The sequence below is a fragment of the Gymnoscopelus braueri genome, assembly GCF_963280865.1.
Source record: "Gymnoscopelus braueri genome assembly, chromosome: 15".
In the NCBI taxonomy this organism is placed as follows: domain Eukaryota; kingdom Metazoa; phylum Chordata; class Actinopteri; order Myctophiformes; family Myctophidae; genus Gymnoscopelus; species Gymnoscopelus braueri.
Window position 1 is genome coordinate 12,558,253 of NC_137620.1, and position 144,179 is coordinate 12,702,431.

Sequence of the window (144,179 nt, forward strand, 5' to 3'; positions counted from 1 at the left end):
TTGGGTCTGGAACTGCAGTATCCTAGCGATTGCTATTCATCCGTTATTCAGAACAATTTGGCCTTGCACTTGCCTCCGAGCCTGTGCAGGGTTTGAGGTTGTAGTATTCATCATTATGTTCACTGGTCTCCTATGCGGCTGGGTAGCTCTCCCCTGGAGGGTCATACCTTCGATCAACTGTGGGTCTCGACTGGTGGCCCCTTGCCCTCCAATGGGACTGCAGTGATTGCAGTTGGTGCCTCCGGGTCGACCGATGGGACCGCCGCCTGGGCCTGGAACTTCGTCTCCCGTGTGCCGACTCCTGGTCGGTTGAGGATGACCTCTGTCTGGATTGGTTCGCCGGGCGGGACCGCCGTTCAGGTCTGGAGCGTCGTCTCTGGTGTGCGGAATCCTGATCGGTTGAGGAGGGAGAGCTCTGTCGGGACCAGTCGCGTTGTCGCCCGTGTGTTAGGTTCAGGGGTATGGCTCGCACTTCTGGAGTATCCATACCGCCGCTGGGAGTGTCCACGCCGCCGACGTGGGCGGAGGGGGGATCTCTCAACGGAGCTACCAGTACTAGTAGAAGAAGGACTGAGCCTGACGCGTCTGGAATGGTGATGTCGCCCAGAGAGTCGTATCACCCGCGGGCGGCTCCGGTCCACCAGTCTGGGTCGTCCTTCCCTATGATGGGTCAGTGACCCCTGGAAGCCATGGAGAGGTCCAATTACGTTAGGACCCTCTCCCCTTGCGTCGAGATGGGTCAGTGACCCCTGGAAGCCATGAAGAGGTCCACTTACGTTAGGATCCTCTCCCCTTGTGTTGAGATGAGTCAGTGACCCCTGGAAGCCATGGAGAGGTCCACTTACGTTAGGATCCTCTCCCCTTGTGTTGAGATGAGTCAGTGACTCCTGGAAGCCATGGAGAGGTCCACTTACGTTAGGATCCTCTCCCCTTGTGTTGAAATGAGTCAGTGACTCCTGGAAGCCATGGAGAGGTCCACTTACGTTAGGATCCTCTCCCCTTGTGTTGAAATGAGACATGACATCAGGCTTGTTTTATCCTTCTGTGGGTAACCTCTGACATCACTGTGGTGATGTCAGATAGTGTCAGACATCTCCTCATATGGAGCTGCCTGGAGTTTCTGGGAAGGGTTCACTGATGTCAGACCCCGTATCTATAACACGTCTTGGGTCTCTATGACGACCTTGTAGGTCGATCGTCTCCATTTATGGGGATCTCCATATATAGGCCACTGCTGGCAAGTATGCCCTGAATGTTCGCAACAGCTGCCCCACAGATTTCCCATGGAAATACGTTAAAAAATCCAAGAACGTTCTCTGGCATACGCCGCCCCACGGATTTCCTGTGGGAATACGTCCAAAGTCAGAGAACATTTCCTCGCCTATGCCTGTGCCTCCGTCTTTGTCTGTTTTGACCCATCATACATTACTTGAGGTAGTGATGAGCCCACTGCCCCATGAGGACAGTTGGATGAGGTTCCTTCACGGAGGTTGGATTATATTCTTGATAATGCTTTCCATGTTCTCAAGGTCGTTGTACATGGGGTTGGTCCCTGCCGCTGCCCCGTGAGGCTCTCAAGTTTTAAGATTCACGTGTCTAGCTGTGTGCTTTCCTTTGGCCTCCATGGTGTGGACTTCAGTTAGAAGTTGACTTCACTCACTCAGTGCAAGGCAAGTTATGCCTACTGCAGCTCTCCACCTAGAGCTGGACGGCATATACCCTGCCGCCCCGTCAAAGGCGTATTTCTGGACATTGGGTCTGGAACTGCAGTATCCTAGCGATTGCTATTCATCCGTTATTCAGAACAATTTGGCCTTGCACTTGCCTCCGAGCCTGTGCAGGGTTTGAGGTTGTAGTATTCATCATTATGTTCACTGGTCTCCTATGCGGCTGGGTAGCTCTCCCCTGGAGGGTCATACCTTCGATCAACTGTGGGTCTCGACTGGTGGCCCCTTGCCCTCCAATGGGACTGCAGTGATTGCAGTTGGTGCCTCCGGGTCGACCGATGGGACCGCCGCCTGGGCCTGGAACTTCGTCTCCCGTGTGCCGACTCCTGGTCGGTTGAGGATGACCTCTGTCTGGATTGGTTCGCCGGGCGGGACCGCCGTTCAGGTCTGGAGCGTCGTCTCTGGTGTGCGGAATCCTGATCGGTTGAGGAGGGAGAGCTCTGTCGGGACCAGTCGCGTTGTCGCCCGTGTGTTAGGTTCAGGGGTATGGCTCGCACTTCTGGAGTATCCATACCGCCGCTGGGAGTGTCCACGCCGCCGACGTGGGCGGAGGGGGGATCTCTCAACGGAGCTACCAGTACTAGTAGAAGAAGGACTGAGCCTGACGCGTCTGGAATGGTGATGTCGCCCAGAGAGTCGTATCACCCGCGGGCGGCTCCGGTCCACCAGTCTGGGTCGTCCTTCCCTATGATGGGTCAGTGACCCCTGGAAGCCATGGAGAGGTCCAATTACGTTAGGACCCTCTCCCCTTGCGTCGAGATGGGTCAGTGACCCCTGGAAGCCATGAAGAGGTCCACTTACGTTAGGATCCTCTCCCCTTGTGTTGAGATGAGTCAGTGACCCCTGGAAGCCATGGAGAGGTCCACTTACGTTAGGATCCTCTCCCCTTGTGTTGAGATGAGTCAGTGACTCCTGGAAGCCATGGAGAGGTCCACTTACGTTAGGATCCTCTCCCCTTGTGTTGAAATGAGTCAGTGACTCCTGGAAGCCATGGAGAGGTCCACTTACGTTAGGATCCTCTCCCCTTGTGTTGAAATGAGACATGACATCAGGCTTGTTTTATCCTTCTGTGGGTAACCTCTGACATCACTGTGGTGATGTCAGATAGTGTCAGACATCTCCTCATATGGAGCTGCCTGGAGTTTCTGGGAAGGGTTCACTGATGTCAGACCCCGTATCTATAACACGTCTTGGGTCTCTATGACGACCTTGTAGGTCGATCGTCTCCATTTATGGGGATCTCCATATATAGGCCACTGCTGGCAAGTATGCCCTGAATGTTCGCAACACTATCAATGTAAAACTGATAATCGTCTGGTTGGTTAAAACCGGACCCAAGAGCCACTGTGAGGCCTAACTGGGTTGTAAAGCCAGCTAGTCGTCCTTGAATATGCAATCCGTGATTAACTGGTTTGTAAGGCCAGCTAATCGTCCTTCTATGCTGTCAGACTTCGTAGGTCGATCGTCTCCATTTATGGGGATCTCCATATATAGGCTAGTGCTGGCAAGTATGCCCTGAACGTTCGCAACAATCAATATTATATTGATATCGTGATATGAGACTAGATATCGTATTATCGTGATATGGCATAACTGTTGTCTTTTCCTGGTTTTAATCACTTACTGTAAGCCCTATTTTATACTTTAATGGTTTGTTTGTTTTCAAGAATATTTTCCCGAAAGCACAAATAGCCGATCTACATTTACAAATACTATTTTTTTTTTATTATTGTCACAATATCGAAATTGATGTATCACTGTTCACTTGTCATGTCATCAGCATCATCATCATCTTCAGTGCATTATGGCGATGTTTGGAGAGCAAACAAAACTGTTTGGGTGACACTGAAAAAATCCGATTCACGTTAAGGGATTGGGATGGCAGGTGTAACCAAGGTGGTGGACAGTGGTGGAAGACGTATTCACATGTTTTACTTAAGTAGAAGTAACAATACCATATTATAGAAATAATAAGTAAAAGTGCGGTATTAAAAATGTACTTGAGTGAAAGTACAAAAGTGCAGAATGTCCCATGGCAGTCACCAGTAAGTATGAGATCACCACCAGCACACTACAAACCAGTCTGGGCCGACTGATGTGGTCAATATCAGTAGGAGGTGTCTGGACATCATCAGTAAGCAGGACCTGGGCAGGAACTATCACTGCAACAGAAAGGTTTTAATTTGATTATTATTTAAATATAATTTAAATTATATTCATTTGTTTAAGAATTTGAGAAGAAGTTTGTTTTTAAGCTGGCAGTATGTTTGACTCTTTGTCTTACACTTTTTCACAGCCAGCCAACTCTCCAAAGATTCTCCTTTGTCCGGGTGCCTACACTTATAGAGGCCTTCATCAGATTTGGAAACATGTTCGATGGTCATCTGTCCCATAGACTCCGAGCTAACCAGGGAGCTTAGGGAGCCATCTTTGTAGAACTTGGCAGGTGGCCTGATTCTGATCTTCCTCTTTGGAAAGGCAGAGAGGTTTCACATCCTCTCCCTATGACACAGGAAGTGCAGGACAGTCCAAGATCACAGTACTTTCTCGACACCAAGGCAGTGTTGACATAACATGATTTAGCATGATATGATGCAACATGTAACAAAACATAATACAACATGATGTCACATGATATTATATAACATGCGATAACATGACTTAACATGACATAATGTAACATGACATAATATGATATAACATCATCAGTCAACCAACCACCCAACCCAAGATGTATCTACCTAGCAAAGTACAACCCCATCATTACCTCCCTCCCTCCATCCATCAATCCAATTTTGTCAGCGCAAACAATAGCCTCTATGCACAGCTAAAGACGCGAGGTTAATGCACAGCAGCCATATTGTGAAGAAATTCACAGGTGTTACCAATGATACTAATGAAGGCTCTGCTCCATTCTGTTCAAACAGAGTCAGGGTGCTGATATTGTGCATGTTGACTCACTGGAAACACTCTGCTACACCAGTGGGTCTCAAAGTGTGGGGGTCCAGGGACCCTCATGGTTCCTTGAGGGGGTTCCAATGGCCTCTTACGGGTGTGTAACTCTGAGAGTGTACAAATGGTTCCAATGGTTCCATTTGTACACTCTCAGAGTTATGGTGGTCGTGGAAATTATAAAGTCTGAGAACCACTGTGCTACACTGAAATGGAACTGAGCCTTCATTAGTATCATTGGTACAGTAACACCTGTGAATTTCTTCACAATATGGCTGCTGTGCATAGAGCCTTTGAGACTTTGTTCTTATTTTTTGTCGAGTAGTTACTTCAAAGTTTGTAACAATTGTGCGTGTTCACTTGGCTACTGCCTACTACGGGCAGGCAATGTTACCTATAGAGGATTGTTTGTTACCTGCCAGGCTATGCTGTTATCTGTGTAGTAGGGCAAGGGTTCCCAAACTTTTCACCCCCCCAAAATAATCATATTTTGAACTACGGACCCCCCACCCTGACACAACTGACCAAATGACCAACCACAACGAACATTTCTATTCTTAGAACCTAAGGGCTAAAATGTAAAGGTTGACCTGAGGGTGGCAGTGGCACTACTAGAGAGTAGGTCAGTGGTTCTCAACCTGTGAGTCGGGACCTCCAGGGGGGTCCCCACAAGATTTTTTTTTGGGGAGGGGGTTCCCAGATGATAGTGAAGTGACAATTTAAGGACTTTTAACACCTTAATTTTTAGTGCATACAAAAATAAATAAAATAAAAAACGAAAGAAAAGAAAAAGACCATTACTGCATCAAAGGTAATCAACAAACTGTACTATAAAACATTGGCCAAATTGTCAAATAATATAAGCAACAAATTTGAAAATAGCCTACAAGCTCACAACGCCTCGTTGTGAGCTTGTTGTCAAACAAAATGGGGGGTCCCCAGTTCAAATAAAGGAAAGGTTAGAACCACTGGAGTAGGTGATGGGGTCACCAAAATCAAAATAGTTCTTCCTCTGGGGAGCATGAATGTGCTCAGCCAATTCCAACATTAGAGTAGGCCTATGAGATATCTTGTGTGCAAGTGGACATTTCGGCCTGAGGGTGGTGCTATAGGAAAGACCATGGGGTCAACAAAACCTGTAGGGTTCATGAGAAAAATAGCAAGTTTTCAGCATGAGCAAAGCAATGGTAATTTACTGTTTACATTTTTAAATGTTGAAAAAGTATTTTACTTTTATTTTACATATAGTGCACGGTAGTAGGTACTATACATTTTCAGCTGTGCCATTACTTTCAAGCCCACACTGACTAAACACAAAATTGTACTAAATTAAAGAGAGAAACATCTGTTATTGAAAATGAAATGGATGCAATTTCCGATATTTCACTGCTTTTAAGAGTATATCTCTCAAGACTATCTAAGATATAATGGTAATACATAAGAGCAGCATGTCACTTTTGAACTAGTTAACATGGCTGAAGGATGAGGAAACTTATCACCAAAGACATCATTTCGATCATTAATCTCTTAAATTAAACCAAAAACACAAAAATTACTCCATCTGTAAAATGTGTTTTTCGGCTAGATAAACAATCTAACATGTTTTGCCATGCTTTTGACATAGATGTGTGCAGTGTAACTACGTTGTTACTGCTACTGTAATAATAGGTCTATGGGAAACATGGGGACAAACAAAAAGCCAAAAAGTTAAATGATTGCACCAGGCTATTAAAATAACCATAATACAATGATGCAGTACAAGTGGGCCTCAAGGGTCTAGGCTACATTAAGCTCGGATCCCAGGCTTTGGAGTGCAGTGGAGCGAGATTTGATGGCTGCTGGCCACGCAAGAAGGGCTCCCCTAATTACTGACACACAACATAAAGGGGCATTTCACGAAAACAAACAAACAAACTAACTTACAAACAACAACAGTTTGCAATGGTGGTAGAATATATTTTACTTAAGTAAAAGTAGCAATATACCACGATATAAAAATACTCTGTTACAAGTAAAAGGCCTGTGCTCAAAATGTTACTCGGGTAAAAGTAGGCTACAAAAGTATTGGCATAAAAATTAAAAAAAAAAGTACCAAAAGTAAAAGTACTAAAATGTTTGAAAATAGCCTAGGTATAAAATAGGGCTAAAGTGGTTAATGTATGTTTTATAATGTAATCATTTTTATCTGCAGTAACTAAAGTAACTAGTAACTAGTACGTTTTTTAATAATTGTAGTGGAGTAAAAGTACAATATTTGCCTGTGAGATGTAGTGGAGTAAAAGTAAAAGTACTGAAAATTGGAAATACTCCAGTAAAGTAAAAGTACCTCAAAATTGTACTTAAGTACAGTACTTGAGTAAATGTATGTAGTTACTTTACACCACTGACAGTTTGTCACTAGCCCAAAACCACAAAATATATTGCGGCAGTTCTGTTTTGAGTACAAATGATTTCACAACAACCACTATTACCCCAAATATATTTCAATATCAATGTGTTCAGTTTTTTTTATATCGCGTCATCTGTGAATCCAGACCCAAAAGAATGATCATGGAAAAAGAAGCAGACAGCCAACAGCTGAGGTAGGGGCATATTGCCTGGGGGTATATGCAATGAAAGCCAGACCTGAAAACAGAAACATATAGATTATAAACATTTGTAATTGCCCACGGTTATCCAACCATGTTTTTTTTTCTGCCTGGGCCACAGGCGAGGCCGAGGCCTGATTCAGGACAGCCAAGTTTCTTTCATATTTGAGATGGTGCAGCTCCTTCACCATGTCATTACTTGATGAATTTAATACACAGGACCACAATGGAAACAATCCCCTAGGGCTTTTTGTGTTATCCTTTTAGCAATCATTGTAATATTGTACCGCTGTACTATTTGCAACTGTTAATAAAGTATTCAATCAAAATGGGCAGTGTGCAGCGGCAGTGCTGATGATAGATAGGTCAGCTGCCATGACCCCTAACCTAATCTAACCAAATCAGGGAATATAGCTCTATTCATAGGTACAAAGAAGGCTCTATCTCACATGCATCTATACACCTGTCTCCTGCTACTATACTCTGTGTTCCTTGTTCCTTGCTGCTTGCTGACACTGGCCACACAATGCAGGGTGCAGAAACAGTTCATGATTTGGTGGTCTGTCATCTGGTCCAGAATTCCTTACTGTAGGTCTATATGCCTATAAAAGGGTATAGACTTAAAAGTAAAACTATGGTAAAAAAAACTATGGTCAAAATAGCCATTCTTGGAGGTTATCTAGTAGTTTTACCTGTACGGTGAAGATAAACTATCAGTCATTTAGATCAATGGTTCTCAACCTTTTCAGCCTGTGACCCCCCAAACTAATCATATTTGAACAGGGGACCCCCCCCCCCTGATAAGCACTTGGAATTGTAGGAGTTGAGGCATTACATTTAGTTTGACTCTGTTCTTCAGATAAACATTGTGAAAATAGCAGATCTACAATCTGCAATCTTGTAGATCGGCTATTTTCACAATTCTTGCCTCTTTCTTTATATTATTTGACAATTCGGCCAATGTTTGACCAGTTTGTATAGTATAGTTTGTTGATTAGGCCTACTTTAGATTCAGTAATGTTTTTTTTTTTTAAGGTATTAAAAAGCTCTTAAAAGTCCTTAAATTGTCACTTCACTGTCATCTGGGGACCCGACCCACAGGTTGAGAACCGCTGATTTAGATGCTGACCCCCCTGGAACCAACTCAAGCAAGGGCCCCCTGGGAATCCAGTCCCATGTTGAGAAACACTTCTTCACATAGCCCTGGCCCAGAGCGTTAGTGCGTTCTCTCTAACGCTCTGCCTGCCGCGCTGCTCTGCTCATAGACCGAACATTACACTGCCGTGCGAGGTCTCCGTCTTTAGTAAAAAGAATAAACAAAACTACTTTGCTACTCACCGAAACAAAGACTGTTTTGTGTTGGTGAAAGTCTATTCTCCAGGGTGGGAAGCCTCTCAGCACCCCACCTTCTCTGTATAATACACTTTTTGCCTTTTGGGCAGAAAATAAAGTATGTTCGCCAGACGGAAATTATTTGCATTAGCCTCCTCACCTGCGCCCTCTACAGATCTGGTCAATACAAATGACCATTGACCAGATCTGTAGAGGGAGCAGTGGAATAAATCAAATCATTTCCGTCTGGCGGGCATATTTAATTGTATACCCAAAAAGTGTATAATGCAGAGAAGGTGGGGGGTCCTGAGACACTTCCCACCCTGGAGAATAAACTTTCAACAACACAAAACAGCCTCTGTTTCGGTGAGTGACGAAACCGTTTCCTTTATTTTGGCTAAAGTTGGAGACCTCGCACAGTAGTGGGATTTTCAGTCAAGCACACTCTCCTCAAACAGTTAGAGAGAACTCGCTATAAACGCTCTGGACCAGAGCCATTCTTCACCCTATACAACACGGCGGGGGAGGGGCGTCCACAGTCACACACAGTCTGAACGGACGAGATGGAAATGACGAGGATTACACACACACACACACACACAAACTGTCTGTCTACGTAGCTAAACACTGTAAATACTGGAGCCATTAGAGCACGTACGGTAATCCACCCCGCGCATTGCGTTCCCGCCACGTGGATGCGCGGAAACAAGAGAGCAATCGCGTTACATTTAAGGTTGATTCTTGTTCGTTTCATTAATGACATCGGCTGCTGTCTCTTCTATAGAAGAAGGAGGACATCTGTGTTGTTTTCCCGCAGGCAGCAACATGAGAACACGCCAGTGACAACCACAGACACCACCAGGGCATCGTTTCAAGGTAGGCTACAGTGTTTCTTAACGTTATAACTGGGCGGCATAATGCAATAATAGACCGATCGCTGCAGTGGGATGAATGTGTGTATTTGACTCCTTTGTACGACGCCGTGCATGAGGCGTTGTGGACAGACTGCGGCTCCCCCTTCCTTCATAGCCGTCAATAGCCCCATTACGAACCTCTCACTCCGCTATACAGCTCCGAGATGAGGTTCCACTGCGGATCTCAGCGGAATCGGTGGACCGCCCGCCAAGGGTCAGTGGATTACCCTTTTTAGCACATCGTATCTAGAAACTAATGGTAGTCTCCAAATTCTACAGATGTTTGAGGATGTTCCGGAACCTTAACCGTTTGGACCGGCTCGAATCAACCGCTTAAATCGCTTATTTAGTCAGCCTGTGGCCATGTTTACCCATTGTAGCCGAACAGGGAGCAGTACTGGCACCTAACGTAGGGTTTTTTTCCGGGTTGAATGGGAAACATGGCCACAGGCTGACTAAATAAGCGATTTAAGCGGCTGTTTCGCGCCGGTCCAAAAAGTTAGGGTTCCGGAACAAACTAAAACATTTGTAGAATTTGGAGACTACCATTAGTTTTTGGATGCGATGTGGCGAAAAAGGTAATCCACGGACCTTTGGCGGGCGGTCCACTGATTCCGGTAGAGATCCCAGTGGAACCTCATCTCGGAGCTGTATAGCAGAGTGAGAGGTTCGTAGTGGGGCTTGGCGAATGGGTGAATGATGATGTGACAACAATGCCACTCTTGTTCCTCTCTGTGTCAATTACGTTACCATTTCCAAAGGCTAAATAAATGTCAGTGTTTTCTCAATTTAGCCCATTTAACCATTTAACAAACTGTCATATATATAGGCCCTACTAGGGCTATGAGAGATTTGATGTGTGCATCACTCTCCTGGATGCCATTGTTAATGCGACACACATCTTGGTCCAGACATCGTCACTCGTGTATCATCATCTGAAATGATCATTTTAGCTATTAGTTACAGATGATGGCCGTTTTATACATGTGTACTAGTGTACCATATTTTTGTTTATTATAATCATTCACCATTTACCATACGGCTGGTGGTTGTGTTGCTGGAGGAACACTGGCCAAATATGTGCTGCGATCCAATTTCTAATTTCCTTGAATAGAGTAAAGTGCGGGCACCTGGTCCTGCAACATGGTGGCACCTGCCATGTGCCATCTGGTCAGCACATGTGTTGTCTGTCTGACTCATCTTGGAATTACTAGCCCTGGTAATCCTTTCAGGAGGTTGACTCACTCACAAAGAGGTTATCACCATCATAATCACCACATAGCAGGATGTCAGTTGTAGCAAAGTCTGCAGTGAGCAAGCAAACTAGCGTTGGGGAGACAAAAGTAATGTGGCCAAGTCTTATAATTCAACTGTTGTCATAATATGAAGGTATTGTTTACATACAGTGGGTCACTCACAGCTGACAGAGCTGACACTCAATGTTTATGAACTGATTTGACCTACTTTTTATAACACAGCAGGGCCAACCAAATGACATTTCTTGTTTCCTGAAATTGAGGGGTGGCTTTTAGTTGGATACAACAAAAATAAGAATGGATTTAATCAATGTGGCTGTTCAGAATCAGCAGTCTGGTTTTGCACTGGCTCTTGGAAGGTGTGTGTGTGCCTGTGGTGAAGGAGGCATGCCAGGCATGTGTGTGTGCCTGTGTGGTGAGTGAGGTAAGCATGCAAAGCTTTGTTTAGACCCATCTGTGACCTCCCACTCTAGCTCCGGGACTCTGTCACATGGCATTGCCATCCAGAATTGGGCTGTGCTGGGCAAAACAGTTTATTTCTTGACCTATTTCCCTTTTCCCATGATCCCAACATTGTATCAAAAAGCGTAGGTAGTCCAAGGAGGCATGCAAGGTGTGTTTATGTGATGAAGGAGGCATGCAAGGTGTGTTTATGTGATGAAGGAGGCATGCAAGGTGTGTGTATGTGACGAAGGAGGCATGCAAGGGGGGGTGAAGGAGGCGTGCATGGGTGTGTGATCTATTATTGTGTGCAATCTGTGCATGTCTGTTCTGTTCTGTGTTATCTGATCTCAGAAGAATGATATGGCTACACCGTCCCATGTTGGCCCATCATTTTCTGATCTTATTTGCGGCGTGCATGTTACGAACATGAGCATTTTATTTTATTTTGTTTGTCAGAGGATAAGTGCTACAAAATGAGCTGAGCTATCAAATCACTTGATCCAACTATTTTGGCAGTACAGTTTATTGGCCATATATTATCATAAGTATAGGCCGGCCTATTTGTTTTAAATATTTTGGCTATTTGCCCATTAAGGCGCCTTTGTTTGACCAACCGGCAATTAGCATCTAATCAAAATGATAGCATTATACAGAACCCCACCTATATTAGGTGAGTACAGGGTGGTTTTGATTCAGGGCTCCATGTGAACATAGTTACTTAATAAACACATCCTCCTCCTATAATTCCCCAAACCTCTGTCACCAAAACCTGTCACCAAAACCTGTTCTGCCCGGTTCTCCTCAGTGGCTGGAGCAATTGATCTGAATTTGCACACAGGCATTGACCATTAGCATGTGCACGGAACAGTGACGCCCGTTTTTTAACTTTCCCAAAATGTAAGCTGTTTATTAGCGTTTTCATGTAAAAAATAATTTGGGCTATGGGAGCTATGGCTATGGGAGCTAAAGATCAACATTCTTTTCTTTTGTTTGATATCATGTAAAGGACTGAAATGTACACATGACCTGAATCCGACACTGCTGACTGAGCTGCTGGGAATAGTTGACTGTCTAGACTCTAGACCAGGGGTCTTCAACGTTTCAGTGGACCCCTTAGCTAAGAGAGAGATGAAGCAAGGACCCCCCCCCACACACACTACATATTGTATAAAATTGTGCTGCAGATTTTAACTTTTTCATAGATTTCATAGATAGTTGTATTCATGCTAATGTGTATTTTCCCTTTTTAAACTCTCAATATTTAGTCAAGTTGACAGTTGGCTCTGTACTTGGTCTGCTCTTTCCCCTCTACACCAACTCTCCGAAAATAGCAGATCTGAAGGTATTGTTTACATACAGTGGGTCACTCACAGCTGACAGAGCTGACACTCAATGTTTATGAACTGATTTGACCTACTTTTTATAACACAGCAGGGTCAACCAAATGACATTTCTTTTTTTCCTGAAATTGAGGGGTGGCTTTTAGTAGGATACAACAAAGATAAGAATGGATTTAATCAATGTGGCTGTTCAGAATCAGCAGTCTGGTTTTGCACTGGCTCTTGGAAGGTGTGTGTGTGCCTGTGGTGAAGGAGGCATGCCAGGCATGTGTTTGTGCCTGTGTGGTGAGTGAGGTAAGCATGCAAAGCTTTGTTTAGACCCATCTGTGACCTCCCACTCTAGCTCCGGGACTCTGTCACATGGCATTGCCATCCAGAATTGGGCTGTGCTGGGCAAAACAGTTTATTTCTTGACCTATTTCCCTTTTCCCATGATCCCAACATTGTATCAAAAAGCGTAGGTAGTCCAAGGAGGCATGCAAGGTGTGTTTATGTGATGAAGGAGGCATGCAAGGGGTATGTAAGAGGTGAAGGAGGCGTGCATGGGTGTGCGATCTATTATTGTGTGCAATCTGTGCATGTCTGTTCTGTGTTATCTGATCTCGGAAGAATGATTTGGCTACGCCTTCCCAAGTTGGCTCATCTATTTGGAAAAAACAGTCTCTATCTTATTTGCGGCGTACATGTAACGAACATGAGCATTTTATTTTATTTTGTTTGTCAGAGGATAAGTGCTACAAAATGAGCTGAGCTATCAAATCACTTGATCCAACTATTTTGGCATTACAGTTTATTGGCCATATATTATCATATACAAGTATAGGCCGGCCTATTTGTTTTAAATATTTTGGCTATTTGCCCATTAAGGCATCTTTGTTTGACCAACCGGCGATTAGCATCTAATCAAAATGATAGCATTATACAGAACCCCACCTATATTAGGTGAGTACAGGGTGGTTTTGATTCAGGGCTCCATGTGAACATAGTTACTTAATAAACACATCCTCCTATAATTCCCCAAACCTCTGTCACCAAAACCTGTCACCAAAACCTGTTCTGCCCGGTTCTCCTCAGTGGCTGGAGTAATAGACCATATTCACACGCCGGCCATGTTTCTATGAAGTCAATGAAAGTAGCCACCCCGGGTGGCGGCACTTTCAATGTTAAATTCCAATATGGCCGCCGTGTGAATATGGTCTATAGATCTGAATTTGCACACGGGCATTGACCATTAGCATGTGCACGGAACAGTGACGCCCGTTTTTTTACTTTCCCAAAATGTAAGCTGTTTATTAGCGTTTTCATGTAAAAATTATTTGGGCTATGGGAGCTATGGCTATGGGAGCTAAAGATCAACATTCTTTTCTTTTGTTTGATATCATGTAAAGGACTGAAATGTACACATGACCTGAATCCGACACTGCTGACTGAGCTGCTGGGAATGGTTGACTGTCTAGACTCTAGACCAGGGGTCTTCAACGTTTCAGTGGACCCCTTAGCTAAGAGAGAGATGAAGCAAGGACCCCCCCCCCCCCCCCCCCCAACACACACACACACACTACATATTGCTGCAGATTTTAACTTTTTCATAGATTTCATTTCATAGATAGTTGTGTTCATGCTAATGTGTATTTTCAAACCCTTTTTAAAATCTCAATATTTAGTCAAGTTGACCGTTGGCTCTGTACTTGGTCTGCTCTTTCCCCTCAACACCAACTCTCCGAAAATAGCAGATCTACAAGCTCACAGCGTTGTGCTATCTGCATTTTTTGACTAAATGTTCCCCATCGCACAAAGATTTGGTGGACCCCCTGTAGTAACTCTGCCCCCCTGTTGAAGACCCCCTGCTCTAGACCATCCAGTTTTCTTGTGCCTTTAGCGAAAGGACTGAGGCATTCCCATTGAGCACATGCTGTCCAGCACACACACACACAGACAGACACAGAGTGTCCTGTGTCCAAAGGCCCTGAAGCTCTTGGCCCACAGAGCTGAGAGGCATACAGTATATTTGCCACTTGGCTCTTAAAAGGTCTTCACACCGGGGCTTTATAGTCTTGTGATTAAGTCGCACAAAAATATATTTTCCATGAATCATGAGTACATCCATCCACACAGAACGCGAATATCATGAGGCGATAAAGCCAATGCAATCTTTATTTGGAAGAAGGTCGGTGTTTCACCCCGAATAAAGACATCCAACCTGTATGAACGAGGCAGAAACTAATGAATGAATAGTTTCATGTGAAATATTTCCCGGTGCATTTTTTGTATAATTTATTTGACATGCCCTCGATGTGTTAAGACCTTTTATAATCCCACTCCTCCACATGCATTCCCTCTCTGAATGACCTCCTACTGGAGCCCAGGAGCATGCAGCTTTTGCTGAGGACATGAGTAGAGCTTTTCATTACTGGAGCGCCACAGTGACTTGTATATGTTGTTCGCATGACTCTTGTGTGATTATGTTGTCGCCTTGTCGGATCTGATCGGCATACATACACTGTGAGCTGTGAGCTGGGTAGACATTGGTGCCCTATTGAATGGCCGTACATTTTTGGAAGCTTTTGATGTGATTACTATTTTTGTCAACAGCGGTGGACCCTTTCCTGACGGCAGTGTTAATTTCGTCCACTAAAACTATGACGAAAAATGTTCGTCGACTACCTTTTTTCACTGACAAAAACGAAATATAAACTAAAAGCTATGACGACGAAGACTAAATATATTGACAATTTCGTCAACAAATCAAAACAAAAATGTTAGGGAAGGACTAGTGGAGAAAATATCCAGTTAAACAAAAATAAATGTTGCGGTGTTGCGGTCTGAAAATAGCCGATCTACAAGCTCACAACGCGTTGCGAGCTTGTAGATCGGCTATTTTCAGCATGCAACAAAGTGTAAAATCTGCCATTACGACGCCATCAAGGCCTGCCAAAATACATTTTTGTCGACAATATCAACTCTAGATTTAGTCGACTAAAATCGTATGATATTTAGTAGACTAAAACTAAAACTTTTCAGATGACAAAAATATGATATTTTATTCATATGACTAAAATAAAGACAAAAATAAATCTAAATGTGCTGTCAAAATGAACACTGACCGACCGACAGCCAATGAGTCATAAAATATTTACAAACAGGTTGGTTGGTCTTTGTAACATCATCAGGGACATCATAAAGACCTAGAGGCAGTTAAATTTGAATATGAACAATGACGCTATTCATTCAGCAATGCCTGGCTATAGACTAAATGTTGACAGAAAAGGAGGGTGGGAGTGCCTGGTGTTAGTTTGTGCATTGACCCCAAAACACCCTGTGAGCGCAGCGAGGGCTTCTTGTCTCGCACGTCTGTCCCCAGCTCTCATCTTTCATGTCGTCCGTTACTGTCCTTCCTAAACAAGCTGAAAATAATTAAATACATAAATAATTGAGCTAATTCTCATACAATTGGGTGCTTTGAAACTAAATACAGTCTCTTGTTATGTTGACTGGAAATGTAATTTTCCCTTCAGGCCAGGGCAGTTGGTGTATTTTTTCTGCGGGAAGATTTTGTTTCTAGGGTTGGTATTGTTGTATTGCATTTTTTGTATAGTTTATACAATAGTCTATTTTTGTCCTGTATTTTAAAATGGAAGAAAAAGATGATTTTGTTAGTAGCTGCGTTCATTGTTGACCTTGCAACCATTATACTCAACCAAGCATTTATTTTGGTTGTATCACCAGCACTCTGATTGTTAATTATTAGCAGTTTTTCACTCATGATCATACAGTGCATAGCCTATATTGTAAGCAGATTAAAGTGACGCCATTAGCTTGAGATTATACAAACAAGCATGCTTATAAGTACCTTTTTCGAGACCTTATGTGACTTGTTATTTTGAGCACAGTTCTCATGTGGGCTCACCTTGAATGCCCCCCCCCGCCCTGAATGTTGTGGGCATATACATTACACACTGCAGTCAGCCAATTCACCAGTAGCAAGACACTCGTTTGCATGTTGAACGGCAGTATACTATGGTCACTTCTTGTCGGCCTGGTTCTCTGGTTTGTCCATGGGGGTGGGGCCAACGTTGCCGTTTACTTCAGATTCTAATCAGAGGAAGGACCCATTCATCTATTAAGACCAGGAACGCGTCTGTGTCATTTTTTAAATTCTTTGGCTATTGAAAAAATTTTGGATAATTTGTGCAAACTCTGCAAAAGCGAACATTTGTAACTCATATCTTTGCTTCTGGGTATTCTACAAATGTCTTCTAAATCCTAACAGTTTTGTGAAAAACTATTGTTGCTATATCAGTGATGCTCAAACCTTTTCATGTCAAGGACCCCCAAAATGATATGAATTTGTCCATGGACCCCCCTCCATCTAAAAATATTTTGTTTCTGGACCCCCAGAAGCAAAGATTGAGTTAAAAAATTATATATATTCAAGGATTTACACATATTTTGACGATTTTATTTTCAAAAACAGCAGAGCTACAAAGAAATCTAAAGTGACACGGATGCGTTCCCGGATTGAAAGGGTTAACAACCATTTATGAGCAAAATGGTGATTTGAAGAAGCAGTCAATCGGTTGATTGGATTTTTTGCCAAGTTCCAAGTGTCTGTGATGAATTCTTATGAAGTGCTGTATTTTAGGGATGGGGACACTTAACACCAAGTGGCTCCCACAGAATGAGAGTCCGTCCCCAGTACACCCAACATTGTAAACAAGCACAGAGATCCAATGGGTCATGAGAATATTCCATCATCCTGCAAGGTCACATCAGGGGACTGCCAAATAAAGACGGGGACAGGAGCCAAGAGGAAGCAGGGTGGGAGTTTTCTTTTGTCGTTTTAGGCTGGCGTAGCCTACGGGCAATTTAAAGGGAGTTGATGCGTGTAGAGGACTGTGTGTTTATGCGTGTGTGTGTGCGTGGGGGTAACCTCATGTTATCCTTGTCCATGATTCACCCACTCTTTCTTTTAGTTGATTTTTAAATCTCTGTTGTTATTCATGTCCTCACTGTTTTGCCTGATTCACTTCCTTTTTTGCTATATATATATTTTCTTTTGAATGTCGCTTTTGCTTTCCTTTTTTGCTTTATTGTTAAATTATTAGTTTTTTCTGTAAAGCACTTGTGCTTTATTCTTGCTCTGTAAAGCACTTTGAGCTGCATTTCATGTCATGAAAGGCGCTATACAAATCAAGTTTAATATTGTTGTAATCCGTCCTGCCAGGCTGCCTAAAACATGCTGCGGCTTCTTATTTAGATCATTGATGAGTTCCGCTGTCCCACATTTGCTTGACAGTGTGAATATAAAATACACAGCCATAACTTTCTCCTTCAGGAGTATCAACACACTCATCACTGCATGTCTGTGCTTTGAGGGAAAGTACTTAGGCCCATAAACGGACCATCTTATGAACCTGAGAATGGAGCTCGTAGCGTACTTTATTATGTGTGATGATCATTGAAGTGCAGGTCGTTCTTGTGAGAGGTTCATTTCATTACCTGACAACTCGGTGGTCCATGAAATACATTTAATTAGTATTTTGTACAGAATATGATTTATCCACTCAGTTCTGTTTATCATGGCTGTATTGTGAGAACGCCCCCAGCTGTATTTGCACTTGGGAGTGTGTGTGTGTGTGTGTGTGTGTGTGTGTGTGTGTGTGTGTGTGTGTGTGTGTGTGTGTGTGTGTGTGTGTGTGTGTGTGTGTGTGTGTGTGTGTGTGTGTGTGTGTGTGTGTGTGTGTGTGTGTGTGTGTGTGTGTGTGTGTGTGTGTGTGTGTGTGTGTGTGTGTGTGTGTGTGTGTGTTCACGCCTGCCTTTGTTTGTGGACACATTGTATTGCTGTTCGGTAACCACCCACCAACAGTCAGTAACCGTATCCGCGCCTGACTAACACTCAAACCTGAGTCGTCCAGTCATACTAGGAAGTAAATGGATGGAAACCAGGGGTCAGGCTTTCCTGTACAGTGATGGCACCAGTACAAAAACCCTTGCATGTCCTGTGTATTGCCACAGTACTGCTGTATTTTAACTAAGGCCTCTAGACCAGGGGTTGGCAACCTTTTTGACATGAAGTACCATGTTTTCATTTTCTTGATAGTCAGTGTGCCATATCAACATTAAGTTTAATTATGACACCACATCATAATTAAATATTTCCAACTGATTTTGATTGTCCATATACATTTTTTTTCTTCTTCTTTAGAAATATTTTCTTGGATGTAATGATCATTAGACTCGGAGCAATAACCCACCTATCTCCCAAACTCCCTCCCAAGTCAGAGTTAGGAGTTTGAATGAATGTAGAATTATGTGCAGGTCAGGATTTAATTTGTATATAGATGTGAGCTATATAAGCTTTCAATAAGGCGTACCACGGGAGTTGGTTTTAGCTGTGCTGATAACGCGGGTGCAAGCGCTGACAGGTAGGAGTGTAGGCCCCTCCCTCCCTCCGTTGCCCCAGTCTGCTCTGCTCTCTTTGTGAGTCAAAACAAAACAGTCGCCATATTTTGGTTTTTGGACAGGCTGGGTGGTTTTATCTCAGTAACTTGGTCTCAGGCAGTATAGGAGCCTGTGTTATTAAGGCAAAGACATTTTTCAGGACGTGAATGGCAATCTCACCACACAGCTTTCTTCGGCTAGGTCAATATCCTTATGCTGTTGGTGAGTTTGCACAGCTATATTATGTCATGCGTGTGTTTTGTTTAAGTTTGATTTTCAGTGCCATGGAATAGTTGTGTATTTGTGTAATGTACAGTATAGCCTAGTACACTCACTGGGAGTGAATTCTCAGATTCCTGCCTAATCTACTCACAAAAGAGGGACCGAAGGTATTTTGGAGCTCTGGGGCATGCATGGTCTCTTTGCCAAAACCTAAATGGGAACTTGACTGAAGTTCTTCTAATCCAGGTCATGGGATATAAAGAGAGAGAGAGAGAGAGGGTTTGGGAGAGTCCCAACGTGAGTCTCGGTTAACCCTTTAAGACCGGGAACGCATCTGTGTAACCACTTTAACCATCATTTTTATGTCAAGGACCCCCACAATGATATGTATTTGGCCACGGAACCCCATCTCAAAATATGTTGTTCCAGGGACCCCCCCAGAAGCAAAGATTTGAGTTAAAAATGTTAGCTTTAAAGAATGTATATATTCAAAGATTTGCACAAATGTTCACGATTTTTCAGAAATAGCAGATCTACAAGCTCATAGTGCGGCACTCGGTGCCGTGCTATGAGCTTGTATATCTAAAAAAATGTAATAGCCAAAGCATAAAATAATGGTTAAAGTGGTTACACAGATGTGTTAATGGGTTAAGCCTACTCTCTGTGTCTCTCTCTGGCATTCTGAGTACACACGGTTCACAACACATGATTTTCTACTCTAGAATTCTCAGAAGTGCTTTTTCCTTTTAGACGTCGTAGGAACTAGGAAGCTACCTAGAAAGCAAAGTTTTTAGGCAGTGTCTAGCACCATTTAAAGGCTCAGGAGGCATTATCGTTTTAAGGTCAATGGCATGCTCCGTATTCCATGAAGTGCTCGCTGGGAAGGCGCTGCGAAACGCCCTTTGCAGCTTTGTGCCAGAATGCACAGGAATGGATTCCTGCACGCGCAAGTAAGGGGCGCCCGCCGGCTGAGGACGATCATCTGCCAGACAGCGAACTTCTGAGGCTCAGTAAAGAAGGCTGTACTGGTTGATAAGATGTTGACACTCACTCTCCCTTTCTCCTGTTGCCCTTGCAGCTTCACCAGAAGAACCTCCTACATCAGGATGAAAGACCGAACGGACTCTCCGCAGGACAGGTGAGTCCCAACAGTGTTGTTGCGTGGCTAAACCTAGAAAAAGAATCCTCTCGCTGTCGATTACCCACTTCCCCAGTTTCCCGTCTCGACCACAGTTTCAATGTGTTCTTGGGTGTGTTCGCAGACTCAAACTGTGCCGGTGATCAAAGCCATGTTTAACAGAAGCGACTTTGGGTACTAAGAAAAGCGCTATATAAGTCTGATGTATTATTATTATTATTATAACAAAAACATCCTTGTAATTGTGTGTGGCCAGACTTTATAGTCTCACATGAGATCAAAACACATGAGATCTGTTTGCAAAGAGACCTTATAGTCTCACATGAGATGAAAACACATGAGATCTGTTTACAAAGAGACCTGATTGTTTATTATTATTCAACATGTTATGAAAAAGGTCTTATCTTCAAATCAAGATGTGAAGAAATGAAGTAAAGCTGTATTTTCAGTATTTTGTACCATGTATTGTCAATAGTGTAAGTGGTAAGTGGGTTTCCTGGCACCTTTTTTAAAGGCGTAGTTCACCCCAAAAATTACTTAGTTTCTATCATTACACAACCCATGAAGGCTTGAAATCATGGAGATTTTATCAAATTATTGGCTTGTCACAAAAACAAAGAAATCTCCATGGAGGCTTCATGGGGTGTGTAATTGATAGAGAATAAGTAATGTTTTGAGTGAACTACTCCTTTTAACCAGCTTTTCAACTTGAACTTGTGCCTCTTGACGTTCTTCTCTCCTCATCCGTTTCCAGGGGGTTCTTGGTGGGAATCATCTTCTTCATCCTGGGCCTGGGCACTCTGCTACCATGGAACTTCTTCATGACTGCCTCCATGGTAAAGAATTAAAAGGACTAGAATGTCCCTTTTGGGAGTGTCTGACTGACTGTTATCTGGCCAGCTTGGATGTTGAAGCCAGTGTTGATTTCGTCGACTAAAACTGTGACGAAAAATGTTCGTTGACTACCTTTTTTCACTGACGAAAACTGAATAAAAAACTAAGCTATAATGACTAAGACTAAGACTAAATATACTGAAAACCTCGTCAACAAATAAAACCTAAATTTTTTTAGTGAGGGACTAGTGGAGAAGAGATACAGTAGAACTATACTAGTAGTAAAAGACAAGTAATTTTATGTTTGGTTGCTCTGAAAATAGCAGATCTACAAGCTCACAACGCGTCGCCCTGCGACACGTTGTGAGCTTGTAGAGCTGCTATTTCTTTTTGAAAAATCGTGAAAATTTGTTCAAATCTTTGAATATAATATTTTTCAAAGCGAACATTTAACTAAAATCTTTGCTTCTGGGGTGGTCCCTGGAACAAAATATTTTGACATGGGGGTCCGCGGCCAAATATATATCATTTTGCGGGTCCTTGACACGAAAAAGTTTGAGAACCACTCGTCTAAAGAGCTAAAGCATGTGATTAACGCCCCACTAATCTCTACAACCCCTCTCAGCCTCCTTAAAGAATCACATGTTGCATGTTTGACCCAAAGCATTGCCCTTTCGAGGGAATTAGAGAGCTGTTATTGTGTAGGTTTAGATAAGGTGCAGTGAGCGGGTTATGAAAATCAACAACATGCAGAAAGCCTGTTTTTGTTATGTTTATATTTTTGCATGTTGTGTGTATGTACTTACTTAAAGTAATACTAGGTAACGTTTTCAACAAAACTAAAGTTAAATTGTATATCTTTTGTCAGTGGCAAAAGTTTCACAACACCCACTCCATGAATTTCACCCCCGGAAGCCTTTTATTTATATATTTTCTATTGAAAGTGGACTGGGGGGACCTTCCCGGGAAAATGACGTTCCTGGCCAACGTCATGACGTCGTGGCCGACGTCCCCAGGAACTACCGCAACGGTTTCCTGTTTGGCCAGGAACTACCGCGGTAATAGCAAAAAGGAACCTCACGCTGATGTTAAGATAATGTAGGATTGGAAGATCGAAAAAGAACAGAAAAAGAAAGCACAGCTCATGGTAACTAATGCTCCACTGGCTAAGAGAAACGATCCGTAGATAGTATAAAACAATTAAAAGATCGCTTTTTGAAACGCTTCCGGCTTCCGGTGAAAACGAATGGAATTCTGGGTAATCGAGGATTACGGAAATTGTATGCAGTGACGGTAGTGGCCAGCAGAGGTTGCTAAAAATCGTTATTTGGGATTCTGCATTGTATAACTTTAAGGATGGAATTATTTGTGTTGTGATCCTTGCCTGAATCTGTGTCACTTTAGAGTTCTTTGGCTTTTCAAAAATAGCAGATATACAAGCTCATAGCGCTATGAGCTTGTAGATATGCTATTTTTGTTTGTTTAAAATGTTCGCTTTAAAACACATATTCAAAGATTTGCAAAAACAATTTTTTTCAAAAATAGCAAAATAAATCTAAAATGACACAGATGCGTTCCCGGTCTTAAAGGGTTAAGTCCCTGCAGTCAGTTAATCATATGATTCAGAGTCTTCTTGGCGAGTATGCTATGCTATGCTGCTGAACGATATCTGCTGTCCTTGCACGTGTACTGTATATGCGTCCGCACGTGTACGTATCTGAGGCCTCTATTTCACATGCACACGCTGGATTTCAAATTCATGGATATCCGTCGTCAGCACTCGGACGTCACAAAGTGCGTTCTCTCTGTAAACAGTGACTAGCAATTAAGAAATTGACACTTAACAAAAGTAGGGTCTAATGTGAATCTCCCTTATGCCATAGTTTAAGGGGAGAACTTGCTGTGCCAAGAATAAGCAAGATTCTTGGCGGTCTGGAGAAAAAGCCACTGCATAGTGATCTGTTTCATGGGGAATGTGGCAAGGAGGTAGTGATGTGTCGTTCATGATCGATTCGTTCAGAAGAACTAGTTCTTTGCCGTGAACGAGCTCGTAAATTTTCTGAAACTGTTACGTTCACGCTATCGTTCATGCCCCCATCCCCTCCCCCCATACACAGGACGGGAGGTCGGGCTGTACGCGCGACAAAAAAAAAAAACGCTCCCGCGATGATGTTTTACACTAGAAAATAGCGCTACTGAACGAGAACGTGAACGAATCATTTGAACGAATCATTGCCGTGAACTAAATCGTTGGTTCACTGAAATGAATGTTTTTTCTCACCACTATAAGGAGGGGGTTTGTTTTACCATGGTAGAGGTAGAATCCTAAAATGTCTATCATCATTAGCAAACGGATCACCTGTTTCAGCTTGGCTTATGCTATCATTTTGAATCCAATAAAGTGGCAATAACTACCTAAGTCCGCAGAATTCACAAAAACGCTAAATAAAGAGCTTAAAGGGATACTTCACTTTCACATAAAATAAACATTAAAAATATATATTAAAAAAAAATGAAAGAAGTTATGGCAAAATAAAGGCCCCCTCACACATTAGTAGGACACTCTAATGCGTGAGGGGGCCATGAATTTTCCATTACTTTTTTCATTTATTTTTAATATATTTTTTAAATGTTTCCCCCCGCCGAAAGTGAAGTATCCCTTTAAATTTGGGGAAAGTGAAAAACAGGCTCCGTCACTGTCGTCATATGGCAACGGTCAATGCCCGTGTGCAAGTTTACATCGATTGGTGAAACCACTGAGAAAACCTGTTCTAACAGACAGAGATTCCCTCATTTTAATAGTAGTAAATCTCCTGGCATTTAAATTATTATTTTTTTGACTGATTTTGGTTCTATTTGCAACGACTTGCTGGTTACAATGGCTTTGCATCTCTCTCTCTCTCTCCCCAGTACTTCCAGGGTCGTCTCAACACCACGGAGTGGAGCAATGGGACGGTGGTGGTTCGTAAAGAGTACTACTTCAACAACTGGATGACCCTGCTCTCCCAGCTGCCCCTGCTGCTGTTCACCCTCCTCAACTCCTTCCTCTACCATAGGTGAGGAAGACCAGCCCTCAGAGGGCTTGTTGGTCTAGGTCAGTGTTTCCAAAACACTGGGTCGGGAGTCTCGGGACCCATTTGTGGGTTTCTCAAAAGATTAAAAAGAAAAAGATAAAAAATGTGTGACATTTACTATTAAATACTAAATAATCAAAGGAATACTATAAATAAATAAAAACAAACTTATGCGACGTGTTATGAGCTTGTATATCTACTATTTTTCACTAGTTTCGTTTAGACATTTAATTTCTCTTTTGGGTCTCGAGCTAAAAAGTTTGGGAACCATTGGTTTAGGTCAACACCGTAAAAATAACCGGTTTTGGCTCACCCGACAGTGATGTAATAATGGTGTGTGCGTTTTTCTTGTGTGTGTGTGTGTAGGATACCGGAGACGGTGCGTATTGCGGGCAGCCAGGTGGGCATGCTCATCCTCTTCATCTTTACTGCCATCCTGGTGAAGGTACCCATGGAAGAAGACACCTTCTTCTCGGTCACCATGGCTACCATCTGGTTCATTAACTGTAAGCATTCGTTTTTTTTTCCTCCAACTCTTTCCTTCCTTCTCCGGCAGGGTTGTAAGCTCAGGGTTCAGGGCTGAGATAAGTTAACCTATTAAGACCTGAAGCCGATTCTACATGTCTCCTAAATCGTAACAGTATTCTGAAAAACGTATGTTTCTATATCAGTGGTGCTCAATCTTTTTCATGTCAAGGACCCCCAAAACTATATGTATTTGGCCGCGGACCCCCATCTCAAAATATGTTGTTCCAGGGACCCCCAGAAGCAAAGATTTGAGTTAAAATTGTTCGCTTTAAAAATATATATATTCAAAGATTTGCACACATTTTTACGATTTCTCAAAAATAGCAGATATACAAGATATACAAGCTCATTTTATCATTTCATCTATGAGCTTGTAGATCTGCTATTTTTGAATAGCTAAAGTGTAAAATAATGCTTTTTAGCTCAAATCTAAAAATGACGCGACAGATGCGTTCCAGGTCTCAATGGGTTAAGGCAAGGGCGTAAGGTCAAATTCACCTGTTTCCAACCTGAATCGCGTTTAATATCATTAGGAGTTGGATTCATGTAGAAAATCGGCAGAGTGGGCCTTTTTTACGGTTAGACACGCAATGGCAGGGATCCTCACCAGTACTGTATAATAAGACTAGTGAGTATAGTAAAAGTTGTATTTACATATGAGCTAGCAGTGTCTTGTGTTTCATTCTAGGATGTGCAGGTTCTGTCTTTGATGTTGTAAGTAAGTGTGTGTGTGATGAAATGGGTCTGTCTCTGGTCTCCTCTCAGCCTTTGGTGCCGTGATGCAGGGCAGTCTGTTCGGCCTGGTGGGTCTGCTGCCTCAGAAGTACAGTGCCGTCTTCATGAGCGGCCAGGGCCTCGCGGGCACCTTCGCTGCGATCGCCATGCTGCTAGCCATAGCCAGTAAGAAAACACACACACACACACACACACACACACACACACACACACACACACACACACACACACACACACACACACACACACACACACACACACACACACACACCAGTTGCCTAGTAACAGAAATAATGTAAACAGAACAATCAGCCATTCTATTCGGTATCGCACCACCCACACACCCACAATGCATTGCTCAAGTTAATGCAAACCGACGATGAGACCTGTGTAAGTTTTTTCTGCAGGCAACCATGCACACACAGTACAAGTTCTGTGTTCACCTCTGGCCTTGGTGTGTGTGTGTTCGATAATATATCCTATCTGCATTCAGTTTGTGACATATGTATGTGACACATACTGTTTGAGTAGCTGTGTGCACATCCACCCTGTTCTTAGACCAGGTATGGAATAAAGGTGCATGAAGCTTGTATAAAACGCGGACAGTATCTGCACACTGGGTGATAACTTGCAATACAGCAAAGCAGTGTTCTCTTCGAATTCCCACGTGTGGACAGACAAGTTTCTATTCTGTTCTCTATAGACTGATTCTCTATAGACTGATTCTCTATATCTATCTTGATTCTGTAAACTCACCACTTCGGACTCACCAGCAGCACTCCTTATTTCCTTTGTATTGCTACTTGTTGCCTATTTTTATGCTAGTTATGCTATGCAGATGTATGTTGGTCGCCTGTTCACGTATGTTATTTAAACATAATACTGTTTGCATGTCCACAGATGCAAAGTATGTTATTTAGATGTTGTTTGCATGTTGTTTAGACAAATGCTTGGTTTGATGTTTACCTGGTATCCTAGTCACTTTAGCGCGTAATTTTGTTTGCACACACATTTACCCTGTCATTAGTTGATTAGGGTTCATGCCGTCTACTTTGATCTTGCACCGTCGATATGGATAAGAGTGTCTGTAAATGTATAAACTGTAATTTAGATACCTGACCTGTGTGTGTGTGTGTGTGTGTGTGTGTGTGTGTCACTCAGGTGATGCAGCATCCGACTCAGCTGCGCTGGGTTACTTCATCACTCCGTGTGTAGGAACGCTGGTGACACTCGCCAGCTACCTGACTCTACCTCGCCTGGTCAGTCATGCCTCATGTTGCACATTATTATGACTACGATACCCATAATCCTTTTCCCTCTCTGCCACAACCTCCAGTATCCATTCAGTGTAGGACTACCATACAAAGCAGAACCGTACCACAGCACGGTCGCCTTCCATCGCTGTTGGAAAGGATTTAGGAGGGGGGACCTCTATGCTAAAGCAGGATCAGTGAAATGTTTCTCTACCCACAAAAATGCCTTTAGTCTAGGCTTAGGCAGTGGTGTAAAGTAACTAAGTACATTTGCTATTTTCTGCTATGTTCTGCTATTTTGAAAAACAATTGTACTTTTGCTTTTGGTACTTTAAGTACATTTTAATACCAATACTTTTGTACTTTTACTTAAGTACATTTTTTATTCCAGACTTTTACTTGTAACAGAGTACTTCTACATTGCAGTATTGATACTTTTACTTAAGTAAAACATTTGATCACTTTTTCCACCACTGGGCTTATTTGATAGCATCTATTATGTTGTAGGTTACGGTGGAAAAGATTTAAGATGAATAATTCAGAAGTAATGAAAAGATTAGAAAACTAAGAGATTTTCCTTTGGCAGCCAAACTGGATTACTAAAACGTTTGTGTGAAGTTGTTCATATGGACTGCAAGTCAACTTTGCAGTTAAAGGGGAATTTTGGACCACGGTTTTCTTACCCTTTCTATGATGTTATGATATCTTAGGATGAAAGGTACAGTAGAAAAATGTCATAACTCCATCCCGGGTCCGCCACAGCTTAAAACGTGTGCCAATAGGCCTTGTATTAGATCATGTATTTTAATAGCTTATTTTTTGTAGTTTTTTTGTGAGATCTGACGTTCATAGTGACAGAACACTATGCAACCGGGAATAAAAAAGAAGAAAAAAATAGAAGTCTCGCTAGACGAGATTGAAATCTCGAGATTTCAATCTCGTCTAGCGAGACTTCGTTTTTTTTGTTTTTAGTAAGAAAACCGTGGTCCAAAATTCTCCTTTAAGCAGAACACAGCCTGGCATTGGCTTAAGTTGAGTGTCGATCGCATAACTTAACAGCTTTGGGCAGTCGCATTCCATCAAAGTCATTAACCTGGCTTTATGGTAATGCTTTAATCATTTATGGCAAGCGGTGCTCATTCATGCTGCGGGAAGGTCAGTTAGGTGACCTGCTGTGAACTACACACAAAGTGAATTCTCTGTTTGAAAAAGCTTGCACCAAGACTTTTAAAAACTGGGACATAGAGCTGTAAACATATTTTGCAAAGCTTGTGTTGTATTTTTATGAAAACATTGTCTAGTACAGGGGTCTTCAACGTTTTCAGCCCAAGGACCCGCTAGCTGAGAGAGAGATGAAGCAGGGACCCCCTCTATATTGTCTAACATTGTGTTTCAGATGCAACTTTTTTTGTTTACATGGTCTGCTCTGCTTTCTTTTTTACCGATAGCTCTTTGCCAAAAATAGCCGATCTACAAGCTTGTAGATCTGCTATTTTTGGCTAAAGTTCTCCTCAGAAAAGGGATGTTAGGGTTGAAGTGGTTAAGGTAAAAAAATAAATCATATCACACAAAGATTTGGTGGACCCCCTGTAGTAACTCTGAGGACCCCCTAGGGGTCCCGGACCCCCTGTTGAAGACCCCTGGTCTAGTAAGTATGTGTCTGGTTTGTTTGGTTTTTGACTGATGGGCTCTTTACAGGAATTTGCACGCTTCCACTTGGACAGAAGTGGCAGGTACGAGGCCGCCGGCACCACCGATGAGCTGCTCAAAGGTACTTTGGCATGTTTTGGCATATCTGATGGTACCAGTCCAGCACACACTGGCAGGAACATAATGTACACAGTATGTTTTAGGGCAGTGGTTCTTATACTGCGTTCACACTAGCAGCTACAAAGATACAGGCTACCATTATTTCTTCAATGGAAGCCAGCGACATAAAGATTCAAAGATACATCCGACGTTTGTAGCTGCTACAAAAAAAGCTACAAAAAAGTTGAGCTGGTTTCAACTTCAGCTACAAAGATACAAAGCTACACATATGCTGTGTAGCTTTGTATCTTTTGTATCTGCCATTGTGAAAGCAGCAGCTTTTCAGGCCACGACCCCCCCCCCCCCCCCAAAAAACATATTTGAACTGGGGACCCCCCACCCTGACAAGCACTTGGAATTGTAGGAGTTGAGGCGTTACATTTAGTTTGACTTTACTTGACTGTACTTGGTTTGCTCTTTTTTTCCCTCTACACCAAAAGTCTTTGCCAAAAAATAGCAGATCTACGAGCTATTTTTTGGCTAATGTTCTCCTCAGAATAGGGATGCTAGGGCTGGAGTGGTTCATGTACATTTAAAAAAAAAAGAAGTTCTTATCACACAAAGATTTGACGGCCCCCCTGTAGTAACTCTGAGGTCCCGGACCTCCTGTTGAAGACCCCTCACCTGTAAAGTAATGTCTCTGAAACCTGGGCAACATTAAGGCAACGTAACATGAATTACATAACATCAAGCAGTGATAAGCAAACGGCTCTGTCCCGCCCCCCCCCCCCCCCCCCCCCCCCCACACTCTGGCTGAATCAAGGCGATTCAACGCGACATTATCTCATTAGTGCTGTTTACCCAGATTTATCCAGTTAAGAGTGGTGAAGGCCCACAGACAAAGACGAGGTCTGTCAGGGACAGCGAGGGACCACACAGCCTCCAGCCCTCTCTGCTCAGCTGCTGCTGTTCCATGAACGCTGACACAAGCCCCAAAGCAAAAGATGACGTCGAGTTATTGCAGTGACTAACACCCAAGTAATTGTACCGCTGGACCGTGTGCTGTGTTTGAAAGAAAACATTCACATGCTGTACAGCATGTTGAAGAAGTTTACTGTTGTGTGACAAACGGAATTTGTCACCTTTATAGCGGCCATAATATACTCCTTAATTTCTTAACTTATGGAATCTGTATTCTTTCCATATACCGTACTACTGTTGCCGTTATCCACTTGAAACCTAGCGTCCCCATTCTGGGGCGAATATTGGACAAAACGTTTTTTTTATTCGTTTTGTTTTGTGAAGCGACTTTTGAGTATTTAGCAGTGTTGTATTGGTGATTTTGTTAGTGGTGGGACTCTATTTTAATGACGTGACGCACACGTCGCTTAACACCTACACCTACACTTAAAGCATCCATCTTTACTCATCTTCAAATAACCTGCTCTTGTTTCTAAAGGCTTCTGATTGACTTCTGATTAACTTCTGACTGTTCTCTGTCTCTTATCTGTCCTGTGATTTATGAGGAATATACTGCAATTTAATTTCCAAAGTGCATGTGTGCATGTTTGTTTTATGTTTACTTGCATGTGCATGTCATTGCTTGTTACCTATTATGTGCATGTATGTAAAGGTCTGTAGTTGCTACTCGTGTTTTTGATTAGCTAGCTTTACATGGGTACATCATTAATGCATGTAATATGTTATTTTGTGGGTGCTCAGGTGGGGTGGGAGCGGACAGTTTCAGGAGAGCTTTTGTTCTGTTCTGTTTTGTTTTGTTTTGTCAAGTCTGTTTTGTCCTGTCTATGTATAGTATGCATGGTTGTACTTATTGTATTGTTTTGTCTATTGTACTGTTTGTATTTTTGTCATAAGGACCCTCTCGAAAACGAGATGACTCATCTCAAGGGGTTGATCCTTCTAATAAAGGTACTATATACTACAGGTCACACAATGGACAATTGATATGCATCTAGGCTCATTCCTATGTTAATTTACACTGGTGTGACACCCGGCAGTCGGGAGCCTTTGTAAACTTGGTTGAGGTGTGAATTAAGGGTCGTTTTAAATCAATGCATGTGTGTGCGCGTGCTCCTGCTCAAAAAAGGGGTTGCCCGGCGTGTTACCGCGTCCCATGACCAATGCATCCCTGGTATTTAGAAAATCACTTTATAAATTGCATGTATAAAAAATAGCAGATCTAAAGTACAAGCATTGTGAGCTTGTAGACCGGCTATTTTTGGTGAAGATATATGGTGTGTAGAGGGGAAAAAGGAGGGGCCTAGTATAGACCTCTGGGGGGTCTCCCAGGGGTGAAGTGTATATATAAGGTTCAAGTGGTTCATGTACATATACAGTATACTGTACTCTTATAAAGGTATTTTCTTACATTACTTATGCGAGAAACCCATCAAGTGAAATTACTTCTATGTGTAAAGCTACATGGCTAATAACTGAATGCTAATGATGCCGTCCCCCTCGCCATCCCCAAACCCAGAGAGCAGCACTGCGGAGAACGGCAAGTTGAACGGCCACGCCAACGGCTCTGCTGTGACCAACGGGGACGTTAAGGCCAGCGGTGCCGCCGAGGCAGAGCCTGAGAGCACAAGCAGCACCAAGCAGGCCATCCTGTCGCTGGAGCACGGCAACAGCGGAGAGGCCAAAGCCTCCGTCATGGAGGTCTTCAAAAAGGTACAAGTAGATTGTGGCTATTATGAGACTCAAACCCGTTCTTAATGAGCGTTACGACCCACTGGGTCTAGGGTAGTAGGAACGCAACAAGACAAGATGATACAAGCCAAAGCTTAAGTTTTATTACAGATAAATAAGTACAGTGAGGTGCTACTCGTGCATAATGTGAATAGGGCTGGGCAGGAACCGAATCAAAGAACTAAATATAAAACAAACAGTACTTCCTAAACCACTAGGGAACCCCCAACGCTGGCTATCTAACTAATACTCCAAAGAAAGCAATAAAGAAAACTTATACACTACTTGACTACTCTAGTCTTAACCTGGGCCAACAAAAATACAAGACACTGGAACCTGCCCTCTGAGGTGCTAACACAGTAAAGAAGAAATATAATAATAGTACCTACAATACTTGCCCTGGATTAAACACAATTAGCACGTTACGTTAAGTAGCAACCTGTACAAATAGAATGGAGTGAAAAGGCACATTTGGAAACTCTCTGCTCCGGTGGGCGCGCTGCCACTAGCCTACTCTAGACTCACATCAAAACTTGACAGCGGCCGTGCATGAAGGATCCAGGTCGCCTTTAAAGGGACGGACAGAACGGTGATTGGAGGGGTGAGGAGTGCTGAGCTTGAAGTGAAGAGCTCCCCACCAATCATGGAGACGGGAGTCGCACCCAGGATCTGCATAACATCAAAGGACAAAGACGGGCGTGCGCACACCTAACGCAAGCACAGACAACAGATCCACTACACTGACACTCTTATCCGTAACCATGAGAAGCAGCTGGATTGGTGGTTTACATGCGTAAGAGCTAGTCGTTTGGGTGTGGCCAAGGCCGATGACTGGGTAGATCAGTCGGACAGTCCTTTGAATGAGTGGATTCGGCCATGTCTGCCACATCCATTGCTGAAAGGTGGATAAAATCAACGCCACAGCCATGCAAACACCACAGAAAAACAATTGGCAGTATAATACGGAAGAGCTCAGTGATTTATAACGTGGCACCGTCAGTAATAGGAATTTCACCTTTCCAGTTTCATCAAATTTGACATCCTAGAATGACGTTGCTTCCATCCTTTGTTCCATCCAACAGTTTCGGGAAGGTCCTTTCCTGTTTTTCCCTAGATCAGTGCGTTAGAACTTGACACCTCTGAGAGTCATTTCAACACCGACCGTGAGCCTGGCTTGCCCGACATCATTGCCAGAACCTCGCTAATGCTTTTATGGCTGAATGAAATCAAATCTTTCAGCAATTTTCCAACAATCAGTTTAAAGGCTTCCCAGAAGAGTGGAGGCTGTTGTAACAACAACGGAGATCACCAACTCCGTTAAATGTGCTGTAACTTAGGGATATTTTTTATGTTTATTGTTAAAAAGTTAAAGCTCTATTCTGATCATTAACAGGGGTCTCCCCGTTTCTCCAGCAACAAAAAATAAATCTTCAGATGGGTTACAAATGTCTTCCAATCTGGATGAGAGAAACCCACAAAGATCATTTATCAGATTGTGCTCCAGTTCCAATTTTGTCTCTCTCCTGATTGGATGAAATTGGTATCCCGACCTGAAAATGGATTTTCTGTTTAGTAAAGAGCTGAAGAGAATGGGTAGACCCCTGTTATTGAACACACTATAGCTATTATTGCTACTAGTCCATACCCGTGGGCGTGGGGGGATATGCGCACATGATCTGGCAGCCCGGGAGCCATTCATCCCATTGCTCGCGGGGCCATGCCACAGCTGGGCAGGCGTAACCATGGCGACATTCTTTTGACATAAAAGCGCTAATAAACAGCTGACAGTTGGGGAAAACGGGCTTCGCTCTTAGGTGCACATGGTAATGGTCAATGGCTGTGTGCAAATTCAGATCAATTGCTCCAGGCAGTGAGGAGAACCGGCCAGAAGAGATTTTGGTCTCACCACATTTTTGTCTCACCGCACAGAGCTTTGTAGAATTATAGGAGGATGGGAATATAGAATTATTTTACACTTTAGTTTAACACAGAATATCACTTACAGCACCTTTTAATTAATGCCCAGGATGTTTGAAGGAATTGGCCTTTTAATGTGTATTACATTATGGGTAAGTTAACAAATGGTTTCTGTGCATGAATTTCACCTCCTCCATCTCCAGTGCGGTGAACCACTCGTTTCTCTCCTCAGATCTGGGTGATGGCGTTTTGCGTGGTGTTCATCTTCACCGTCACCCTGGCCGTCTTCCCCGCTGTCACCGTGGACGTCCGGACGGTGTACCCAGGGAACTGGGGTATGAGATCCTGTCATTGATTGATTTACACTCCTGATGCTATTCGACTTAAAGTTAAATGTAACTTTCCTCCTCTACCCTGCGCATGTGCTGAAATTCTTACCATTGAGCTAATAGAGCCATGCCTGCTTGCTCAGGGGATAAACTGAATCTTAACCATCAGGTCAAAATCCGTGTCACATCCTGTGTCAAGGTGAGACATGACCTTTGACACAATCTAAATGTCTCAATAGAAGAGCAGGGAGACAAAATACAACCACCCCAATTGTATAAGTTATATTTTATTAACATACTCTACCATACAGATTGGACAAAATTCAATTTTATTCATTCAAAAAGGTTACTTTAAGGTGTGACTTAATTCTGAGAAGATGTTGCTAGCTAACATTTATCCCTTTGCTGTTAGTGGAGGGAACAGCTCTCATTGTTGTAGACTCGTCCTAAATATGCGCCCCCCCCCCCCTTCTCTCTTATCATTCCACACCCTCAGACCGATACTTCATCTCGGTATGCTGCTTCTTAATCTTCAACCTCAACGACTGGCTCGGCAGAACCATCACAACCTGGGTCCAATGGGTGAGTGTCTGACCGCTACAATGTTGTATCATTAACTCTCTCACTGCCAGACTTATTTCTGGCTGCGTGCACCCACTGCAAGCGATTTTTCGTACCTTTTGAAGTAGTCACAGAATATTTATCTCCAGTATGATCGATCCCCTGATGGTTGCTAATCACAGAGGGTTTCACTGTGCTTCCACGAAAATAAAAAAAAATGTCATCGCGACCTCCCGTTCGCTTTTATATGCCTTTGAAAATAGCATGTCTCGGCCAAAAATACATAGTAAAAAAGAAAGTACACAGGAGCCGAGATACAGGATTTTTAAGTAATAAGTTAAACGGGGAGTGAAAGGAGCAGTAAATCTGTATTTCTTTGCATTTGGAATCACAGTGTTTTGTCTACACAAGCCACCTGGCTAGCGCCTCGCCAATAAATGTGTCGCAGGCTTGACAGAAATGTTGAAACTTTTAAGATGAATTAGCTAATTTCCATATATGTTTTGTAAAGCTACAGGGAGCCACTAGGGAGGGATTAAAGAGCCACATGTGGCTCCAGAGCCACGGGTTGCTGACCCCCGTCCTAGGGTTTACATACCATGATTTGAGAAACAATGAAGTAAGATGTTGTTTAACAGGAACTGGTTCTTTATGTAACGGGTTCTGGGGTGAACCGGGGCCATAACCCCCAAGAGTCAGTCACTACACAAATGTTGCACTGATAATCTTGGGAGAAACACTGCAGATGGTGGGGGAGGGGGGGGCTTTGTGAAAATGTCCTCTTCGCTGTGAAGAAGCTCCTGCTGTGTTTCTGCAACATCTGTTTCTTTGCCAAAAGGTCTCAACCCTCCCACACAATGCAGTCAGTCTGCACAGTAAATTCCCAAGTGTTAAATTAACTTGGTGTAAAAGAAATGTACCTTTCAGGTTTTTACACACTCTAACACTCAGGATTTTATTATGCACTTAGCGCCCATATGTGACAGACAGTCCCACTATTACTGAATTACACTCACTCACTCACTCACTCACTCACTCACTCACTCACTCACTCACTCTCTTCCTCTTTCTCCCTCTTCCTCTTCCTCATTCCTAAGAACTGTTAGCAGTATGAGATAATGTCACGGCTGTGTTAGGGCCGTCACCATTACAAATCTAAGAGGACACCGGGGGCGGCAGTGGCTCAAGGGTTAGAGTGGCCGGTAGAGCGGCCGGATGGGAACCGCGAGGTTCCCAGTTCGATCCCGGGCTCCCGCAGAGTTTGTGTCGAAGTGTCCTTGAGCAAGACTCTGAACCCCTAATTGCTCCCGATGAGCAGGTTGGTGCCTTGCATGGTTTCCTCCACCATCGGTGTATGAATGTGTGTGTGTGTGTGTGTGTGTGTGAACGGGTGAATGTGATCTATGTAAAGCGATATGGACTAAAAGCGCTATATAAAGGCACCATTTACCATTTACGATTAATTGTCACGCAAATAATTGCGATTAACGATTTTAATTGTGTTTTTGGCATTGAATATTGGAACATATGAATACGATTTAAATTTCTGTCTGGTTTTTAGCCTTCATCATCACAAATTGCACAGGGCAGATATGACACATAACTTACAAAGAAATTACTGAATTATTGAATTAATTATTCAATAATTTTATACTTAAATTTTTTTTTTTTAATTGCTGTTTTTGGAAAATGTTTGAAAATGTATGAAGATTTAAAAAAATAATTGCGATTGTCTCAAATAATTGCGATTAGGGGATTATGTAGTATTTGTGACAGGCCTGGGCTGCGTTCCAATTCTCTCTGTGTACGTCCTTACTCATGCAGTGCATTCAGCGGAGCACATCCCCTGTTCTCACATTCTTTCAGTCAGTGAGCACATCACGATCATTACAAAGTACTGTAGCCCTTATCACTTTGCCAGCCAGTAGAACAACTATTATTGCCAGACACTTTGCCAGATAGACTTGTCTGTCCTGCTCTCCAGCTCCACCTTTAAAGCGCTTCCTGTATCACTGCCTCAGACTCGACCAGTCTGCTACTGTTTGTACCCTGGTACTGTTTGTTCAGTAGTGAATGAGGTGAAATAATAATCGTTTTAGATGCACACAGAATCCAAAACACTGACTTAAAATTCCGGGATACGGTCTGTGTGTCACTATTGTTCAATATTCTCTAGTCCATGGGTCTTCAACAGGGGGTCCGGGACCCCTAGGGGGTCCTCAGAGTTACTACAGGGGGGCCACAACACTTTTGTTGTTTTTTATGTGATTACATTAACCACTTGAACACTAGCATCACTATTCTGAGGAGGACTTCAGCCCAAAATAGCCGATCTACAAGCTCACAGCGCGAGGCGTTGTGAGCTTGTAGATCGGCTATTTTAAGAGGTTTGGTGTGTAGAGGGGAAAAAGAGCAGACCAAGTATAGAACCAAAGGTCAAAGTTGACTAAGTATTGACGGTTTAAGTGGTTAAATGTCTGAAAATACACATTAACATGAATCCAACATACACTCATGATGACAGTGCTGTCAAAGAATAATTTTATACGATATGTAGTGGGGGTCCCTGCTTCATCTCTCTCTCTGCTAGGGGGGTCCTTGGGTCCTGAAAAACGTTGGAAGACCCCTGCTCTAGTCAAACGTTCATATTGTCAGTGGAATATTGCCGGCACTCGCATCAGGTGGTTGGGCTGTTATGTACCGAGTCCACCGGTTCAAACCAGTAACCGTTTCCCCCACGTTCAAACTAGTAAAAATACATTTCTCTCCTGTCCAGCCGAGGAAGGAGTCGGCCCTGTTCCCGGCGCTGGTCATCTCCCGGGTGGTGTTCATCCCCCTCTTGATGCTGTGCAACGTCCAGAAGCGCTCCTACCTGCCTGTGTTCTTCCCCCACGACGTGGCCTTCGCAGTCATCATGACCCTCTTCTCCCTCTCCAGCGGCTACTGTGTCTGTCTGACCATGTCCTATGCGCCGCAGTGAGTGCAAAGCAGTGCAACACACAAACGAGTGGTAGATGTAATTGACAAGGAAAATGGAAGTTAAAGTGTTTTTAATGGACACAAATGGGAAGTAATCTATCCATGGGGGCCTCTGTGATGTGTTTGTTTCGATATGAAGAGAAAATGGAAGTTAGTGTTTTTAATGAACACAAATGGGAAGTGATCTCGCCATGGGGGCCTCTGTGATGCGTTTGTTTCGATATGAAGATGCGTCGGTTATGGTATCCACAGTAAAATCCCCAAGCAAATTAGGTGGCTGTGAACACGGAAGTAGGGCACGTATTAACTATGTATACTTCCTTCTATATCAAAGATACACACATATTATGTCTTGTGTTGGATGTGTGTATATACTGTATATGTCTCTCCCTGTCTCTCTCTCGCGTACTTTGTCCTCCAGCATTGCGGTGTTGCAAAACATGCGACCATCTTGTGAACTTCACATAACGTCAATGTCCGAATGTAAATCACTGCTGTTTGTTTGTTTATTAACAGTTAAGTTAAGAGTGGTATTTAGGCCACGTATTGCAAGACCTCAGTGTTTATGTGAAGTCCACAAGATGGTCCCATATTTCGGCAGGTCACCGATTACACTGAAACAAGCTTTCAAGTTTTTTTTTGTTGACATGTCTTCCTCTTGTTTTCCTGACAGGTTGGTGCACCCTAGGGATGCTGAGACTGCGGGGGCCCTGATGACGTTCTTCCTGGCCCTGGGTCTGTCCATAGGGGCAGCACTGTCCTTCCCCCTCCGTGCCCTGGTCTAGACACACACACACACACACACACATGTATATACAGTAGACACAGTTACTGTAACACACACACACACACACACACACACACACACACACACACACACACACACACACACACACACACACACACACACACACACACACACACACACACACACACACACACACACACACACAGACTCACACACTTTAAGGGGCATGTGATAAATGTTTTCTTGGTCATCGCTTGCTGTCTCAAGGTGTTTCTCCACTTCCTTCACTCATTCATCTGTCAAGTACTGTTTCACGCCTTCACTTTTATGTGGCCCGACAACGTGTCAGGTCAAGGACCATGGCTTGAAAACTAAAAAAATGAAAAAAAGCCTGCTTATTAAATACAACGCTGGGACCATAATGAGCATTTGCCTGGATGACACCCCTGGGAAGTATGAAAAAAGGGAAAATGCTATGTTGCATAAATGCTGGATGTTCTACGTAAATGTCAACACCTGAGGAAACAGGTTGTTCAACACAAGGTCATGGGCACAGCGCCAAAAAGACTCAAGCTTTTTTTTGTGTTCCATTTATTTATTTTGCCGGACCATTGTTGAGTCTAGCCTACTGTATATTGTTTATGCTTTGTATAGGTTTGTAGGGAGTACCTTTTTTTAGGGCATTGTTCTCAGTGAATCCTAGTATAAGGGAAAATCACCTTGATCTGTTTTCGCCTGATTTAAGTAGATTTGTAGGTTTTAATTTGCTGCCCCGTTGACCTCGGGGATTATCGTTTCCGACAGGAAAAGCACTGGCCCTTTTCTTGGCCAAGCTTAGACTTAATTTGAAATGGAATTGATTTTTATTTCATTATTTGAAGCATGATGTAGTAGAACCTACAATTGCAGACGACTAAATCTAATTTGTTAGATTACTATAGTTTTCTTTTTCTTTGGTAGAACTTGGACCTGTTTTTATACCTCTGTATTACTGTGCTAACACAGCAAGAACAAAGTGATCTTTTGTGTGTAAAGTTCCTTTTATTTACCAAGGGAATGGTTACCAAAAAACCTATCATTCAGCGAACACGTAGGAGCTGCCCAGTTCAACCACTGCCTTGTGCTGTTGAGCAACTTCAGGAAAGCTTCACATTCCAAACTCCTTCCCTGAATTAATTTGCTTACTAGTGCTGCTCCCTGGTGGTGACCACAGATATTCAGTTTATTTCACCTCTCTTCTCCACTACTGCAAATAATGGGACAGATTCACGTGCCACTACATTGAAGTAAAATGTTACAGATTGGTCTGAAGTTCATTACAACAAACCTCACTGAATTCTGTTGATTCCCTTCCCCTGTAGTGGGTTACTATGACCAGTGGTGGAAAGGTGCAATGTAGAAGTACTCTGTTACAAGTAAAAGTCCGGAATTAAAATTTTACTTCAGTAAAAGTGCAAAAGTATTGGTATCAAAATGTACTTAAAGTACCAAAAGTAAAAGTACTAAAATGTTTGAAAATAGCAGATCTACAAGCTTGTACATCAGCTATTTTCAAATAGCCTAGGTGTAAAATAGGGCTAAAGTGGTTAATGTATGTTTTATAATGCAATAATTTATATCTGCCATGTAACTAGTAACTTAAGTTTTCAAATAATTGTAGTGGAGTAAAAGTACAATATTTTCCTCTGAGATGTAGTGGAGTAGAAGTAAAAGTATAGACAATTGGAAAAACTCCAGTAAAGTAAAAGTACCTCAAAATTGTACTTAAGTACAGTACTTGAGTAAATGTACTGAGCTACTTTCCACCTCACAGTACAGGACAGGAAGCTGGCTTTATAGGAGTGGTCAGATCTTTATTGGCTCTTCCGTTGTGGCGGGCCAGGTGGCTGCTGGGCTGGGGACATGTCAGGTTATATGGGAGCAATACATTCCTCCCCTCCCACTTTGCGCTTCCTGCCTTCTGCTGACAACAAACCCTGGCCTCGGATGCATTTACAAAACCTTGAAAGTTACATAAACTTAGTTTTGTCAGGTTCCAAATTCAGGCCTTTACATTACATTTTTTAGGTCTGCGTTTCATTCCGTTTCGTCAGGTATCTTAGTGACTTTTGGCTGCCTAGCACTGTAAAATATTAACAGTATTAACAGTACACTTCACTTTTCTATTGAACAAGTTTTGTCGGATTTCAATTCAGGCCTTTTTTTGGGGGGGGGGGGTTCTGTGTTACATTCTGTTTGTCAGGTAGCATAGTGACTTTTGACTGTCTGGTACTGGAAATTACTTCTTGACTTTGCTATTGAACAAGTGGGCAGCTGTTGATTCGTATAAGTTTGTGCAATCCAGTTTTGTGACAGTGCTGTGGCTGTTTAGCCCTTGGACAAATGCTCCATTGTTCCTAGTAATGAAATGTGCAAAGTTTCATAACCGCTCTGCTTTGTGCCGCTTCACACTAACACTGCAAACACAGATGCTCCTACCGTACACCCACGTCTCGTATTTAACTCGAGTAATTGTGCTCTAAAACGGAATGATAGCCAAATTGCTTGTCATGGACAGATGATTAATGTCTTTGAAGCTGCCAGCTGTGTGTGCCAAGTAGCCTAAATGTATGGTTATTTATAGCAAGAAATATTTTTTACATTATGAAATAAATAACAAAATTAAATTAAAAAATGACACCCGTTCAACTTGGTACCAAATGTACTTTTCCCCTCTCCCTTACTTTTAATTAACTTGTGTGACCTGACTTCTGGATTTTTCCCCCTTTATAGAATTGATTAGAATCTTTTGTTTTTCCCTGAATGGAGTGTGTACAAACCGTGTCACACTTGTACAAGTGACACATTGAGCTATCTGTAAATAGAGAGGAGAATTACTGACTGTTGGAAACTTAAGCCCGATTCATACTTCATCGTACGCCGAAAATAGTCTACCTACAAGCTCCTGCGTTGTGAGCTTGTACATCTCCTATTTTCGGTGTGCGACATCGTCGTGTGACTGAGCAAATTTGGCCTAACTGGACCAAGGACTGCGTTGGACAAAGAATTGTCTGGGATGGAGCAATAAATTACGCCATTACCATGAGTTGATTTATATAGTATTTATGACAGAAGGCACAGCAGCCCAGGTCAACATGGGACCTTTATCAACACTGTCGTCATCATCAGTCGATGATGACGGCCTGTTCTGTTACATAACCTTTTATTTTTTTTTATTTTTACCAAGCTTTTATGTCAAAACAATAGCTTGAATTGTTTGATGTACATACGTTTTTGGACCATTGTAGTTATTGCTATTTTAGATGGCCTTATGCGACCCTGTTGAGCTGAAACGCTTGTGATCCCGATCAGCCATTGATGTGTCAAACAGAGCCACGACCGACCGCCAGATTTTTGGTTCCGATGCCGATCCCGACTTTGAGTCCTGTACCACCGATTACCCAAGTTGACTGATATTTTGTCCAAAAGTGCAAAATGTTCAAACCAATTAGAAAAATGTTGATTTGATTATATAACCTTTTGATAAATAAGTATATTAAACTTCAATATATGAAACATTTTACTTGAATCATACAAGGCAAACAAGTATAAATATAAATTATACTAATTGAACGCAACACGCTGAACCTGTAGATGTACTTTTGAAAACTGCACAAAATGGGGACACCAGGGTTGAAAAGTGGTTCAAAATCGGGACACATCGGCTGCATACTGATACTGACAACGTAAAAAAAATACTGATATTGTCGGGTGTCAAAACATGAAACCTGTCTGAAAAGATAAAGATCACGGCCGCCTACAGGGAGCTCATCTGCAAGTCACAATTTGTACAGCAGGATCACCCAGACATTACAGACACAGTGAAGGGAAAATGCCTTTGCATGTACAGTACATGATGTATGTGTATAGTTTTTGATTGTGTCAATAAATGGGTTTTATACACCGGTGCCTTTGTGGTGGTGTTGCCATGCATTTCGGAAAGCTTCCATTTCTAAACTGTACCGGCATAAATGGCTGATTTCAAAAGAGCGTCCGGTTACAGCACTAATGATTTTGCCACGTCAGGATTTGGGCCGTTGATTTGTTTTTGTATGCGTCACTGCATCACGTCACCTGGAAGAAGCACAGGGTTGTATGTAAATCCAAGCGGTTTATATATCAAGCAAGTCGTCTGTACAGGCAGGGAGAAGTGTACTGACTGGGTGTATGCAGTAAACCAAGGGTCTTCAATGTTTTTTAGGCCAGGGACCTCTTAGCGATGAGATTAAGCACGGACCCCCACTGTCCAATTATGTTTCTGCACTGTCAAATAGGTCTACATAGACTTGCTTGACCCCACTCCATCAGTGTTGCGTAAATTAGTTTTGTTTAGATATGATCTTTTCATTATGTTTGATTCATAATGTGTATTTTCACTTGAACACTCTAAACCTGACTTTTGGCTCTGTATCTCTAAGTCCCAACACGTTCAGATCTGCTATTTTTGACAAATAGTCCCCCCAAAAGAGCGATGCTAGGGTTCAAGTAGTTAAAAAAGAAAACAAGTTCCTATCACACAAAGATGCGGTGAACTAAAGTTCCCTCCCAATATTTGAGGACATGACACCCCTTGCTTTTTGTATTTCTTTTATTAACACTTCTTTTTAAAAACATTTCAAGGTTACACAGGTGGGGGGGAGGGGGAAGGGGAGGGGGGGGGGGGGGGGGGTAAAGCATTCAAGGAAGAGCGCGGCATGTGACAGAACAGTTCAGAGAGGGAGATTTAAAAAAGAAAAGAAAAATAATCTAAAGAAACAGGGAAGAGTTTGTTTGAGGCGTGGGGGTCCTAAACCAAAACTGTTGCATTTCTTCTCTGCCAAGTTTTCTGTGAAAAGTCAACAAAAGACGGCCACTCGTTCACAATCATCCCTCTGTCATTCTCTCTCTCCCTTCATCCCTCCATCCTTCTTCACCGTTTCTTTGGGGGTTGGGCTGTGCGGGGAGGCGTGACGGGCCGGCCCGAATTCATTCCTCCATACTGGTATTTAGCTTTCTTCTCAGACGGCTTCAGGATCTGAGGAGGACGAGAAGCAACCAAACGCTGGTGTTAATTTCCACCACAACTACTCAGTGGTGGAAAAAGTACTTGAGTCAGAAGTATATACTCCAGGTCAAGTGAAAGTTGCTCTGTCCAATTTGTACTTGAGTTGAAGTACTGCTGTAAGAGTATTTGCTATTAAAAAAATATTTGGGTATTCAATTGGGTATTCAAAAGTACAAATTAAAATGCAGACATTTTCCAAAAAGTTGAACAAAAAATGTGGTTATTTTAATCCCAGTAAATCAAAGTCAGTGTAAGTATAACCTGGATAACAAACTACACTGTGTGCTTGTAAACACTGCCATTGCTTTGATCACCATTTACACCCATGTAAACTTCTTAGCAGAACACCAGATTCTAATCCAATCTGGTGTTCTGCTATCAACTTTACTCATTAGGCGTAGAGCATTTTCATTAGCCAAAAACAATCACTATTTATGCTCCAGTGCAAGGGGCTCCCAAAGGTTTTAGGCCGCGACACCCCCCCCCCCCCCCCCCCCCCCCAAATCATATTTGAACTGGGGACCCCCCATCCTGACAAGCACTTTGAATTGAAGGCATTACATTTAGTTTGACCTGGTTCCACAGAAAATGAAAATATGAAAATGGCCTATCTGCAAGCTCACAACGCCTCGCACTACTATACTGTATGTTGGATTGTTTACTGTTGAGTGAGAAAACAATGTTGCACACTAAGTGAATCATCTGGGGACCCCCAGTTTGGGAACCATTGCTTTAGTGGACTGCAGTTTTTTCCTTGTATTATTCACATTTCAAATGTCGGATTACGTTTGAGGATGCTCATTTGGCACAATGCATTGTAATGTCTGGTGTTAATGGAATACCATGCATGCAGTGAAGATAATGGTCAAGAAGGAACTAAACAGGTTGCCGTTCTTCTGTGATGTGTCCATTTCATAGATGTCTTGTAAAAGTTTAAACATTTTCTCATGCTTACAGTAGCTATTAGCTTGTTGTGTGTATTTCTTTACAGGATCGCTGGAACTTTGTCGAAATGTTAATTTGTGAACTTGTCCTGCATTGGTTTTGTTTGGGTTGTGCCAAGTGGTGGAAGAAGTACTCAGATATTTACTTGAGTAAAAGTATCAATACACAATGTAGAGATACTCAGTTACAAGTAAAAGTCTGGTGTTCAAAATGTACTTGAGTAAAAGTACAAAAGTAGGGCTAAAGTAGGTCAAATATGTTTTGTAATAATAATCAAAATCTACAAAGTAACTAGTAACTATAGTGGAGTAAAAGTATAATATTTCCCTCTGAAGTGGAGAGTAACGGCCAAGTAACTGCATGTAGCCTACTTAGTTACTTTACACTACTGGCCAATTACTGGGCAGCAGTTGCTTTTGGCAGCGTTTGCAACCACAGTCATGGTCTGTACCTGGAAAGAGCACATCAGGGTCTCGTCCACACTCATCATGCCACCGGCGTTGTCAAACTCTCCACAGTAGTTGGGGGCCGAGAACAAGGTTACCAGCTGCCGCTTGGCAAAGAACTCATAACCATCTTCTACCACCTGGGGGCGACAAGACATCACAACAGAATGTAAGCGTCAGGGTATCAGTGGTGGAAAAAGTACCAAAAATGTTTTACTTAAGTAAAAGTATCAATACTGCAATGTAGAAGTACTGTTACAAGTAAAAGTCCGGAATTCAAAATTTACTTGAGTAAAAGTACAAAAGTATTGGTAAAATATTGGTATCAAAATGTACTTAAAGTACCAAAAGTAAAGTACTAAAATGTTTAAAAATAGCAGATCTACAAGCTCGCCACACGTTGTGAGCTTGTAGATCGGCTATTTTCAAATAGCCTATAAAATAGGGCTTGTGGTTAATGTATGTTTTATAATGTAGTAATGTGTATCTGAAAAGTAACTTGTAACTAAAGTTTTCAAATAATTGTAGTGGAGTAGAAGTAAAAGAATAGACAATTGGAAATACTCTGGTTAAGTAAAAGTACCTCAAAATTGTACTTAAGTACAGTATTGAGTAAATGTACTTAGTTGCTTTACACCGCTGGGTACGCATCAGTGTCATCTGTCATGTGCTGTCAATATTTACAGTGTAGCACGTATGTAAGATTTAAATAGGCAACGTCTGCTGCTGCGTTACCATTTTGATTCGCTGTCTGTTATTCTGAGTGTTTTTGAATTGAGGTTGGGCACCTGTGTGTGTGTGTAAGGTTTTTACATCTATTTACAGCGATATGGAATAGATTCCTTGATTTCTGATGACACGTTTTGTGGTCCACACAACAAAAAAGTATACTCAAGAGTCTGAACTAAAAGTTAGATTTAGAATTGGGAGAACTATCACGTTCTTAAAAGCAGTGTTAATTTTGACAGCAAATTCTGATTTAGTCTTAAGGCCTTTGCAGACAGGGTGCGATTAGTCAATCAGTTTTTACCGCATGCGAAAAGACGCACGAATCGAACTGGGTTCGATTGGAGAAAAAAAACCCGCATCGCCGCAGCCACTTGCTGCATGGCAAATTCGGAGCCGGTGTGCATGAGGTCATAGAGAACCATTTAGTTTTAGTCCTATTTTAGTCTTCTGAAATTGTTCAGTCTTAGTCGACTAAATTAACACTGCTTAAAAGGTAGGGTAAGTGATATTATTTTAGTTAAAAGGTTAAAGCACTATATTCTGATTGTATTCAATGCGCTATATAGAGTGTTTGCATTCTCTGTTTACTAAAGAGATGACTGAGTTAGAAATGTTCTGTTTACTAAAGAGCTGAGTAGAAATGAGTGAATCATTTGTACTTAACAGTCGGTCTAACAACTAGCAAAGAAGTTAAGATTAAAAGGTTATTGGAGACGGAATGACTCAATGACTGCCCTCGTAACAATGGTAATGAATCCACATTTGAATAATGTGTTGTGTTTGTGTACCTGGTGGGCTCTACAGATGAGGTCCAGGTCGTGGCGGTTGAGGAACTTGCTGACCACATCGGCCCCAAAGGTAAAGGAGACACCGCGGTCGTTCTCTCCCCAGCCCTGCACGTCCTTGTCTGGGTCGGACCATAGCAGGTCACACAGCAGGCCTGGAGGAATGTAAACAATAGTGGTGGAAAAAGTACTTGCATGTCTTACTTAAGTAAAAGTATCAATACTGCAATGTAGAAATACTCTGTTACATATAAAAGTCAGAAATTCTAAAGTATTTGGTTCACAAATAATGTCTACAATTCTATACGGCTAGTCATCATTTGTGATGCACTGATTGATAGAAAAACATTAGACGTTTTCAGCTTTATTTACTGGGGAAAGCCTGGGTGGGAGGAATTGCTGACACAGTTGTTCCAGTCAGAATACATTTGATGGAAGGGTTCATGGAGTCATTGCACTCAGCAGACCTAAGGCCTTATACCAGTGGTTCTCAAACCTTTTCATGTCAAGGACCCCCAAATTGACTCTTATTAGCCCACGGACTCCCATTTGAAAAGATATGCCAGGGACCCCCATAAGAGAAGATGTTTACAGCTCTAGCACTGATTATCAACCATTTTAATTACCCCCAGTTTGACATGCATTAGGCTACGGACCCCCATTTAATGGCATTTATCTCTGGGACCCCAATTTATATTGTAAAATCAATGTTAATTTAACTCAGAGTTTACAAATGGAACCAAATGGATCCATACCCATAAGGGTTCATTTGGTTCCTAACCATCCATAATTTAGCTGGGGACCCCCTGGAACTCCCTCAAGGACCCCTGGAGGTCCCCGGACCCCACTGGTTGAGAACCACTGCTTTATACGCACCACAGAGCACTTTCTGGTTCTGTGCAGTTACAGAGAAATGAAAGGTGCTTTTAAAACAAACACATCTGGGTCACAAGATATAATCATCCTGCTCCCTCTATGAATATTAATCTGGTCTTTTTCCACAGTAGGGACAAGTCACCCCTTGTATTGTGTGTTTTAACCGATTCAATCCGGGAACGCATCTACAAATGTCTTCTAAATCCGAACAGTTTTCTGAAAACCGTATGTATGTTCCTATAATATCAGTGGTTCTCAAACCTTTTCATGTCAAGGACCCCCAAAATTATATGTATTTGGTCGCGGACCCCTATCTCAAAATATTTTGTTCCAGGGACCCCCTCAGAAGCAAAGATTTGAGTTACAAATGTTCGCTTAAAATATATATATATTCAAAGATTTGCACAAATGTTCATGATTTTTCAAAAATAGAAGATCTACAAGCTCATAGCACAGCACTCGCTATGAGCTTGCAGATCTGCTATGTTTGAATAGCCAAAGTATAAATAATGGCTATATAGCTAAAATGACACAGATGCGTTCCTGGATTGAATGGGTTAATTAAGACAGTGGGAATCTAGTGTTACGAACAGAGAAGGATCCTAGTGGCACATGAATGCCAAAGTCTGGAATTGCACTCAACCATATCTGTCCTATATCGTCACTGTCGGGCAGAAACCTCTTATCTCCATATTCTAACTTTTTGTGCTTTTTCGTAAATTAACGCCCTACTTGATCATACTACAGCGTCACACGAAAGCATCAAAAGTAGCAGATCTGCAAGCGCGCGGCGCGGATCGGCGCGTTTCGAGCTTGTAGATCTGCTACTTTTGCCATTTTTGAATTCGACTCCTGGAAAGTAACAGTTTTGGACATGTGAGGTTTCCCCCCTGACAGAGACGATATACATAGTCCATATCCAGACTCCAGCGAGAGGTGCAGAACGACCATAACAGGATCTGAGAGTTGAGGGCTTCCTTGGTCTGGAGGCTGATGGCCTTATACGGGCATGTGTTGCCAGTTTGACAGGCGAGGGGGGGCTAGGCTTGGTCAAAACCTGACTTGGAATGGGCTTGAGTTCATGTGAGTCTTTAAATGAGTCAGACTCTATATGAGTGAAAAGAGAAAGTACCTGTACTATTCCTCTTTTAAAGGGCAAGACCACTTTGGTAGAGGTTTGGGTTGTGTGGTTACCTTGCCATGATGTAAACAACAAAGATAATTGTTGCCAGAAAACAATATTGTTCCATTGATTAGAAATTAATCATTCAAAATATGCTCCTCGTTGACTTACATTGTACGGTAAAACAGCTCTCAAAGTCACTCTTTTAGCACATAAACGAACGCAAACGAAGCTGATTCAGACAAAATAGATCATCACAAAGCCCAGTACTGTTTCTTTTTTAATAAATTAAGAAGAAAACCCGGACTGGATTCGTGGATCCGGATCTTCAAATAATAAAATCAACAGGAAGTTAACGTTATTATATATAAATAAAAAAAAACTGGGTTTGGTGATGTTCTATATTGTCTGAATCAGCTTTGTTTGTGTTCGTATATGTGCTAAAAGAGTGACTTTGAGAGCTGTTTCACTGTACAATGTAAGTCAATGAGGAGCATATTTTGAATTATCAATGAAGCAATTATTTTGTATTTCTTGTCCACCTTTGGAGTTACATCATGGCAAGGTAACTACACAACCCAAACCTCTACCAAAGTGGTCTTGCCCCTTAAGAACCTAAACATAAATAAATTATTTTAACATCAGAACAACTTAAAAGGACGATACCAGGAGCACAAGCTGAGCACTTTTACACACATACTCTTTATATTATTTATTGCAGTAAATGTGTGTGTGCTTTACTGCCGGACATGTCATGTCAATGTTTATCCATGGCTAGATTGTGGTAGGACTGATCATGTGGCTCAATTTGTTATTTGGCTGCATGCACTGAATCAAGAGGGGTTCATTTGACAAAACTGTCACTTACTCATACAGGAACAAGCAGCACATGTTTGGTGTGACATTGTACACCAGGAGTTCTGTCATTTAATTTAGCCGTCTTGAAAAAGAGACAATAAAGCTCTATTTGTCTGAGTGATGGCTGATTTAACCCATTCAATCCGGGAACAAATCTGTGTCATTTTAGATTTCTTTGGCTATTTTTGAAAAATCGTGAAAGTTTGTGCACATTTGAATATATATATTTTTTAACATTTGTAACTGTCAAATGTCTCAACAAATGGCTTCTAAATCTCAACAAATGGCTTCTAAATCCTAACAGTTTTCTGAAAAACTTATGTTGCCATATCAGTGGTGCTCAAACCTTTTCATGTCAAGGACCCCAAAATAATATGTATTTGGACCTCATTTGAAAATATTTTGTTCCAGGGATCCCCCCAAAAGCAAAGATTTGAGTTACAAATATTCGTTTGAAAAAATAAATACATTCAAAGATTTGCACACATGTTCACGATTTTCAAAAATAGCAGATCTACAAGCTCGTAGCACGGCACTCGGTGCCGTGCTATGAGCTTGTATATCTGCTATTTTTGAACGGCCAAAGTATAAAATAATGGCTAAAGTGGTTAAAATCTAAAATGACACAGATGCTTTTCCCGGTCTTAAATGGGTTAAGCGGTCAAGCTGGTCTGAGTCACTACTATTCCCCAATGTACAGACACCCAGCCCTTCCCTGACAACAGCTGAAGTCTGTGGTGGTTGGTTGACCACTGACCACCTGTGGGTGGGGTAAGCGGTGCAGTGTGACCACCTGCGGGCTAGCGACCCTGCCAAGGAGCCACCGTCGTGACCCAGCCGCTGAGCGTTCCTTCCAGCCCCTGCGGGCAGCCCCAAGCCCAGAGCCACCCTCTGTCAGCCAAGTCAGCAGCACAGTGTCAATTCAGTGCCATGTGATTTGAGGCGTGTAACAAATTCACTCAACTCACGATACGATTCACGATACTAGGGTAAAAAAAAAATTAAACACCAAATAATTTTCTAGACAAAATGTAATGACTGAAAAATATATTTTTAAAATGATTTCACTCTCACAAATCCAGTATTTTCTTCTGTTATTATATATATATTTTTTTACAATACTGTGTTTTCTCTTATCCTCTTTTCAATACAGAAGCAAATGACTGAACATTTTAATACATTCTCTTACAAAGATGCTGTACTTTCTTCTCTTTTTTTGACACGCCCTCTGCTGTTTGCATCGCGATACACTTTTCATTAAATCGATTTAATTTGACACCAGTTTGAATCGATTTTAAATCGATTTACACGAAATCCTTACATGCCTATCAAATCCTTTTTTCCCCTTTAAAAGGGCCTACTGCTCGCCTACTGTTTTTTTGTGTCGTTTGGATCATGGCGTCTACCTGTGTCGGGCACGTCTGTAGGTCTCATAATGCGTCTGATCTGTTCCATGGACTGCAGGTCAGGCGACAGACCTAAAAAAAGACAAAATCATGAGGACACACAGACCCAGGACAACAGTACACACAATTCTTCCAATGCAAACACCTCCCTCCTTGACCCTAGGCCAGGCGACAGACCTGTTAGAAGGCACAACAAATCATGAGGACACACAGACCCAGAACAGTACACACACAATTCTTCCAATTCAAACACCTTCCTTGACCCTTTCACCCCATATATCAGTATTAGGGGTGACCTTGCTCTGACCCACAGTTTTTTTCAACAGTGGATCAGGTTTTGCTTGACACTACGCCTTATCTTTTAAATACCAGGCCCGAGTCTGGTTTTAAACTATGCTAACAAATGGCCAGGAAACAAGAGTGCAAGGCAGACATACGTATGTGAAGCTTGCCACTAGGGATAAATATTCAAAAACAACGTGATTACAGATATCTAAAACAATAATAGAAATGTCCAAAACCCGATAGAAATGTCCAAAACCGTAACCTTTCAGGAAATGGAAAAAATAACCGTTTCAATGGTTCCAATGTAGTTATTTAGTCACAAGCACCTTTCACAGGTTAAATATTTATAAAATGCATGAAGAAGGTTGTGCACGCACATCCGTGGCCCAGGTGCAAGACAAGCAAAAATATCATAAAGTATAGAGTCTGCACACTGGTGAAGCTGTATTTTTATTGCGTCGTCAATGTTTCGATCTATTCAGATCTTCATCAGGACATATACAAGTATAAGTATAGTGTAGTTAGTATATGTCCTGATGAAGATCTGAATAGATCCAAACGTTGACGACGCAAAAGAAAAAACATACAGCGGAGCTTTTTCAACCAAATTTAATAATTTTAAATATTTATAAAACCCACAGACAGAATTAACCACCTGTGTACCTGTGTGGAAAAAGTACTCAAATGTTTAACTTGAGTAAAAGTATCTATACTGCAATGTAGAAGTACTCTGTTACAAGGTAAAGTCTGGAATTCAAAATTTACTTGAGTAAAAGTACAAAAGTATTGGTATCAAACTGTACTTAAAGCACCAAAAGTAAAAGTACTAAAATGACTGAAAATAGCCGATCTACAAGCTCACAACGCGTCGCATTTGCGACGCGTTGTGAGGTTGTAGATTGGCTATTTTCAAATAGCCTATGTATAAAATAGGACTAAAGTGATTCATGTATGTTTTATAATGTAATAATTTATATCTGCAAAGTAACTAGTAACTAAAGTTTTCAAATAATTGTAATGGAGTAAAAGTAAAATATTTTCCTCTAAGATGTAGTGGAGTAGAAGTAAAAGTACAGAAAATTGGAAAAACTCAAGTAAAGTACGAATACCTCAAATTCGTACTTGAGTAAATGTACTTAGTTACTTTCCAACACTGGATAGTTAGGATAGTTAATACGTCTTTCACACCGTACAGGAGCTCTGTCTGAATGAAGCTCCTTTTAAAGCTTGCTGCAGTCTAAAGGCAAGGGATGATTTGAAGACCTCTGCGCCAACAACCTTGAGACACAATTTATCGTGATTGGTCAGCTGACAAAAAGCGGATCCCCCCAGGTACGACATAAATCTTACGGATTGCAGCTTTAAAACTAGATAGAGAGATGTCACTTGGATAACCGTTGAGTAACACATTCTCCACTTTGCTTGGGACAAAAGGGAAATCTGATTTCATGCATACCCAGGGACCGCATTTTATCCGAGAAAGCATCTGTGTCATTTTAGATTTCTTTGGCTATTTATTTTTAAAGAAATCATAAAAATGTGTGCAAATCTTTGAATATATATATATACATTTTTTACTCAAATCTTTGCTTCTGGGGGTCCCTGGAACAAAATATTTTTATATGGGGGTCCGCGGCCAAATACATATCATTTTGGGTGGTCATTGACAAGTTTGAGAACCACTGATATTATAGCAACATAAGTAAAAAAGAAAACAAATCCCCAGAAGCAAAGATTTGAGTTAAAAATGTTTTAAAAATGCTTTAAAAATATATGTATATTCAAAGATTTGCACAAATGTTCACGATGTTCCCCCCCAAAATAGCCCAAAATATAAAATAATGGTTATAGAAAATCAGTTATGGTTAAAAAAAAATCTAAAATGACACGGTATGCGTTCCCCGATTGAATGGGTTAAATACAGTATCACGCGTCCAAAAGATAAATTGACACATTCCAGAATTCTGGAGGCATAAAGGGAGTCATCGCGTTCAGTGACTTACCGCCGTGACAGCAAAATATCTTCTCGTCCACTATGGCGGCGATGGGCAGGCAGTTAAAGCAGTCGGTAAACGTCTTCCAGAGCTTGATGTTGAATCTGCGTTTACCTGCACAATTATCAATTGAAGAGTTAATTATTGTTCATATTTGGCCACATGAAGCACAATACAGTGCTGTGGTGGTTCCTTGTCCATTTCATGCCCATATATGGAGATCCCTGACGTCATGTCATCAGTGCCCATACATTGACAGGGTCCGCCGGCCGGCATAAAGGAGCTGACTGATTTGTTTGCGCCTGATGCCATGACGACACATTGAGGTTAGACAACACACTCCATGCAATGGGAACTCCTTATATGGTTATGGCCGAGTCATATTAGTGACATGAGCGTGATGACGTGGTCCGTCGGCTGGCCGGTCCTCCCGGTAGCCAATTTTAATATAGTATTTTCATATCGTCTCTGTCGAGTGGAAACCTCATATATTAAAAAACTGTTACTTTTCAGAATTCAAATAAAAATAAAAATAAAGTAGCAGATCTACAAGCTCAAAACACGCCACTTCGCACCGCGTTTTGAGCTACTTTTGATGCTTTCGTATTATCAAGTAGGGCATTAATTTACAACGGTTGAATATGGAGATAAGAGCTTGTAGATCGTCTATTTTAAAATGGCCGAAATGTATAGGTCTGAAGTGGTTAATGTATGTTTTGTAATAATACTCAAAATCTACAAAGTTTTCAAATAATTGTGCAGTAAAAGTATAATATTTGTCTCTGAGAAGTAGTGGAGTAGAAGTAAAAGTACTGAAAATTGGAAACCATACCAAACAATTTGACTTAAGTACAGTACTTGAGTAAATGTACTTGGTTACTTGACACCACTACTAATTGCCCACACTCACACTCGTCGTAGAAGCCGTAGATGCGGTTGATGGAGGCACACTCGTGGTTGCCCCGGAGCAGGAAGAAGTTCTCGGGGTATTTGATCTTGTAGGCCAGCAGCAGGCAGATGGTCTCCAGGGACTGCTTGCCTCTGTCCACGTAGTCGCCCAGGAACAGGTAGTTGGCCTCCGGGGGGAAGCCGCCGTACTCGAACAGCCTCAGCAGGTCTGTGTACTGGCCATGGATGTCACCTGGACGGAGAGAGGGAGGGAGTAGGGAAGCGTTTTACTTTTTATTTGTTTTTAAATGATTATCTTTCGATGCTTTTTTAGAGTAGACCATGGGTCTTCAACAAGGGGTCCTCGGAGTTACTACAGAGGGGCCACCAAATCTTTGTGTGATAGGAACTTGTTTTTGTACATTAACCACTTGAACCCTAACATCCCTACTCTGAGGGGAAAATTAGCTGAAAATAGCAGATCTATGCGAGGCGTTGTGAGCTTGTAGATCGGCTATTTTCTGCAAAGAGGTTTGGTCACGTGTAAGGGATAGTTCACCCCAAATTTTTTTTTTCTATTGATTAGTCACCCCATGGAGACTTGAATTCATGGATTTTTTTTTTTTTTGTCGCGTTCCTAAGCCAATAATTTGATGACCGGCAGCGGTTTCCGGTAGGAGACACAAAGAGTCTCATTTGTGTCTCCTACCGGAACCGCTGCTGGTCGTCAAATTATTGGCTTATATCCATGAATTCAAGTCTCCATGGGGTGAGTAAAAGATAGAAAATAAGATTTTTTTTGGGTGAACTATCCCTTTAAGTGGTTTAACTGTCAACATGCATGCAACATACATATCAACATGAATCAAACACAACACTACACATTGATAATGCTGTCAAACAAGTCTATGAAGCGATCTATGAAATCTATGAAAAAGAGTAATCTGCAACACAATTTTATACAATATGTAATGGGGGGTCCCTGCTTCATCTCTCTCTCACCTAAGGGGTCCTTGGACTGATAAACATTGAAGACCCCTGCTTTAGACCACCCAAACAGTGGGTCGGGACCCATAATCCCTTTTATTGTTTCCAACTACTTTGTTTTACAATTATTTCAAAAGATCTTAAAAAAAAAATATATATATCAAACTCTTCCCAGGGAGACACCAAATTTCTCATTTGAGTCTCGAGCAAAACAAATTGTGAACCCCTGCTTTAGACAATACAGTAGAGAGAGAAGAGCAGATGATAAAGATGGTGGATGGTGTTCTACACAACGGAAATTGCAGCGTCCATTTTCCACCCAGGCTGCTGCCAACACAGCACTGCTACAGGCAGGTGGGAATGTACTGACCACAGATTTTGAGTGGAGCCTCCAGCTCCAAGAGGATTGGCTGGCTGAGGAAGATCTCCCGGGACTTGATGCAAAGGCCCCGCACCTCGGCCTCCGTCATCTGGACTATCTTCCCTGGTCGACATCCTCGCACTGGAGGGGGAGAGGAAAAGAGAGAGGGAGAAAGACAGAGAACGTCAGATTGTTATAAATTCTGAAATCATGTCTCTGACACATTCTAAGTCAGTGGTTCTCAAACTTGTTCATGTCAAGGACCCCCGAAATGATATGTATTTGGCCGCGAACCCCCATCTAAAAATATGTTGTTCCAGGGACAAAAAGATTTGAGTTACAAATGTTTGCTTTAAAAATATTTATATTCAAAAGGTTTGCACAAATTTTCAGGATTTTTCAAAAATAGCAGATGTGCCGCGCTATGAGCTTGCAGATCTGCTATTTTTGAATAGCCAAAGTATAAAAGGTTAAAGTGGTTAACATTATTGTGATGCTATATTAACACATTTTGCTGGGTACCCCCTGGAAACCCCGCAAGGACCACTGGGGGTCCCCGGACCCCACTTTGAGAACCAACGTTCTAAGTCACACATCATTTAACAGCCAATATATTCTAGTACACGAGCAGCAACCTATTCCACCTTGTATACAACTTTTCTTCAAAGCAAGCTCTCTCATGCGATGCCTGCCCTGCAGTGTAGGTAAGGGGAGGCTAACAAAGGTTAGCTAGCAAATCCCGGCCATTCAAAACATGGCATTTTAACGCCGTGGCGCCGAAAGAGCTTAGCTGTCTAGAAGGGGGCCTTGCAGCCCATTATTCCCAAACATTTCAGGTTAGTGTGAGTGAGGTTAGGCTTAGTAATAGGCTAATGTGCGCCGTCTGAATAATAAGAGCGGACCGAACAAATGCCACGACACCGTCCAGAAGTGTGTTCGTCTGTATCTCCGTCTGTCGCCATCTCTCTGACCCACCAAAAGTTGACCAATCAGCGAACCACACGCAGCTCAACTCACGCTGCTATGCCAATCACAACTCAGCTCACACCGCTACGTAATATGTACATACAGCGAACCACATAGCTCAGCACGCTGCTATCCCAAACCATTGGTTCTCAAAGTGGGGTCCGGGGACCCTCCAGGGGTCCTTGGGGGGGTACCGGGTGGTCCCCAGCAAAATTAGTTAAAATAGTGCCACAATCATTTTAACCATATTTTATGGTTTGGCTATTCAAAAATAACAGATATACTGTACAAGTTCATAGCGTGGCACCGAGTGCCGCTCTATGAGCTTGTAGATCTGCTATTTTTGAAAAACCATGAACATTTGTGCAAACCTTTGAATATATATTTTTTCAAGCGAACATTTGTAACTCAAATCTTTGCTTCTGGGGGTCCCTGGAACAACATATTTGAGATGGGGGTCCGCGGCCAAATACATAGGTCCTTGACATGAAAAGGTTCGAGAACCACTGTGCCAAACGCAGCTTCAGCTCATGCTGCTCCCCACATAAGAGCGAAACACAAGGCCAAGCTCCAAGTCAAAGTTGTCAACGTTAACATACATAGCAGCACATTATTGGTGCTTCGTTCACAGACTGCACACCTTGTAACTTCCCATCTATAGCTACAGACAGTGGCGGAAAAAGTACTCAGATATTTTACTCAAGTAAAAGTATCAATACTGCAATATAGAAATACTCCGTTACAAGTAAAAGTCCAGAATGAAAAATGTACTTGAGTAAAAGTACAAAAGTATTGGTATCAAAATGTACTTAAAGTACTAAAAGTACTAAAATGTTTGAAAATAGCAGATCTACAAGTTTGCGTTGTGAACTTGTAGATCTGCTATTTTCAAATAGCCTATGTATAAGATGGGGCTAAAATGGTTAATGTATGTTTTATAATATAATAATTGATCATTGCAAAGTAACAAGTAACTAAAGTTTTCAAATAATTGCAGTGGAGTAAAAGTACAATATTTGCCTCTGAGACGTAGGGGAGTAGAAGTAAAAGTACTGGAAATTGGAAACACTCCAGTAAAGTAAAAATACCTCAAGAGTACATGTACTTAGTTACTTTACACCACTGGCTAGTAGAGTGCACAAGGAAAGAAGCCAAGCCGTTATTATTAGACTCCGTGTCTCTTGTTCCGTGAATAATACTCCGTAATACGTTGTTTTTTTTTCTTCCCAGGAAGCGAGCCATGTTTATGTTTACCATCATAACACGCCGAACGCAGCGTTTGGGTTGAGTTTAGAAATGAACATCAAACTAAATACGGGAGACGAGGTTTAGCCAACAGCAAGCGAGACAGAAATAGCTGCAGCAGGCAAGAGTCGGGGGTTGATGAGGGGTTTTCTCTTTCCGAAGAGAGAAACGTCATGTTCTTCAAGTGGTCAGTGGTGGAAAAAGTACTAATTTTTACTTAAGTAAAAGTATCAATACTGGAATTTAGGAATGCTCTGTTACAAGTAAAAGTCCGGAATTCAAAATGTACTTGAGTAAAAGTACAAATGTATTGGTATCAAAATGTACTTAAGTACCAAAAGTAGAAAGTACTCATGCAGAGTGTCCCTTTTTGAGTTTTCAAATGGATACAAGTATTTTGTAAATAGCAGATCTACAAGCTCCACAATGCGTTGCGATGCGACGCATTGTGAGCTTGTAGATCGGCTATTTTCAAGTGGCCGAAATGTATATAGAGCTGAAGTGGTTAATGTATGTTTTGTAATAATAATCCAAATCTACAAAGTAACTTGTAACTAACATCTTCGAATAATTGTAGTGGAGTAGAAGTGAAATATTTGGATCCGAGATGTAGTGGAGTAGAAGTAAAAGTATTGGAAATTGGAGATACTCAAGTATAGTACAAATACCTCAAAATTGTACTTAAGTACAGTACTTGAGTAAATGTACTCAAGTTACTTTCCACCGCTGCAGAGGAGGCATATCAATGTGAGCAGGGTTAGAGAGAAAGGAGAATGTCTCTACATGGGAGTGTTGGCCCCGTCACAGATTACAGCTGTTTTGGAAAATCATTACGTAATTACTCCAGATAGATACAACAGGGAGCATGTTTGGAATCCTTAACAAAAGAACCACAACTTGGATGATGACCGATTGAGAGATTACACAGAACAACATGGACCGTTTTTAACAAAACGTTTTACATATTTTGGCAGCAAAGTAGCCCAAAAGTAACTCGACAGCATCACAGGAGTGGACAGCAGATTAATTAAAAAAGGCTACAATACTACAAATGATTTTTGAGCAATAATCGAATATCATGCACATTTGGTGGTGCTTTTGGTCGTGACTGAACAGATGTGTGCCTAACTGCCTACAGTAGCCTAACAGGTACGTGATGATGAATCTAAATGACTTAAAGGGATATTTCACTTTAAAAAAATGTTTGGGTCATGTTATCGTCTACTCAGGCTTATGTGAGCCCCCCAGACAGTTTTTAAGTTGCTTGATTCAGTATTTAGATATTTGATATTCATTTTATCAGACACGCCTCTTTCCTATACAAACCCATTATAACTTCAAACTCCATTTTTAATTAATCAAAAACACCCGTCCTTGGTGAATCATCCTGCCCTCCTAACACGTGAGGGGGCCCGAGTTTTTCGATTACTTTTTATTTACTTTTTTTAATTTAATTTCTTTATTGTATTGAGTTTTTTTTCATTTTCCAAAACAAATATTAAAAATAAATGAAGTAATTGAACAAACACAGTCTCCTTACGTATTAGAAGGACAATATCAGTCACCAGAACCAAGGACGGGTGTTTCTGATTAATCTAACATGGTTAAAATGGAGTTTGAAGTTACAATGGGTTTGTATAGGAAGTCTGATAAAATACATATCAAATATCAAAATACTGAATGAAGCAACTTAAAAACTGTCCGGGGTGACTAAGACCAAAGATGTTTAATTTATGAAGAGATACACCATCCCGATTGGAGCCACTAGAGGCCAAATGGTACACAAACCCTACAAATGGTCTCCTAAGTGGGCGCCGGCGTCTGACGGTAAATCTCGCGAAAAGTCCTCCGTTTACTGGTACTTGATCCCGCAAGAGTGTGTTGCTGGGACAGAGAAAGGTCGATAATAAAGTTGATTTCCTCCTGATTGGATTGTGTGACGATTGGGTCCAATGTTTAGTTCAGTGACCAATGACCAAAGAGTGGTTCAGAAGCTGTGTTCACGTTCACTCTTCCATTGGAATTAATAGACTACAACCTGCTTCCGGTCTATTAAAAAGGCGGAAACACTAGTGTGCGTTTAAAGGCACTTGATAAGCATATCAGATAATTGGGTCAAATCAATGTCCTAAATGAGACCGGGCTGGTCTTATAGAAAAAACACAAAAAAATGAAAAACCATCTGTGTTTGCCAGGAATAATAATACAAAATTATGCCTTGAGAAATTCGATTTTTAACCTCTTAAACCCCAGCATCTGTATTCTGGGGAAAAATGTGTTCTGGTGGATAGACGAGACCCTCCCCCTCCCCCCAGACAGCTTTTGTTTACATCCGACATCGTGGCTTCCGCGATAAGGTAAAAACGCTGGCAGTGGCGGATGAATTAATTAATACCTGGCAGAGAATGTGTTAATGTAGAGTAAAAACAGAAAAGTCACTAGAGCCCAGAGGGACTCCGATCAACCAAGTATACAGTAGGGCATTCACAGAATAGTCGAATATTCGAATATTCGAATATCAAACCGACTATTCGACTATCAAACCACTATTCGAAAAAAAAAAAAGAAAAAAAAGCATTATTTTTTTTTTGTAAGATTTTTTTTTTTTAGTGGCTTTTCTAGAGCAGACATGCAGCTGTGACGTCAACTCGCATTCCTTGAGTCGAGTCATCAATGCAAAAAAAAAAAAAAAAATTATAATCAAATCGAATAATCGAATATTCGAATACTTTTGGGTCGAATAATTCGAATACCATAAATCACTATTCGTTAATGCCCTAGTATACAGTAGGGTTAAGTGGTTCAGATAGCTGAATGCAGATTGCAGATTTGCCAGAACTGAATGCAGATCAGGTTCCTGCAGCCAGGTGACTTAAGTGGCTGCAAAGACATTTCACATGCGCTGCAGAGACGGCCCTGTTTGGGGACATGTGCAACGTGACCCTGCTATTTCTGCCCCGGAGGCCTCAAGCGGGGACGATAAACATGCTTGCCCCCGCCCGTCTGTCTGTCATCCTCTCTCTAAAAGCCAGACGGACCCCAGTCCAGTCCTGTAAAACTGGTCGGCCTCACGCATGCCCTTACCTGAACACATAGGTGGCTGGGCTATAGGGTAAATACTGCTAGAAATGCCCCGAAGTACAAGTTACAAACAATGACCTGGGCTGTGGTTTGAGTGCCATGATGCAGCACCTGCAAACGTGCACCCGGATTATTTACGCACGCCGTGTATAAGGGAGGAATCGGGTGTAAGCCTTGTATTTCTTCTGGAAGCTTAAATGGCACAGCTTTTGCCTTTGAATCCATTAAATGTGTAACCACTTTAACCATTATTTTATACTCTGGCTATAAAGAAAATAGCAGATATACAAGCTCATAGCGCGGCACTCTGTATATCTGCTATTTTTGAAAAATCATGAACATTTGAGCAAATCTTTGAATACATATATTTTTAAGCTTTTTTTTTTACTCAAATCTTTGCTTCTGGGGGTTACTGGAACACAATATTTAGGGATGGGGCGGCAGGGGTCTGCCGATTTGTACAAATGTCCACGATTTTTTGAATAGCCCAAGTATAAAACAATGGTTATAGCTAAAAAAAAATCAAAAAAAAAATCTAAAAGTTCCGGGATTGATTGGGTTAAGTGGAAAAGGATCTTCAGTAAACAACAACAACAACAACAACAACAAAAGGACAGTTTGTACTGTAATGTGTACGTGTGTGTGTGTGTATGTCTGAGTGAGCACGCGTACTGCCCTCCAGGAGCCATTTCACACCTCTGCTTGGCCCCCCTCCCCCCAGCTGGGCGGTGACGAGCTTACAGGTCTGTGTTGGCTCAGCTGACGAGAGGGAGGCCTGATATATGGGAGACGACACGACACCCACACACAGACAGTGACACCCATAACCCCCTCTTTTAGTGTCCACAACCAGCACCACAAGTCGCACCAGTCTGGGAGGATCTCCTTTCTTCAACCATATGGACAGACTAAATGCCATGGACATACACACGCCTATTTTCTCTCTCTCTCTCTCTCTCACACATGTTGCCTTAACACTCACTCTCACTTTCTCTGTACACACACACACACACACACACACACACACAATGGATCACTCAAACATGACATGAGTGATCCAGTGACCTTGACACCGGATCGTACCACTGAGGGGCTTGGTGGGGATGTATCCCAGCATCCTCTGGTACTGCTGCACTGCAGTGGGCCGCTTCGCCAGTTTGTATACATATCTGTGTCTGTAAGTGTGTGTGTGTGGTGTGGGGGGGGGGGGGGAGCTGATCACCATGGCAACCAGCACAGGTCACTGCCACCCTGAAAATGGTTGAGTGTTGTAGCTGTGATGGGGGAGTGATTTGCAGACGGGTGGCATCTTCTTCCATCCATAAATGGTAAATGGTGCATTTATATAGCGCTTTTATCCAAAGCGCTTTACATAGATTGTGCATTACATTCACACACACATTCACACACCGATGGCGGAGGAAACCATGCAAGGCACCAACCTGCTCATCGGGAGCAATTCGGGGGTTCAGTGTCTTGCTCAAGGGCACTTCGACACAAACTCTGGGGAAGCCCGGGATCGAACATCCGGCCGCTCTACCGGCCACTCTACCCCTGAGCCACTGCCGCCCCCATAATCATGCAGGTGTGCATGCATGCATGCTCAATGGCATCAGGAATTTAAAGGAGCCAAAGGCAAAAATGCCTCGTTTGAAATCTCAAAATCCCTCTGAGGATGTGCGGAAAAAATAGTCCCCGATAATTCTTGCTTGAGGAAATACATATATTACTGTATGAATGATAGGAATGTTTTTTTTTACATACTGCAGAGTAAGTAATGCTTATGAGCCCTCTCCAGATTTGACAAAATATCTCACAGTTGTAGACACTACCAAGGAGCCACTAATGTACTCATGTAAATTTAAACAGGTTTAATTACTAACGCACACACACACGTTCAGACATACAAGCCAGCCTCTATGTGGGAGACAGTGTCACCACTGCTTGCCTACAAGGTCGGTGACTGAGAATGAGACGGATCCCTGGAACAGATGTGGAACCTCACTTTATGTAAGCTTAGTTTGAGAATAGAGAGGAGGAGGAGGAGGGGACCAGTGGTGTAAAGTAACTAAGTACATTTACTAAAGTACTGTAATTAAGTACAATTTTGAGGTACTTTTACTTTACTGGAGTATTTACAATTGTCAATACTTTTACTTCTACTCCACTACATCTCAGAGGCAAATATTGTACTTTTACTCGACTACAATTAATTGCAAACTTTAGTCACTAGCTACTTTGCAGATATAAATTATTACGTTATAAAACATACATTAACCACTTTATCCATATTTTATACCTAGACTATTTGAAAATAGCCAATCTACAAGCTCACAACGCGTCACGCGTTGTGAGCTTGCAGATCGTCTATTTTCAAACATTTTAGTACTTTTACTTTTGGTACTTCAAGTACATTTTGATACCAATACTTTTGTACTTTTACTCAAGTAAATTTTGAATTCCAGACTTTTCCTTGTAACGGAGTACATCTACATTGCAGCATAGATACTTTTACTTAAGTAAAACATTTGAGTACTTTTTCCACCACTGAGAGGGGGGTGAGGGGGGTGGGGGGGTAGTTCCCAGCTGATTCTCATGCAGCATTGGTACTGGTCTCTCAACAGAGCCTTGTTTTAGGATTCACGCCACGTTCCAATTCATCTCTCCTAATTTGGCAGTGCTCTGCTGCTTTGGGTGTGTGTGTGTGTGTGTGTGCATGCATGTGCGTGCGTGCGTGTGTGTGTGTTTCCACAGGCTCTTGTGCTGGGTGGGATGGGGGGGAGATGGGTGGGCTGCTGGGTCACGGTCTGACACTTTCAAACTGAACATAGCCGACATACGTTCTCACTCACTCATCTCTCTTGCCAAAGATCACTGTATAACACATAACTCTATTTTCCATCATTCCCTCTCTTCTCGTCTTGAACCTTCCACCTCTCTTTCCTTGCCCCCCCCCCCCCCCCCCCCCCCCCCCCCCAGTGGGGGGGGGGGGGGGTTTCTCAAATGTTTTCATGTCAAGGACCCCCAAAATGATATGTATTTAGCTGCGGACCCCCCCCCCCCCCCCATCTCAAAATATTTCGTTCCAGGGACCCCCCCCAGAAGCAAAGATTTGAGTTACAAATGTTCGCTTATTTTTTTTTAATATATAGTATTATATATATATTCAAAGATTTGCACAAATTTTCAAGATTTTTCAAAAATAGCAGATCTACAAGCTCATAGCGCGGCACTCTATGAGCTCGTAGATCTGCTATTTTTTTAATAGCCAAAAGTATAAAAAGGTTAAAGTGGTTAACATTTTTTGTGATGCTATATTAACACGTTTTGCTGGGGACCCCCTGGTCCCCGGACCCCACTTTGAGAACCAACGATCTATTTGTCTTTCAGCTGAGATCCTTTTGGCTGTGATGGAATCTTGGCTTAGCCCCCCCCCCCCCTTAGTCCCACTGCCTTGCCAGTGAACCGTGGCTGAGTCTGACGTCAAGAGGGCAGCCCCTCGGTACTAGGCTCTCTCCCTGGGGACTTGCTACATTCCACACAGAGCATGGATGCTTCCAACCTCTTCCGACCTCCAGAGAGAGAGGAGTTCTCTCTCCGGGGTTGTGGAAGAGGGGCTGACTACTGCGGGCGGTCGGACGGACGGACGCTCTCCAGTGGCTAACATCAGTAAAGGAAAAAGTACTTAAGTGTTAATACTGCAATGTAGAAATACTCTGTTACAAGTAAAAGTCCGGGATTCAAAATGTAATTGAGTCAAAGTACAAAGGTGTTGGTATCGAAATGTACTTAAAAGTACCAAAAGTAGACTCATTATGCAGAAAGTTTTCAAATGTATAAATGTATACAAAATATTTTGAAAATAGCAGATCTACAAGCTCTCAATGCGTCGCGATGACGCATTGTGAGCTTGTAGATCAGCTATTTTCAAATGGCCCAAATGTATATATGGCTGAAGTGGTCGTATGTTTTGTGATAATAATCTAAATCTACAAAGTAACTAGTAGCTAAAGTTGTTAAATAATTGTAGTGGAGTAAAAGTACAAGTAAAAGTTCTGAAAAAATTGGAAATACTCCAGTAAAATAAAAGTACAGATTTTTTTTTTTACTTAAGTACAGTACTTGAGTAAATGTACTTAGTTACTTTACACCAGTGGCTAACATACCAAGCGGATATCTTTAGACTACAAAGGCCCATCTGTTGTGCCTTACTACGCAAAGTAAACATACAGTGTTTTTTATCCACTGGTACATGTTTGAGAGGATTCTCTCTGTGTGTGGCCCCGATCTGCCATTGTCTGGGTGGGAAGAATCACATTAACCCATTTAGACCGATTCTACAAATGTCTTCTAAATCTAAAACAGCTTTCTGAAAAACTATTGTTGCTATATCAGTGGCGCTCAAACTTTCTCACGCAAGGACCCCCAAAATTAGGCCTATATGTATTTGACCGCAGACCCCCATCTCAAAATATTTTGCAATATGGACCCCCCAGAAGCAAATAATTGAGTTTAAAAAAATCCCTTTAAAAAAAGAAAATTGAAATATTTGCACAAAAAGATTAAAAAAAAATAGCAGATCTAAAAGCTCATAGCGCGGCACTATGAGCTTGTATCTGCTATTTTTTTATAGCCAAAGTATAACATATGGATAAAGTGGTTACACAGATGCGTTCCCAGTCTTAATGGATTAAGACACAGGTTAACCAAGAAGGGTTGTTTGTGTGTGTATTGTGTAAACACAATACAATAGTGGTTGGGAAATAGCCAGTGAGATTCTGGGCCTCTTTAAGCAGCTTAGAATGAGAGGAAACACAAGGTGAGCTCTGACATTTCGGAAGGGCTTCAGTACCTCGGGTTCGCACGGCGGGTAATACTTCTCATTGCTCTGAAGAGGTTTGGCCCACTCAAAACCCCCCAAAATGGCCAGGATTTTGACATTTTTAGTGAAAACAAAATAATTTGTAACTGTAAATTGGGGTAGGCGAGTCCCATTATAATACAGGAACTGGTTTAACCCATTCAATCCAGGCACGCATCTGTGTAATTTTAAGATTTCCTTGGCTATTCGAAAATAGCAGATATACAAGCTCAGATCTCTACAAATGTCTTCTAAATCCTAACAGTTATCTGAACAAACTTATCTTTGCTACATCAGTTGGTTCTTTTTTCATGTCAAGGACCCCCAAAATTATATGCATTTGGCCGCCGACCGCCATCAAAATATATTGTTCCTTTATTTCCAATTCCAACTTCATATTATTTACTACTCTTTTTTATTTTATTATTTCCCCCCCCCCCTTTATGAGTATTGTTTTATTGTTGTTGTTTTTTTTGGGGGGGGGGGGGGTGAAAATCCTATAAATAAAGTATAAATAAAAGCAAAGATTTGAGTTAAAAATGTTGTTTCAAGAAATATTTATATGTATTCAAAGATTTGCACAAATGTTCAAGATTAAAAAAAAATAGCAGATCTACAAGCTCATAGCGCGGCACCGAGTGCCGCGCTACGAGCTTGTAGATCTGCTATTTTTGAATAGCCAAAAGTATAAAATAATGGTTATAGCTCAAGGGGCAACTGCTGCCTAACTGCAGGGAGCTACAGTAGTGTGCAAGCCATCACTTCCAATGCATCCTAGGGCTGAATAATACCATGTGAAAAGAGGGTCGACGAGTTCAATGTGTGTTTTCCGTTAATTTAAAAAGAGCAGGGTTCACTCAATCAAGTGTGATGGAGCAGGGAGGAGGGGTTACAGAGAAAAGGGGGGGTTGGTTGATGAAACCATATATGGATATACGGCTGTATGGAGAGAGCGAGGGAAGGAGGAAGTAACTAGGCTCGTCAAGTCAGGATAAAAAGTGAGCGAGCACTTTGAGGCCGCTTGAAGTGCACGACACTAGCTGTGGCTGTCAGTGGTGTAAAGTAACTAAGTACATTTACTCAAATACTGTACTGTACTATTGAGGTTTTTTTTTAACTTTACTGGAGTATTACCACATCTTACTCCACTAGAATTTTTTGAACATTTTAGTTACTAGTTACTTTGTAGATTTAGATTATTATTACAAAACATACATTAACCACTTCAGCCCTATACACATTTCGGGCATTTGAAAATAGCAGATGTACAAGCTCACGATGTGTCGCCATGCGACACATTGTGAGCTTGTGGATCTTTTTAATACATCTATTATTACATTTGAGGAAAGTCAGCCCTTCCGGTGGTGCGACTGAAGGCACTTCGTTTTTAATCATTTGTTTCGCCGAAATAACGACAATAACATCTCACATGTCACTACAACACCAGTCATAACGTGCGCAATTCATTCACGCAGTTATTCGTCCACTTCTCATTGCTCAACACACATTTGCCCCCTCACACCATAATTAAATCCGTCCAACAAAATATTCCCCAGACATTACCGACACACCGGAAGGTGAGACCTTTTAGGAGCCTCAAAGACGTTGCCAGGTTGCGCGAGAGTAATACGCAATCCGCTCCGTCAATTTTCCTCCGGACGACAAAAGGCCAGCAACAAGCCACCAGGTTGATGCCAAAAACACCACAGATGGGGACAGACACGCTGGAACATACCTATGCCTATGGACCTTTCAATATATTCTACATATACATGTTATATATTTCTTAACGAATGCTAACCTCTTGCTAATCCAACGTCACTTCTAATAACTTCAACGCTTACAATAACCGGACGTGGCAACACTACTCCACGTCGCACACTCACACCCCCCCTGTTGCTACAACGACCATCACGGCATCACGGTCCCCAGTCCCCATAACGTCAGACTTTCCCATTGAGCCAACACTACTCAGCGACGACGTTGCTTCTCAACACACAGACTTCTTCAACAACGACCAGCTCACTGGAGTAACGTGAACCGTCTCTAGCGAACCCACGGTATAGTGATCCCCCCATCGAATGTTGCTGCGCATTAAGTAGGCTACTTACGGTAGGAGTTGCTCCGTGCGGGCGAAAGGTCCTGAAAGATACATAACGTATCTTATTCAATCTTCTGTTGTATCAACACGTTACTCCAGTACCAGCTCCACGTCTTTCGCATCCCCGCTCCACTCAGGTCAGTCCCAAGTCGGCCCCCGCATCGCCCCATCATGTAGACCAGGGGGGTCCCAACCTTTCTATTCATAGAGGGGGGCGCTACCCACCAAGACTCATTGACTGGCTGGTGCCTGCTATTTATATGTTAGGAAATCACTACATAATTGCAACGTCACGCATTACTTCACCTGAGTTACATCTTCCGCCAGTTGCATTTCAATGTTCACATGAAATGATAATCCAGTTTAGTCTTTCATTAGCGCTGGCCAGCAAAAATCAAAATACAGCGTGTAGTCGTGTGACGGTAAACACGTTGCAGGGATCAAGGATCAAGACACCAAGGACTCGGCAGTGATGTCACTACTATGCGACACGGAAGTAGCACGGCAGAAAGACCCCAAGGATTCGTCGATGATGTGACTTCACTGACGAATCCTTGGACATGTCACCGACTCAGCTTTTCCCCGTTGTTTACATCCTGGCAATGCTCGGTTTCACACTCGAAGATGCCTGCATGTACAGTTTGATCACCACACATTGCAGAATGTATTTACACAACACATTTACACCAACATACTTCACACACATCACCTCACACGCACTCTGCCCCCCCCCCCCTTTGTGCACATGTGTACCACCCAGTTCTCAAGCACAAACAGAGAGAGAGGGAGAGAGACGGTGGATCTATATAAATAATATACATATGGATATTAAATGGATATTTATATATATTCTACATATACATGTTATTTAGTATTACACAAGAGAAAGACGGTGGATCTATATAAATAAGATGCATATGAATATGGCTATTATATGGCTATTTATATATATTCCATATATTTTATTATATATAAATAAATTACATATTACAATTATTATTTCAATAAACTGTTAGATATCATCATATTAGACATTACAATAATATGTATTATTATGTATATTATATCTTATGCTATAACAAATATTATATTACTGATGTTATATTATATGTTATTACATATAATAATACATTATTATATCAAAATGTTATATGCTGTATTACAGTACCTAACACATATTTAACATATACATTATATCTACAATACAAATATACATACTATTATGACATATGAATACATACATATTTAAATATATTTTTAAATGTTATATAATAGCCACATGAGCCATAAATGAGCCAGTCTTTACAACGGCTCTTTGAAAGGGGTTCGCCATGTTTTCATTTGTATCCCACGATTTTGTTGGCTAGGGGGAAGGGCGCCCGTAGGGCGCCCTGACCTCTAGTTTCATACATTTGAAAACTTGTGAAATGGGACATTCTGCATAATGAGTTCTTTATACTTTTGGTACTTTAAGTACATTTTGATGCCAATACTTTGTTACAAGTGAAGTCCGGAATTAAACATTTGGGGCACCCGCTGGCCTAGCGGTTCAGGCGCATACCACATACGCTGGTAAACCAGCTTGAGGGTGTCGCGGGTTCGACTCCCGATCCCGACGACCTTTTCTGTGTGTCACCCCCCTAATCTCTCTCCCCATTTCCTGTCAGCCTACTGTCCTGTCAAATAAAGACATAAAAGCCCCAAAAATATATAGATAAAAAAAAATACAAGTAAAAGTAATAAATCTGCAATTTTTGATTAGTCAAAGAAATATAAGTAAAAGTAAGTATTTTCTACATCGCAGTGCTGATACTTTTACTTAAGTAAGAAACGTGAGTACTTTTTTTTCCACCACTGCGCGCTGTGCAATGCAGCACAAGCCAGGGCTACATATCCATCGGGGGGTAGGGGGGGGGGGGGGTATGGCCACAACAATGAAACGGCTGTCAACTGCAGCTAGCAACGTCAGTCCATTCACATCAACAACAAGTAAACAGGGTGAAGTCAGCGCATCAGTATCAAGATGGGCACCAGATAGTAGGTCAGCCTTCAGAATGTGTTGATGCTGTAAGCTGAATCAGTGTGTGGTGTCACATATTTTAACAATGGCGTGACAATAATATATATATATATCGTATATTTATTGATATCGTTGTGATACGAGACCAGATATCTTCTGGTATTTTGGATGTCGTAATATTTGTGATATGGTATAAGTGTAGTCTATTCCTGGTTTTAAAGGCTGTATTGTCAACTTTGTCTGAACGTACCCACTTAGCTATTATAAAAATAGGGCTTAAAAGGAGTAGTTCACCCCCAAAATTACTTATTTTCTATCAATTACACACCCCATGAAGCATTGAATTCATGGAGAGGTTTTTGTTTTTGTCGCGTTCCAAGGCAATAATTTGCTAATGTATCTGGTAGGAGAGACTCAAAGGAGTCTCTTTGAGTCTCCTACCAGAAAAACACCCAGTCATCAAATTATTGGCTTAGGAATGCGACAAAAACATCTCCATGAATACAATACTTCATGGGGTGTGTAATTGATGGAAAACTAGAAAAAGTGCTCTTCGGAGCACAGGTCTCCGCCTATAGAGATCATGTGTACCGATTTGCGTGAAATTTGGATAAAATCTGTAGGAGTAATATAAAAAAATGGGTTTTACATAAGTCGGCCTCCTGGTGGCGCTATAACAGGCCCATGTGAAAAGTTTGGGGCAGAGGTTCTGCTCTGGCATCCAGGGAGTGTGTGTGCACAGTTTCGCTGCCAACGGTGCCGGAGATTAGCTGTACACAGAATGACACACGGACGGACGGACATGGGGTAGAACATACTATCGCCATGCCTTCAGCCTGGCGGAGACAATAAGTAATTTTTTGCTTTAACTATTCCTTTAACCATTAAGACCTGAGGCGTTTCTTAAAAATGTTTTCTAAATCCTAACAGTTTTTTGAAAAAAATCTATCGCTGTGAGCTTGTATATCTGCTATTTTTGAATTGCCAAAGAAATCTAAAGTGACACAGATGCGTTCCAGGTCTTAATGGGTTAATTGGTTATATCGATGTTTTTTTCAAATAATTGTAGTGGAGTAAAAAGTATAGAAAAATTGAAATACTCAAGTATAAGTACCTCTAAAGTGCACTGAAGTACAGTACTTGAGTAAATATGCTTGGCTATTTTCCAACCCTGCTAACACACAAGACGTTGACGTTTTAAATGTCCCCCCTTATCACCGAGTAAAGATGTTCAAAACCACTGCCTGCTGCACAGACACACGCAGCAGGTGTAAAACTGCGTTACACTTCATCGCACAATGGCGGCTTACAAAAACAGTGAAAACAGCCGATCTACAAGCTCACACGTTGTAGAGGCTCTACAACGAGTGAGCTTGTAGATCGGCTATTCTCACTATTTCTAAAACTATCTTAACCCATTAAGGCTTGAGGTTCCGATTCTACAAAATGTCTTCTAAATCCTAACAGTTTTCTGAATATGATATGTTACTATATCAGTGGTTCTGAAATGTTTTTGTGTCAAGGACGCGCCAAAAGTACATGTATTTGGCCAACCCCATCTGAATTTTTTTTTTCCAGGGACCCCCCCAGAAGCAAAGATTTGAGTTACAAATGTTTGCTTAAAAAAATATATATATATATATTCAAATATTTGCACACATTTGTAGATCTGCTATTTTTGAATAGCCAAATAAATAAATAAAATTACACAGATGCGTTCCCGGTCTTAATGGGTTAAAGTAGTTCGTAATCGAGGCAAAAGTGTGAAATAACCGGGACATTGATTTGAAGTCCCATCGCCCCCGCCCTAGTAAGCAAGCAGCACTAAGCAGGTGTGGTTGTTTTGGTCTGTGGTTCACACAGCGCACACCGCCACCATGGAGATAGATAGATAGATGCCCCATCTGACCTTTTCCTTTTTAGCTCACTGCACATTATTTTGTGAAACATTTTGTTCCAGGGACACCCCAGAAGCAAAGATTTTAGTTAAAAATGTTCGCTTAAAAAAATATATATATACAGTATATTCAGATTTGGACACATTTTCACGATTCTTTAAAAAAAAAAATGGGACCGAGTGCCACGCTACGAGCTTGTAGATCTGCTATTTTTGCAAAATCGTTAAAAAATCGTGCTAATAAAAATATATATATTGTCCCTGGAACAAAATATTTTACAAATGTTCACTTTAAAAATATGTATTCAAAGATTTGCACACATTTTCACGATTTTCTTTTCAAAAATAGCAGATCTGCAAGCTCGTAGCCTCGGTGCCGCGCTACGAGCTTGTAGATCTGCTATTTTTGAATAGCCCAAAGAAAGCTTAAAATGACACAAGAGATGCGTTCCCGGTTTGAGCGGGTTAAAAGCAAGAAAAGTCCCCACTTGCAATGGCATTTGTTTCTGAGCGCCCTTGCTCGTTTTCTGAGGACTTTTTGTTCGCCTTTAAGTGCCACGAGTGAATGGCCGCCTTTGTGGAGCAAAAGAAAGAGTGAAATGGAGAGGAGAGAGAGAAATAAATAGCGGGAACAGTGACGGGAAAGGCACAAACAGAGAGAGAGAGAGAGAGAAAGAGAGAAAGAGAGAATTAACGCATTCAATCCCGGAACGCATCTACAAATGTCTTCTAAATCCTATCAGTTTTCTGAAAAACCGTATGTTGCTATAATATCTGTGGTTTCTCAAACTTTTTCATGTCAAGGACCCCCCAAAAATGATATGTATTGAGTCACGGACCCCCCCCCCCCCCATCTCAACATATGTAGTCTTTTCTTCCACCATAAGCAAAGATTTGAGTTACGAAGTTCGCTTAAAAAATAGATATATATTCAAAGATTTGCACACGTTTTCACGATTTTTCAAAAAACATATAGATCTACAAGCTACGAGCTTGTAGATCTGCCAAAGTACGTATAAAACAATGGCTACAGCTAAAAATCGAAAATGACACAGGATTGAATGGCTTAATATAAGGCGGAGTGGTGGGGGAGACAGAAAAGCGAGGGAGACAGAGAGAGAGAGAGACAAGAGAAAAAGAATGAGTGTATAGTTTATTGGAAAGGCATCCCAGGGTTGAGCTCCTCTCTGTGCCATGTTTGGTGCCAGGGGGAGAGAGCGCTCCTAGCCAAACAGCCTCCGCCATTGTTGTTTTTTTTTCTCCTCCACAACAGTGTGCCTACGCTATAGCTATAGCACCCAGCGCACCACTAACACAGAGGCAATCCACATCACCAAACAACAACAACAATAACAATGACGACAAGGGGTGATGGAACTACTTTACTGGCATTGTATGGGGTGGGGGGGGGGTGTCATAGCCAGTGGTGTAAAGTAACTAAGTACATTTACTCAAGTACTGTACTCAAGTACAATTTCAAGGTACTTTTACTTTACTGGAGTGTTTCCAATTTTCAATACTTTCACTTTTACTCCACTACATATCGGAGGAAAATGTTGTACTTTTACTCCACTACAGTTATTTGAAAACTTTAGTTCCTAGTTACTTTGCAGATATAAATTATTATATTATAAGACATACATTAACCACTTTAGCCTTATTTTATACATAGGCTATTTGAAAATAGTCGATCTACAAGCTCACAATGCGACGCGTTGTGAGCTTGTAGATCGGCTATTTTCAAACATTTTAGTACTTTTGCTTTTGTTACTTTAAGTCCATTTTGATGCCAATACTTTTGTAATTTTACTCAAGTAACATTTTGAACACCGGGCCTTTTACTTGTAACAGCGTATGTCTACATTGCAGTATTGATACTTTTACTTAAGTAAAACATTCGAGTACTTTTCCCACCACTGGTCCGAGCTAGGTCCAGACGTGTTGTGGATTTACGAATGTGCTCAAAAAGGTGCCTTAATCATAATGACATCAACGGCGTCCATTGTCTTGCCTAATTTCCCCCAGACTTGTCATGTGCCATCTACAGTTAAATTAGAGCGTTAGAGAGAGTCTCTTAACGCGGTCATGCCATATTCATTAGATATTATGTCATGTTCTCTCATCCAATTAGAATAGCCATGCCCCTTGTAATGGGCCTATGGTAAGCTTTTCTAAGTTAAGCCATTAAGACCGGGAGCGCATCTGTGTAACCACTAAAACCATTATTTGATACTTTGGCTATTCAAAAAAATAGCAGATCTACTAGCTCTTGCGAGCTTGTAGATCTGCTATTTCTGAAAGATCGTGAAAATGTGTGCAAATCTTTGAAAATATATATGTTTTTAAAGCAAACATTTTTAACTCAAATCTTTGCTTCTGGGGGGGGTCAAAAATAGCAGATCTACAAGCTCATGAGTACAATAATTTGACTAGACTAGGAGTTGGGATGCAAGCGAGACCAAAACACAGCTTCCTGGCAGTTTGGGAGGATAACTCCATTTTAGGAGCTAAACAGTAACATTCATCGACGCCTACTGTAACTGAGCAATACCCCATAATACTTTATGGGTTTGTACCAGGCAGGCCAGGTAACATCACCCCGTAAAAAATAAATAACAAAATGGCTCTGGGGGGGGGGGGGGGGGGGGGGGGTTGCCACTTTCCATCGTCCGTCCCTCCCTCCCTCGGCAACCACTCCCTTGGCTTTTTTATGCATTGGAGCCGTGGTGTTGATTGTGCCACATTAAGCCTGTGGAAGGCCCGGGGGGTGGGGAGTGGGGGGGCACCTGTGAGGGCGCAGGGGGGGGGGGGGGTTGGGGGGTGGACAGAGGATCCCGTTGTTGTTGGTCAAGCTGAGGCCATGTGGGCTCGAGCGGGCTGGCACACTGGAGAGAAATGCAAACTGGAATGACAACCTCTCTCCACTCCAGCTCTGCCTGGCTCTCCTGCACGCAGATATATACACCACGGCACGTTCATTTAACACATTCATTGGTATTAATCAATTAATTGATTCATCCTCCACTGCCAGCGGTTTTACCTTATTTTGACGATCCACAGAAAGTCATTTTTTGCGGGTTTGTGACGGATTTCGGATACCTATATATACACTGTTATAAAAATGGCTGAATATTATATTAAAAAATAAAATATATATTTATTTTTTATTTATTTATTATAATTTTTTGGGGTGGGCAGAAAAACCAAATGGGTGGGCCCAGGCCTACCTATGCCCACCCGTGGCTACGCCCCTGCGCAGATGTAAACAAACAATGTCTCGAGTCTCTCTTCTTTCCACCCTGGAGGAAAAAAACGCGATCGTCCGTTCTGTAGTTTATCGGCAGTTGAATATAGCTCGTTTTCACCAAGAACGCAATCTGGGAAAAGAAATCCGAAATAAATGTATTCTTTTATAAATCTGATAACATTGTAGCGGACGGGTGAAAATGTTTCAGATCACGTCATTTCCGGGTGGATCCTTCTCTCGAAGTCAAGGCATCATTCATGGGTTGGCGAGGAGAGCCCTCTAGCGTAATCACTAAAAAGTCAAAACAATGAGAAACAGCAGGAGGCAACGTAGGCAAGTTCAGTGGAAAGGTTAAACAATCATTAGGAAAAAAAATGAAAAAAGACAGCTGTACCACAGCCATGAAATCACAGTTCTTTGATAAGGCAGCTGTCAGCTGAACGCTGAGAAATCTAAGGTGGATAAATGTTGATTGCCATTATGAACTAACACAGCGTCATCGTCACTGTGTGAGTGTCTCTCCAGAGTCCAATAAATCATACCATGGGCCCAGGGAGACAGGACAAGATGAGTTGAGCTAACCAGAAGCTCTGACATGGTCGTGATAACACAGAGACAGCGTCACCATGTGAACGGTACATTCCACTAGGCTGATGTTATAGTTGATTACACAACACAGACGTACGTAGCCTGGCTAAAGCCCAGTGTCTCTGGGACCACCGATCTAAAGATCGCTAGATATGATTTGAGTCATATCTGCATATATATCTGAATATGTAACCGGATTAGAGAATAACTTAACCTGATACAGGAAGTATTCACGTAGAACAGTGGTTCTCAACCAGTGGTCCGGGGACCACCAGTGGTCCTTGAGGGGGGTCCAGGTGGTCCCCAGCTCTCAAGAGTTAAATTATTGTTAAACATCGGCATTACTTGATTAAATAATTGTTATTTTGATCAGCGTTTGCCTGTTTATCTCTCCTATTGGTACCAACATCAATACAGCATGGCAATGTGGACAAAATCGCATCCAACAATAACAAACGTTTTGGGTCTGAGAGTCTAAATCTCATGAAAAGGGTTGAAAACCACTGACATAGAACATGCCAAGTGGAGCAACGATTAAATGTTAGGGCCCTACCAAATTGAAATGAACCCCCTTAAGTTCTTACAAAATGAGGAATCTTGAGTCACTCAGAGGAGCCTCAGTTTTAACCAAAATATAACCTGGGTTCCTGCCATAAACCATTCCCAGTTAAACAGCGTATTTGCATGTGCGTAGAATGATGCACCCAGTGACAAAAGAAACCTGAATACACATGACCAGGCACTTAACACACCAGTCAGCAGCGAGTAAAGCAGGAGCGATTGGGTTGAAAGCAAGCAGTGTTGTCAGTAGATTAGTTGATCAGGTACTGTAGGTCTGTCTGTCACCCAAGGCAGAACAACTGCTGAGTGCTGACCCCTCACCTGTCAACAAACAACTGCAGAGCAACACAGTCCGTACAATACGTGTCTGTCTGTCTGTCTGTCTGCCTGTCTGTCTGTCTGTCTGCCTGCACCTTCATCTGCACACGTGTGTGTCCATGCAGGCAGGTGTGCATGATAAACACAAAGTTTGAACATTTTATATGGATGACTGTCACATAACAATACGTACAAATAAGGGGAAAACAACAAGGCAATAAATGGGCCGATTAGAATTTCAATTGGCCTGCATCTGGACAGCCATCTCGACCAGTAAAAAAAAACATTGTATATATTACAATTATTATTATCATTAGGCTATTATATAAGTGACATTTCAATATAAAAATGTATAACAATTATATTTCATCATTTCAAAAAAGAAAACGACCACATAGACTGGATAGTTGTCAGTGAATAATGAATATGCGTTGGCTTACTGAATACATAGACTATACTGTCCTGACTGTGACACCCTCACAACCACACAAACCCCTTCGTCAGAGTAGACTACAATAATGGCATGGCATAAAAGACATTGCCTGTTTTGTTGAGGCAGTACCAGTGTGGAGAAGGAGATAGACACATGGCTGAAACCAGTGGTGGAAAAAGTACTCAAATGTTTTACTTAAGTAGAAGTATCAATGCAGAAATACTCTGTTAGGGCGCGCTCCCACCGCACTTATATTTTACCTCTGGGGCGGAATCTGCCAATGCTTTGTCAATGTAAATGCGTGGATTCACGCAAGAGCGGATCTTTCCGCATGTCACGCAGACCTTGCGTTTATCTGCTCTACACGACTTGTCCATTTGAAGCATAAAACTGCTGGAGGCAGGAGCTGCTTTTCCCACTCTGTCCAATCGGGTGAGTCGAAGGCGGACCGTCCCAAGACTCAGGAAGCAACATGGTGCTCAAGGCAGAAGGCGGAGCGGGCTACGGGGAGGGTCCTGAAAGTGAGTGACCGGGGTAGTCACTCCCGTTTTTTAGAATCCACTGGCTGCAAAAAACTGTGGCCGCGCTCAACCTGCGTTTAACAGCAGCCAACCATGTTTTGGTGGGAGCGCGCCCTTACAAGTAAAAGTCCGGAATTCAAAATTTACTTGAGTAAAAGTACAAAAGTATTGGTATGAAAATGTACTTCAAGTACCAAAAGTGAAAGTGCTAAAAATGTTTGAAAATAGCCGATCTACAAGCTCACAACGCGTCGCTTTCCAACGCATTGTGAGCTTGTAGATCGGCTATTTTCAAATAGCCTAGGTATAAAATAGGACTGAAGTGGTTAATGTATGCTTTATAATGTACTCATTTATATCTGCAAAGTAACTAGTAACTAAAGTTTTCAAATAATTGTAGTGGAGTAACAAGTAAGAGATGTAGTGGAGTAGAAGTAAAAGTAGAAGTAAAAGTACTGAAAATTGGAAATACTCCAGTAAAGTAAAAAATACCTCAACATTTTACTTAAGTACAGTACTTGAGTATATGTACTTAGTTACTTTACACCTCTGGGGGTGTGTCAGCCAGGGCAGCAGATAGACAGTTTGCTGGCTCACTGCTGGGCTGACCCTCACCTGTCAACCCTGTCATCGTCAACAAACAACTGCAGAGCAACACAGTCACTCCATCTGTAAAGTGTCTGTCTGTCTGTCTGTCTGTCTGTCTGTCTGTCTGTCTGTCTGTCTGTCTGTCTGTCTGCCTGCCTGTATGTACATGTGATGCAAATGCCAGTGGTGGAAAGTAACTAAGTACATTTACTAGTATTTCCAATTTTCAATACTTTTACTTCTACTCCACGACATCTCAAGAGGCAAATATTGTACTTTTTACTCCACTACAATTATTTGAAAACGTTACTGGTTACTTTGTAGATTTTTATTATTATTACAAAACATACATTAAAGAGCTCAGCCCTATCTATATACATTTCGGCCATTTGAAAATAGCCGATCTAGCAAGTAGATCTGCTATTTTCAAAGGATTTGTATTAATTTGATACATTGGAAAACTTGTGAAATGGGACATTCTGCGCATCAAGTACTTTTACTTTTGGAATTTTGAGAACATTTTGATACCAATACTTTTACTCAAGTAAATTTAGAATTCCGAACTTTTACTCGGAACAGCGTATTTCTACGTTGCAGTATTGGTACCGTTACTCAAGTAAAACATTTGAGTACTCTTTCCACCACTGGCGAATGCCATCACCTGTGCTGCACGTGCTCATGCATGACAAACAGAACGTTTGAACACTAATATACGGGTCGACTGTCACATATAACGGCACATACAAACAAGTAGGGGGGTAAACAAAATGTAAGACAGACAGAATTGCATGTCTACTGTATACGCACGCAGGGGCCATTCTGAAACTCTTTCCTCCCTCTGCGTGTGTCACCGAAAGGGTAGGTAATTACTACCAGGGACAGCTGCGCCTGTTGACATTTAATGGGAGATCAGAGAGCTCAGTGTGTGTGTATGTGTGTGTGTGTGTGTGTGTGTGTGTGTGTGTGTGTGTGTGTGTGTGTGTGTGTGTGTGTGTGTGTGTGTGTGTGTGTGTGTGTGTGTGTGTGTGTGTGTCAGTGTGTGTGTCACCAATAGAGAGCGGTCAGAGATGAACGAGACCCCTGCTCAAGGAGTTAGGAGACCCTGTGCGTCGCCATCCTAGGGGTAAATGGTAACGTCCCCAGAATTGCTTTTGACAGAGAAACAACTTGACAGGGCACAACAAGAGCACAAAAGTATGACCCAGGAGAGTTGTCTTAACCCATTCGGACCGGGAAACGCATCTGTGTGTCATTTTAAGATTTATTTGGACTATTCAAAAATAGCAGATGTACAAGCTCGTAGCGAGCTTGTAGATCTGCTATTTTTTATCGTGAAAATGTGTGCAAGTTTTTTAATATATATATTTTTTTTTTAAGCGAATATTTTTTACTCAAGTCTTTGCTTCTGGGGGGGGGGGGGGGGGGTCCCTGGAACAAAACATTTTCAAATGGGGGTTCGCGGCCAAAAACATATATTGGGGGTCCTTGACATGAAAAAAGTTTGAGAACCACTGATTATAGCAAAACAAGTATTTTTTTCAAAAAACTGTTTAAAATATATATTCAAAGATTTTCAGGAATTTTCACGATTCTTCGAAAATATAGCAGATCTACAAGCTCGTAGCGCGGGCTTGTAGATCTGCTATTTTTGAATAGCCAAAAAATAAAATCTTAAAATGACACACGGATGCGTTCCCGGTCTTAAAGGGTTAAGTAGTGACAACATAAGCCATGGAGAGAAACCTCGTGAGGCCAGAGAGTTTGGGAATGAAAGGAAACCACAGTTGTGTCCAGTCCATCCATGTTCAGAATGACTGGTGGATTCCTGTCCTGGTGAAAAGACCCAGTGCAGGCTCTATAATGAAGAACCGAAGGTCCAGAATCTTGCATGTTTGTTTGTATGTGTCTGTCTGTCTGTATGTGTGTGTGTGTGTGTGTGTGTGTGGGCCTGTCTGTCTACTCTATGTTGACCAGATGTCCTGGTTTGATTGTGGGATTGTCCCCGTTTCAAACTGGGTGTCCTGACTGAGTCCTGACAAATCATTTGTAAAACACTAAAATGTTTCGCTTTTCAACATTCACTACCAAATTGTCCCAGTTTTCAGAGCGCTTACATACAGTAGACATTTGCCATGTTCTTTTCTATCGAAAGGTGCAATCACTTGGTGTGCAAAGTAAGCAGTAAGCACTAAAATGATTAAAAGTGGGGGAAAAAAGCAGAAAATAGCTGATTTACAAGCTAGATCAACAATCTTTGCTACTTTTTGAAATAGGGCTTAAGTGTCCTGGTTTTGGTGTTTGAAAATACGGTATGGTCACCCTAGTCTCTCCAGCAATGAGCCAACCTGCACCCCTCTTTTTGGCTTGTTCGCTGACAGTTTACTGCCAGTGCTGGAGACAGTTACAACGGGAGTTAAACCTAGCTACAGACATAGCAAAGAGTGGACGAGGAGCATAGTATGCATACTGTATATGTACACAGAACACATCTGGAAGCCTTTTAAGGTCAGATCCTGCCAAAACAACACAGTGAAGGTTTCCTCAACAAGCAGCCAACTACGCAGCCAACTAGCTAGCTGGCATGTCTTAGCTCAGGATGTGGCCACGAATGCCAGTAGCACTGGATTGATAATGAGCTAGCGATAACTCGCATCAGATGAGTGAACGCTTACTAAACAGTTTGTGTAGCTCAATCCGATGACAATTACAGTAAGTGTACGTCATTGACATATCCACACTGTCTGTTGCAGTGGTGGGAAAAGTACTCGCAGTCCGGAATTCAAAATTTACTTGAGTAAAAGTACAAAAGTAATGGTATCAAAATGTACTTAAAGTACCAGAAGTAAAAGTACTCACTATGCAGAATTTCCATTTTCACAAGTTTTCAAATGTATGAAAATAGCAGATCTACATGCTCACAACACGTTGTGAGCTTGTAGATCGGCTATTTTCAAATGGCCGAAATGTAAATAGGGTGAAGTGGTTAATGTATGTTTTGTAATAATAATCAAAATCTAAAGTAACTTAAGTTTTCAAATACTTGTAGTGGGTCCGAGATAAAAATAGCAGATAAAATAGCAGATCTACAAGCTCACAACACGTTGTGAGCTTGTAGATCGGCTATTTTCAAATGGCCGAAATGTAAATAGGGTGAAGTGGTTAATGTATGTTTTGTAATAATAATCAAAATCTACAAAGTAACTCAAGTTTTCAAATACTTGTAGTGGGTCCGAGATGTAGTGGAGTAGAAGTAAAAGCATGGGAAACTGGAAAGACTCAAGTAAAGTACAAATACCACAAAATCGTACTCTCTGTGCCAAGCCCCGAGTTATCCCGATTTTTATGGTTATACCCTCAGTGCCAGAACGAGAAATCCCGAGTTAAAAATAAAATTAAAAAATATTATTATAAAAAAAAAAATTGAAAAAAGTGTTCAGAACCCAAGATATCATTATCTGAAGATTTGCAGCTCCATCCACTCTTTGTTTAACCTATAACTGAAAAAGGCTGTATCTCGCTTCCTAAGCACTTTTTTTTTTTCTTTGAAAAAACAAAAACAAAAATCTGGCAAAGTTCGCAATATTTATTTTATTTTATTGGCAGTGAAAGAGTTAAGTACAGTACTTGAGTAAACGTACTTTAGTTACTTTACACCACTGGTCTGTTGATGCACACCACGTTTGTTCATTTATCACGGTCCTGTTTTTGTGCGTGTAACTGGATCCAGTTTTCGAATACATCCGTGCCTGTGTGTGTGTACATGCGTTTGTTTGCGATCAATAATGTTTGTTTTCGCCACTGTCTGATCCAGTCCACGTTTACTCAAGGCACAGAGGGACCACTGTCTTCTTTGTGCTCTGTTTGTGTTTGATTTGTACCAGAGAGGGGGACGTATACATAGAGAGAAATCACTTAACCCATATTTAGCCTTATCAGCTGCCTGCTACATCACCCGTTGCGACCTGCTAAGCCACAAATATTGGGTTCAGCAGTAACAGACTTGCAGCTAAAATAATAAAGTCTCTCTTGTGTAGTGTTACATGTGTCAGTGTAAACTGTAATTAAGGCAGTGGAGCCGAGCTTGTTCTTCTTAAACACATTTTTAACGTGTCATCCCTAATTTGGGCGTCATGTCCAGGGGTTGACACTATAGGTCTCAGAGTACAGGTCATGTTGTACTTGCCCAAAGGTCATGCCCACTTGCCCGAAAAGTACATTTTCCATTATAAAATGATAGGTAAAAATTGCGCTTGTAGAGTGCAAAGTTGTGCTCATTATGCAGAATGTCCCATTTCACAAGTATTACAAAATAAATCTTTTGAAAATAGCAGATCTACAAGCTCGAGCTTGTAGATCTGCTATTTTCAAATGGCCAAAATATATATAGGGCTGAAGTGGTTAGTGTATGTTTTGTAATAATAATCAAAATCTACAAAGTAACTAGTAACTCAAGTTTTCAAATAATTGTAATAATAATAATAATGAATTGCATTTTTATAGCGCTTTTCCAAGTGCTCAAAGCGCTTTACAATGGTTCATTCATTCATACAGGTGGGGGACATTGGGAGGTCCCCCACCTCCCAATGTGTAAAAGTACAATTGGAGTACTTTTACTCCAATTGTAGTGGAGTAAAAGTACAATATTTGCCTCTGAGATGTAGTGGAGTAGAAGTAAAAGTACTGAAAATTGGAAATATTCCAATAGTAAGTAAAAATACCTCAAAACTGTACTTAAGTACAGTAGTTCAGTAAATGTACTTAGTTACTTTACACCACTGGCGAACAGTCACTTTGAAAAAACAGAATGAGTGCAACTGCTAGTTGTAAAAAAGGTAGCATTGTTCTTCATAAATAGCCTATACAGTATTTAATGAAGACGGAATGCACTTGCCCGTCGGGCAACCTGTAAGCAAACTCGCCCGAATATTTTTTTTACTTTCCATGGGCAGTCGGGCAAACGTTAACTCATTCCCTGCCTAGAACGACTAAAACGACTTTTGTCCTTTAAGCCCCCTCTGCCAAGAACGACTAAAACGACTTTTAATTTTTTTCTTTTTTTTTTTTTTTCTTATTTATTTATTTTTTTTTTAACCCAAAGACCAAGGAGATATGATTTGTTGAAGATCTAGACTCCCATCCACTTCCTTGTTAACTTAAAACTTAAACATTTTGTATCTCGGCTCCTGAGTACTTTTTTTTTTTAATTAAAAATCTCTGGCAGTGGGCAAACGCAAAAAAATAAAGTTCTGGCAGTGAATGAGTTAAGTGTCGACCCACCTGTCATAGGCAAAAATGCTCAAACATTTTCAAAAATAGCAATCTTTTAATGCTTTGCAATGCGAAGTAAAAAGCATTCTGAAATAGGGCTTAAGTGATTTAAGACGATCAAGTGAGCCCATCTCCTGACCTTACCTCATATGGAAAACATGCCAAGATTTCAATTCTCTGTTGGCCAGCTGAGTCAGACAAAACACATCAACCCATTCAATCCCGGAACGCATCTGTGTCATTTTAGATTTTAGCTATCACCATTAACTTTTATACTTTGGCTATTCAAAAATAGCAGATCTACAAGCTCGTAGCGCGGCAGCTTGTAGATCTGCTATTTTTGAAAAATCTTGAACATTTGTGCAAGTCTTTGAATACATACATATTTTTTGAAACAACATTTTTAACTCATATCTTTGCCCTGGAACGACCTATTTTGATGGGGATCGGTGGACAAAAACACATCATTTTGGTGGTCCTTGACAAGAAAAGGTTTGAGAACCGCTGATATAGCAACAATAGTTTTTCAGAAGACATTTGATGAGACATTTGACAGTTAAAAATATCCGCTTTAAAAATATATATATATTCAAAGATCTGCACACATTTTAGCGATTATTTCTCAAAAATAGCAGATCTACAAGCTTGTAGCGCGGCACTCTGTGCCGCTCTACGAGCTTGTATATCTGCTATTTTTGAATAGCCAAAGAAAATCTAAAATGACAGAGATGCGTTCCCGGTCTTAATGGGTTAAGACAAGTGAAGTGCTTCCATTGAGAATGAGTACAAGCTAAAAGTGGGAACCTTCATGATGATGATGATGATGATGACAGCGGCCACCAATGATAAGGTCATCATTACGTAATCTCATGACCTGTCTGTTGCCTGGGGCCAATAGATGACACTGGCATTTCTTTGCACAATGCAAAATAAAACAACGACAGTTACACAAAAGGCTTCATTATGTTTTAACACACCATGGTATGACTATAGAGCCATGATAAATGTACTGGGAGCAAATGAAAGACAAAAACAAACACATAAAAAGGGGGGGGGGCTTCACAATGTCTCATATCAAAAGGGGGTACGGGCAAAAAAAACAATAAACATTCACCACCCACACTGCTAAAATTAAATGTACTACTTTTACTTAGCTATTATCACATTCAAGTGAAAGTCTCCGAAAGCATGCATATATATATATATATATATATATATATATATACATACACATACACATACACATACACACACACACACTTTGGCTATTAAAAAAAGTCCCACCTAAAGTTACTTATTATGTAAAAGCAGCCCAGCATTTACTGCTGATGGTGTGTGTGTGTGTGTGTGTGTGTGTGTGTGTGTGTGTGTGTGTGTGTGTGTGTGTGTGTGTGTGTGTGTGTGTGTGTGTGTGTGTGTGTGTGTGTGTGTGTGTGTGTGTGTCAAATGTTCCACCAACTTCCATCCCAACAAACAAAGCAAAAGTTATAATAACAGAACGAATCCATGTGTGGTTTTCTTTTCTTTTTTAAATGACCATAGTTAATAGTTTATGTATTTATTATTATTGTTAAATAGCCTAAAAAGGGCAGCGAGCCAAAAGATCCTCATTCCACACAATACAATGGTGTGGTTTGAGGAGACAATTCATTCCACTCCCAAACATAGGCAGTACCTTCTGCTACTTTACCAGTCCAGCCACTTAACACACTACATCCGTTATTACACGTTAACAGTGGTAGGGAAAAGGTACTCACATTCTTTACTCAAGTAAAAGTATCAACACTGCAATGTAGGCATACTCTACAAAGTAAAAGTCCGGAATTCTACATTTATGAGAAAAAGATACAAAAGTATTGGCATGACAATGCACTTAAAAGTACCAAAAGTAGAAAGTACTCATTATGCAGAATGTCCCGTTTCACAAGTTTTCAAATGTATGCCTACAAATCTTTTGAAAAATTGCAGATCTACAACTGGCTATTTTGAAATGGCCGAAATGTATATTATAGGACTTAAGTGTTTGGTAATAACAATCAAAATCTACAAAAGTGACTAGTAACTTAAGTTTCCAAGTAATTGTAGTGGAGTAAAAAAGTACAATGTTTGCCTCTGAGATGTAGTGGAGTAGAAGTAAAAGTACTGAAATTGGAAATGCTCCAGTAAAGTTAAAAAAAAAAAAAAATCATAATTGTACTTATAAGTACAGTACTTCAGTACATGTACTTAGTTACTTTACACCACTGATAATCAACAGACACTGGTTGAGGCAAAGCAAAAGGTGTGCCTGGTATTATCAGTGAAGGGAACAGATCCTACAGACTACAGTCTGATCTGATCTCCTAAACACCAGGCGACACAAAAAGCCAGACAGTTTTGTCGCCCAAGTCGCGACAAACATGTTTAAAGACAAGAAGTTTCTCCTCTCTAATATGTTATGTTTTAAAGGAAAGTATAGAAACTCACCCTCCAGAAGCCTGGAAATCAGCGAGTCCACGTCCAACTCCCCCTCCGCCATTAGTGTAGTTAAAGCCGTTCTGTTTCTGTTGTAACTGCTGCTCTCTCAGCCCAACACTGTCTGACTAACCCATTGTTGCCAGGTTGTGTGAGACACATAAGCAACTAGGAAAAACAAGCCCAAAAGAAAGCAACTTGCTCGCAGGCCAGTGGTTCTCCTCAAACTTTTTCATGTCAAGATTGATAAATATATTTGGCCGCGGACCCCCATCTGAAAATATGTCGTGCCAGGGACCCCCAGACGCAAAGATTTGTGTTAAAAATGTTCACTTAAATGCTCATGAGTTTTGAAAAATAGCAGATCTACAAGCTCATAGTGCGGCACTTGGTGCAGCGCTATGAGCTTGTATATCTACAATTTTTTAATGGCCAAAGTATGAAAGGTTAAAATGGATAAAATGATTGTGATGCTTTGATAGATTGACTACTTGTGCTGGGGACCCCTGGTCCGTAGAACCCCCCCCCCTTCACTTTGAGAACCAATGCCTTAGGCCACATGAGCACTTTAAACCTATGCATTGGCTATTTGAAAATAGCAGATCTACAAGCTCACAACGCGTCAAATGTGGAATACATTTTTTTAAACATTCTAACAACACAAATGCTCCCCTGGGCACAAAACATTTTCATGAAAATATTTGAGAAACTGTTGGTTTAAATAATAATTAAAACATTTGGAAGCAAGCCTAAATAAGCAAGTACACTACAGAAACAGGCCCCCAAAAAACGCAACTATACCAATATTTACAAGCGACTTTACAGAAAAACAAGCCCAAAGTCGCTTATAATAAGCGGACATGGCAACGCTCGTGACTACAGCGGCCACGATCCCATAGCCCGGGGAGACACAGAGGCTATGATTGGCTGCTTGACAACGTTGCCAGACTTTGCGAGAGAAATAAGCAACTAGGTTTTTGATTGATTAAACACTTTATTAACAGTTAAACACAAAACAAAGCACAGAGGTACAAATTCCTACAAAAGGATGCTAAAAGGATAACCTCAAAAAGACAATGGCTTGTTTCCATTGAGGTCCTGTGTATTCAATTCATCGAGACATTTAAAGATAAACAATAATATACAGTAATATGCAAAAACATCATATAAACGAGTAGTAATCAAAAAGAAAAATAAGTACAGTAAGATTGATTGATAGGTTTGAATTATTGATTGAATACTTTATTGGACTGAAATGCAAAAATAAATGCAAAAGGATAACACATAAAAGTCCTGGGGACTTGTTTCCATTGTGGTCCTACTAGCCTACTCAATTCATCAACATAACAATAACACTTATGTCTAAGAAAACAAGCCCCAAAGAAGCGACTGCTATTACGGCTATTTGAAAATATATAGCTGATCTACAGCTCACAACTTGTTGTGAGCTGTAGATCTGCTATTTTCCACACCAAAAAAAATAGATATATAAAAAAAAAAAAAAAAAAAAGGATCCCTGGTACAAAATATTTTCAGATGTGGGGGTTTGGGTTTGCGGACAAATACATTGATTGATTGATTGATTGATGTAGTTTATTTAGTAAGACATGAGAATAGTACATGACAGTACATAACAGTACATGGAAGTACAAATTCACAATACAAGGTCTACTAAACTGGAACTCTCATTAAGCACTAAGCTTGTTTAAGATGAGAACCCCATGCACACAAATCATGATGATATATAAGAGGCAGACAGATATACACACTACTATACAGAATGTCATACAATCAGCTTTCAGGTTACATGAAGAGAGAAAAAAAAAATATATATATATATATATATATATATATACAAAAGAGGAAAATGAAGGAGGGGGGGGGGTAGGTTAAGACTTGGACAGGGGCCATTTTCGAATTGCAGCCTCCTGAAGGTGTATCTTTAGGGCAGTTTTGAAAGTGAGTAGGGTTTTACACTCCTTTACTCCTTTTGGTAGGGCATTCCAAATTTTTGATGAATAGCGTGAGAACGAGTTCATTCGCTTAGTTGAGCCAAATCTGGGTTGAACATGATTTGTGGAGCTGCCTCTGGTGTTATGATCATGGACTTCATTAACATTTTGGAAGTATTTTGACAAATACAGGGGGATCCCAATGTTGTGGTGTATCTTGAGAAGACCAGGCCCTTAGCAAGTTGCTGTACTCTGTCCTCAACCCTAAGCCATCCAATCCTAGCAAAATGAGCAGGGGTTAGATGGGTTTTGTGATTGAGGCCAAGAAGTAGCCTTACAAGTTTTTTTGGGATGTTTGGAGCCTTGTTTTTAAGGCCTTGGAGGTGTTGTGATACCATGAAGTGCATGCATAATCATAATGACCTTGAATGAGGGCCCCTGCAAGAATCTTCAGAGTATTCTTACTGACTAGACGATCAATCCTCCACAAATAGCGTGTTGTTTGGTTGACATTTTTGATCACTTTTTCGGCGTTTTTGTTGCCAGAGAGGTTTGCCTCCAAGATGGAGCCCAGAAACTCTCTGCCTTGCTAAGGTTAGGACTGGACCCAAAGAGGATGGATTCAGTTTTACCCAGGTGTAATGAAAGTTTGTTGTCAGAGAGCCAGATGCAGATCCTGTCGAGTTCGGAGCTGAGAGTTTTCTCATGAACTGGGGGGTCCTCGAAAACGCTTCAGAGCCACTGGTTTATAAACAACATTTGGAAACAAGCCCAAATAAGCAACTACACTTTAGAAACAAGCCCCCCCAAAAAACGCAAACCGCAACTACCAATATTTACAAGCAACTTCGGAGAGAAAAACAAGGCCAAAGTCGCTTATAATAAGCAGACATGGCAACACTGCTGTTTGGGTCGCTGGATGCGAGGAGAGCGTTTCTCCCCTGGCAAGTGACTAGCCAATCACAGCGCAACTGTTCCTACGGGCTATGGGTTCTGGCTTCTTATTACACCGGCAAACAGACAGTCGCCAAGGAAGGATGGATGACTGGATGGCAGTGTAGAAAAAGTACTATTTTTTTTTTCACTGAAGTCAAATTATCAATATGTAGAAATACTCCGTTACAAGTAAAAGTCCAACATTCAAAATGTACTTGAGTAAAATTACAAAAGTATTGGCATCAATATGTGCAAAATGTACCCAAAAGTAGCCTACTCATTTTGCAGAATGTCCCATTTCACAAGTTTTCAAATTTATAGTTGTTTTTTGAAAATAGCAGATGTACAAGCACACAATGTGTACATAAAGTATTCAATCAATCAACACACACACACACACACACACACACACACACACACACACACACACACACACACACACACACACACACACACACACACACACACACACACACACACACACACACACACACACACACACACAATCTTGGTACTCCTGTCCTGTTGACAGGCCTATTTATGTAATAAGGAGGACACTATGAGAGACTCAAACTATTGATTGACTATATTCTCTCAATTATTTTGACCATTGAGTTTCTTTCATCAACACTGTTTGTTCAGCAACCCAACCGAGGCTGAACTGTGCAGAGAACTTTGATCAATTGGCTTTCAGCGCCCCCTCCTGGCTCGAATGCGTCTAGTCAAGTCAATTATTTGGATAGCGTGTCATACCAAGTAATGACATGCCAGTGTGGCGTGAGACCATAGATAGTTACATACATTATACAAAGTAGCCTACAGCCACCGAGTCAGCAGGTCAGAGAGGAAAGATCTACCCAGTGAGCCATAATCGGCTATCAGACCTCCGTCTAAAATGGGTTATAATTGGTCTAACAGTAAAGGTTTTTCAGATTAGCTGTTTTTTAAGCGTCTTTATATAGACGTCTATATTATAGACGTCATTTCAACGGCTATAATATAGACGGTCTATAAATAGACGCTTAAAAAACGTAGGCTAATTCGCCCCGGTGTGAATTCGCCCCGGTGTGTAAGGACCGCTTAGACGTCTAAAAAACTTTCACTGTTAAACCGATTATAACCCCGTTTTAGACTAGCCGGCCCCTTAGACGTATTTTAGACGTCTAATAGCCCGAAAAATGCTCAGTGGGTAGGCAATTTAAAGCCTTGTAAAAATCGTATTACTTTGGAATCTAAGTCTTTGTCCTTTGTCTTTGTTCATCATGATTTGTGTGCATGGGGATCTCATCTTAAACAAGCTCAGTGCTTAATGAGTTCCAGTTTAGTAGACCTTGTATTTTGAATTTGTACTTCCATGTACTGATGTTCTCATGTCTTACTAAATAAAGTACATCAATCAATCAATCAATCAATCAATCAAGTCCTATAGGGATGGTATTATCCCCAAATTCAAAACAGGTATACAGGGTTCCGAAAGGGGATAAGTAGTATGAGTAGTACTAGGCTACTGTAGCCTCATCTGTAGCCTCATCTAACTTTAATTGAACTTTTTTAGAGTCAGATTGAGAAATGAAACTCTTACTTTGGAGATGTTTCTTTTCTTTTTTTAGATATAAAATAATAACATAAAAAAAACAATACAAGGTGGACTTAAAGCTAGCAATAGTTCCAATCGACTTGATGCCTGCAGGCAACCCATTCCACATGACTGCTGCTGAATATATAGAAGAGACCTCTCCTACACAGCTTTTGAATCTGCATTCCAATGAAGTCAGTGGAGCTTCCTGGTGAAGTAGCTATGAACTTCACTATCCCTGGAAAATAATGGCATAAATATTTGGGAGCCACATTGTTCCTGTGAACCATACACATTTCAATAAGTGAAAGTTTCTCCTCCACTCTGAGCCAAACGAGGCTACTGAAATGAATAGTTAGTAGAGTTGTTACAATACCCAGTGGTGGAAAAAGTACTCAAACATTTTACTTAAGTAAAAGTATCAATACTGCAATGTAGAAGTACTCCGTTACAAGTAAAAGTCCGGAATGAAAAATTTACTTGAGTAAAAGTACAAAAGTATTGGTATCAAAATGTATACTTAAACTACCAAAAGTAAAAGTACTAACATTTTTGAAAATAGCAAATCTACAAGCTCACAACGCGTCGCATCGCGACGCGTTGTGAGCTTGTAGATCGGCTATTTTCAAATAGCCTAGGTATGAAATAGGGCTAAAGTGGTTAATGTATGTTCATAATATAATAATTTATATCTACAAAGTAACTAGTAACTAAAGTTTTCAAATAATTGTAATGGAGTAAAAGTACAATATTTGCCTCTGAGATGTAGTGGAGTAGAAGTAGAAGTATAGACAATTGGAAATACTCAGTACAAATACCTCAAAATTGTACTTAAGTACAGTACTTAAATGTACTTAGTTACTTTCCACCACTGACGATACCGATAGCAGTATCGGAAAAGCTGCCGATACTGCCTAAAATGCTGGTATCGTCCCATACCACATAATTTATCACATGATGATAATGTCATTTACAGTAATCAATATTCCTGTATTTTGAAAGCTTCAGTTGATGTTGCACTACTGTTTTATATATGTTTTTAAATTCCTAGATCAGTGGTTCTCAAACCTTTTAATTTCAAGGACCCCCATAACTCTCAGAGTTACAGACCTGTAAGGGTCCATTTGGAACCCCCTCAAGGAACCCTGAGAATCTGACTGGGTTGCAAATATCCACAAGGGAGCCACGTCATTATTAGACACGATTGCACAACGTACGGTTCAAGAGTTATTATGCCAAACTGTAAAGAGGCCTGGTATAGCATAACAAAGCACCACCAGGAGTTGGATTTGAAAAAGTTGTGGTGGAGGGTGGAGGCACAGTTTGCTATCCCCGGCCTGCCTGGCAGATAAGTAAGCAATACAAATGGAGAAAAAAAAAAAGATTGAGAAACGCCAGCATAAAGGGGTATAATGTAATGTAATGTAATGTCATGTATAAGCTACTTGTTGTTTATACAATTGTCTACCAGCAGTGAGGAGTCCAGAATGGGTAGATGCGTGCACATGGTATGTATTCTTCAGACATTTTACACGCACTAGAGGTTTGCGCCCCTTCGCGCCCCTCACACCATGAGTTCGGGTCTCTTCCCTGCCTCAACCCAAACTCCATGTATGGTAGTGATTGGTCTATGTGTCATCATGGCATCAGGCGCAAACAAATCAGTCAGCTCCATATATAGAGCTCTAGACTCTAGAGCTCTGGACCCTGCCGGTCCTTCAGCCCATCCCATATAGGATCATTGCTGTTACTGAACATTTTTATATTGTATTAACCACCCAAATCTAGTTCCTCCTCATCTGGTTCATAAAAGATACTCTGTTCTACAAAATGAGTTATCAGTAATTGAAATATTCACCCGTGACCTTCCTCTTCAAATACTATCTGAAATATTTAAACACACTCATTTCAATAACAAAGTGAGCACAACGTGAGCACACGTACAGTGAAGTCATAACATGCATGTCCATACAGGGGGCATCGAAGTAAGTCAGTTCTTGTTTAATTGCTGACTATTTCCTTCTCTTGGCATGACCCTGCCTGCCTCTGACAGAGGAGGGACCTGCCCCTAAGGTGCTGTCTGAAGGGCTTGCAGAAACGTTGATATGCCCTCCCTGAATTTCACTGCGAGCCTCTGAAGGCAGGCGTTCAATCTGCTGTTGAGTCTCCAGGGAGAACATCAAGTCTCTCAGCTGCTCTTGCAGCTCTGCTATTGTCCCATCCTTATGCTCTCCAGTCTCCCTTGCCTTGCGTTCCTCTTCTGCCAACTGGGCCTGGAGCTGCAACTGATTGGCTCTCAGACAGCGGTTCATCTCCTGCTCCTCCGTCAGCTCCTGGCTCAGCTTCGTCAAACGCCTGTTCACTTGGGGATACTTTTTGTCCATGCCCTGTTTCTCCTTGGTCAGCTCTCCCAGCCGTCGCTCCAAGTTATCACAGCGTTCTAGGGTCTCGTTAAACTTAGCCTTCATGTTGTTGATCTTGTCGCCTGTGTCTTTCTCCAGACGAAAAATGGTATTCTCCCAGTAGATCCTTTGGGACTCCAGTTGACTTGTCAGCAAGTAGGTATACTCTAAGTGCAGTGCTTCTATTTTCTCTTGATGGCATATGTCTCCATCAACTTTATTTTCATACTGAACCATCTTTCCATCGGTCTTACTGGCCACAAGTCGATGGACGTAGTTATCTCCTGCATAGTCCCAGACGCGTTGGTTGGTGAGGTGCATAGCGTACGTATGCTGCGTTTCCTCAAAGTGCTTAAGAGCATGTACACTGTCGTAACGGCAACAGCCGTTGTGCCCACAGATCAAACAGATCCACACATTCTCCTGCACGCCACACTCAAAGCACTTGTTCTCCTCCACGGATTCTGGTGTTTGACGGTGCCTGCACACAGGACACGAGGCATCCTCCCAGCGCTGGAGACACTGGATGTGAAAGCTATGGTTGCAGAGGGTGGTGAGAACGCCATTAACCGACTCATCCATTCCCTCTAGGCAGACAATACACTTAGGCAGCTCGGTCAACTCCATCACTGGCAGACTTGCTCCCTGTTCAGACTTGATTGCTTCTGCCCTTTCCACATAAACTAGATGGCACACTGCTTCCTCTATTGAGTTGAACTGGTGGCCATTAGATGCAGCGTAGAAAGTGTCTGCATCTGCCTGAGTACTGAACTTGAGTAGCACCATAAACTGGTCAGGGGTGGAATCACGTATAATCTTCATGTGTTCCATTACATCATTATAAGGCGCCACAAGCTTCATAAGGTCATGGCTGGTCATGGTAGCTGGAACAGCTAGAAGGCACAGCATGGCACTACGTCTCACATCCTCAGTAAGTGACGTCATCGTATTGGTCTTGTAGAGGTGCATGATACCGTGGACAATTTCCACTGAGGGATTTCCACTGAAGAAGGAGATCGGGTCTGATAGCTGCTTGAATGTTTGAGACTTGATTCCCTCGCAGCCCTCCTTACAGTCTGTTTCAGCCTTCGAGCATTGAGTTTCAGAGGTTTCCTCTCTTGAGCCAAGCGTGTCTTCAGCCCCTTCTGGATTTAGTCGAAAAGTCTCAATGACCATGTCTCCCATGGCTCTACTACCGATGTGCTTGTGTAGAACGGTTGCTCGTTCTAGGTCTGTCCTCCCAGTCAAGGTGGCCTTGGCAAGGCCCAGAGCTTTCTCTTGCATTTCCTCTTCTGCCGTCCCTTCCCCTGCAGAATACTGGAAACCTTGTGGAGAAAGCGATTGGTCCGCTAATTCCAGACGGATAACGACCATAGGCACACTCATGTGTTATTATATGAGAAATTCCCTTTTAAAAATCAAACAAAACAAGACAACTGATGGCAGCTAATCAGGTTAAACCTTGGTTAATGTTAAGTAGTAATGGCAAGAATGTTAAATGTACTGGCAAGAATGTTAAGTAGATACAAATAGAGTGTTAAATACACAGACTAGAGTGACAAAAAATACTATATATAGGTTTGACCAAGCTCTGGTCTGACATCACACACAACACAAACCGTTGCTGACTACGTTGATTTGAGCAGGTGTGTCCTGATTTGTTATTGTATGCCCAAGACTTCCCACGGTGCTACAAGCACCGTGGGAAGTCTTGGGCATAACTCCATAATATCTTGGGCATAACTCCATAATATCTTTCCCACGGTGCTACAAGCACCGTGGGAAAGATATTATGGAGTTTCACATAATATTCCCTCCTGTCAGCCTGTGATTTAAGCTGGTGTTTAAAACTTGGACCTTCTTATCTGCACACGTCTCTCTTTCCAGTGGATACAGTTCTATTGCTAAGGGCAAGCTAACACCATTAATGATACATCACTGCCAGCAGTTCTGTGTATCAACTTGGAGGATTTCCCTGCTCTTCTCTTTTAAAGAGAATAAAAACAGTGTAAATTGTGTAAAGAACATTCATACTTGCCAGCATTAGCCATAGATGGATAACACCGCAAGGTGGATCATGGCAGGATGCCCAGAAACCTATATAATGGGATAAATTACCTATTCAGTCCCGACCTTTAGTGACCCATTCGATCCCAACCTTCCCATATATGGAGATCCCCATGGAGACAATCAACCTCCACAAGTCTGACATCACAGAATCTCTCCTAGACGGCTATACATGGAGATACCTAACATACCCAGCCCTGACATCAGAGAACCCCTCCTGGAACTGCATATATGGATATGACTGACACTAACTGACATCACCGTATGCACCAGGGCCGCAGCCAACGGTATAAAGGCAACGGAATTACATTTTTTTTCTTCTTCACGGAAGCACAGTGAAACCCTCCGTGGTTAGCAGCCATCAGGGGATCGATCATACTGGAGATATATATTCTGTGACTACTTGAAAGGGTAAGAAAATTGATCTGGCACTATGGGCAATTATTTTTTTATTTACTTGGCACTGAATGAGTTGTTAAGTGGGCCACAGAAATGTGTAGATGCATGCAAAAGGTGTGCGTTCTTCAGCAAAACACACCAACTTCACAATAATTCAGGAATGACTCCGTCGGTTCTGTCGGTCGGTCCCGGTCGCGGCTGGTGGATTTTTCCCAGGTAGCGCTACATAAAAAATTAAGCCAACAATAACATGTAGTATGTTATCATATATTGATAGGCCCTGCCCTAGCAGTAGTCATTCATTTGTGAAAGGCATACATATAATTAATGGCATGAGCAAAAAAAAAAGATTAAGTACTACACCTTTTTGTACCTTTTTGGTTAATAATACTGCTGTATTTTATGATTCATATCTATTCACTGCAATAACAACAGACAAAAAAGTCTCTCTCTCTTACATGGCCATATATACTTCTATATAAATCCCACAGGGTCATCATCAACAACTATATAACATATTATGTCCCACAAACTTATAAAGTTACATGTTTAAGCAATAACAATCATCATTCCATAAATGTATAGACTCAGGGGGGTCCCTGCTAGGGCCTTGACTGCATTACTATGTATAAGGGAAACAATGAGTTTCATACTGTCATTTGCCAAGGCACCAAGGCAGAACTGCCAGCCAAAGTGATGGATTGGCCAATCACAGCGCGTCCTCGCCGGACATGCTTGCAGATGCCATGTTATTTGTGTCCAAAGTGACCACTGATACTCCAAACTACATACTGTACTGCTGCTTTAACTTAATTACAGTGTGTAATTACAGAGTGTGAGAAGAAATAAACCAGTCCAACATATTCTGAGTTTTTCCTGATAACTTTAGTTGTGTCTCAAATACAGAGAAGTCAAAACATCACAGCACCACACTCAGAGTATACTGTACTACTGTACATTGTGTATGGGGAAGAACCCGTCCTCCCCAGACTTCAATCCAATGAGGAAAGCTGCCTATGTCAGTCTAACATCACGGAGTTCGACCCAATCAAGGAACATCTTCACGAAGGGAGAGACACGTTCGCCATTGATGCATCTGGGAGTGGGAGGCAACTGGAGACAGAAGTTTGATGAAATGCATTGAAGTCAATGAGCCTGGTGGACAAGCGTATGAACAAACACTATGTTTGAATGATTGATAAAAGAAGACATATCACACATTGTTGTCTGGTCACCTGTTTGTCGATGTGCACAGTACACTGTATAATTTGATTGAACACGATGCTATAGAGGAAGTATGAACTGTCCTTTGACTGACTGGTTACCAGTCTGTCAAAATCTCACGATAACAGCCCATAGTTACTGCATGCGTGAACCTAACTCTGTGCTCTTTAGAGAAAAATGATACCATAAAGCATCATACATACCATGCATAACATAGATTATATTCTATTCTATTTACAGTAACTATAGTACCCGTTATCAGCACTTGGAAGCCAGCCACGCTATGTCAGTCATATATATGACGTCAGTACTATGACATCAGTCATCTCCATATTTGGGCACTGACCGCCGGACAGACATACTACACACAAGAGTTTTGTGGACGTTTTGATATGATGACATCACACAATGGCATCACAATGCCAACACGACTGTCCTTTAAAGTGAATTTTCAAATAGACAAAATGTCATTAAGCAGCTTTTAGTGACATGCAGCCACTTCCTCCCAAAATAGTCTGGCATAGTCTGCACTCACATGCATGCCTGACTGTTTTTTCTTTCCTGTTGCTAGGCGAGCATGACAACAGTTTGTGTTGTGTGTGATGTCAGACCAGAGCTCAGTAAGCTATATAAGGAGGTGTGATGTGTTGTGGGGTTCTTGTCTCTCTAGATGTCGACTTAGAGTGATAAAGAAAACAGAGTTAAATTTAGAGACATATATCTATTAGAGATAATAATAAATATAGATAATATAGAAGATAGGGGGAAATAGATAAGAGAGAAAGACAAATAGAGAGATTTAAGAATTCATTCTCACAAAGCAGTGTGCCGAGGTAGGACACGTATCATTGAATAGACAGGATGCATGGACCACCCTCTGGCGACAGCGCATGCTCACTGCGCCTCATCAAGAGAGTGCAATTTGGCATCCTCAGCCCCGATGAGATTAAACGCATGTCTGTCACGGAAGGTGGACTTGAACACCCCGTAATCACAGAAGGAGGCCGTCCGAAACTTGGTGGCCTTATGGACCCGAGGCAAGGGGTCATGGAACGATCTGGAAGGTGTAAAACATGTGCCGGTAACATGACAGAATGTCCAGGCCATTTTGGACACATAGAGCTGGCAAAGCCAGTCTTCCATGTCGGCTTCATGGCACAGATTAAGATGGTTCTCCGATGTGTTTGCTACCAATGCTCCAAGCTATTAGTGGATTCGAATAATCCAAAGATCAGAGAAATCCTGTCCAAATCTAAAGGGCAACCCAGAAAGCGCTTGGCACACATATACGAGTTGTGTAAAAGCAAAACTATCTGTGAAGGAGGAGAGGAGATGGATTTTGAAATGGAATCTGGGGCCAAGCAGGGGGAGACAGAGGTTGACAAATGCAAGAAGGGCCATGGTGGCTGTGGGTACTACCAGCCCCGTATTCGGCGCTCTGGCCTAGAGCTATACGCCGAGTGGCAGCACGTCAATGAAGACTCTCAAGAGAAGAAGAGCCTGTTGTCTCCTTCGCAAGTGCATGAGATCTTCAAGCGCATCTCAGATGAGGATGATATCATTCTGGCTATGGACCCTAAGTTTGCCCGGCCGGAGTGGATGATTGTCACTGTTTTACCTGTGCCTCCACTGGCCGTCAGGCCTGCTGTGGTCATGCAGGGCTCTGCCCGCAACCAGGACGACTTGACCCACAAACTGGCTGACATAGTCAGGATTAACAACCAGTTGAGGCGAAACGAGCAGAGTGGTGCCCCGGCTCATGTTATCGCTGATGACTTCAAGCTCCTTCAGTTCCATGTAGCCACAATGGTGGACAATGAGCTTCCAGGCATGCCCAGGGCAATGCAAAAGTCTGGCCGCCCGCTCAAATCCATCAAGCAGCGTCTAAAGGGTAAGGAGGGGCGAATCCGTGGCAACCTGATGGGGAAACGTGTGGACTTCTCTGCCCGAACTGTCATCACCCCTGACCCCAACCTATCACTTGACGAAGTGGGCGTTCCACAATCCATCGCAGCTAACATGACCTTCCCAGAAATTGTCACACCATTTAATATTGGCAGGTTACAAGAGTTGGTCCGAAGAGGGCACAGCAACTACCCTGGAGCCAAATATATTATCCGTGATAATGGGGACAGAATTGACCTGCGATTCCACCCCAATCCAAGTGATATAAATCTACAGTTTGGTTACAAGGTGGAAAGACACATGTGCGACGGTGACATTGTCATCTTCAACCGACAGCCCACATTACATAAAATGTCCATGATGGGGCACAGAGTTCGGATCCTTCCCTGGTCCACCTTCCGACTTAACCTCAGTGTGACCACCCCGTACAATGCTGACTTCGATGGTGACGAGATGAACCTCCATCTGCCACAGTCCCTTGAGGCTAAGGCAGAGATACAAGAACTGGCCATGGTACCACGTATGATTATCACACCCCAGTCGAACCGGCCCGTTATGGGAATTGTGCAGGACACACTCACAGCTGTGCACAAACTCACCAAAAGGGATGTTTTCATAGAGAGAGGTGAGATGATGAACCTGCTCATGTACCTCTCCACATGGGATGGGAGGATGCCCCAGCCAGCCATCCTCAAGCCCCGCCCCCTATGGACAGGCAAGCAGATATTCAGCCTCATCATTCCTGGACACATCAATATCATCCGAACGCACAGCACTCACCTCGACGAGGAGGACAGAGGACCTGACAAACACATCTCTCCAGGGGACACCAAGGTCATAGTGGAGAATGGAGAGCTGATTATGGGCATCTTGTGTAAGAGGTCTCTTGGAACATCAGCTGGCTCTCTGGTCCACATCTCCTTCTTGGAGATGGGCCACGACATCACCAGACTCTTCCTCTCCAACATACAGACTGTAGTCAACAACTGGCTGCTCATTGAGGGTCACTCCATCGGTATTGATGACATTATTGCTCATGATAACACTTACCTTGACATCCAGAATACCATCAAGAAAGCCAAGGCCGATGTGGTAGAAGTCCTCCAAAAAGCCCACAACAACGTTTTGGAGCCGATCCCAGGATGCACGCTGAGGCAGACCTTTGAGAACCAGGTCAACCGTATCCTCAACGATGCCCGTGACAAGACAGGATCCTCTGCTCAGAAGTCCCTGTCTGAATACAACAACTTTAAGACCATGGTGGTGGCTGGGTCCAAGGGATCCAAGATCAACATATCACAGGTTATTGCAATGGTGGGGCAGCAGAATGTTGAGGGTAAGCGTATCCCTTTTGGCTTCAAGCATCGCACGTTGCCCCACTTTGTTAAGGATGACTATGGCCCTGAGAGCAGAGGCTTTGTTGAGAACTCGTACATGGTCGGCCTGTCACCCACTGAGTTCTTTTTCCATGCCATGGCAGGCAGAGAAGGTCTGATCGACACAGCGATCAAGACTGCCGAGACTGGTTACATCCAGCGCCGTCTGATCAAATCTATGGAGTCGGTGATGGTGAAGTATGACGCCACGGTACGTAACTCCGTAAACCAGGTGGTCCAGCTGCGCTACGGCGAGGACGGTCTGGCCGGAGAGGCTGTGGAGTTCCAAAACATGGCCACACTTAAACCCTCAAACATGGACTTTGAAAAGAAGTTCAAGTTTACCTACACCAATGACAGGTCGTTGAGGCGCATCCTGCAGGAGGATGTGGTGAAAGATGTGACAACAAATGTGCGTGATGTACAGGGCTCCTTGGAGAAGGAATTTGAAAAGATGAAGAACGATAGAGCGGACCTCAGGTCGATCTTCCCTACTGGGGACAGCAAGGTGGCACTGCCATGCAACCTGACCAGAATGATCTGGAATGCCCAGAAGAAATTTAAAGTCAACACCCGCACCCCCACAGATCTCCAGCCTCTTCGAGTGGTCGAGGGTGTTGAGGAGCTGAGTAAGAGGCTGGTGATTGTGAATGGTGACAACCCTCTGAGTAGACAGGCGCAGGAAAATGCCACGCTGCTCTTCAACATACACCTGCGCTCCACCCTTTGCTCCAAACGTATGATAGAAGAGTTCCGTCTTTCCACAGAAGCCTTCAATTGGCTGTTAGGAGAAATTGAGGACAAGTTTAACCGGTCCATCACCCACCCAGGTGAGATGGTGGGGGCCCTGGCTGCCCAATCACTGGGAGAGCCTGCCACCCAGATGACCCTCAACACTTTCCACTACGCCGGTGTGTCGGCCAAGAATGTCACGCTGGGTGTGCCGCGTCTGAAGGAGCTGATCAACATATCCAAGAGGCCCAAGACGCCCTCACTGACAGTTTACCTTCTGGGCCAGGCTGCAAACGATGCAGAGAAGGCCAAGGACATCCTGTTTCGACTGGAGCATACCACTCTACGCAAGGTAACAGCCAACACTGCCATCTATTACGATCCAGACCCCCAGACCACGGTGGTAACGGAGGACCAAGAGTGGGTGAGCATGTTCTATGACATCGAGGGCTTAGACGTTAGGCGCATCTCTCCTTGGCTTTACCGTATTGAGCTGGACCGCAAGCACATGAATGACCGCAAGCTCACCATGGAGCAAATCACGGAAAAGATCAATGTGGCTTTCGGAGATGACCTGAACTGTATCTTCAACGACGACAATGCGGAGAAGCTGGTTCTGCGGATCCGTTTAGCAGAGAGCGACGAGAACAAGTTCCACGAGGGCGAGGACGTGGCGGAAAAGATGTCTGATGATGTTTTACTGAGGTGCATCGAAATCAATCTGGCTGACTTAACATTACAGGGCATTGAGCATATCAGCAAGGTGTACATGCACCAGCCCCAGACAGATAACAAGAAAAAGATCATCATTACGGACAAGGGCGAGTTTGAGTACCAGCAGGAGTGGATACTTGAAACGGATGGAGGGGGACTCATGAAGGTCCTCAGCGAGAAGGATGTGGATCCTGCCAGGACCACCTCCAATGACATTGTGGAGATCTTCACTGTGCTGGGTATTGAGGCTGCGCGCAAGGCTCTTGAGCGTGAGTTGAACCACGTCATCTCATTTGATGGTTCCTACGTCAACTACCGCCACCTGGCTCTGCTATGTGACACCATGACATGCAGAGGACATCTGATGCCCATAACACGTCATGGCATCAACCGGCAAGACACAGGACCTCTCATGAAGTGCTCATTTGAGGAGATGGTGGATGTGCTGATGGAAGCTGCGTACCACGGAGAGAGTGACCCGATGAAGGGTGTGTCTGAGAACATCATGCTTGGTCAGCTGGCTACAGCCGGAACGGGCTGCTTCGACCTGTTGCTGGATGCTGAGAGGTGTAAATATGGCATGGAGATCCCCACAAACATCCCTGGCATCAACGTGGCCAAAACCACTGGAATGTTCTTTGGCTCGACACCCAGCCCCATGACGACCGAGTGGAACACGGGAGTGAGCCCAGCATATGGTGCATGGTCTCCTAGTGTTGGAAGCGGCATGACCCCAGAAGCAGCAGGCTTTTCACCCAGCGCAGGATCGGATGTGAGTGGCTTCTCTCCAGGCTACTCGCCGGCTTGGTCCCCTACCGCTGGGTCTCCTGAGTCATCTAGCCCAGCCAGCCCATACATCCCCTCTCCAGGTGAAGTCACATCCCCCAGCCATTCGCCTACCTCCCCAACATACGCACCTCATTCTTCTGGTGGCTACACCCCGCAGAGGCAAGGTTACTCCCCGACCTCCCAATCTTACTCTCCGACGAGCCTCAACTACAGTTCCACTTCTCCCCATCCACCCACATCACCATCTTACTCCCCCTCCCAGAGTTACTCCCCCACTTCCCCATCGTACACCCCCACTTCCCCATCGTACTCCCCCTCCCAGAGTTACTCCCCCACCTCCCCATCGTACTCCCCCTCCCAGAGTTACTCCCCCACTTCCCCATCGTACTCCCCCATAGTGCAAAGCTGCAGCCTGACATCACCCAGCTACTCACCCACCTCCCTGACCTCCCCCTCCTATTTGCCTTCTTACTCCCCTACCTCCAACTCCCCTATATCTCCATCCTCCTCCCTCAACATCACCCCCAGCAGCCCCAGCTACTCTACCTCCAGCCCAGATTACATGTTACACAAGTTACCCACCTATAATCCAAGCTCACCCTCCTACTCCCCTAACTCTTCCCAATACACGCCCATCTCCCCCTCCTACAGCCCGAGCTCCCCGGAGTCTCCAATGTACTCCCCCACCTCCCCCAATTATTCCCCCACATACTCACCCACCAGTCCCAAAGGCTCTGACGACAGTGAGGAGGAAAACAACTGAGCTGCTACGAAGACGGGTGGCAGAAGCTGTGGAGGCCCCCAAAATGCCTTCCAGCACCACCTGAGAGATGGTAAAATTGAAGGATCACACACCCAACCCTTCTGGCTCACACTTCTAGTCACAGTTAAGCCGCAAGGGCTCCAATTCTCCATTTGTTTTTATTTCAGGGAATCACTGTTATTGCCTGTGACCTCAGGCCTGACCATCGTTGGGAGGGGATCCACAAAAACATATTTACTACCATTTTCTCAGGGTCATGAGTTTCTTCCTGATGATGTTATGGAGCTCAGCCAGTGGTTGGCTTCTCCTCAGTTGCCATCTTGAACTGTCTTGACAGCATCTGAGGCTCTTGCCACAATTGGTGGATCTTGTCTGGACTTCGGTTCATGGTTGTAGTTGTGTGTGATGGTCTTCCCCTCTTCAACACTGAATCTCTCTGCCGCAAAATTGACATTGATGGTGGTCATCGTCTTGTACCCAGAGAAGCTTAGTAGATGGAGGTTCTAGACTCTGGGGTGTCTCCAGGGTAGGCTCCTGCATCTCCCCAGGAGTGGATACCTCAACACTGAATCAGTCTGCCGCGAAACTGACAATGATGGTGGTCATCATCTAAAGCCGCCTGTCTTTCAATGATTCTGGCCACATCCTTGTTGAACTGGTGCCACTTTCTGTGCTGGCTTGCTGGAGGCCACTTGATGCTAGAGAAGTTTGGTCTCCAGGGTAGGCTCCTGCATCTCACCAGGAGTGGATTCTGTGTGCTGTGCTCTGTGCCAAGCATGCCATTGAGACCTAAAGGATTGAGGCCACACTCGTTCTTGTAGACCTTGCTTGCAAATGCATCTTTCAGTTGTCGTTGCTTATAATCCATTTGCCACAGTCGTCATCGTTAGGCCTGACCTATTGGGGAGTTCATCCTCTGGCTCTCCTGGGGGTATTTCTGTCAGTTTGTTCGGAGCTTTGTTGGGTTCTTCCTCACAGAAGATAGGGACTGGGCATCTTCACCTTCCTGCCCAAGTTGTTGTCTGTCCAGGTTACCAACTGTCACCAGTCTGTTTTTGGTTGTCGCCTAGGCTATTCCTGGGTCCACATCATGTGTGATGTCATATAACCAAATATGGACAATAGAGAGAGAGCAAAAGAGATCAGAGGGGGGAGAGAAGACATCTTGGTGGTTTCCCACTGGCTTGGCTCTGCTAGGATGCGAACCATAATAAGTAGCGTCTTCTGGGCACAATCTTCGTCCTACAGTACTTCAGATCCTGAAGAAGTAAAGTGGTCCTGCACACTTCACCTGAGGTCCATCCAGATATTCATCCATCTGAGTTATATTCATTGAGAAGAATGGAAAGCCACTTTGCCTCTGTAAAAAGATTGTCTCAGAGATAGAGACACAAAGAGGGTGGATATATAAAGGCAGTTTGATGTTACGTCATACAGTGTAAGATGGCGTGGCACAGTAGGAGGATAACCAGCTATAAGAGGGTATGTCTGTCATGTCTGTCTGCATGTTTGTGTGAATGCAATACCGCAACCCGATCAGTCTATATCTTCCTATATCTTCCCCACATTTCCTTCACATATTATATTTTATATTTTATTGAAATAAATATGCATTATTTCATAATGCATATTTGAACAAATACAATGGGGCTCCTATCGGGCTGAAACCTTTCCGCGAGTCATGCTTTATAGTTCATAGATGACTGACATCACAGGCTGGCCACATGAAGTCTGAGATCCACATGAAGCCACGCTGTTCCCATGTGGATCTTGAGATCCACATCATCTCCGCCAGCGGGTGAGATTATGTTTCTGTTGGCATGCCTTCTGGTGGAGAGTTGCGCTCCACTGAGCACACTTGTCAAGGTTTAGTTTCACTTTTGTAAATGCATTGTTGCTGCTATTTATTTGGGGTGCTGCGCTGTAGTGGAAGAGGGGCGGGGCTCAAGTCATTGACTGAAATCCAAGATGGATAGAAATAAACTGGAATGCAGGGGAAAATGTTCATACTGGATGTTTTTGGCCTCTCCTCCCCACAGCACTCCGTCAACACACTCACATCTACCTATTGTCCCCTCAATGCAGTGAAGAGACAAACCTTAAACAATGTCATAAATTATCCAGTGTCCCCTTTGTTGAGACGTGTACAACAAATGATATCATAATGAGAGTTCTGTGTCTGAGGTTTTTTTTCCCCTTTTCTTTTATTTCCTTTCTTTTCTAGGAAAACGGTCATAGAGGAGGTGAGTGAGGGATTGTAGTTTGGCACTGCTGCTTTTTCCCCCCACTGTTTGCATGAGTAGCATGTTTAGACCATTTAAACCAGCTTTGGGTTCAACACTATTGGGTCTCTATCCCAGTCTCAAGTAGTGCTCTGCCCATTTCTCATGCATTTTCACTTCATTTGGACTTGCTATTACATTTATTTAAGCATAATTTAACTATTCTGTGTGAATAAGAATAAAGTAAAAGAATTAGTCTTAATTTATTTTATTATCGTTACTTTATTATTACTTCTTTTTTTGTTGCTTTTTCTTTGCTTCTGGTGACATTGTAAAACTGTTTGCAGGAGGCAAATTATAGAAATGAAAATAATACAAAACAAAACAATTCATTGTAAGTTCAATAAATTGGCAAAAAACTAGGAAACAATGTGGATCTCGGATCCACAGAAGCTGCCGGATCTCAGACATCATGTGACCAGACAGTGACACCAGTCATCTATGATGTATGTCGTCTATAACATATCTATGACATGTGACTCCAAATTTCAAGTAAAATATTTCAAAAGGTATAAAACCGTTCCGAACGGGATTTGAGGAACGTTGTGAACGAAAATGAATGGATGTACAAGTACTTATGTGGCCTACTGGCAGCATACTGTACATACAAATTTGGCGCTGATCTGTCCTGCAGTCCTGCGGTTTGCGGACAGCTCCAGACAGAAGTACACAGACCCTCACATAGACAGCTTAGCTTTTTGCAGAGCCAGACCTAATTATATAATTGGCAATAAATTGGCAAGCAAAAAACTAAAACTAAACAAACAACAAGCTGGCCACTGGGCTGATTAATGCGGATGTCCATCAAGACTAGTAGTGCACTACCCATTATCAGAGTACTTGGAGGCCAGTGTATTTTGTCAGTCATCTATGACTATTCAGCCATCTCCATATTTGGGCAAAACCCGAGGACAGACAAGATAGAGATATACAGATAGATAGAGACGTTAAGATAGATGGCACTGCGACATGGATTGTTGTTTTGGTCTCTAATGACATTGTAGCTTTTTAGCTTTTTACAACTTTTAAAGTAGCCGCCTACTTCAGGTGTAACCGAGCCACATTACTGAACATGAGAGATTCGATGATCACTTCCAGAGTTTTTTCATTGAGATCCAAACACAACAAGCAGGCCTACCACCAAGACCTCATTGTAGATTGTAGTCTACCTCACAAAGAATGGGCTTTTGGATGAGATGCCAGACCAGGCCATAACAACGGAGGGGTTTTCAGTGTTTCAGGCGGACTGTGACAAAGAAGCCTCCGGGAAAGGCAGCAGAGGGTGTGGTGTGTGTGTTTTATGATCAATCATAAATGGTGCGATTAATGTAGATTTCCCATACTGTGCTGTCTATTCTAATTGCTAAGGATACACAGCTTCCCTTAGCCCAATCCCTATAGATTCAGATTCAGTTGACAGCCAACGTGTTACTATAATAAATGAATTGAAATGTACATAATTATTTGTATTTATATAATTAAGTTCCCATAAGGACCAGTGTCTGTCTGCCAGATTCAATATTCCGTTGTTCACTTGATTCAGATCAAACATTCAGTTTGACATCTTGTACCAACATCTTTAATAATTGGCAGAATGAAACCATTCATTGAAGGGGAAAAAAGTTAAACGGGGAATTTCTGCATATAAGGAGTACTTTTACTTTTGGTACTTTAAGTCATTTTGATGCCAATACTTTTGTACTTCTACTCAAGAAAATGTTGAATAGCAGACTTTTACTTGTAACAGAGTATTTCTTCATTTCGGTATTGATACTTTTATCAATACTTGAGTACTTCTTCCATCACTGCCTACGATACGCTCTCATCGTGAGATGTAATAATAATATAATAATAATAATAATGCATTTTATTTATAAAGCACTTTACATTCTTGCGAATCGCAGAAAAGGCCCAAGAGAATTAAGAGAATGCTTTGTTAAAAAGGTAGGTTTTTAGTAATTTTTTTTTGTGTTGGGACACCTCATTAGTATTAGTTTCCTGCACTGTGATTGGCCCATTAGTAGACCCCTAGCTGTACTGTGATTGGCTGACTCTATTGGCTGACTCTATTCAGCACTGTGATTGGCTAGCGAGACACATGATGACATGACATTAATAACCTATAAATAGGATTATGCACTTCCAAAAATCCTTTTTTTTTGTAAGTGAGCTTCCATCACTATGATGACCACTGTGATGACCACACCGCCCACTTCACACTGGGTGTGATTTTTTAAATATCAGTGGACTGTGTGGTGCTCTCAGGTGATCGGGGAGGGAATTCCACAGACATAGGGCTGTATAGCAGAAGGCCCGGTCGCCCATGGAGCTTGGTGTTGGGGACAAGGAGGTTAGTGTTGGAAGAGCGGAGGCTTCGAGTGGCGGGTTTTGGGGCGAGGAGTTCTTTGAGGTGGGGGGGGGGGGGGGGCTGGGGGGCATTACCGTAGATGCACTGATGTGTGAGAAGGGAAATCTTGTATTCAGTCTTAAAGGTGATAGGGAACCAGTGAAGTGAACGAAGGATGGGTGTAATATGGTCGTATTTTCGCACTCTCATCTGAGCAGCGCTGTTTTAAATGTATTGGATCCTCTGGAGGCTCTTGCTAAGGATCACGATGAGTAGTAGAGATGTAGAACTAAATTATCACCATTTACGTTAAAGGCCTTTCACGTTATTCTCGCCAAGCCTCATATGTGGCATCTAGTGACCACCATTGTTAACAGTTGTATAAAGACAATTGGTGGGCCAAACAGTTTTACCAGATTTGCAGCATGGTCAGAAGGAGTCATTGAAGACTCAGGATGCACCCACTGACATTCAAATTTGCTTTAGATGTTCATTGACATTTTAGGATATGCAGATATGAAAATAATCGATGCTAGTATTTCTATTAGGTATGTACCCAACTCATAATTTAATTGTTACAATCAGATTTGGGGGTTTTAATGTGTAAATTCGTTTTATGCAGACCTAGCTTTCAGTGTGGCAGCCCCTGCCCTCTGGAACTCTCTCCCCATTGAGATTCGCCAGACGCTCTCTGTCACGATCACAGCCCCTGTTGTGTCCATCATGTGACTGTTTAGCCACTGAGTGTGCCTCTGCCCCTTCCTTGCCCTGCTCCTATTTCGCCTCAGCCAATCTCCTACTCTCCCTTCTACCTGAGGCAAAGACTCTGATTGCCCTGAGTGCTGTCACCTGTGAGGACCAGCTGAGCCTGGTTGGGTGATGAGCTCCAGTGACTATTTAGACTCTGTCTGTGTGTTTGTTCAGTGCTGGATCTTAAGTTAGTGTCAGGTTTTATGTTCCATGTATGTACAGTACTGTTATCCTGTGTCTTTCACCAAGTAAAGTTAAGTTTATGTGATCTTCATCTCCTGCCTTTGTTTGAGTTCTGAGTTTGAGTTCCTGCACTTGGGTAACACCAGTTCCTGACAGTAAGATCCAGCCATAATTGGACCCAGCGGAACTCCCAGCGCTGAACAGAGCACACCTTGGCCATTCTCTCCCCATGCTCCCCAAGTGACGTCAGTGTCATCGCTGTCCAGCGTCATACGTTGTCCTTCCTGCCTTCCTCTGACCTGGAGACCCTGCCCTACCCTCCTGCCCTGACTGACCAGCATGCGCCCTCTGCTCCACGTTGAGTGTCGTCATGATGACCCGTGCCAGAGCCCTTGCTGGCCACTTTTTCCCTGTCCTTCGGATCCCGTCTCCCATCGGCAGTGGAAGAAAGCTCCGGGGGGTTTTAGCCCCTTTCCCCTGCCATTTGGACTCCCGTTTCTATGTCCATGGCCGGCAGTGGAAGAACGCTCCGGGGGGTTTCAGCCCCTTTCCCTGCCTTGCCGCTTGTGTCTACCCTACCCTGCCTGCCCGAGGGTCTCCACATCCCACCCCCGTCATTCTGAAGCCTGTCCTGAGTGGACTGGAGGAACGTCTGGTAGCCGTCCCGTGGAGGGGAGGTACTGTCACGATCACAGCCCCTGTTGTGTCCATCATGTGACTGTTTAGCCACTGAGTGTGCCTCTGCCCCTTCCTTGCCCTGCTCCTATTTCGCCTCAGCCAATCTCCTACTCTCCCTTCTACCTGAGGCAAAGACTCTGATTGCCCTGAGTGCTGTCACCTGTGAGGACCAGCTGAGCCTGGTTGGGTGATGAGCTCCAGTGACTATTTAGACTCTGTCTGTGTGTTTGTTCAGTGCTGGATCTTAAGTTAGTGTCAGGTTTTATGTTCCATGTATGTGTTATCCTGTGTCTTTCACCAAGTAAAGTTAAGTTTATGTGATCTTCATCTCCTGCCTTTGTTTGAGTTCTGAGTTTGAGTTCCTGCACTTGGGTCCTAACACCAGTTCCTGACACTCTCAAGTCCGGCTTAAGATTGTTTGGCAGTTTGTTTATTTATGTAATTGTAAAGCGTCCTTGGTTTTTTTAACCACCTGTTCCCTCCCGGTGGGCGTTGGAGGGGGTCCTGCGGTTTTTGTGCGCAATGTTTCCTGAGTTATTTTGGGGTGCATGAACACGTGTTACTTGTGTCAATCTCCAACAGATTGCGGGGGGGTGTTTACCATTTCATATCATTGTGTTGATCTGGCATGCATTGACCCAGTTTATAGTTTAATTTCCTTATGGCTTAAAATACGTTTCAAGTTGTCATCATCTCACAGTCAGCAGAGTCAAGTCAGGTGTGCAGAACATGATTTAACATGATTAAACAACAATGAAGTGAACTACAGAAAAGATGCCTCACATTGTGAAATCAGGTGCTCATCAGAAAAGAAAACTGAGGTTGCAAAGAGAGCAGGACGATAAAAGGAGCCAAAAAGCTCTAGATGGGCTATAGATGGCATTGATTTCACACTGGAATGTATCAACCATAAAGCACTAAAGAAATAAAATGTGTTAAGATTCAAGGCATGGGAATTTGTTCTTGCTTGTTAAAAAAAAAGAAAAAAATTAAACCATTCTGTACATTGCAGAATCTCCGAGATCAACACTTGGACACAGGACTGCAATTTAGGCATGGGGACTGCATGTTTTTACTGCTTGGTTTTATTATCGCCGACAGCCTGAAGGCGAGGAGGGATTGTTTTTGCTGTCTTTGCTTTGCTGTCTGTCTGTCCAGGGCTAAGATTAGGCTACAAAAACAGTTTTTTTTCTCACATAGTATGTATTGTTTTAAAATAGTGTAGTACCTGTTGTCAGAGTACTAGGAGAGATTGGGAGTGTGGGGAGCCTACATATATGCCTACATATCTTCATATGTAGGCATATCTGTCCAGACAGACAAACACACAAGACAGAGATTCCTGCAATTATAGACAGAAGATTCAACAGGAATAGTAATAGCCATTATAACTTCAATTCTATAATGGAAGTCAATGGGAGTCTGATCCGGCTGAAACCTTATATGGAATAATGTCAAGGATGCGTCATAGATGACTGTGACATCGCTGACTTGCCCAAATATGGTGTTCCATCTGGCCTGGCAGTGATGTACATTCCACAAGCGCACCTCTTAGTATGCAATATGAAATGACTTTGCTGTGAACTGCACCGTTGAATAAATTGGAACATCACCCAGTATAGAAAGTACTGATTAACCTGATTACCTGAGGCAAAGACTCTGATTGCCCTGAGTGCTGTCACCTGTGAGGACCAGCTGAGCCTGGTTGGGTGATGAGCTCCAGTGACTATTTAGACTCTGTCTGTGTGTTTGTTCAGTGCTGGATCTTAAGTTAGTGTCAGGTTTTATGTTCCATGTATGTACAGTACTGTTATCCTGTGTCTTTCACCAAGTAAAGTTAAGTTTATGTGATCTTCATCTCCTGCCTTTGTTTGAGTTCTGAGTTTGAGTTCCTGCACTTGGGTAACACCAGTTCCTGACAGTAAGATCCAGCCATAATTGGACCCAGCGGAACTCCCAGCGCTGAACAGAGCACACCTTGGCCATTCTCTCCCCATGCTCCCCAAGTGACGTCAGTGTCATCGCTGTCCAGCGTCATACGTTGTCCTTCCTGCCTTCCTCTGACCTGGAGACCCTGCCCTACCCTCCTGCCCTGACTGACCAGCATGCGCCCTCTGCTCCACGTTGAGTGTCGTCATGATGACCCGTGCCAGAGCCCTTGCTGGCCACTTTTTCCCTGTCCTTCGGATCCCGTCTCCCATCGGCAGTGGAAGAAAGCTCCGGGGGGTTTTAGCCCCTTTCCCCTGCCATTTGGACTCCCGTTTCTATGTCCATGGCCGGCAGTGGAAGAACGCTCCGGGGGGTTTCAGCCCCTTTCCCTGCCTTGCCGCTTGTGTCTACCCTACCCTGCCTGCCCGAGGGTCTCCACATCCCACCCCCGTCATTCTGAAGCCTGTCCTGATTGGACTGGAGGAACGTCTGGTAGCCGTCCCGTGGAGGGGAGGTACTGTCACGATCACAGCCCCTGTTGTGTCCATCATGTGACTGTTTAGCCACTGAGTGTGCCTCTGCCCCTTCCTTGCCCTGCTCCTATTTCGCCTCAGCCAATCTCCTACTCTCCCTTCTACCTGAGGCAAAGACTCTGATTGCCCTGAGTGCTGTCACCTGTGAGGACCAGCTGAGCCTGGTTGGGTGATGAGCTCCAGTGACTATTTAGACTCTGTCTGTGTGTTTGTTCAGTGCTGGATCTTAAGTTAGTGTCAGGTTTTATGTTCCATGTATGTGTTATCCTGTGTCTTTCACCAAGTAAAGTTAAGTTTATGTGATCTTCATCTCCTGCCTTTGTTTGAGTTCTGAGTTTGAGTTCCTGCACTTGGGTCCTAACACCAGTTCCTGACACTCTCAAGTCCGGCTTAAGATTGTTTGGCAGTTTGTTTATTTATGTAATTGTAAAGCGTCCTTGGTTTTTTTAACCACCTGTTCCCTCCCGGTGGGCGTTGGAGGGGGTCCTGCGGTTTTTGTGCGCAATGTTTCCTGAGTTATTTTGGGGTGCATGAACACGTGTTACTTGTGTCAATCTCCAACAGATTGCGGGGGGGTGTTTACCATTTCATATCATTGTGTTGATCTGGCATGCATTGACCCAGTTTATAGTTTAATTTCCTTATGGCTTAAAATACGTTTCAAGTTGTCATCATCTCAGTCAGCAGAGTCAAGTCAGGTGTGCAGAACATGATTTAACATGATTAAACAACAATGAAGTGAACTACAGAAAAGATGCCTCACATTGTGAAATCAGGTGCTCATCAGAAAAGAAAACTGAGGTTGCAAAGAGAGCAGGATGATAAAAGGAGCCAAAAAGCTCTAGATGGGCTATAGATGGCATTGATTTCACACTGGAATGTATCAACCATAAAGCACTAGAGAAATAAAATGTGTTAAGATTCAAGGCATGGGAATTTGTTCTTGCTTGTTAAAAAAAAAGAAAAAAATTAAACCATTCTGTACATTGCAGAATCTCCGAGATCAACACTTGGACACAGGACTGCAATTTAGGCATGGGGACTGCATGTTTTTACTGCTTGGTTTTATTATCGCCGACAGCCTGAAGGCGAGGAGGGATTGTTTTTGCTGTCTTTGCTTTGCTGTCTGTCTGTCCAGGGCTAAGATTAGGCTACAAAAACAGTTTTTTTTCTCACATAGTATGTATTGTTTTAAAATAGTGTAGTACCTGTTGTCAGAGTACTAGGAGAGATTGGGAGTGTGGGGAGCCTACATATATGCCTACATATCTTCATATGTAGGCATATCTGTCCAGACAGACAAACACACAAGACAGAGATTCCTGCAATTATAGACAGAAGATTCAACAGGAATAGTAATAGCCATTATAACTTCAATTCTATAATGGAAGTCAATGGGAGTCTGATCCGGCTGAAACCTTATATGGAATAATGTCAAGGATGCGTCATAGATGACTGTGACATCGCTGACTTGCCCAAATATGGTGTTCCATCTGGCCTGGCAGTGATGTACATTCCACAAGCGCACCTCTTAGTATGCAATATGAAATGACTTTGCTGTGAACTGCACCGTTGAATAAATTGGAACATCACCCAGTATAGAAAGTACTGATTATTGAAGCGTGTCAAAAACAAGGTCTTCACCCAGCTGAGTGGCTTTTGGTCGGGATAGTCACTGAAGTAGTTGAAGTATGGTGTAAATAAAATGAAGTGTGAGCCAAAACTAGTGTTGCATGACACACATGTCAATATGGCTACATGTCATTCTTTCTGTCAAAATTTAATTAATTGTAAACTATTTTCCATCATTTTCAATAATACAATTCATAAAACATACTGTACCATAATGAAATTAAGCAGTTACAGCTGTAACCTACCTAAATCAATTGGCATAGAAAAATAATCATTTTTTTTACAAAATAACCAAGCCTTTACACGCATTGTGCCCCATATGAAAAGGTGACAGACAAATCAGCTGACGAGACCAAGGTAGTCATCCATGAGAGATCCAATGGCAAAAATGTCATTTTTATCCTCCCTTGTTCCCACGATCTTAAGCCGGATCTCCTTATCTTGCTGGATGACAACGTCCTCATCGACAGTCTTATAGCACGGGGGATTGGAGTTCGGGTCAAACTCCATTTCCGAGGGAATAGAATGACGAGAGATGAAGCAAGACATGGGACCTATTTCGGTGAACAGTCCAACCTTGTTAACCTGAGTGACCACAGCATCCACTACTTCGCCTTTAAATGGACGCAAGACGATGGCCTTGTATTTGACCGGGTAAAGGACAAACCCCCTCCCTGGCTGGATCACACCAGCACCGATGTTGTCGATCATGGTAACTGCAATGACAAAACCATACTTGCCAGTAGATGTGCCTTCCACTTCTGTGAACAGTTTCTGCTTCACAATGTTAAGAAGATTGGGACCGAAATACCGTGGATGTAACAACATCTCGTGTTCCAAAGAAATAAGGTAAAACATTTTCCTTTGACACGGTCTCTCTCTCCGTCAATCTACGTCTCCGTCTGTGTGAGTGTGTCCCTCGTTCTTCACTAATATAAGCTGACCAAGCTCTGTTCTGATGTCACACATGACACAAACCGTTACCTAACAACACTGAACTTGCAATTGACCATATTCACACGGTGGACATTTTGGAATTCTACATTGAAAGTGCAACCCTGTTGCCGTGGCAACCGTGGTGGCACTTAATTGATTTAATAGCAATATGGCCGCCGTGTGAGCATGGTCTATTGTTTGCCAATGGCGTACAATCGCGTAATCTCCCTGTCGGTCTGTGATTGAAACTGGTGTTTAAAACGTGGCCCAAGATCTGTATCTTTCCAGCCAAAACAGGTCCAACGCTAATGGCAAGCTAACACCATTAATGGTACATCACAACGGTTCCATGTCAACCTGGAGGATTTCTGTTCTCTTTTTGACTGAAATAACATCAGTTTCAATTCATTAATCCAACCTCAAGTGGGCCAGAGAAATGTGTAGGTTTGTCTACAATGTGAGATGTCCACTAGAGGGTGCTGAGAACACCCAAACAAACAATGAGAACAATGCACTCAACTAATATAGGCACTCCTTTAAGTGGGGTCATCCCTATGTTCCCTCAGTTTATCATTGGGGTTGGGGATGGGGTTGGGTTGCGGGAACATAGGTATGCTTCCTGCTAGGTTGACCTGTAGGCTTTATATGGGCTCTATGATGTGTTAGTCTTTCTGTTTGTCAAAAGGGGGAGAGGAGGAGGAAGGTTGTGGTATCTACTTACTCACTACCACTCAACCTCACCTAACGCAGATATGCTACTGTAGCCTGTCCGGCAGGAACCAGTTAACTCCAAAATGTTCATTTTTCAGGAAATGAAAAAAACAAAACAAAAATGGAGTTAGGAGGTTTTGTTCATCATTGATAAGAACAGCTGAATGGACCTCCAAGCTCTCAATGAGGTTGGAGCTCAAAAGGGGGTGGAGCCTGGAGTCAGCAAAACTAGCTAACTCCACCCCCCTTTGCTGTAGTTAGCTGGTTTAGCAGAAAGTTTGAGGATCCAATGGAGTTAGATGGTTTTGTCAGAAGCGCTTTTTAATGGTTTTCATTGGTTCAATATTTTCTTTACCAACACACAGACGTAAAGGGTGTTCAATAGCACTGATTTATGGAAAAAAATGCAAAAGCGGAAAAATTGAGTTAGCTGGTTCCTGCCGGACAGCAACCGTCATATAGGTGAACACCACAGTAGTGTTTTTTTTTTCAAATGTTTGTTAGAATCCATGTTCTGGCGATTGTCTAGTAATCATTCAGGGTTGATATTTGTACTTCTTATACATGTATATAACTAGATATTCCATATACAGACACATTCTGTACATAATTTGAAGGACTTTAAAAAATAACAGGGCTCATGGCTGAATGAACAAAACCCGTTAATGTGTTATGGCATCAAATATTGTTACCAAACAAACAAAACAGATGCCATGTTTCTAAAGAGCTCTGGTCTCTGTCATAGGGGCGTTGCCCTCCACTCCTTGCCCTCTGTCAGAGCCCGCGATTGGTGGATAAACACACTGTATCGGACACCCTGACTGGCCGCTGCCCTGACGAACCCGCTGTTCGCCGTCATGGTAATGGCCCTGAGGGTGTCTCCCGTTCCAAAGATCACAAGAGACCTGCGGATGACCTTCGCACTGGGCACGAGTCTTTGGGTGCGTTCTGACGACTGGTCCGGCACCACTCGAACACGAGACAGCAGCTCCTCAGCCCGACACTTCTCCCCCGGCCCGCCCAGTGTCTCCAGGATGACCCGGAAGTCCTGGACGGCCGACTGGCAGGCGAACAGCTGCTTGTCCTTCATGAAGGAGTCCAGCCCGGGCAGAACCGGCGCCCGCCTCTCCTGCGCCGCCAGCTCCGTCAGCACCGCCTCCCTGAAGGAGAGATGACAGCGGCCGTGGGACAGCGACGACACGTAGGCGATGAGTGTGGTGACGTCCAGGTTGACGCGCTGGCACTCCTCCACCCTCAGCTCCGGGAAGGAGACGCACTCCACCACGGTGTCCCGGTCCACTCTGGTCAGACTCACACCTACTGCGGCTGCCTCCTCCTCATCATCCTCCTCACTGTCGCTTCCGTCCTTACTGTCAATCGAGTCTTGCTCTTCACCCCCCTCCCCCATAGCCCCTCCCTCGTCTGCGTTCACGGCTACGATGTCCCCTCGCACGGAAATGCCCGTCCGCGTCAGCGCGTCGGCCAAGGGACTGGACACACCGTTGTAGAAGGCAAAGATGACGTGAGGCTTGCTGCACTCGAAGGGCTGCTGTCGACTGGCCTCCACGAAGTCCTCGGCCTGGCTGACGACACTCTTGACTCCGTACTGGCCCCGCCCCTGCCAGATGTCGTGGAGGGCCTCCGCCTTGCGACCGATCGCCTTCACCCAGGTGTGTCCGCCGTTGGCCACCACGTCCACCACCAGGCACCGCTTGGCCCCGCCCCCGTCCAGGTAGGAGAACGCGTGGAGCACGCTCACTACGTTCTGCAGGCTCTCAGCTGTTTGGACGATGGCCTTCAGGTGGGCTAGGTTGGTGGTCTGCAGGTGGGACTCTTTGATCGCCACCTTTCCGGCTTCCACACGCCGCAGGAAGTGTAACTCCGCCTTCAGTTTGCTGCAGAGTTTGGCTCGTCCCTCCACCTGCTGCTGATGCCCTCGTAACGCCTCCACCCGCTGCAGGAGTCCCTGAGCGGCACTGATCCGATCTTGGAGCATCGCCTGCATCGACATGACTGCAGCTTTGAGACCAGTGACGTATTTGTTCTTCCGCAAGCAGGAAGGAGCTGTTAGTGCCGTCACTAGTGACATCATCAGTGACATCACTGACCATGCTCTCTTGTTCATCACCTCAGTCTCATGCTCTTGTCATGAAGGTTTCATCTTAAAACATGTATAACTAGAAAATGTGCTCCAGGCGAGGTGGTAAAAGAAAGTACTGTTCCTGATTAATCCTGTCTTACCTATTTATATCACATATTGTGATGACACGTGAAGCTTAACAATGTTAGCTGTGAGCGGACGGACACACACACGGACGGACAGAGGGTAAAACATACTCTCCACCATGCCTTCGGCCTGGCGGAGACAATTAACGCCAATCACTAAGGTAACTGCGGGATGGAGGATGACTGATTTAAGCAGTCACACCTGGCCTGAGTCAAACTATAACTGGACTCAGAGCTGGGTGTGGCTGCACACCTGTTGTGCATGGAGGTAGTCGATGCACAACAAACACGATAAATCAGTCATCTCCACAAAACATTCAGGGAGAACCACTGTCCGGACAAGAGTTACCAATTACTATCTGCTCTCCTCTGTGAAGTTAGCTACAGGATCTTGAGAACTACTACCACAGCATGGCAAGCAGCGTATGTGATCCTGTATGGCTACTTGTTAAATAAAAGTAACTTTGTTATATTGAAACCTGGCTGTCGTCTGTCCAACTGTTGAGCATGTCACAGTAACCATTACTGCTAGGGAGAAATCAACACTGAGGATCATGGATCACACTGTTAAATTAACCATGGGATTTTGCTGTGTAGGTATTCACTGACCCACAGAACCACAGAACTGTTATTTTAGCTACATTAAATTTGCAGTGTAAGCATTGATAGTTTTCTTTGGTCCTTGCTAGATGAATAAATGTCAGAGGCAATCTAGATAGTGAACAGGAGATAATTGTGTCCAAACTCATTATTCTTCTTTACTTTGATTAATTTTTTTATTTCATAATGTACATTTCTTGGAGTTTGCATTACGTCTTTCTTTTATGTAAAACTATCGATCAAGACTTTTGCAAACCCAGATTCAAAATATAAAAGCGGGTGCGGTGCTAAGTGAAACGGTGAACATCAACAATAAAAGATAACCCGCACACTGCCACTTGCCTGGGGAAGGTTGTGTGTGACCGAAACATTGCTTTAATAAATTATACTATGTGTACCTTGCAAGTGGCAGTGTGGCGGGTTATCTTTTATTGCTGATGTTTTATACAAAACTGAAATAAATAGATACATTAAGGGATTTTTTTTTGCAAGGGACAAATCCGGTAAGGGAGTTTTGGGAATTACCAGATGAGGCACATGGAGCAGCTATGTTCTACAAAGACTTTAGTGGATTGCAAAACAAATCTTAAGATCATATGGCAGAGGGATCTAGGATGTGCATTAAGTGAGGACGAATGAATGAATTGACACGATCTGCCCCTGCGCTGCCTGCCTACCTCTCATTAAAGTGTGTGGATCCTCTCCTAGCATCTGTGGCTTGTCATTGTTAGTATTAAAATGAACTCTCCTCATGTGAATTTTCAGACTACTGCTTTGAATAAAGCTTTTTCCACAAACTGTACAGCTAAAGGGTTTCTCCCCTGTATGAATCCTCATGTGCTGCTTCAGATTACTATGTACACTAAAGCTGTTTCCACAAACTGTACAGCTATAGGGTTTTTCCCCTGTATGCGTCCTCATGTGCTGCTTCAGATGACTATTTAGACTAAAGCTAGTACCACAAACAGTACAGCTGAAGGGTTTTTCCCCTGTATGAGTCCTCATGTGGAGCTTCACATGACTTTGTACACTAAAGCTGTTTCCACAAACTGTACAGCTATAGGGTTTTTCCCCTGTATGCGTCCTCATGTGCTGCTTCAGATGGCTAGTTTGACTAAAGCTGTTGCCACAAACTTTACAGCTAAAGGGTTTTTCCCCTGTATGAGTCTTCATGTGCTGCTTCAAATGACTAGTTTGACTAAAGCTGTTGCCACAAACTTTACAGCTAAAGGGTTTCTCCCCTGTATGAGTCCTGATGTGAAGCTTCAGATTACTATTCCGACTAAAGATTTTGCCACAGAAAATACAACTTAAGGTCTTCTCCCCTGTATGAGTTCTCATGTGTAACCTCAGGTCGCCCTTTACTCTAAAGCTATTGCCACAAACGGTACAGCTTAAGGGGTTTTCTCCTGTATGAACTCTAATGTGCTCCTGCAGACGACTATTTCGATCAAAGCTGTTACCACAAACTTTACAGCTAAAGGGTCTTACCCCTGTGTGAATTCCCATATGCCTCTTTAAGTCACTATTTAAAACAAAGCTATTGCCACAAACTTTACAACTAAAGGGTTTTTCCCCTGTGTGAATTCTCATGTGTCTCTTCAAATCATAATTCAAAACAAAGCTTTTGTCACAAAGAGTACAATTTAACGACTTTTCCCCTATCTGAGTCCTCATGGATGGTGTTTGTTTTGATGATTTCACATCCTGGAACAGCTTGTTGCTCAAAGACAATCTTTGTCCTTCCACATTTTGTGTCTTGTATGATAGGTTTAGAGCGGACTGAGCTTCCTTGGTCTCCTCCCAGTCATCACTGTCTTCAGTGTCAGGTTCAAAACAGCGTGAAGAGACAATCTGAACATCACTAGTTGGTTGTGATGCTTCACAGTCCTCTGCATCAGCTTGTGTATTCATGTGTTCAGTTGGGCTGCTGGCTGGAGGGACTGTCACCATGTTTTCATCATCTTTACCTTCACTTTTCACCGTTAATATTGTCATGGTTGACCAATCAGCCTCCTCTGGCCATTGAAGTAGCTCTTCCTGTTCCTCTTTAATCTGTCGAGACTCTGGTTCATCCTGGGCCACGCCAGGGCTCCTCTCCTGCTGTCCAGGGGAAAACTCGTCTTTACACACTGGAATGTGCAGGAAGTCTAGGAGAAGAAAAATAACATGATAGATTTAACGTTTTTACCTGAAACATGGTTAGACTAAGATAAGGCAGCTGTTCTTATTGAAGCAATGGATGAGGAGTGATGGCCCAGAATTCAGCAGAAATGTTGTGGATTCCTGGCGGGTCTGAGCATATCTAAGGTTTTGGTGACTGATGTTGCTCTCTCTGATAATTCCTGTGTTGTTGTTTTTTGAGTACCATCGCCGAGCACAGAAATATTATATAGATGTTGTTACACAACATTTCATCAATGAAAATACCACTGAAATATTTATTCAGGCTTTCTCTTCCACACCCGCCTTCTCTTGGGTCTCCGTCAAGCAGCTTGTATATCATTTAACACATACAGTGCCAAGATCGCGGCCACACGTTCTTTCAAATCCATCGCTTGAGTGCCAGGATTCCTAAGAACGAGTTGACACGTTCTTTTGAATTTTCATTGTTTAATCTGTGATCGCACGGCTTTGTTTATTTCTCATCAACACTTTCGTTTTCCACTTACGTCACACTCACCCGGAGCCGGATGTAAAAAAAAAAAATCATTTCCGGGTCACGCTGTTTTTCTCCGGTGATTTTCGGCCAGAATAAGGAAAAACACGTTTTTTCACACGGTATAAAAGACAAACGGACAGCTCAACTTCTATTTTCTTTGGTCCGGGTGACTAACAGTCATCGTCGTAGTGTATCACGTCGTTTTCAGGCTGATCAGCGGAACGGGAATTGTCGAAAACGTCACATCCTTTGAATGACCGGATATGACGTGGGCCTGTTTGGGAGGGGGTGAGCGAGGTGATCAATGTTTGGATGTGCTGCTCTCTACTGGTGGAACAATCGTAGGTGCTTGACAACACAATCAGAGAATGTATTTGAATGAAAAATTACAAAACAAAAAAATTAAAAAACACGCAAATTGCTGGCACAGGGGTGAGTACATTATGAATAAACTCTGGCAGTCAATGTGTTAAGTGAAGGTTGTCTCTGGTAAGAAAATATTTCCAAGTAGAAATGCAACGCTGGCCAAAAATTTGAAGGAAAAAAGGTGTTGAAAACCTGAATGCAGGTGGCGAAAGTCACATTTCCTTTAAATTCATGTAAGCTTGCATGACATTCTCTTGTTTTGGATGCATGAGACCTTGCAGGTGTGCTGACTAGATATAGAAATAACAGTGAAACTCTGATCAATAGCCATTGTTACACATTCTCTAGTTGTATTTTCTTGTAAATGTAATAAATAAAATAAAGTTGTTAAGTTTGGAGCCCAGCACTACATGGAACAAACTGTTTCCTAACCAGCCTACTGTATGTGGCTGGTAAAAAAATAAAATAAATGGAAGACAGAAAGAAACACTAGCCAGGCAGATTTTCTACCAGCCGAGAAAAAGTACCTTTTTAGTAGGCCAATATCGGCATGTTATTACTATATGATACTCTCATATGCAATTTTCAATTAGTTGGTGGACTGAAGGCAGACCTTCAAGCTGTGAAAAAGGTTGTTACGAAATCAAACCTCTTTTTGGGAGGTCCGAGTACGGCTTCATTCTACCGTGTTCAATTCAATCTACTGTACATACACCTCCGCTAACTCACTGTCGGACATTCTTAAGTAAAAATGTACTGCCCTAAATATGAAAATGATTTTTTTCCTATATTACTATTACATTTATTTCTCTGTCGAAATGTTTGTGTTGCCATGACAGAATTAGCTGTCTTTTAAAACTATCTCTAGACTGTTATATTTGTATTTGTAGTCATGAATAACCTTTTGTACAATGTACTGATAAGAGAATCCCAAGTAGTCATTAATATGTATATTCTAATCATAGAAAACCATGTGATGTATTGCTAACAATGTTGTTAACAATTCCGTTTTAAAACTAAACAAAATGCATAAAGGGACTGGGAGATTCAGGTAAAAAGCTTAAAATGGAAATAATTCAATTAACCTATTGACTTTTGAATGAGACATAACATACCTTGATGCTTTTCTTCCTTAAAGTAAGATGGTTCTGGTTCCTCCAGGTACAGACTGTGGCTTCTCTCCTGCTGTGGAGAGGAAATCTCTTTACACTCGGGGAGCAGTGGGACATCTAGGAGGAGAGAGGAGGCAATGTCACAGGGTGAATAAATACACCCAGCCAAGCATTGAAACCACACACGTCCTGATTAGGGGTTAGTTAGAAAAAAAATCGATTCATGTAAAAATCATGATTCTTATTATTAACGATTCAAAATCACAATTTCCAAAAATAGATTTTAAAAAAAATTATATATTTTTTTAGATTTTTGAAACCAAATTCATATTCAAGGCCTTTTTTTAAACTAACTCCAATCACTTTCAGGTCAGCACAGCTGAGCTGTGTCACTGTCCAGCTGACGCTCGTTGACACTCGTTAATGTTACTCGCATCAAGGAAACTATGTTGTGATTCTGCATCAAATAGAACTACACCTATTCTAAGATTCCATCAAAGCCAAGATTTTTAATCGAATCGTGACCCCAAGAATCGGAATCGAATCGTGGGACACCCAAAGATTCACATTGATAGATCAAAGACTGACCCTAACTGTGGCAGGAGGAACATAATCAACATATTATGTGGTAGCAGCACTAGTATACATAAACAAAACATAGTGGATCACAAGTGCCATCAGTCAGCTTACAACCGAAGCATTAATGTCATGTAACATTATTATCAACCGTTTCTTTGTAGTGTTTTCTGTTTTATCTTACACGTCTTAGTGCTGCTTGTGAAACATTTAGACCTACAATGTAGGTGTCGCATCACGACACATTGTGAGCTTGTAGATCAACTATTTTCAAAAGATTTTTTATACATTTTATTCATTTGAAAACTTGTGAAATGGGACATTCTGCATAATGAATACTTTCTACTTTTGTTACTTAAATTACATTACAGTACATTTTGATACCAATACTTGTGTACTTTTACTCAAGTAATTTTTTTATTCCAGACTTTTACTTCTAACAAAGTATTTCTACATTGCCGTATTGATACTTTTACTTAAGTAAACAAAAAAAAAAGTACTTTTTCCACCACCGGTAGTCGATATGTATTAAAGTTACAAGAAACAAAGGCAGCAAAGTTATATAGTTCATGTTGTGCTCGCCTCTCTAACTCAGTGATTCTCAACCTTTTCAAGCCTGTAGCCCCCCAAAATAATCATATATGAACTGGGGACCCCCCCCCCCCCCACCTTGACAAGCACTTGGAATGTAAGAGTTGAGGCATTACATTTTGTTTGACTCGGTTCCACAGATAAATATAGTAAAAATAGCTGATCTACAAGCTCCTGTAGATCAGCTATTTCAAAAAAAAAATTGCCTCTTTCTTTTATTATTTGACAATTTGGCCAATAAATGACTAGTTTTTATAGTATAGTTTGTTGATTATTTTTGATGCAATAGCGGTAGCGGTAGGAAGAGACCCAATTGCTGTGCATATGACCTATTATTGTCACTTCACTGTCATCTAGTGACCCCCCCCCCCAAAAAAAATCATTTGGGGACCACAGGAACCACTGCTTCTTCTAACCCATTGGTTCTCAAAGTGGGGTCCGGGGACCCCCAGGGGTCCTTGAGGGAGTTCCACCCCAGCTAAATGATAGATAGGCAGTAGGCACCAAATGGACCCCTATGGGTCTGTAACTCTGAGAGTGTACAAATGGAACCAAATGGACCCGTTCCATTTGTACACTCTCAGAGTTAAATTGACATAGATTTTACAATATAAATTGCGGTCCAAGTGATAGAAATGCATTAAATGGGGGTCTGTAGCCCTAATGCATGTCAAACTGGTGATCCTTGAAATTAAAATGGTTGAGAATCACTGTTAGAGCCGTAAAAAAAATCTTCTCTTATGGGGGTCCCTGGCATATCTTTTGAAATGGGGGTCCGCGGGCTAATAAGTGTCAATTTGGGGGTCCTTGACATGAAAACGTTTGAGAACCACTGCTTCTTCTAACCAACCTGCTCTGTGTAGTTTGACGTATGGATTGAGAACATAGTCCAGCAGCTGGCGCTGTCGGTTGAGTTGTGTTTGTAGCTGGTCTATGACCTCTCTCCGGTAGAGGTCGCTGATGAGCTCTGCGGCAGCACCCAGCCGCTCGCTGACCAACGCTCTGAGCTCAAGCTTCAGCTGCGACACATCACTGTGTTTTTCCAACACACACAATATCTCCTCTCCGAGCAAAGTCAGGTGTTCATTCACCGACAACCTAACGGACTCTATTTCACACATGTTAAGTGGTATAATTGACAATAAAAGTGATCAAAAATAAAAAATACCGTTCCCGTCAAAACGACACAACTGCGCAACACAGTTCCGGGGCAGTGTTGCCAGATTTAGCGAGAGGAATAAGCAACCGCAGGTCTATTGATTGATTGATTGAATACTTTATTTAGAAGTTTGCAGACAACAAGCACATGAAAGTACAGTTCACATACAAGGTCAACTAAATAGGATTAAAAAGCCCGTGAAAGCCATTGGATTGTTTCAAATGGGGTCCTTTTTTACTCAATTCATAGTGACATTAAATGACAGACAGTACACTACAGAACATCATAAAAACTGTTTAGAAATAAGAAAAACAAAAAATAAGTACAGTAAAAAGTTCGGGGGTTAGGTTATGGCTTTTACAGGGGCCAGTTTAGAATTGAAAACATGAAAAACGTGGAAACAGACAAAAAACATGAAAACAAGCCCAAAAGAAGCAGGCAACGGGAACACTTTTGAACCTATATAGATAGACTATACATCAGCTATTTGAAAATAGCAGATCTAGAAGCTCGATCTTGTTCAATTGAAATATTATAAATACACACTTGGGGGTCCCTCCCTGGCTGCAGTGGCTGTCACACAATATTTTCAGATCTGTGGCCAAGTTAAGAAGGCTACATGAAAAGGTTTGAGAACTACTGGTTTAAAAAATATAAGGAAACAATCCATCAATAAGTACACTTTAGAAACAAGCCCCAAAAAACTGCAACCTGCAACAATATTTACAAGCCATTTTACAGAAAAATAAGCCCAAATTTGCTTATAATAAGCGGACATGGCAACACTATTCCGGGGTCAATGTATTTCGCGCATGCTCTGTTGAGAACCCAGGCATGGTTGACGCAGTTGAGAATGGGTTGCTTTCCGACATCTGCTGGAGGACAGTGGTGGGAAAAGTACTCACATTTTTAAGTGAAAGTATCAATACTGCAATGTAGAAATACTCTGTTACAAGTAAAAGTCCGGAATTCAAAATGTACTTAAGTAAAAGTACAAAAGTATTGTCATCAAAATGTACTTAAAGTACCAAAAGTAAAAGTACTCATTATGCAGAATGTCCCATTTCACAGGCCTATTCAATGTATAAAGATATTTTTGAAAATAGCAGATCTACAAGTTTGTAGATGTCTATTTTCAAATGGCCGAAATATATATGGGGCTGAAGTGGTTAATGTATGTTTTGTAATAATAATCTAAATCTACGAAGTAACTAGTAACTAAAGTTTTCAAATAATTGTAGTGGAGTAAAAGTACAATATTTGCCTCTGAGATGTAGTGGAGTAGAAGAAAAAGTACTGAAAATTGGAAATACTCCAGTAAAGTAAAAAAGTTTTCCCCAGTTTAAGGCAAACTTGCTTGCCTTAAAGGACACTTCACCCATTTTCTTATAATTGGTCCTGACTAACGTTCATGATTTCACATTCTTTATTTTGATTTTTATTAATGCGAGAACAATGGCTTCCATTATAGCATGCTAACTTTCCAGGAATAAAAAGCCTGCAGTTTCTATTAGCTTGGCTTCCCCATCGATGATGTCACTAGTATAGGCGGGTTTCTGAACTGTCCACAGCCCTCCTCTGAGACACAGACAGAGTCAGACAAAAATTGTACCATATTATGATGAGCATTAGTGAGGACCAATTATATAAAGATAGGTTGCGAATGGGTGAAGTCGTCCTTTAAAACTTCTCATCCGCTTTATTATCAACGTCAGTTGATTGTCAGTTCTGTCTTTACATGAATAATAACATGAATAGCCTGTGTAAAAATAAAATCACAACATTACCTAAGGCAAAAATCCCAGCATTATCCAACAGTATTCTTTTCATGTGTTGAGGTTACTATGTAAGACTAAATTAACCATTAGAAAAAGGGTCATCCATCATACAGCAAATTACACCAGTAAAACCCAGTCAATTTGCACAAATATCCTGAGTCAGAATTTTCAGAATTATGAAGGCGAAATTTATATTTTAATTTTCCTTTTTATTTATTGATTTAGAATAGATCTATCTATCTATCTATCTATCTATTTCGCTAATGCGGCAGTAGTACTCAACATTGTGGGAGGAGATGCATTGAGGCCGAGATCTGTTGATCGATTTAAACCAGAGGCCTGTTTTTAGAGCAGGGGTGAATGAAAAAATAAAATAATAATAATAATAATAATAATAATAATGACAATATCAAGTGTTATGTTCACCAGGCCAAAGGCGGAGATAGTTTTAGCCATATGTGTCTGTATGTCTGTGTGTCTGTCACTCTGTTTGTTCTTGGCTGATCTCGGAAAGATTCTGGACCGATCATCACCAAACGTCTCTTACTCGCAGCCAGTAGGCCAAGGAAGCACCGGCTCCTCCACCCCAGTTTTTCAAATCAGCCTCATCATTTTAATGCCTAAAACTGTTGAACCGCAGGTCGTACAGTAAAACATTTCCCTTGATTCCTTGAATCATGACACAACTCTGCTCCACTTCTGCTCCACTAGATTTCCAACCATTTTAAGTAAAAAAAAAATTTTAGGGTTAGACAAATCTTCCAAAAAGATTTTGTACAAAACTCAAACAAACCACCACACATGATCGCTAAACAGATACAGAGCTCTTATTCAAAGGCTTCTAAAGTTTGTGGGAAGGGCCTACAAAAATGCCATAAATCGTGAACATTGTCCAACTGACCGCAGATTTGACGTTATTGAGGGGCCTCTACACAACGCAGAGACAAAAGTGATTTCACTTAATCCCATGGGGGCACCACAAATGCGACACATTTAGCTGTTTGTTGCAGAAACATTGTTTTCTTATTTTTTTTAATCTTCACCATCTTTTTGATATTCCATATTGTTTGCCTGACATACTTGTTTACAAAATGTATGTATATATGAATATATAATATATAATAATATAATATATTGGTTATTGGTTATTTTGAAAAAAAAGACATTTTTTTCTATGGCAATTGATTTAGGTAGGGTAACTACTTAATTTCATTATGGTGCAGTATGTTTTACACATTTTATTATTGAAACTGATTAGGAGCTAATTAAAATTAGCTCCTTTGAGGAGCGCTGATACAGAGCTGCAGGTGGGCTGGAGCAGAATTTCTGAGCCTTCCTAGCCTTCCTTCACCTTTTTCTCTGACCTGCCAGAATGACTGACGGATGAACCATTTACTGGTTCAACATAAGCACACAAGTCATGGTGAGTTGCTTCTGTCATCTGTCTCTTGCACTTTTCGGCATTAGTACTGGCTTCCTCCACATTATTCATTGTGTGGAAATTCATTTTAAATTACTGTTTTTCAAACACAAGCTGCTCCAGCTGTTTGTTTGTTTGTTTTTATTCATAAGAAATGCAAAAGCATTCAGTATTGATTAACATTAACACAGATAATTCTGAGACAAACTTTTTTTAATCCTCTTAATATAGCTGACTGAGTAGATCAAACCTTGGCATACAAATCCAGTAAACTCTACTGAAACACACACCTTGACTCTGACAACTCTTGCGTAGAGGCCTGAGCTCAGAGGTCCTGTCATTTAGACAGAGGTGTCCTCTGTGGGTGCTGCCGCCTTGTTGTCGTCAGGCTTCATGGCTGGAAAGAGCAGCACCTCCTTGATGTTGTTAGAGTCTGTGAGGAACATGGTGAGACGATCAATGCCCATACCCCAACCAGCAGTTGGTGGCAGACCATATTCTAGTGCTGTGCAGAAGGTTTCATCAATTTTCATAGCCTCATCATCACCCTCAGCTTTGGCCTTGGCCTGCTGCTCAAAGAGCTCTCTCTGCCTGATAGGATCGTTCAACTCCGTGTAGGCATTGCAGATCTCCTTCTTCATCACAAAGAGCTCAAAACGCTCAGTCAGGCCTTTATCCCTTCGGTGCCCCTTTGCAAGAGGGCTCATGATTTGAGGATGGTCACAGATAAAGGTGGGGTTGATGCATGTGACTTCAAGGAATACTCCCACCAACTTGTCAAGGAGGCGGGCAGTGGTTCTGGGGGGAGGACATTCCACTCCTTTTTGGGCACACAACTCATCAAAGAATTTACGAGTCTCATCACTGTCATAGGTTTCAGGAGGAGGGAACGTAACATCCATTATCTTTGCAAGGTCATGTGTCATGATCACTCTTCTGAATGGTGGAGTGAAGTCAATCTCATAAGCCTTTCCCTCTGGACCATCGGGATGATAAGTTATCTTGTACCCACCAGTGATGTACTTCACCATCCCTGACAGAAGTTCCTCTGTGATTTTCATCAAGTCATTGTAATCTGCAAAGGCCATGTAGAATTCACAAGTGGTGAACTCTGGATTATGAGTGAGATCAATACCCTCATTTCTGAATTGACGACCAATCTCATACACTCTGTCTAAACCACCAACCACAAGCATCTTGTGGTAGAGCTCAGGGGCAATTCTCATGAAGAGATCCAAGCCCAGCTCATTGTGATGAGTAACAAAAGGACGAGCCACTGCTCCACCAGGAATTTGGTTCATCATTGGCGTCTCAACCTCCAAAAATCCCTTCTGGTCCAGGAAGTTGCGCAGGTAAGTGATGATTTTACAACGTGTTACAAACTTCTGCCTCACATAGTCATTGAGAATCAGGTCCAGGTAGCGCTGACGGAATCTGGTCTCCTTGTCTTTTAGCCCAGTGTGAAGATGTGGCAACATATGCAAACAGGGTGAAAGTAGAGTCATCTCTATTGGAATGATGCTCAGCTCTCCTTTATTTGTTTTCCCTGGATTACCACGGACACCGACAATATCACCTCGTCGCAGCTTGTTGTTAATGGCTTCAAATTCCTCCTCAGACCTGTAGAACCTTGAGTCTGCCATAACCTGCAACTTGACACCTTCCCCTCGCAAGTCATAGAATAGCAATTTAGCACCAGCTATCCTCTTGGCATGGAGGCGACCCGAGACATTAAGAACAACATCCGTTAGCTGGTCTTGAGGCTGAAGATGGCTGTATTTCCTAATGAATTCCGTGAGTGACATATCCACATCATATTTATGAGGGTAAGGGTCCTCGCCCATGCCCTTCATTGCTTGGATGGCCTCGGTACGGATCTTGAAGTATTGATTAGGCTCCAGAGTCTCCTCATCCACCCGAAAGTCATAATGAGCTCCTCTGTCGTGGCTTCCCTTCTTCTGCTCCGCTTGCTGTTTAAGTATAGCTCCTTTATCAGCTGCCTTCTTCTCAGCTTTCAGTTGCCTTTTTTGCTCATTTTTGCTGAGTTTCCCACAATCTGCCATCTTGTTGCTTAGATTGCCACTGAACAATAGCTTTGAACTGAACCAAAATGATGTCTTGCCGGTCTCGATAACGTTAATGATAGTGCTGTGAGTGTTGTCTCTTTTGCACTGTTCCGCTGAGCTGGTCAGGTCATCCTGGTGATGTCAAAATCAGAGCCAGTCAAAATTAGTCAGCTATGACCTTATATGGAGTATGCGATGTCAGACGTAGATGTGTCGGTCAGCTCCATATATGGAGATCTAGGTGATGTAGAGTCGATGATGTCAGTGTTGGTCAGCTCCATACATGGAGATCCAGGTGACGTAGAGTCGATGATGTCAGTCATAGTACCAACTTGGAAGGTAACTATGGTAACCTGACAAACAAGCAAGGTTATTTTTGAATGTATTAATTTAGAGTAGCCAATTATTTTTTACCCCTTTTTCTCCCCAATTTAGTCGTTATGCCAATTGATTCCTCCCCACACACATTTCTGTGTTGTCATTGCTATCGTATCCTATTGACTCACCTGCTAGTGAGGAGCCCCCACCATGGCAGTCCGTGGTGGTGGGAAGTGACAAACAAGCAAGGTGATGTGAAAGCCTTTGTAACATTTCCTGTGGAAATCTGTAAAATATCAAGAAGGCTTGAACGGAATATATCACTCAACGCCCTGCCAGAAGCGAATTTATGTACCCATAAATACTCTGAATCAGCGTTATCCAGGCAATTGCTCGAGGGTTTTCTGCTCTGATGGATGTCATTCGTTCTCAAGAACAGTCCGGCAGTTCTACTTGTCTGGAGGGCGATCCCTTGTTTTCGCTGATGTAGTTGGCCGCCCCGTGCAGGATCAGGATGATGGAAGGTAAGGAAGGTTAAGGTGAGTGTTAAAGGCTGAGAACAGTGGAAAATTCACAGCCGCCCGTGCAGCCCTTGAAGGCTCAGGATTGAAGTGTCCTGCTGTGAACTCCATCCTGGCCCTCATCTGTCTTCTGTTTGGCTGGAGTCTGAGGTCAGGGTACAAGCTGACAGGCCGCAAACACATACCTACCAAGAGCGACGAAGCAGTCCAATAAAGAGCTTCCCACACAGAGCCGATCATGCATATCGGAGACCAGCAGCCGTCTTGCCCAAAACTAACAATAACCCTAAGCCTAACCCTTAGCCCCCAAGCCTAACCCTAAACTGGGGGAACATTGGGCTGAGGGAACGTATAGGCATTACCCCCACAGGTGGGGAGAGAGTTACAATACACTCAATACGGTTTTTTTGCACACGCCTGTGCAAATTGGCTTGTGTTGTATGTGACGTTAGAGCAGCAGCTCAGACAGCCTATAAAGGTGGTGTAAGTTGAAGACGAAGGATGGGACTGTGAAGGCGATACAGCTAAGTAACTGACAACCATATATATAGACAGTGCTATAGCTAACCGGACAGAGCAATAAAGCGAGGAGGAGAGCAAGCGAGACGTTTCCATAATGGCAACAATGCAGAGAAGACTACAAAAGGAATTGTTAACTCTGAAAAAGGATCTACCCCCAGGAATGGCACTTAATGAAAACAGTGTACAGAACAACATTACACAGTGGATCATAGATATGGAGGGAGCCCCTGGCACACTATATGAAGACGAGAAGTTCCAGCTGATTTTCAAATTTAGCAGTCGCTATCCATTCGATTCACCTCAGGTAACGTTCACGGGAGATAACATACCAGTCCATCACCACGTGTATAGCAACGGTCACATCTGTCTGTCTATTCTAACAGAAGATTGGTCACCAGCTCTCTCAGTGCAATCGGTTTGTCTTAGCATTATCAGCATGTTGTCCAGCTGCAAAGAGAAGAGACCACCACCTGGTAATGACTTTTACGTAAGCACATGTAACAAAAATCCAAACAAGGCAAGGTGGTTTTATCATGATGATACATGCTGATAATGTACAAACCTTGTTTACGACGTGGCACACAGTTGTCAACCCTATCTCCTGATTCAGTTGTCATGCCAGTTTTCCAGTTTGCAATTCCCACATTACTATACAGTTTGGTCTTGGAAGGGTGCAGAGAAAACCATGTTTCATGCACAACGTCATCAGGAGATAATTCAGGGTTGCAGATTCTAAACAACATCTGCACTGACAGTTTCAAAGCTTTAAAAGGGAAACTAGGTAACATTTAGCCTATTTTTTTATAATATGTATATAAATATTTTAGCCCTCATTTCCCTCTATCAGCCCTATATTATTGTGCTGGTGTGTTTCCTTTCAGAAAGACACATCCCTCTTGCTGTATTTTGGTTATGTTCCACTGTTTATATTGACATTCATCCCTTGCAGGGACGCAGTCTGTGCTCTCTCTGATCTATTAAATCAAAGTAAATTTGACCAGGAGTATCTGTACTCAAGTACTGGGGTCGAGTACTTTGTCCACCTCTGCAAAGAATCGTGAAGGATTGACCCTCCATCCAGATATAACGGACAGTGTGTTGGAGACCTGCACCATTTCAACATTGCCCTTCAGCCTCCCTCCCACACCCAACAGCCCGCACAGACAAAAGCCCAGGCTTTCGGACACAAGAACACCTTTAGAACTTGAGAGCTGGAAGACCAGCTTGTGTGAAGGAAAGGTGGAGAATCTCCAGCGGAAAAGAGAAAGACGTTGGTTGACAACAGACAGTAGGGTGCTGAGAGACAAGGGCACCACCATTCCTAACTACGAGATGACCATGGGTGTCCGAGCAAGTCTAAACTACAGACCTCTTTGATGAATAGCTGACCACCTGATTGAAGAACACACGTGTGTTTGAGGAAGCGTCCACTGAACAAGAAGGAACTGACCAATGAAGGATGTGGATGTGATCTCACCATTCCCAGTAAAGAAGTGGTGATGGCCCACGAGTTCAAACAGAAGGTGCACCTGACCCATATACCTGGGGAAACAGACCTCTTTGACGACTCCTCAACCACATGGGCTCACAGTGTAGTCACTTAGAAAGGAATACCAGCACTCACTTAGATCCTTTTAGAATTTCTTGTTTATTGATTGATAAGCCCCAGCAGCAGATCAAACACAACAGACGTTTTGGCCAATGGGCCTTCCTCAGCATGAATGAAACATACAGAAACAAGTGTCACTTATAAAGGGGTCCTAGGTGCCTCACACAAAGCGGTCCGGGTCAAAACAAGAAAAGAAAAAAAGGCACAAAACAACATCACATAATTCCACTTCTTTTGTTTTCGCAATTTTGGAAAGAAAAAAAGTCTGTGTGAGTTCCTAGAGAAACCGTATATAAAGACAGACTCAGATTTTTTTTTAAATACAGAATTGTATACAAAGACTAAAGACACAGTTTAAATCGTAGTAAGTAGTTGACTGTAAAGTAAGCTTATTTTTTAACCCTGGAGGGTGATAACTTGAAAAATGCAAATAACTGTTTCTGTCAGTTTATTGTCTGTAATCACAAGGTGATACCCTTTCTACATCTCTCTGCACCAATGCATCCAAAAACAACACAGACTCTACTAAACTCCAAGGAAGATTTAGCGGGCATTCGAGAATTAATGTGAATCTTGATCTCCAACTGTTCTACTGACCCAGAAGAAATTTAAAAAGGATTGTTATTGTACACAAAATCAACCTCAAATAAAAAATAAAATAAATGTGCATAATTTGGGGAGCAGGGACTGCCCATACTAACCCCATGACACTAATTATTGTTCAACACAAGCTGTGTTAGTTCAACTAGAAAGTCAGTAGGGGGAGTTTGAGCCTCTCTGGTTCAGAAAATAAGTCAAAGCCTCAAGGCCTTCTCTATGAGGCACATTGGTATATACACTATAGTCACATCCATTGTACATCTGGGTTAAGAGTGTCCTGAACAGAATCCAATTTGTTTAAAAAGTATGTGGTGTCTTTAACAAAAGATTGTAGCTTGGACACCAACTATTTAATATGTAGAGCTATATATTTTGACATAGGTTCAGTCAAAGACTGTTCCTGCTACTACAGGACGCCCTTTTTGGAAGAGAGTAGACACTGGAAGACCAATAGGTAATTGATCATCCAGTGCCCTCTTAAGAAACAATTGTACTTGTGAGAACTTTACAGTAGGATCGGCACTTAAAGGTGTATAAAAGACACTGTTACTCAACTGTCTCAAAATTTCATTTTTCATTCGTTTACTGTATTCGGAGCCTCCTTAGCAAAGAAAGCTCTCAACTTGACAGACCTGAACATTTTAAAGATAAGTGACACTTATTTCTGTATGTTTCATTCACGCTGAGGAAGGCCCACGGGACAAAACGTCCATTGTGTTTGATCTGCTGCTGGGGCTTATGATTCAATAAACAAGAAATCCTAAAAGGATCTAAGTGAGTGCTGGTATTCCTTTCCAAGTGACTATTTCTGCCAGAACCGTGCACCCGACACACGCGAACTGTGAACTACTCATCTGATGAGTGCTCGCTTCTCTTCAAAATTAAAAAATAGAACTCCAACTACTGTACAAGAACACAGAAGTGTATGCAACCTTCGGTTTTGACTAGCTGAATGGTAAAGCTAAACTGTATAAGCATCAGGTGGAAGGACTGCAGGGGGGTCGGATGTACGAATGTTGTTCTCAAACTCACAGAAGTTTGAAACAGCTGCAGAACATCGGTCAGACATCGTCTAGGAGCCACGGTGTGCTCCAGATTATTCTCATCAGATGCTCGGGACCTGGCTGGGAACACGAGAGGAGAGGAGATGACACGCCCATTGCCAACCACCAGAAGATAGGAGGAGTGCACTAGGGCAGAGGGACGCAACAAGCTCCCTCAGGTCCTCCGAGACTCCTTCATTGGGGAGAACTCCCGTACGTGTGTGATTGCAACCATATCTCCTAGTATGATGTCATGTCAAAATAACAGCAACATGATACTCTACGCTAACAGGGTGTGAAGGATCTGACAGTCGACCCCAACCATGTAATGGAACGGGGTCGACCTAACGTCCACACAGTCAACCAGCTAGAAGTTCATCACATTTAGTAAGTTTTCAAATGTATAAAATGTATACAAATCCTTTGAAAATAGAAGATCTACAAGCTCACAATGTGTCGCAAAACAACACGTTGTGAGCTTGTAGATCGGCTATTTTCAAATTGCTAAAGTATATACTGTAGGTCTGAGGTGGCTTTGTAATAATAATCAAAATCTACAAAGTAACTAGTAAGTTAGGTTTTCAAATAATTATAATGAGTAAAAAGTACAATATTTACCTCTGAGATGTATGGAGTAGAAGCAAAATTATTGAAAATTGGAAACACTCCAGTAAAAGTACCTCAAAATTGTACTCACTGTAAGTACAGTGCTTGAATAAATGTACTTAGTCAACTTTATTGTCACTGGTTTACAGGTGTAAAGAAGTGGGTGAAATTCGTTGCGCAAGCAAAAGGGAGAAGTGGGTGAGGAGGGGGAGAGGGAGAGCAGGGAGACAAATGTAACATTAAAAAAGGATGTCAAAGAGAACTAAAATAAATAAATATATACACATAGCATAAGACCACGCAGCAGACACATATATGTAGCCTACATGAGGTTAAACATTAGGTGCGAAGGTGGTTACACGTCGGTAGGTCCACATAGTGGCAGGTGTATGTGCATGAGATTAGACATAAGGTGCAAAACGGGGAAAGTAAAGTCTGCATATGAGGAACATCCACATGAATGGAGGAAAAACTGTTTCAAGTTGTGTTCATTGACAGGCCAGCCTGGTGACAGGTGTTGATCAGGCCTTGTTCAGCAGTCTGGGGGTTTCCGAGGCTAGCAGTCTGGTAGCCGGGGAAGCTGTTCAGAAATCTGGTGGTCTTGACCTTGCCCTGACCTCCTTGCCTGGCCGTGGTCATAGTAGGGGTGTGAACAGTTTGTTGCTGGGGTGGTGCATGTTCTTGATGATACGTGAGCTTCTCATACAGCTCCTGGAGATTCTGATTTGATCTGATCTGGTAAAATAAATATGAGTAAACACGATATAACTTAAACCCATGGATATATACATAAACGCGAATAAATCATTGTTTCCAAGGTGGTACTGCAACACACAATAAAACTAAATTGTCACATGAACTACAAAATACAAAACACTGAAAAAACACCTACAAATATCAAACCACAAAAAACAAATGGACCTGTAAGGGTCCATTTGGTTCCATTTGTACACTCTCAGAGTTACAGACCTGTAAAGGTCCAACTGGAACACCCTTAAGTAACTCTGGGGGTCCCTGGACCCCCACATTGAGAACCACTAATAATTAGAGCTACACAACATCTTCATAGCGCTGCTGAAAGCCCCACAACCTCACTGCGCAAATTGGCGTGCCGTTCAACAACACAGTTTGTGTTGTGAGTGACGACAGACCAGAGCTCGGTCAGCCTATATATAAGGTGTATAGGGTGAGGATATCTTAGACCTGAGCCTCTGTGACATATGGATATAGTGAGAGTCATACAGAGAGAAAGAGATTGAGAGATAGCAAAAGTAGAGAATTTAGCTATCCTAATTAGGGAAATCGACACCCAGGTGCAAATACACAGATTTGTTTGTGTTTGGGCAGATTTATTCTGAAACTACACCAGAATTTATCCAATGACGCAGGCCTTTCAGATGATATCGTTGTCGCAAGGGCTTGCCGATGGACAGTCTGCTACCGTCCAAAATGCAAGGTTTTGTGTCAACGACCTGATCCATTGGCGAGACCCCAGGAAGTCAGGCGTGGTGTTTGGCCTGTCCATGCTGATGCTCCTGTCGCTGGCTTGGTTCAGCATCATCAGCGTGGTGTCCTACATGTTGCTGGTCCTGCTGAGCGTCGGCATCACCTTCCGGATCTACCATTTCATCGTGCAGGCCGTGCAGAAGTGCGACGAAGAACACCCCTTCCTACCGCTGTTGGAAATGGACGTTTGTATTCCCCCAGAGACCTGCGGCAAGTACGTGGACGCTACTCTGACCTTCATCAAACAAGCCCTCAGGCTCTTCCTGGTTGAAGACCTCATGGAGTCCCTGAAGCTGGCTGTGGTCATGTGGATGTTTACGTATGTGGGAGCCATCTTCAACGGGATCACCCTCCTCATCCTCGCCGACGTCCTCCTCTTTGCCGTTCCCCCGTTCTTTGAGAACAAGACCCAGATCTATCCCTACATTGACATAGCGCGTGCTCAAGTCATATCCACGATGGCTAAATTGCAAGAGAAGATCCCCTGCGTCATGAAGCGTTTCAAAACGCAGGAGAAACTCTCCAGCGGCACAGAATTACAGTCTGAGTCAGACAGTCAGGAATGGAACTGAACACTGCGGCGTGGTGTCAGGAGCAAGGTGCGTTTTAGGTGGTGGATGTTGCAGAAGCAACCGGTGAAACACATGCTTAAGGTGAGAAGGGCAGGGAGCAGCTCTGTGTTCAGGCCTGGAGACTGCTAGACAAAGGACAGGTGGAAGCCAGAAAAGAGAGATGTTGTAGTTGTTCCAGAAGGAGCTTCAGGATGACGATACAAAGAGATCATCAGACCATGGGGAGGCAGCCAAAGACATATTACCAGATACTCGACGAAACCTCAAACCAATGAATTTGCTGATTCCATTCAAGTGGACCACTCAACCTTCTGGCCCAGAAAGTGAAGGCCTCAAACGAGATGAGGAAGAGACAGAAGAGAGAGAAACACAGGCAGATCACCATGACCATAATAGAATCATTATCATTTTACATTGTGAGAGGTGACTGGAGACTACTTAGGCAGACAAAGCACTGTGTATTTCTCTCATTGGCCACGATCCCTTGCATGTGATGGCAGCCATCGTATATCAAGGTAACATGTATCCTTACATATTCCCTCTTTTTTCCTCCTTTTTACTGTGTGCTTCTGAAAGAGGTAGCCACCCGCAAGAGGCACACATGTCTTGTGCACACTGTCACTAGGCGTAGAATCCCACACATTTTTGTTCACACGTGTTCTATACCTTTTGAAATATTTTACTTTAACTTTTTTTTTTCATCACTTGTGATTTTGTCATCGGCTAGACTCTTTCAGGGCCACGCCAAAGCAAAGTCTATGTACCTTTTTGTGCCACTTATTGCTACCAAAACAAACCCAGCACTCAAAGATCTAACCTCTGTGGTGCTTTGATTGCATACGTCCGGATTTCCTTCATGGCATTTCCAGTATATCAGGTCCAACAGACAGACCCTGCGAATTGTCTATCTCTATGACCAGAAACAACATCAGAAGCCCTCTACAATGTGAAAGCTGTCATTGGTTATGTCATGTGCATCATGCTTTTCGTGTCATGCTTGTGTGTGTCACTGGTCATGTCACATGTTGTCTGCAGCATTTCACATCACTTGAGTCTGCAGCAGATGAGAGGGGTTCTCAGCATAGCCCCCCAGTGTCTGTCAGCACTGTGTAAGACCTAGGTCTAAGCTCACCAAGAACAGTTCCCTTCCGACTCCATTCATGTTTGTAAGCAGTGTTGCCAGATTCCGTCAGAAACAAGCAACCGGGTCTAGGAAAACAAGCCCAAAAGAAGCGACTATGGGCCACATGAGCACTTTAAACATATACACCAGGTATTTGAAGATCTACAAGCTCACAACGTGTCAAATCGCGACGTGTTGTGAGCTTGTAGATCTGCGATTAAAAAAAAATCTTGTGGGGTAATTATAAGCAGACCTGGCAACACTGTTTGTAAGCGCTGTAAACCCAAGTCGCAGTCAACAAAGCCTAAAAAGCACTCACACCAGAAGTGACAACAGGGTGTGTGGATTCCTTGGCGTTGTGGGAGTATGTCACTATAGTATTCCCCGCTGTCAAAGTAGACATTGCATGTTGACTCCAATGCATACACATACCGTATACAGTATAGGCTATATAGGCTTATGTACTGTATGTTCTGTTACAAATATTCCTGCTGTATGAATAAAAAACATAAAAAAAACATTGCACTGATACCACATTGGTAACACTTTACCTAAAAGTCGGGTCTATAATGCGTAATAACCGCATTTATAATGCATTATAATGCACTTAGAAGGCATTATAACACTTGTCATAAATGTTTATAATTATGCATAACAACTTATAACAAGGTTTATGAAGTATTATAACTTAATAATATAAAGTGTAAGTGCTGGTCATAATGCATTATAAATTCAGTGGAACAGGACATTATAACTACCAGGTAACACTTTACTTAAAGGTCGGTTCTATAATGCATTATAATCACATTTATAATGCATTACAATGCACGTATAATGCTTCATAACACTAGTTATAAATGTTAACAATTATGCATAACAACTTCCAACAAAGACACTTTATAACTGACTACGTTATGGTAGTTATAATGTGCTGTTCCGCTGAGCTTATAATGCATTATGACCAGCACTTATAATACATCATAAACGTTGTTATAAGTTGTCATACATGATTATAAACATTTATTAACGAGTGTTATGATGCCTAATAAGTGCATTATAATGTATAATAAATGTGATTATAACGCATTATAGACCCGACCAGTATGTGGAATTAGTGACCATATGTCATAATTAATAATCAAATGTGCACACACGCCGTGTGGTTCCATTCTTTTTCATGATCTTAATCCATCACCCCAACAGGTGAAATTAATTCAAGAGGAGTTGTGGTCCACTGTGGCTACGCATATGGTCCCGGTAGAGGAGAGCACACTGATTCACAGGCATGTATGGGGCAGACATCTGTCTGACTGTTGGTCTCCTGTGGTGGTTGGTTTTGAAGTACGTCTCTCTCCCCATGACGGGTTCATACCTGTTTCTGAAGGGCCAGCCTAGATGGCCCAATATAACTGGCCTGCCCAACATCCGAGTTCACCCCATAAATCAGGTGCATTCCCTCTAAAAATGAGAGGTTCTTGGTTCAAATTCACTGATTTAACATGGACTGCAATATTGCTCTTGCAAACGTTGAAATCCATGCATGGATATGTGGACTCATACCCTCCTGCATACCCACCCTGTGACCCCCAACCAGCACAATTGGGGGTCATGGGTAATGGAAGGTTCCAGTCATATTTCAGGCTGAAGAGAACCCAGTTCGATTTCCCTGCTACTAAAAATGGCAACCCGGATTGTCAGGCTGGATATTCTACACCAGGAGGTCTCATTTAGTGCCTGTTCCTTTTAATAAAAATCCTATAAGTGAATACGTTTATCTATTAATACATTTGCCCATAGACATATATGGAGATCCGGTTGTCCATGACCACCAATCCGACCCATATTCCAGTGTATGGGCCATATACTGATGACATCAGGGATCTCCATATGGGCATAAAAGGGTCACAGGCATTTCAGAGAGAGAGAGAGAGAGAGAGAGAGAGAGAGAGAGAGAGAGAGAGAGAGAGAGAGAGAGAGAGAGAGAGAGAGAGAGAGAGAGAGAGAGAGAGAGAGAGAGAGAGAGAGACCGAAACATCAGTGTTTCAATGTTGAATACATTTGATGCTGTTTGAGCAAAGAGCAGTGGCAGGATGGAATCCTAGTCATCACCATCATCAATGGTGGAGAATTGAGAATTGAGCAAAAGTATCAATTCGGCAAAGTGGAAATACTCTGTTGCAAGTAAACGTCCGGAATTCAAAATGTATTTGAGTATTGGTATAAAAATGGACTTAAAGTATAAAAAGTAGAAAGTACTCATGATGCAGAATGTCCCATTTCACCACTTCTAGTCTGCGCAAATCTGCATCGTTAGGCAACGGTTAGTGTTGTGAAACCGGGTCTCGGTCAGCTTATATAAGGTGAGGTTCACATTGAATAAAAGAGACATTGTGATAAGAGCGATAGGTCGGAGGGTGCGAGACAATACGGTAGATAGAGATAATTGAACATTGGCTGATATTACGGTGTGGTCTAAACCAGCCCACAACAAACAGGTAAGCTATGATGTCCTGGGTTCTCTCAAGAGCTGTTGTGCTAGTGTTTGGGACAATGTATCCTGCATACTGCTCTTACAAAGCGGTCAATACCAACAATGAGAAGGAATATGTGCAGTGGATGATGTACTGGATCGTGTTTTCCCTTTACACTGTAGTGGAGACCATGACTGACGTAACACTGGCATGGTTTCCTCTGTACTACGAGATGAAGATAGCCTTCATCTTCTGGCTGCTCTCCCCGTATACTAGAGGAGCCAGCATCATCTACAGAGAGTGTGTGCATCAGCTTTTCTCTTCCAGAGAGAGGGAGATAGATGACTACATCGTCCAGGCCCAGGAGAGAAGCTATGAGACCATGGTCAACTTTGGCAAACGGGCACTGAGTTTTGCTGTCAAGGGTCAAGGTGCAATCATTGAGACAATGCTTAGCTTCGGCAGGAAATTACCCTCAGATCAGCCAGCAGAGTGATGGACCAGGGCATCAGGTGTTCCCATACAGCTCGCATACACTACACAGAGCTGAGTCAGCTTATGCTGATGTAGCAGAGTACTATATGGAGGAGGGGTCCGAGACGGAGCCTACTTTCTCAGAGGATGAGGCTGGGACTGGGACAGTCACAGTATCTTTTTTATGCTACCAGGTTTAAAATTCACTTTAATTCTGGTGTAGTTCCAAAACTATATTGGGTCAATCTAAGTAATAGCTCTGATTCTCTACCTTCATGTTAAAAAATATATAATAATAAAAAAGAATGTTTGAATAATATCCTATTCGTTATATTAGTTTGCACATACTGTATGTAACCCTTTTATAGCTTGGTACCGTCCTCCAGTTCTTCTGGGGTATGGGAATAGCGGGCTACAATTCTTTGAATAATAATTAAGGTACGTCTACAACACTAAATACATGCACAGGCACAAAAGTATCTAATATCTAAATATAAAATACATGAAAAATAACACCCGATTCCCCAAATGCATGTCATAAAAAACCTCATGACGCTATTTGCTATCGAGCGTCCACCTATGCTGTGGGAAAGCATCTAGCCGCTCGTCTCCAGAGACTTTGCATTGAAAATATCTTTAAAATATGTTTTTTTAAATACATTTTAAATTACATACATATTTAGAACAGGGCAGCAGAACATTAACAGCTGATCACTCACAGCAGCAGCACAGAATACAAAGAATCTCACCCTCAGGCAAATAGGCCAGCTTTATGCACATTCAAGTTTAAAACATGCACAGGGTCGCATATTTTCAAAGTCAATTTGCTACAATAAGCCTCTAGCTCTCTTTCTCATTGTGCTACTGATGACAGTAGAGGGCAGCCTTTTAAACCTTATACAGTAGGTTCATTTGTTTTATCTCTGGGTTCAACTAACATCCCAGGGTGCATCCTGATGAATGATTTTTACCTCCTTAATTTAGTGTCAAATAGGAAAATCTAAACTCCTTCACTCTATCCAGATAGAGGATATGGACAAAATTACTATTTCAACACCATTGAGCACATTGACTCAATTTAAATTTAACTTTTATTCATTCTTTCATTCTCCCTCTCTGCCCAAAAATACACTCCCACCCCGAGTCCCACCTCTATGCACACACATATTCTCAGGATGGTAGCTAGCTTAGGGATAGGGTAAAACCTCAATTTCCCGGCACACGTCCAGCTGGAAAGAGACCACAGGGCAGACCAAGGGCCACATGGGGGGATTATATCACCACACTGGCATTGGAGCGCCTCAGGATTATATCTGCACACCTGCCTTGGAACGCCTCAGGATCTTCCAGTTAGAAGTAGCTAATGTGGCCTGAGAAAGGGAGTTCTGAGAATTCTCTGCTGGAACTGTTACCTCCGCACTCTGGTTCCGGATAAGCGGTAGAAGGTGGATGGATGAATGGATGGATGGATACAATATCCAATATTCAGTCTTTATTTCAGACTCAAGGTCCATATCACATACCAAATGACAAAATGCATCACCATTCACTATAAAAGTTTAATAAATAAATAAAATAAAAAAAGACTAAAATGAACAATGAAAAGCTAACTAAAAACTAACTTTTTAAAAACTAACTGCCATAAAACTCCAAACAACAACAACATGCTCTGACGTGATTTCACAGTTCACTCTTCTTTGAGACACACATTATGGCTATTTGGGTGCGTGACGGTTTACCGCCAATCTCTTTGAGATGCAAACAACACAGGTGTGTCAGCATTGTGTTTGGGTGACGGATCATTGTGATATCTTTTTCTGTCCTAGCGTAAAACTATCAGTGCAGAGACCCGCAACAATCACCATCTTGAATGGTGGTTGTTATGTGATGTCACTGTAGCTAAAATAATGCATGCAAGTGATATCTTTTTTATTTGACTAGTATTTTATATACCGCTATATATTGCATTTTGCGGAAAGTTCAGTTATGTGTATTAAATGAATAAAATCGATTAATATTTTTTTTTAAATGACTCAAAACTCAAAAAAGGAGGGAACTCACGACTTCCCTCTACACGTTTTACTTTTTCTAACACCAGAGCGACCGGGCCTTCTACAGCGCCATGTCTGTGGAATTCCCTCCCCGAACACCTGAGAGCACCACAGTCCATGCACTGATGCTTTTAAAATGGACTAAAAATCTACCTTTTTATCAGTTTTAATTTAGTTTAGCTGAGTCGAGTCCCATGTAATTGTTTGGTTGCCTACGCTGTTTTTATGCCTTGCTTTTAAACCTTGTAGCACTCTGAGATTCGCAAATGTAAAGTGCTTTATTGTCTCCGCCAGAGGTGGAGAGTATGTTTTCGTTCTTGTCCTTCCGTGTGTCCCCACGTCTCAGCCAAGCTAACATTGGTCAAGCTTCACGTGACAATATTGTTGTCACCAATGCTCTGATTGGCTAGCGAGACGCATGATGACAGAAACCTATAAATAGGTGACGCACTTCAAAAAAATCATTTTTATTTTTGGAAGTGAGCTTCCATCAGCCAAGCTAACATTGGTCAAGTGACACGTGACAATATGTAATATAAATAGGTAAGACAGGATTAATCAGGAACAGTACTGGCGGAGACCTGTGCTCCGAGGAGCACATTTTCTAGTAAATAAAATTATTATTATTATTATTATTATTACAACAATGAAATCAAGTCATCAGTCAGGCGGTCCATCCCATTAAAAAGACAAACGATTACAAAATAAATAAAAAAACAATGTAATCTTCATTAAACATTCAAATCAACTCTAAACAAGACAAGACTAATAATGGTGTGGCTCCCATGTGGACCTCAGACATCATGTGACCATGTATGACAACATCAGTGACCTAACTATGATGTACAGTATGACTCCAAATTTGGGCATGGTTTCGCACGATTCGTCTGCCATTGACGTCCAATATAAAATGAAAAGAAAGTTCAAATGATCAACAAAGAATGCATGGAGGTACTTCCTTGGCCTACTGGCAGTGTGGGCACGGAATGTGGCACCGATAGGTCGAGTGGGCGCGCGAGATTAGCTCCAGACACACAAGGTCACTCGCGCACACACACACACACACACTGCACAAACTCATCGACGGCTCGGGTCCTATAAAAAAAGGGGGCACTTCCCCTCTTTGTCCCCCCTCACTAATCTGTGACTCATTGAGCCTGAAGACCTTTTAGTATGTTAGATTTCACAGCTGGTAGAGACAGGCTCAGTGTTTCTGTTAGGTGGCACTAAGAACCTTCTGGCCCCCGTAGCGTCTTACAGGGCCCTCTTGGATTGACCTTCTTTACGAGCCTGTTCCACCTCCTGGAGCAGAGAACACCTCCTGGAGCAGAGAACGGAACAACTTCACTTCCTCTTGAGGTTTATAGTGAGGACCCTCGTCCTCTGGTCTAGGATCTGTTCCAGTTGGTTGGCGTGTGAGTCCACCGATGAAGCGACCTCATAATCCGCGATATCGGGCGACGGTTCTTTGCGACCATCCTGGGCTTCCTCTTCGTGTCTTGGAGCTGTTGTGTCTGAGCCTCTGTTGGCTGTGCAGGCTCTTCTTGGGCAGGGGGAGCGAGGGTTGGTTCAGGCTGTGCGGGTGGACTGACGTGGGTCACCCCCGCTCCGTTATCTCTGGATGGACGGTCACTCTTGGACGGCGCCGTTGTACGACGTTTCTTTGCGGTCGTCCTCGCGTTCTGGGGTTGTGGTGTCGGAGCCTGTGTCGGTTGGGCTGGGGGCTGAGGGGCTGATTCAGACTGTGGAGGTGGCCTGGCGCGTTTCACCACCACTCTATTTCCCCTGGATGAAGGGTCACCTTTGGACTGCTTTCTCATAAAATCGGGTCTCGCGGGCCTCAGACCCACGGAGAGCTGAAATAAATAGTTCTTCCTGATATTATGACTCTCTCTTTTCTCAATGTCGGCAAGTTGTTTCCACTCTGTGTCAGAAAAATAAGTCCTCACATCTTCAAAGAGATCCATTTCCACAGAACCCATTTTTATTGATTTGCACTGCTCTCTCTATGACTCTATCCCTCTTCTCCGTCGATCACTCTCTCTCTCTCTTTTGGGCTTTATTTCTTTACACGTTTCCTGTTGTTCTCCGCACCTCACTGTCATCCTACCTGGATCGATTCCATTTCCTCTTATATGCAGTTCCTCTCTTATATAGACTGATGAGTTATGGAGTGACGTCACACCAATTGACATCTTTAGAATACTGATAAAACAATGTCCAAACGTTATAATGTTTATTCTAATGTGTTAGGTGCTGATCGGACTAGTTAGAAGTTTGCGAGCTTAGCTCTAGACAGACAGACGGACAGAATTATTCCAGAAAAGTTAAATCAATAATACTGTATATACAGTCCTACAATTTACAATGTAAAATAAAATAGCATAACTCCATCAGAGGAATGGCCACTGTTAGTCAAAACATATGTACTGAATCATTTTTAATCCTATTTGACATGAAAATTCTACATATCTTGTTATTTTAGATTTTACATTTTGTATTAATATAATTGCTAGTTCAACAACCACAATGAAATCGATGGTCTGTGTAGTTACCGCTGGCTGACCACTGGGGGCCGCCAGAGCCATAGCAACAAATGAGCACGTGGGCCAGTCAGCCAATAGGAACACTTGTTGGAGAGGCGCGAGTCTTTGATTCAGGAAGTAAGTTCTTGTCAGGGTTGCCATGTCGGCTTATTATAAGCGA

General features: G+C 42.4%; 11 protein-coding genes across 12 annotated transcripts; 5 read left to right on the plus strand and 6 right to left on the minus strand.

Annotated features, from left to right (window-relative positions):
* The first annotated feature begins 8,952 nt into the window (after window positions 1-8,952).
* Window positions 8,953-41,712, plus strand: LOC308102296 (equilibrative nucleoside transporter 2). Of its 2 annotated transcripts, none has more exons than XM_080451941.1 (13): window positions 8,953-9,475; window positions 20,295-20,354; window positions 21,109-21,190; window positions 24,099-24,244; window positions 24,629-24,768; window positions 25,556-25,690; window positions 26,687-26,784; window positions 28,477-28,549; window positions 31,025-31,218; window positions 33,386-33,488; window positions 33,979-34,064; window positions 36,820-37,019; window positions 37,696-41,712. In XM_080451941.1, exons 2-13 carry the CDS (start codon window positions 20,323-20,325, stop codon window positions 37,805-37,807), a joined length of 1,401 nt encoding a protein of 466 aa, XP_080308067.1. In that variant the 5' UTR covers window positions 8,953-9,475; window positions 20,295-20,322; the 3' UTR covers window positions 37,808-41,712. The 2 variants fall into 2 exon arrangements, with proteins under 2 accessions (XP_080308067.1, XP_080308068.1); XM_080451942.1 differs by lacking the exon at window positions 8,953-9,475 and adding an exon at window positions 19,068-19,216.
* Window positions 41,713-42,379: 667 nt separating this feature from the next.
* On the minus strand, window positions 42,380-84,819 carry LOC308102297 (serine/threonine-protein phosphatase PP1-beta catalytic subunit). Its single transcript, XM_080451943.1, has 8 exons — window positions 84,698-84,819; window positions 54,546-54,677; window positions 53,211-53,441; window positions 52,310-52,414; window positions 50,022-50,093; window positions 45,762-45,913; window positions 44,250-44,384; window positions 42,380-42,823 (listed from the first exon to the last, which is right to left on the minus strand). Exons 1-8 carry the CDS (start codon window positions 84,747-84,749, stop codon window positions 42,719-42,721), a joined length of 984 nt encoding a protein of 327 aa, XP_080308069.1. The 5' UTR covers window positions 84,750-84,819; the 3' UTR covers window positions 42,380-42,718.
* Window positions 84,820-91,161: 6,342 nt separating this feature from the next.
* Window positions 91,162-92,937, minus strand: LOC308101792 (BRCA1-associated protein-like; the record flags this gene model as incomplete). The annotated part of the gene is made up of 1 exon (XM_080451268.1): window positions 91,162-92,937. One exon carries the CDS (start codon window positions 92,935-92,937, stop codon window positions 91,162-91,164), a length of 1,776 nt encoding a protein of 591 aa, XP_080307394.1.
* Window positions 92,938-96,102: 3,165 nt separating this feature from the next.
* Window positions 96,103-101,520, plus strand: LOC308101363 (DNA-directed RNA polymerase II subunit RPB1-like; the record flags this gene model as incomplete). The annotated part of the gene is made up of 1 exon (XM_080450788.1): window positions 96,103-101,520. The coding sequence occupies one exon, from the start codon at window positions 96,103-96,105 to the stop codon at window positions 101,518-101,520; it is 5,418 nt and encodes a 1,805-aa protein (XP_080306914.1).
* A 10,673-nt stretch (window positions 101,521-112,193) lies between these two features.
* Window positions 112,194-112,712, minus strand: LOC308102214 (DNA-directed RNA polymerase II subunit RPB7-like; the record flags this gene model as incomplete). The annotated part of the gene is made up of 1 exon (XM_080451814.1): window positions 112,194-112,712. One exon carries the CDS (start codon window positions 112,710-112,712, stop codon window positions 112,194-112,196), a length of 519 nt encoding a protein of 172 aa, XP_080307940.1.
* Window positions 112,713-114,240: 1,528 nt separating this feature from the next.
* On the minus strand, window positions 114,241-115,691 carry LOC308101660 (UPF0415 protein C7orf25 homolog; the record flags this gene model as incomplete). The annotated part of the gene is made up of 1 exon (XM_080451092.1): window positions 114,241-115,691. Exon 1 carries the CDS (start codon window positions 115,624-115,626, stop codon window positions 114,241-114,243), a length of 1,386 nt encoding a protein of 461 aa, XP_080307218.1. The 5' UTR covers window positions 115,627-115,691.
* A 983-nt stretch (window positions 115,692-116,674) lies between these two features.
* LOC308101736 (uncharacterized protein) lies at window positions 116,675-122,804 on the minus strand. Its single transcript, XM_080451194.1, has 3 exons — window positions 122,485-122,804; window positions 120,471-120,584; window positions 116,675-118,477 (listed from the first exon to the last, which is right to left on the minus strand). The coding sequence occupies exons 1-3, from the start codon at window positions 122,753-122,755 to the stop codon at window positions 116,949-116,951; spliced, it is 1,914 nt and encodes a 637-aa protein (XP_080307320.1). The 5' UTR covers window positions 122,756-122,804; the 3' UTR covers window positions 116,675-116,948.
* A 3,528-nt stretch (window positions 122,805-126,332) lies between these two features.
* Window positions 126,333-128,054, minus strand: LOC308101364 (lysine--tRNA ligase-like; the record flags this gene model as incomplete). Its single annotated transcript, XM_080450789.1, has 1 exon — window positions 126,333-128,054. The coding sequence occupies one exon, from the start codon at window positions 128,052-128,054 to the stop codon at window positions 126,333-126,335; it is 1,722 nt and encodes a 573-aa protein (XP_080306915.1).
* Window positions 128,055-129,509: 1,455 nt separating this feature from the next.
* Window positions 129,510-129,968, plus strand: LOC308102023 (ubiquitin-conjugating enzyme E2 W-like; the record flags this gene model as incomplete). The annotated part of the gene is made up of 1 exon (XM_080451603.1): window positions 129,510-129,968. The coding sequence occupies exon 1, from the start codon at window positions 129,513-129,515 to the stop codon at window positions 129,966-129,968; it is 456 nt and encodes a 151-aa protein (XP_080307729.1). The 5' UTR covers window positions 129,510-129,512.
* A 4,687-nt stretch (window positions 129,969-134,655) lies between these two features.
* Window positions 134,656-135,354, plus strand: LOC308101365 (reticulon-3-B-like; the record flags this gene model as incomplete). Its single annotated transcript, XM_080450790.1, has 1 exon — window positions 134,656-135,354. The coding sequence occupies one exon, from the start codon at window positions 134,656-134,658 to the stop codon at window positions 135,352-135,354; it is 699 nt and encodes a 232-aa protein (XP_080306916.1).
* A 3,673-nt stretch (window positions 135,355-139,027) lies between these two features.
* LOC308101366 (receptor expression-enhancing protein 3-like) lies at window positions 139,028-139,444 on the plus strand (the record flags this gene model as incomplete). Its single annotated transcript, XM_080450791.1, has 1 exon — window positions 139,028-139,444. The coding sequence occupies one exon, from the start codon at window positions 139,028-139,030 to the stop codon at window positions 139,442-139,444; it is 417 nt and encodes a 138-aa protein (XP_080306917.1).
* Between the last annotated feature and the right edge of the window lie 4,735 nt (window positions 139,445-144,179).

Coding starts and splice junctions, on each gene's coding strand:
- LOC308102296 (XM_080451941.1), top strand. CDS start 20,323: ATGAAAGACCGAACGGACTCTCCGCAGGACAG. Junction 28,550..31,024: donor CACCGATGAGCTGCTCAAAG/GTACTTTGGCAT, acceptor CCCCAAACCCAG/AGAGCAGCACTGCGGAGAAC. Junction 33,489..33,978: donor GGTGTACCCAGGGAACTGGG/GTATGAGATCCT, acceptor CCACACCCTCAG/ACCGATACTTCATCTCGGTA.
- LOC308102297 (XM_080451943.1), bottom strand. CDS start 84,749: ATGGCGGAGGGGGAGTTGGACGTGGACTCGCTGATTTCCAGGCTTCTG. Junction 53,442..54,545: donor GGCTCCACTCAAAATCTGTG/GTCAGTACATTC, acceptor CTCTCCGTCCAG/GTGACATCCATGGCCAGTAC. Junction 52,415..53,210: donor CTACGGCTTCTACGACGAGT/GTGAGTGTGGGC, acceptor ATAATTGTGCAG/GTAAACGCAGATTCAACATC.
- LOC308101736 (XM_080451194.1), bottom strand. CDS start 122,755: ATGTGTGAAATAGAGTCCGTTAGGTTGTCGGTGAATGAACACCTGACT. Junction 120,585..122,484: donor CGTCAAACTACACAGAGCAG/GTTGGTTAGAAG, acceptor CTCTCCTCCTAG/ATGTCCCACTGCTCCCCGAG. Junction 118,478..120,470: donor TAAGGAAGAAAAGCATCAAG/GTATGTTATGTC, acceptor TTCTTCTCCTAG/ACTTCCTGCACATTCCAGTG.